This window comes from Coturnix japonica, chromosome 8 (genome assembly GCF_001577835.2).
Source record: "Coturnix japonica isolate 7356 chromosome 8, Coturnix japonica 2.1, whole genome shotgun sequence".
NCBI lineage: Eukaryota > Metazoa > Chordata > Aves > Galliformes > Phasianidae > Coturnix > Coturnix japonica.
In genome coordinates this window covers 6507151-6648423 of record NC_029523.1, presented here as the reverse complement: position 1 = coordinate 6648423, position 141273 = coordinate 6507151, and the positions used below count along the sequence as shown (strand labels likewise).

The 141273-nt window shown below is 42.5% G+C and overlaps 7 protein-coding genes across 11 annotated transcripts in view; 4 read left to right on the top strand and 3 right to left on the bottom strand.

Annotated features, from left to right (window-relative positions):
• Positions 1 to 15996, bottom strand: part of METTL11B (methyltransferase like 11B) — a 24161-nt gene extending 8165 nt beyond the window's left edge. For 2 of the 3 annotated variants that reach the window (XR_001556808.2, XM_015869814.2), the window contains exons 1-3: positions 14898 to 15285; positions 8294 to 8469; positions 2257 to 2506 (exon numbers count right to left, since the gene is read on the bottom strand). Coding sequence is in view for 2 of the 3 variants with exons in the window: in XM_015869814.2 (XP_015725300.1) it covers positions 2257 to 2506; positions 8294 to 8469; positions 14898 to 15153 (682 nt within the window). In the remaining variant the exon portion in view is untranslated. Of the gene's footprint in view, positions 1 to 2256; positions 2507 to 8293; positions 8470 to 14897 lie in introns of all 3 variants that reach the window. The other variant, XM_015869815.2, reaches the window with a different exon arrangement.
• A 10620-nt stretch (positions 15997 to 26616) lies between these two features.
• KIFAP3 (kinesin associated protein 3) lies at positions 26617 to 81418 on the top strand. 2 transcript variants are annotated; one of them, XM_015869674.2, is made up of 20 exons: positions 26617 to 26748; positions 29868 to 29999; positions 30424 to 30578; positions 31182 to 31237; positions 31813 to 31954; positions 32484 to 32583; positions 33491 to 33615; positions 34050 to 34148; positions 34846 to 35024; positions 36614 to 36776; positions 47938 to 48038; positions 52001 to 52109; positions 52982 to 53094; positions 53953 to 54118; positions 54329 to 54454; positions 54829 to 54927; positions 55603 to 55688; positions 63976 to 64165; positions 67636 to 67735; positions 80994 to 81418. In XM_015869674.2, the coding sequence occupies exons 1-20, from the start codon at positions 26624 to 26626 to the stop codon at positions 81100 to 81102; spliced, it is 2475 nt and encodes an 824-aa protein (XP_015725160.1). In that variant the 5' UTR covers positions 26617 to 26623; the 3' UTR covers positions 81103 to 81418. The 2 variants fall into 2 exon arrangements, with proteins under 2 accessions (XP_015725160.1, XP_015725161.1); XM_015869675.2 differs by lacking the exon at positions 80994 to 81418 and adding an exon at positions 69610 to 69664.
• A 420-nt stretch (positions 81419 to 81838) lies between these two features.
• On the top strand, positions 81839 to 91911 carry SCYL3 (SCY1 like pseudokinase 3). Its single transcript, XM_015869677.1, has 14 exons — positions 81839 to 81946; positions 82515 to 82787; positions 83214 to 83399; positions 83818 to 83931; positions 84356 to 84412; positions 84825 to 84927; positions 85435 to 85546; positions 85777 to 85854; positions 86435 to 86574; positions 87239 to 87426; positions 87936 to 88107; positions 89695 to 89838; positions 89911 to 90662; positions 91208 to 91911. Exons 2-14 carry the CDS (start codon positions 82623 to 82625, stop codon positions 91268 to 91270), a joined length of 2274 nt encoding a protein of 757 aa, XP_015725163.1. The 5' UTR covers positions 81839 to 81946; positions 82515 to 82622; the 3' UTR covers positions 91271 to 91911.
• Positions 91912 to 91968: 57 nt separating this feature from the next.
• Positions 91969 to 106037, bottom strand: C8H1orf112 (chromosome 8 C1orf112 homolog). Its single transcript, XM_015869672.2, has 24 exons — positions 105918 to 106037; positions 105447 to 105486; positions 104658 to 104746; positions 104074 to 104178; positions 103403 to 103543; positions 102325 to 102487; positions 101884 to 101968; positions 101298 to 101436; positions 100822 to 100902; positions 100133 to 100197; positions 99847 to 99995; positions 99279 to 99387; positions 98584 to 98770; positions 98046 to 98128; positions 97893 to 97944; positions 97462 to 97551; positions 96775 to 96960; positions 95995 to 96117; positions 94790 to 94885; positions 94367 to 94480; positions 93880 to 93984; positions 93473 to 93553; positions 92825 to 92938; positions 91969 to 92582 (listed from the first exon to the last, which is right to left on the bottom strand). The coding sequence occupies exons 1-24, from the start codon at positions 106014 to 106016 to the stop codon at positions 92397 to 92399; spliced, it is 2682 nt and encodes an 893-aa protein (XP_015725158.1). The 5' UTR covers positions 106017 to 106037; the 3' UTR covers positions 91969 to 92396.
• Positions 106038 to 106137: 100 nt separating this feature from the next.
• METTL18 (methyltransferase like 18) lies at positions 106138 to 109796 on the top strand. Its single transcript, XM_032446419.1, has one exon. The coding sequence runs from the start codon at positions 106171 to 106173 to the stop codon at positions 107140 to 107142; it is 972 nt and encodes a 323-aa protein (XP_032302310.1). The 5' UTR covers positions 106138 to 106170; the 3' UTR covers positions 107143 to 109796.
• Positions 109797 to 110062: 266 nt separating this feature from the next.
• Positions 110063 to 112667, bottom strand: LOC107317233 (14 kDa phosphohistidine phosphatase-like). 2 transcript variants are annotated; one of them, XR_001556779.2, is made up of 4 exons: positions 112482 to 112667; positions 112148 to 112272; positions 111139 to 111461; positions 110069 to 110259 (listed from the first exon to the last, which is right to left on the bottom strand). XR_001556779.2 is itself a non-coding variant. In XM_015869679.2 (3 exons), exons 1-3 carry the CDS (start codon positions 112609 to 112611, stop codon positions 110167 to 110169), a joined length of 348 nt encoding a protein of 115 aa, XP_015725165.1. In that variant the 5' UTR covers positions 112612 to 112660; the 3' UTR covers positions 110063 to 110166. The 2 variants fall into 2 exon arrangements, 1 of the variants encoding a protein (XP_015725165.1); XM_015869679.2 differs by lacking the exon at positions 111139 to 111461 and having other exon boundaries at positions 110063 to 110259; positions 112482 to 112660.
• A 7888-nt stretch (positions 112668 to 120555) lies between these two features.
• SELE (selectin E) lies at positions 120556 to 132792 on the top strand. Its single transcript, XM_032446276.1, has 13 exons — positions 120556 to 125691; positions 125983 to 126057; positions 126491 to 126877; positions 127640 to 127747; positions 127864 to 128049; positions 128282 to 128467; positions 128573 to 128762; positions 129596 to 129756; positions 130159 to 130344; positions 130672 to 130779; positions 131219 to 131240; positions 131345 to 131399; positions 131755 to 132792. The coding sequence occupies exons 2-12, from the start codon at positions 126021 to 126023 to the stop codon at positions 131382 to 131384; spliced, it is 1611 nt and encodes a 536-aa protein (XP_032302167.1). The 5' UTR covers positions 120556 to 125691; positions 125983 to 126020; the 3' UTR covers positions 131385 to 131399; positions 131755 to 132792.
• The last annotated feature ends 8481 nt before the right edge of the window (positions 132793 to 141273 follow it).

The following is a 141273-nucleotide window of genomic DNA, read 5'->3' as shown; positions in this document are numbered from 1 at the left end:
CTCCAAAAATGAGATGATCTTCCTTGTGTTGCTAACTGCTCCATTCCACCAAAAAGCATTGAGCTTGTTGGCATTTTTATCCAAATTTAAGGTGGTAGTAGAAACTTGGTTAATACTTAAGACCACTATTTAAGTCATGCAATTGATGGCTGAAAGGTGGAAGGAGATCCAGATCTGCTAGCCTAAAGGCATGTGCTGCTTTTGTCATTGATAACACACAAGTAATAAGCACAGCTTCAGTCACATCTTCATTCATTCTGCCTCACGTTGCGATGGGTTTGTTCATGCAATGAGGCAGGAGCAATGGTTGGCTGTTCGAAAAGAACATAAGTACAAAGGAAAATGATACTGTTCTGAAGCAACTTGCTTGTATAGCTATAGAGGAACAGCCTATTCTAAAACCAATCTCATTACTTTTTAAGACTATGTATAAAGTGACAGCTCTTAAGATCTCCTGTATTAATCTTTCTGCCCTGGCCCAGCAAGAAAGGATTTTTCCAGGGTTTTGACATGGAGCTGTTCAAGACTCCTCTTCTGCTTTAGAATAATGAGTCCTGCCCACTGGAACTGCACAAAGGACATTTTGCAGCGGTAGAGGTTTTTAAAAAAAACAGCGTGGAAAAATATCTATTAAAAATGGTATTTCTGACTGATTAAGACAGGAGAATGAAAAGTTGACTTTCCAGATCACTTTCAATTCACTTCTCTTGTAGCTGTACGAATATTCTGTTCACTTACAGCCTTACAACGCTTTTCATGCATGGATCACTGCACACTTTACGGAAGTAATTAATTCTCATACCATTGCTTTAGGTAGAAGGGGGGAAAAATGGAGCAAGGAACAGAACCCACACTGTCTAATTGCTTGTCAGCTGCTCTTACTGTTACAGTGCACTCACTGGGGTGAATGGAGGAGAGGAAGCAGATATTTGTTATTTGTGGAGGAGTTGCTTTGGGACACAGCTAAGTGAACCTGTTTGATAAGCATTAGTGCATGTAACAGACACAGCCATCTGCAGATAGGTTTTGGTGATTTCACCATGTTTTTTTCAAAGCTTGTTTCCTAAATCATTCCCGGGTATCAATAAATGATCATCGGATTCAGAAATGCACCTGGGAACATCAGTATGAAGGAGGGACACCCACTGGCAGAGTGAAGAAAGGACTAAAGGGATATCCCTGAAGGGGCACTTAGCCTAATGTGTTCTATGTGTGACGGGTATATGACATGCCAGTGACTCCCACAAGATCTTTGCTGGGAACGTCCTACAGGATGCCAAGCTGCAATGCATAAGTGGTAAATCCTGGGTGGAAAGTGACTTTTGGCAGAGGACCAAAGGAAGCTATCCTTAAATGCGGGTACTGTCAATCTTGTAAGCAAAAAACTCTACCACACATTCTGCATCCAAATGCTGGGGCTGCCCTGTCTGCAAAGGGGCACAGATGTCTCAAAAGGGTTCTTTCTCCTTGTGAGACTGTGTGGATGTCTAGAACACCTGATGACTCATGAAAAACATGGGCAAAGGGGTGTCCAAAACTGGCCAATATTCAAGAGGCCAAGAATGAGGGTCATACAATTCTCTCATATGCTTTTTTTTTCAGGTAGCCAAGCTTGATCCTCACATATTGGTACTGCCACGGTGTTACAGTCTTTTCTCCCACCACATGCCAGATGCAGAGGTGTTGACAGATCACTGCACACAGATGGTCAACCAACTCTATCTGTCTGCATTATTGGTAACTATGAGGGAGGATGGATTCCTGCTCAATATATAAGGCCCACATATACGACCTACTGCCCAGTTGCACTATAGTATGCAAACTGCTCCTGGTACATGTACTCTTTTCCAGAACATGGCCTAAAAAAAAGTAAGCTGATCTGTAGCCACTGGGCACGTGGCTGGGAGAACTCTCATAAGTCCACTGCAGGGTTTTCTTTTCCCCCTAGTTTTACAGGGAAAGATGACAAGTTTGAGAAGATATGGGCTGTGGGGACTGACTGACTCCATAGTAAAGCTACAGTACTGCAGGAGTTTTTTGTTTTGTTTCCTACTTGCTTGTCCTGGCTGCTATGGGATCAGGCAGTGGAACTGAATGAAGGCAGCACTTTGTGCTTCCAGCACTTGTCAGTCTTGGCCTGGCATCATCAAAACTTTGAGAATCTCTTTTTACATCTGCACCATTCTTTTAGTAGTAATTTCAGCACAGGCTGCGTAGTTCTGTGGCACTGGGCTGGATGAACAGCGCTGAACTAACCTGAAACCCACTGAATCCAGATGACATCATATCTTTGTGGGGCTGGAGTGAATTCCTGGAGGCTTTTGCAATAATACATTTCTACTCTGTCCTCCTCGCCCTGCAGGTAGTTCGGGACCTCAGCCAGGAAATTTTCCATCATATCCACCAGTTCCACACTCTTGAAAATTGGTAACAGGACATGCTTGCTGATCCGACCTATCCCAGAGCCACAGTCCAGGGCGCGGTTGGTGCCAGCTTTCCCCACCCCCTGTGAAACACAAGAAAATCATTTGAAATCTTAAAAATACTACCTGAAAGATCACAGCAACTGTGTTACCAGCTATGGCCTTCTGTCCACCTAGCCTAGCATCTTGTCTCTTTGCTTGTTCAGAGCAGTTACAAGATTGGTGAGAACTTGGACGCTGTCAGTACACCTCTGGATAGCTATTAAGCAGCTATGCTGCATTCCCAGATAATATCTAGATGCATTTTTTCCTCCATAATTACTTTCCCCAGCTGGGAGTGGAATCCAGTGACCTGTAGAACATCACACCAAGTGTCCAAGCCAGTAAGAGGAGTGAAGATAAACCTCCTCTCGTGCTCCAGCTGGCACACTTTTTCCCACCCCTATGACTTGACATTGTCTGCATCAAGTTCTCCTCCTCAACACCCTGCACCCCAGATCTCCAATAGACACCATGCACTTGGAGCTGCAAAACACAGTCTAAAAAGATGATGGGATTTCTCCATTGCAGTCCTGTATTTATTGCTGCTTTTGCTTGATGCACAAATTCCCAGCTTTCTCAAAATCGCTGCTGGTCTTCATAATGTCCTTACAACTCCATTAGCCATGTACCCTTATCTCACAGCCAACTGCATGGCTAGGTCAGTCTTATTAAATTCTGAGCCCAGACCAAACAAAAGAATAAGCACATACTAAACACTACAGAGCACAGAACATCTAAGGTATCCATGGACATATCTGCAGAGACAGTGTCCTTGTGATCTGAGTGCAGATTTCAAAACAAGTTGTGTTTGAACAAAGATCTTGGAGATTTAGCTAACTTATGACAACACAAAAGTTTGGACTGGAGCATATTCAGAATTTCTTCTTTAAACATAGAAACAAGCAAAATGACTGAGTAGACTTTGCCCAACTTCTCTTTTTCTTTTTATTCCTAAATATCATCTCTGGATAGAGATCAGACAAGAAAAAATTGTGGCACAAAGGATATGCCTGTGAGAAAATAATGAGTTACTGTAAAGGGATCTTCATAATGAAAGCTGTATTTCACTCCTAAAGCTTCCATTCTAGCTATAAAAAGGCTCTTAAGAGCGTGCTGCTGTTGTGTAAAACAGAAATTATAAGTCTGTACAGGCGGTGGCTGTGGAATTGGGGCTCCCCTGGCCAAAGTTATCTGTTAAACAAATATATTAAAAGCGAATGTAAACAGCTTTTCCCTGTCCCTGGAAGTGAGAGCTGAAGCAAAACCTATGGGCCAAAGTCCCTGCCGCAACTCCACTGCTTTTAAATGAAATAAGGCCAGGAAGAGCCTAGCTCTTTCTGCTTACTGGGAGACCCCCCCAACCCCACCCCCCATGTAATGATTAAGCATAAATCACATAACTCACTGCTTTTTTGGCCTTGCTTCAGTGGGTAATTCAGGAAATTATTAAGGTCAAAGGACAGTACTGTCAATGACATGACTATGAATAGCTCAGCTGAACATCTACAGTTACACGGAGTAACAGTAGAAAGAGCACAAGGACCCGAAAGGCTCTCACCAGCCTCTGGAGCTGCTGGTCCCAATTTGTATACCCAGGAAGATTAATCTCCTGATATGTGCAAGAATCCACAAGCCTCCAACCTTATTGGACTCTGGAGACGACCTGTTTGTAGTTAGCCAGAAAATGTGAGCTATTCTTCATTCACAGGCTGCGCTAGGAGCATGTGGCTTTTACTGAGGACCAGACTAAGCTGTAACAGAGTCCATGAAAAGAGAAGAAACTTTGTCTCAGACCTTTACGAGGTCAATTTCCATACTGTTTGATGGTAGATACACATAGGCCGAAGCTGACGTGATTAAGTAAAACACTTCAAGAGAGCTGCTGGTGAGAAAGCAGGAATTGTTTAGCAAAAAAGCTAGAGAAATTAGCCTAAAAGCCACATGACTTCTCTGGCTTTGATACCAGTGTTTCAGAGAACCTATAGTCACAGTACCTTACCAAAAACTGTGAGTTCATCTCCCATGAGATGTGTCACAGCAAGGACCTGTGATGACACATCTCCATTTGTCATCAAGGAGGAAAGGAAACAACTATGGGAGCTGAGGCTCAATCCCACACTTACTGACAGGGAGCGAGAGTACCAGGCAGTCAGACAAGAAGCCCTGCAAAGCACCACAGCTCTGTCTGCAATGAAAATGTTGACATAATTCCATGTTCAGCTAATATATTTTCAGTTTGGGAGTGCTCAGAGCTTTGACAGGGTATTAACATTTTCTTTGGAAGGCAATCATTTTCCCAAAAGCCTAATTGAGTTGAAAACTAGACTTCTTATTTAAAGAAATAGTGTAAATGAAAATTTTAAGCCAGAGCAGCCTTCAAAATTTAAGATTGACTGCTTCTCTGCTTACATGCTTCCTGTTGCTCTGAATCACTGTCATTGAGGACATGTACACACCCATGTGCTCTGCTGTGGAACTGAATAGGGCACTCACGAAAGTTCATTAGGTATGAAGGATCTGTGGCATGTTTTTGATGCTGCTACTTCAGGTCTTGGAAAGGCAGGAAGGCAGTTTAGATATGAAGGGAAAGGAAAGAAATTACAGTTCAATATATAGTTTAAAAAAAACAGTAATTTTCTTTCTTTATACAAATATCAGGTTTTGAACAAAATCTCTTCCATCTCCCTGATCAAACAGAAGAAAAATCACTTTCCAGAAGTTCTTCATTCAGCAGGTTTCCATTTAGAAGGCTGAACCAAAGACAGGGCAGAAAGGAAGATAGGTTTTGGGGGGGTAGAAAGGAACAATACAATCCCCATCTGTACTATTTCACCCACCTATAGATCATGAATGTTCTTCAATTAATGGTTCTTTGTTGTTGTTGTTGTTTTTAAAAGATTACCTCTGGATTAGGCACTTGAAAACACAGTGTCTATATGGACATCAAAGCTTGAACTGGCCTGAATACATTGCAATGGTATAGCTCTGCTGATAACCCTTCAAGTATGACTGCACTGAAGACAACCTATAGCTTGTCTATATAGCACTGTTGGCTCATGTTCTAACTCAAATGTTGCTCTTGGTTCGAGTTCTGCCCACACACACGTAAAACCTCTTAACTTGAGCACAGTGGCACTTTTAACTCAGTTTGACTCACCTGGGCAGGAGACAGGCTAAAATATAAGTGAAGTCCTTAGTTTTCTACTGCCTTTCTGTAATTCCTTCCATGTACCCAGGCAAGATAAACTCTCCCATGGTAAGGAAATCTATAGCTCAGTTTACAGTGGTGCTAAAAAACATGCTAAGAAATGCCATACAAGAAGGTACGCAACATCAGTCATAGAAGGGAAATGTCACTGTGTGGCATTTCCACACCAGCCAAACTAACTGAAGGGTAATTTGAGTGGAACTGGGCAACTGTTTTTTAAGGCGCACAACTTTTGCCAGAGAAAAAAAAGGTTTAGGAAGGAAAAAAACCCTGTGATATCAATACCTCAAATCTAGAGAGCAGTTTTAGCCAAGAAACATGGGAAAGAATGTTGAAAATGTTAAGATATTTCTTTCTGACTGCGTTCAAGGAAAGAAAATAACTTGTCAACTTCCCATTTCTAAACAGCATTTTTTAGTTTGGAACTGACATTATCTTAAGAAAACAGGAAAAATCAGAGGGCGAAACAATCAACAACCTAAATTCAATATGTTCGGTTGATCTGAGACTAATTTTCTGATTTCGTTGAACTGTGTTTATAAGCATAGCTTACATTTGGGTCAGCAAATTGTTTTCTTCTACTTTGATCGCCTTATTGGTAAAAAAAATCTTCAGATATGTAAATTTGGGAAGATGTGTCTCATATTATGTGTACAACAAGGTCACTACTACAGAAAGCCTGGAAATATCTTTATCTGATCAAGTCGGATTCAAATTGCAGTAGCAAGGAAGGAAAATAAACCATAAGTAACATAACTAATTGACTGGATCTTGAGAGAGGACAGGCTCTAATAAACTAAATCAGAATTAGCAAAACACGCAGATTCCTTTCTCTCTTATTTTTTTTCTTGTTTGATCTTGGCCATTCAGAATATCCTTTCTATCCCTGGCTAATAGTAGAAGCAGAAGCTCTGCTCTGGAGTATTTTGTATCTGTCATCGCACCTGATGCATTGGGTATGATTTCTCTTTGGCATGTGAAACTCTGCTACAGACTGCACTTCTTTCCTTTTTGGGTCTTGGAGATGAGAAAGCTTAACCGTGTGATATAAACTCGCTGTTCAGGAAACTGAATCTGTGTGATGTCTAGGAAGTGTGAAATCTTCCCCTGAGGACAGGCTTGTCCACCACGTGAATTCCAAATATCCTTAAAATAAGACATGTAAGATGTAAGGGATAAGCCTGGGGCTGGCTCTGAGTTTACAAGTTACGTTTAGTTTTTACTGAAAGTACCACTTTACTATCCTTCATCTTCTGAATTTCCTTTCTGTTTTCTTATTTTGTAAACAACTGAATACAGTGAGGCTTTGAGATGTAGTGAAACTGCTTTACAAAAATCCCACAGACTCAGCGAGGCCTTAAAATGCTGTGAAGCCATTAATACAAAAGCCTGTTAATAGAAATAAAGTAGCTGTTCACTTAGGTAACTGTGTGTTAGAGTCTGTCACATACAGTGAATTTTGCCATCAGTTGCTCTTCGCTGCTAGCCAGGATTTCTATCTGTTGTTAAACCACACTTATTTTTCATCCAAATCCATTTAAACTGTGCCCATTTTTATTTTATTTTTTTTACACACAACATCTCATTAACTTATTGAGCTTTTTTCCACAATAGGTCATTAAGGCTAAAAAAAAAAAGTCATCTAGTTAAGCAAAATTTGTACATTTGAGTAGAAAATGAAAGCTGTATGGTAGCATTATGTAGAACTTGTAATTTTGTGAGTAGGAAAACTTATGAAATACAGTTCCCTGTAACTTTGTGGGTTCCTTAGCATCTAATATAGTTGTTGAGCTAATTTCGCAGGCTTCTCATTTCACAAGAAGAGAAAGAGGCAGTTGGAAAACCATTGGGCCAAACTTTAAAACAAATTAGATTCCTAACAACACATTTAGGCATCAATGGGTTTATAGAAACCCAAATGCCAAAAGTGAAACTGCTATTCTAATCACTGCTAAAATCCCACTTTGCATCTCTTCGCACCCCAAGTCAAAGCAAACCTTTGAAGATCCTTACAGACCTTTAGATCTGCCTTCAAAGGTAAACGATAATACTGCAGCGATCAGGAAATCATGTTTTTCCACACGGGTACTTATTCTGCATGCTGCTAACAATGAGAGGGGAAGGAGGATTGGATTTTCTTGCAGCATTCTCAGAGAAAGACATCTATAAATAGACAAAACAGAACCTTGGCATCTTGTCTCAGCCATTTTCCCAAACAGAATGCAGGAATTTACACAGAAGTATCTCCCTCTGAAAACTAGCAAGGATTTTATCATGGAAAGCCTCAGTCCCACAGTGCTAATTAACCTCCCACCCCAGCTAAGATTGTGCTATCCTTGCACAATTCTCTTTGCAGCTTGAGAGTGTAAGAAAAGGATGCAAAACAGGTAAACAACACCACACAGCCAAGCAAAACGTGCACTCATGATGATGCGTGAGCTGGTCGAACACATGTAAATAGTATGTTCCTGGGCCCTATCACAGTCAATTGCATCATGAGCTTCATGCATATGAAATATGACATGCAGTGCCATTTAAAATACACGTGACTGGGCACGCTGCATGTCATTTATGACACATCACCGCTATCTCTTGCCAAAGATGGGATTAAATGACTCACCCCAACAAACTTCCTGAGAAACTCCCTGGAGGATTCAATGTCTATATTGGAGAGCTCAATGTAGTCTCCCATCATGCCCTCTTCTGTGGCTGGTACCTCCTGGTAGAAGTGTTTGGCCCTGGCGTAGAACTGCATCTCCCCATTGATAACTTGGCTTGTTAAGGCGTAAAGTTTCACTGCAAGCAGATAAATCATTATTTTCCTGTTAATGACACATTTCTGGGTTATTGTTCTGGAGGTATGGTGATGAAAATCAGTGAACCTAAGCTGAGGTTCCAAATTAACAAACCTCTGCTTCCAAAGCTGAGGTGGAAGGAAAGGTGTTAGATTTAATCCTGCAAGGCTCTGAAGGGGCACAGCACCCCAGAGTATATTCTGTGCCTGCCACACTCAGAACTCATTTGTCATTACCCAGTACTCTTTCACATCAGTGCAAAATCATTCCAGGTTTGAAGATGAACATTAATACCAAAGAGAGCAGTGGGATTAGTTTACCCCCAGAAGAGCTGTGGGCAGTGATTATTGCTGTTCGCAGTCACCACTTCCGCTGTCACAAACCTAACAGCTCCTTACAGCCTGCAGATTGCCATATATGCTTCCTAGCCATCAACAGCTGCACTGAGAGAGCAACAAGAGGAGTCTGAATGAATGAGGCACTTGCTTTGGTTTATTTTTAGTGACACTGTAAAGTCTGCGGCACTGTAAGTAAGTTGAACCAAGGAGCAGATGGCAATCTCAGGCCTAAGTGGCTGTACAGTGGGGAGACAATTTAGAAACAGCCCTAAATATTCTTCTGTCACGGGTCAAGATAATCAGAGAGTGTCATATCTGAAAGCTCCTGTGTGCCAGGGGGTTGGGTCTTTCCTTTCATCGCTCTGCTGCTTTGCTGGTAATACATAGCAATCATAAGTCTGAGACCATTCGATTCAATCCGAACATGTTTTGTATGGTTAAAGATGATCTCTCCCCAGTCTCTGAAGAACTGAGATCTATGAACTGCATGTAAGTTTTTCCATATTTGAAATGCATTGGCATATCAAAAGTAGTTATGTGTTGTATCTCAAAGTTCAGATTCAGAGAGACAAGAAATGGTTTGTTTGGAAACAATCTCCCCTGCTGTCTCATGCACATACAAGCATACAGGTGCTTCCCCACACGTGCAGTTATTCCCAGCCAGGCCTTCCAGCAAAAACACAACTACAAGCCCACGTGTGAAAGCTGAGCAGTAAGGAGTCACAATGGGAATAAGTCTGCAAGCACCATTCTGCATTGAGAGACCAGCTCCACTGCAGATGTTCAGCATGCTTAAGGAACTGAAAATGAGCAAGCAGCAAACAGCTTTCTGGTTAATAAAGGGAGATGTCGCTGTGGGCTGTGCAGACAGAGAGCTGCACCCAGATGCTATTAAGCATCTACCTTCTGTGCACTGCACCTTTCAGCTTCCAGACTTGCCCAGAAGCACTGCTGGCAAAGGGTCTGACAAAGCCATGCCTTGCTCACATTGCCTGCAGAAAAGGAATGATGCCCTCCGTGCACAGGATGAGAGTTAGGCCAGAGACCTGAACACAAGCCTGGAATGTATTTATGGAAGGCAAGCAAGCTCAGCAGGGAATGATAAGTGTATGCCTGCCCATCCCCAGCAGGAGAATGACATTTTGGCGGCAAATGAGGGGGGACAAAGGAAGTAGGACGAGGAATAATTACCACCAAGGACCACTCAGAACAGAATAGTGCTATTGGGTTACACATCAGCAGCATGCCCAGCATATCCTTCATCCAACAAAAGCAGCATTACCAGCCCCTCTTGTCATCACCTGCTTAAGTCAACTGCCGAACGGATACTATTAAAGCTTTAATCCATTACACATTTATGTTATGCCTGAGAAATTTATACCACAAGAAGCACTGAGCCCAGCAAGGGTCAAAACCTGGGAGTTTTACACACTCCACTGATTATATTCACATACTCAGAAGAAACCATTTAGCTGAAGAAATTAATATGAAGGGGGCAGCAGCCAATCCACTGTGCAACTTGGCCAGGGAGGCTCCCAGAGCATGGGAAATAAAGACTCCATTGGCAGTGGAGATTCTTCCAGTAAACGATCTCCATCCTCCCCTGGGAGTGGCACCAGCTTATTTTCTCCAGGTCTTTTTTTTCTCCGTTTCAGATGCCAGCCTGTCTGGTGAAAAGAACTGAACCTCTGGATGCTTGCTTTACAAGCTCTGCTTTATGAGAGCCCAGTGATCATTACTAGGGCTTGTTTAATGGAACTACCAGGGGACAGAGATTTATCCTGTTCCACTTGATTGAAAGGAGAGGCACTTACAGGCTGTCTGCACACTAGGTCAGGGTGCTGCAGGCAGCTGGCAGCACAAACAACAAATATTCAGGGTCTTTCTACTCCATACATGAGCTGAACCCAAGACAACACATGGAGCCGATATGCTGCTGTTCAGGATATCAGATCTGTGGCGTGTGCTCTCAGATTTCTCACTCAGAACCTGGATCAGACTCACAGGATGCCTGCAGGGATTTGCATGCACACACCAGCTGACTTCGGCTCCTCCCTGGCCAGCTGGGGCCCCACAGCCCTGCCTGACATGCTGGCATTTGAAACCAGCTCCACTCTGAACACTAGAGCATTTTCTGTACCCATCAAAACGTGCAAAGATCTTTTTATGCAAGTGCCTCACCTGAGGGCATGCAAGGACACAGGACCTGTACCCAAAGCCCGTCACAGTGACAGTCTCACGCACACTGTACGTGATCTATAGACTTCCACTTCTTGCTTCCTCAAGTATTTCTCCTCCCTCTCCTGAATTTGCAACCGTGCCAACTCTCCCAACCCACAACCCAATTTTCCAGACACAACCAATCAAGCTCACCTCTGATCTGCCTCGCAGCTGTGCCTGGCATGCAGGCTCCAGCAGCGGGACCAGAGGGAGCAGGAGCTTTGCCAGCTTGCAGGAATCTACCGCAAAAAGCAAAGTGTGAGGAGATGCACGTCCTTGGTGGCAGTTAGTGTTGCAGCTCTGCTCCAGTGTGCCTGCCCCTCATCACAGGACCTGTCTAGCCAGAGGCATCTTCCCAATCCACAGTCCATGCGGGACTATGTCCTGCATCAGGAAATGAAATACTTGTGAGATCTGTTACTGATACACAGCCCAATTTCAACATACTTTGCAAAGTAGGGCATAGACAGGACAGGATGATGGAGGTGTAAGTCTCTCACAGGGAGCAGCTTCCACAGGCAAGACTTTCAGTGTTAAGATAGGTTAGAAATGTGTCTCAAGCAAAGCAAGCAGAACCTTCTATCGTGGTGCTCTTTGTCTCTCAGCTGAACTTGCTGGCAAGACCCCCAAGCAGCAAAGGCTAAAGTGAGCCCACTGGCAAAGCACGCTGAGCACAGACACTGCCTGCCTAAAGGTCACCCCCAGTCAGGAGGTGTTAGAAATCTTCAGTCGCAGCAAACAGTCTGAATGCCAAACAGAGCTGAATGCCTTCCCCTAGACTAGATACACAACATCCACCTCGGCCCTTCTACCCCCCAGAGTCCAAAATCTTATCTTTTTTTTTTAAAATGGACCAGCTCAAAATTGTGTTTTGCTGCATCTGGTCTAAATCTCTGGTGCAATGGGATCCCTTAATGCATTGGATCAGGCACAGCCCCAACCTGCAGCAGGCTATTTTACAGCTCTTGGTTGCACAGCTTGCTCAGCTAAATCTCCCTGGCAGAAACAAATGTTGCGAATAATTTTTTTGAACTTTTTATTTGTGAACATTATTTTGTGGCTCCGACTGCTTTCTGCAAGATACTGAACTAATTCCATTTTGGCTAAGCATCCCTTTTAAATGCAACATCTGCTTTGCGCATCAGTTGAAAAATTGTTATCTGGGTGCAGAGCAAGATCCACCTCTCTTCTATGGCCTAAGAACTGTTTTATAGAGGCTGAACATCAGCACACCCCCAAAGCAGGCTTTACTTACAGACATGTGCCTCACATATTGAAATATTTGGCTCTTGGACTAATCATCTGAGTCTTCCACTGCAGATCTCACTCTCCTGGCACCACGTCCCTCAGCCCTTGGAACCACATGCATAATTTCCAGTATCTGAGTAGTTCTGTTAAAGTCCACTTAGCTTAGAAGCTTTCATACGCATTTGAGTACACTGTTGAATTTGGGCCTAAATAAAATGCTTTTTATTTATAAACATCACCCCAGTCTGCTAATTTTACACGATTCTCTTAACAGGCTGTGATACCAGATATGCTCTGCTCATAGGTAAACTTGGCTAAGTTTTCCACCACTGAACCTAGGAAAGGAGGGTGAGGGGTCTTGCACTGAAGTCAATTTTGTACCTTGCTGATCCTGGACTGCAGCAAGTTTCAATGTGAGGCCCGATTTTGGTGTTAATCACACTTAGGGTTAAGCACCCTGTAAAGTGCTCCGCTAGGTCACAGCCTTAGTGTTGTTTTAGCAGTTTAACACTGTTAACTCTGTGTAAGAGGTCTCTGGATCTCATCTTGAAATACAGTTAATTTCTGCTCAGTTCCACTCTGAGCTGAACTTCAAAATGGCATTTTGCAGGTATGTTCAGACTTGCCATATTCAGCTCTACATCACAGAGAGCACAGGAACACAGGACAGTCCAGACCAGAAGGCACCTAGGGAGGTTGCTGGTTCAAACTTCTGCTTGCAGCAGGGACAAGATTGAGATTCCTCTGGACTTTATTCAGGTCAGTTCTGAGAGCCTGCAGCAATGCAGAACTGCACAGCCTCCCTGGGCAACCTTTTCCAGCACCCTGACAATCCACAAACAGAAAGCTTTTCCTTACAGTCGCTCTGAACTTCTGCAGTTTGAATTTATGTCCATCATCTCTTGTCATCTGACCACAGTTGAAGAGCTTGGCTCTTCAGATCATGGATAAAGATGTTAAGCAGGACAGCTGCCTGTGAACACCAGTGATCTCAAGACCAAGTACAACGCATTAACCCTGACTTTCTAAGCCCAATGACCAAACTGTCATTACCTGTCTGGTTATGCACCCATCCACACCACACTGAGAGGATTCTCAGATGTGCCTTCACAGCATACAAGCTACCTCTCAGTGTCTGTCCTCATGCACCCTTTTACTCCGTGGCAGTACGCATAAACTCCATGTTCACATGGAGGCCAGACTCACGGTACCTTTTCCTTGGGGTCTTACTGATTTGGATACACTGGCAACAAAATGGAAAACTTGAGAGAAGTTGTAATAATGACTCAGAGCATTAAACATTTGGCAAAGGGACACTTGAGTCTAACAGGTAAACATTTTAGAGAGCTTGTTGGCTGAGAATGGAAATTCAAATAAAATTCAGACCAGAAATAAAATATGGGTTTAAGAGAGTGAAGCAATTAGACCTGGAAACAGCTTAATTACATACTGATGAGTTCTCAGTCATTTGCAGCCTTTAAGCCAAGTTATTTTTGTCTTCATAAATATATACTGTGACTCACTCATAAATTACAGGCACGATCCAGAAACTTTTATGTGAAATTTTAAGCTAGATATTCGTAACAGTACCTTCTAGCCATAAAGTATTCTACCAGAACTTACACTAACAGTTACACTGTAGGAAATCCTGCTCGGTTCCTAATATGTTGTGTTTATTTTCAAAATAAATGAAAGAATAACATTGTCATAGACTTCTTGAGATTACATTGACCTATAATTAACTTCCCTTCCTTTCCATTTTCCCTTTCTTTCCATCGTTCCTAGCTACCTACCACTAGGGACAGGAGTATTTACCTTGCATGTTTCATTTTAGATAGCTGCAGATATCACCGTATGTGAAAAGCCACATCAGAATACTAAGAAAACATGGAAATACTTTCTCTCTCTGCAGACTCATGAATTCTAGCATCCTGAGCAGGGTACTCAGCGGGGTCTGTACAATCTCACAGCATCAGGTAAGATAACCCACCTACCCACGTGGATATTCCAGTCAGGAAGGAGCCCTGCACATGAAATATTTTGGCATCCTGTATCTTTCACACATATTTGGCTGTAAAGAAATATTTTGGAAGCACTTTGCTCCTAGATAACAAACACTGGTCTGGACAGCGTGCTGCAGAGGTCTGGATCACAGAGACTTTTGATTAAGAAAAAATAATAACAGTCATTACTTTTCAAGCCTTTATCCACAGCAGTGCATAATACAAAGCTGAGGACGAATATCAAGCAACAGAAAGTAAGGCCTGACAGCTCTGCTGCTTTCAGTTTGTTCCTTCCAAGTTCCAAGTAGGTCAATTCATGTTTTATTTAAAGGTGAAAGTATCCTCACCCCAAAATCAAACTTTCTTAAGCTCTTGAGGTCTTTCTCATTCCTCCCCCACCCCAATCTATGGAGTATTTAAGTAAAAAAGTAAAACAGGATACTGAATTAGAGGGAGCTGAGAGAGTAACAAATGGTTTAAGCTAGACTGTAATCTCTCAAGCAGGGCTTCTCAAAACTACTACTTATTGTCACAAGTGCTGCACCCAGCTATCTAATACGACACGTCCTTCCAGATCATGGTAACGCACACACAAACACTCCTGCCCACCAGTTACTCACCCAGGGGAAGCGTTTCCAGCAGATAAAGGTAACACTGAAAGAAGTCATTCTGGATTGCCTTATGTAAGTCAAACGACATGCTGTGGCGACAGAGTTCTTCATCTGTCTTGTGCCAGCGGGACTTAAAAGCCAGATGTGCTGCTTTGTATGCCATGATGTTTCTCGCAAGGGTAGGCAGTGTTGTGGTTGGTGCTGTCTGAAGGGCCTGTCCTTCTGAAGAGGCAGAGTCATTTAAACTGTGGCAGTGTGCTGTCATTCTATATTGGGGTGTGTGTGCAGCAGTGCAGGGGGCGGAGGCGGGCGAGAGGGCAGTGAGAAACGCTGGCTCTTGGCACTTCCCTCAGAGTAATCCCTGGAGTGTCGCCCTCTGAAGCAAGCAGGTGCTGGAAAGTGATAAAAACCACGACCAGGAAATTGCTTAGCCAGGGTAAAAGTATATCGACTTCAAAAAAGAGCGCCTTTAGTTCAATTACACTTTTCTTAATCTGTGCAGCCTTCACTTCAAAGAAATTCAGATATTATCCAGGGTCTCCCACCTCTCTTTAATCTCACAAGGCAATTTTGTTTCTCTGTCTCTCCCTCAGTATTCTTCAGTTCAAGGGAAACCAAGAGGAAGGCCAGAAGATCAAAATGAGGCATACGTCTCTGTACAAGTTTGGTGCCCTAATAAGCTGCAATGACTGCATGCAACAAGGAAACAGTAGGCTTGTAACAATCAGAAAGATCAATGCACGGGAATGGTGATACAGGAGGTGTGATAACAAAGGGACTGGGGCAAAGGGAATGTGCTCACCCACCTCTGAAGATTGAGGCTCACAGGAAAACCTCCACAATGGAGGGATCTCCAACCAGAGATCCTTCTCCAATGGCATTCAGCCCTTAAATGAAGTTTCAGAATGGTGCAGCCAGGCCTCACCCCTTGCAGTCACCCAGCTGCATTGACTTCACCTGTGCTCCCAGGGCTGACCAGGTCCTCTCCCCAAGTGAATCAGTGGTTCTACATTTATACAAGGTTCAACATCATTCTTTGCCATTGTAGACAGCAGGGCAAACCACTTTCTAGCACTACAGGCTGCGCAAGTTCATGCAGTCTGATTAAATGGTACAGAGCAACTCTCATCCACAGAGGCTGGCTTCAAGAACCTGCTGTCTGGGAGCAGAGGGATGGTACAGCCTGGGAAGGGTAAGAGATGTTTGTTTTAGCTATCAAAACACACAGAACAACAAAAAGAGATAAACTGGCCATTTATTAACTTAGACAAATGTATAAAGTAAAAAGAGGGATGGTTCAGGCTATTACAACAGCAAAACTGTAAGATGAAAGGGAGTAGAGGCAAAGGCTGAAATGCTTTTAGGATGGAGAATGGAACACAGCACAAGGGAGCTGTATCCTCTAAGTGCATTACATCCCAGAGGAGGATCAGCCCCTCAACATGGAGGGCTGCTCTGCTTCAAAAGCTGTTTGCCACTCGGTGGTTCAGGCACTTGGTGTGGTGTAGCTTCAAGCCTGCGGAGCTGCAAAGGTACCTGCCAAGGGGATGAGGATTTTGTGCTGATGGCACTGACCTCCAGGCATTGTGCTTGTGAGGGTCTCCTCTTTCAAGCTTTTTCTTCCAGTTTCTGCAGTGTAAGCACACTACAACACAGCAAGGCATGGTGAGAAAGCTGGATGTTTGCAACACAAAAATCTTCCTACCATATGTCCTAAGCAGTGCTGCAATTACCAACAAATGTCTGATCGAGCTTCTGAGCAAGGAGCTTCTGCCAAGAAAAATCTCTAGTATTTGGCTGCACCAGTGTATTTTTTAAAGAGACTCTGCCTTTATGAGATGATGCTAAGCAGCATTTAGCAAAGCATCTTAACTGGGTACTACTGCCTGTTTTATTTCTTTAGTTAACATTCCCAGTACACATTCTCACCTAGATGCATTGGCACATTGCTCTGCCATTTGATCCAGTCTATTTGATCATGCAAACATGTTGGCGAACAGATCAGTGAATAGATATAATGAAATCTAATTCAGAAAAATGCACTTTTCTTTCAAGTGGCATCAATTCCCCATTCCAGCCATCAGCTGACACAAGGGAATTTGTCATACGCTACAACACGAGGCTGGAACACTTATGTGATGGCAGTGGCAAAAGAGTCACAAAACACAGCAACCTTTGCAATAACGCAGCTCTCCTCCTTGTATCCTGTCAGGTGAGCGCTGGATCTGGTTGTCTAAAAGCCAAATGCAATCAAAGTACTGGAAGATGCATTTCTATGGTCTGATTCCTCCCTGCTCTTAAATTTCCTCTGTTGCGGTCTCTGCTGTGCCATTTCAGCTTGCTATATCAGCTCACCTTCTCTGTCTGGTCAGCACCGTGAACAAGCTCAGTGCAGAGATTAGAGTTACCAGAAACATTAAAAAGAAAAAACAACAAAACAAAAGGCAGAAACAAGCAGCTGAGGATGGAGTAGGGAGAGTGGGATCATGGCAGAGATCCACTCTGGTGCCAGTAGTGCAGTAGAGCACAAACCTCCCCTGAACTGTGTTCTATACCCATCCTTGGAAATTCTGTTTTCCCTGACTTCTATTAGTGAATTGTATGACTCTCTTCCCACCCATTTTATAATAAATGGCTCCTGACAAAATCCTGGTATTTCTCTTGGTTCTCTCACAAATCTGGCCCTTTCTTTTAGCTTGTCTATTTTCAGCCACATTCAGTTAATGCAACAGTATTGGATGTGTCAAGACAACACATGAAAGCTCTGGAAAGAGCTCACATGTTGTCACTGATGAAAGACAGCCCGACAAACGCCCAGCCCACCTGCTCCACATTTGACATCATGCTTCACATTTGGCATGGCTGCCATTTTGGCAATACCCATTGTGTAGCAAAGTGACCTCTCTGCTTAGAGGCTGCAGAGACTCCAAGCATGTAACCTAAGCCTTGGCGTGTCCTAGGGGAAATCAAGTGCTAGGACAGCACAGTTGAGCACACTGAGATTTCAGGCTTAGGGCTCCCCATAGATTTGACAGTCATGAGGTCCATATGCATCTGCTAAGAGGAGGTGAGGTACAAAAGCAGAGAAGGGCATTGCTTCTCCTGCCTTCTGTGCACAAACAGGGCTTAACTCTCCCTTTGGGTCCACACATTTGAATTCCTTTCTAAAGAATGCTCCAGCAACTGTGTCTCCACTGCAGATCTCTGGATTTATACTCGCCAAGAATCTAGCCAATACATACACAAGGGAAACTGGGCATATTTCAGGACAACTCCCTTTTTAACACCGTGCCACAGATCTTCTCCATCTAGGAGCTGCAAACATGTTATAATGTTAATATGTTAACATATTATTATATAGCCTACATCTCTGCTAGCAAGAAGAGTGGAGGTTTAATATAGGCACAGTGGCACCCATAGTGCTTCTAGTGTCACTGTTGGAATATGAGACATCCCTTTCCATTTTGGTTTCCTTTATGACCTTTATGACTTCTTTCTGAAGCTTTCTGAGGCAGAAAGTCCACCTTTCTGTCAATAGCAGAGACAACTAAGAGTCCAAAGCTTTGGGTAAACTGAAGCCCTACGCTAAAATAACATTAGAGGCTGCCGTAATGCATAACTGTCATTGTCTTGAACAGCTTCTGGTCTAAAATAAGAATGTGTTGGTATTTAAGAGAGTAAACAAATAATTCTCCATCTGTCATCTTCCTCCTCCCTGTAAGATCAAGCAGTCCAAGGACATCAAGTTCTTCACAGTTGAAAATGAAGAAACAGTTCTTACCTTCTCTTACCAGCAAATGGTCTCTGCCTGAGGGTAGCCGGTTTAAAACCAGTTATCAGATGCTTTATGATTCAATGCAGATCTGTTTGTTGGAGCATCAGGGAGAAGCTGGACTTCTATATTAGTAGGTAGCAGTCTCTGCAGATCTGAACTGTATTTGCTTCCTTCTGAAACACATCAGCTGCACAGAAGAACATGTGCACCAGCACTACTTATCACACAGGTCACAAAGGGTCAATTTGGCCTTTAAATTACTGTGTTCTGCTTAGAGAACACCTGGTGTGCAATGCGATTTCCACACAGACGAGCCATCGGGATTGTTGTAGGATGTCTTTTTGTCTTAAAAAGGCCTTTATATTAATTCTTCTCCCTCATGTGCACAGCTGGCATATGATGTCAGGGATAAATGTGGTTAAAGCAAGTAATTTTTGTTTTATCTCTGACAACAAGTTTTTAAAAGTTCCTGAAAACCACAGGATCATGTTGACAGAGGAGGCACAGGCAGAGAGCACACGTGCAGTTCTGAGGGCAGTGAAGAACAGCTGCACGTTGGACTGCAGGTGGTAACCTTTACAAATGACTTGGCTGCAGCCTGAAAAGCTGTTCTGACTGCAGCTCCAGTGGCTGATTCAGAGCAATGGGGTATGTCAGCATGAGGGCACAAAGCTGACAAACAGGACTCTAACAATGGATGAGCTGACTGTCTGACTTTACAGGTGACTGTGGACTTCAGAGGACCAGTCAATCTCAGAAAATCATTCTATAGCAAAAGGACCCAAGGAAATGAAGAGCAAAACAGGTCCTTGGGCAAAGACCCAATTCCTAGGGTAGGACTTGTGTTCTCTCAAGAAAAATCCTCTGTTTGAATCACATTTCCAAAGCAAAGTTCACTGACTATAGGTCAGGATGACTCATGCCCTTCAGGGCATATTCTGCACAATTCCCGTGCCCTTTCATGGGTACACTGACAGCAGCAATCTGTTATCATTTATACAATTGGAATTTAGCAATCTGGACTTCCATCTAAAGCAACAAAACAGAGCATGTGAGCCCTATGGGTAAATACATTATAACGCATGTAAATGAAACTGGCCAGAGATTTATCCCTATGGAGGGAATACAGTTCTTCCCCTCAAATCCTTTCAGCTCTGGAGCCAACACTAAATTATGTTTTTAAGAGAGAAGTTGCTGTTAGGTGGGCATGAAGCCTGTCTCACCCTGTCTCAACATGGCAACAGCCACAGTGGGGCCCTGATCTGAAGATCAGATAGAACAGTATGCTAACATAAATAGTAATATCTGGGGGGGACTTCTGCATGCTTTGGTTGTGAGGATTTTATTTGGTTCTGGTTAGGGACTCTCAGTAATGCTGGGGCTAGAGGAAAGGAAGGGCAGAGTTCCTGATGAAACTTCAGCAGGGGCTGCTCTGTTGTTCTTGATAAGCATGACAGCTGTGCCCACAACATCTGGTTTTCATTGAACCCTAGTGAGAGTCCCTTGCTGAGTCTCTTCCACCCCATATGTGGTGGTTTAATTGATGGAGCCTGAGAAGGTTTTAGGTCCAGCATGGAATGCCGCCTTTCACTGTGATATGTGACTCCAGATACAGTAAGGGCTGGGCTGCTTACAGTCATATTATAAAAGCATTTCTTCTTGATGTTGTATTTTGTGTACATTGCCCTCTGTTGGCTTGAGTGCAAGATAAAGCTCTTTCTCTAGGTAAAAGCTAACAGAAACCTTCTTCTGCCTGAGTGGCACAGCTTGTGGAATTGGAAAATGCAGGATCAAGTTAGCTGCAGCCTTGTGTGTGCGTGCATAGCTCGCTTCCCCCAGAGCTCTTTCCTTTCAGAATGCAGGCACAGCTCTTCAAGCAGGGAGGAAAAAGGTCTGGAGACTGTGGACTGCACATAAGGAGAGAGTTCTAAGGAGCGACTGGAGGGCACAGTGGTTTGGTGAGCAGGGATAAAGAGGATGTTGCACACTCACGAAACAGTATGAAAAGCAATATGGAAAATCTGTGGGAGAACAGGGAAAGTGGGAGATAAACTACACAGTCTCTTGCAGCTCTGCCATGTAACTGCCAGAAGCACTTTGCTAAAAAGTCTCTCAGAGGCTTTATTTTAAGTCCCAAAGCAAAAGAGAGATAGTAAACCACACCATCAAAGCTGCTCCTGCACACAGCACTGCCAGAAAAAAAACCCTCTCCCACTTCCTCTCAGTTGGATCCTTCCTACCTAAGGCATAAGATGACCCATCTGCTCAGACCAAAGAGCAGCCTGCCTGGTTATCTCATCTCTAACAACAAATGGCAGCAGTGCCTAGGAAAAGCAGCCTAAACCCATTAGCTGAGAAATATGGTGTCTGACCCTTAGCATCTACATGCTGCTTCCTCACAGCCAGACCAAGCACTTCCCTAAACTCTTAGAAGCCCAGTCACAGAGGATCCTGTTGTGGGAATACCAGAGCACACAACACATTACAGTGATGCGACGCGACATAAGGATGGTGATGCCACAGGGAGACACAGCCCACCTCAGCATGAAAATACAGGAACTCCAATCTGAGGAAGTAAAGGGTATAATGGATAACAATGTATAACAACTGTAGAGTCATGTGACGTCTGTGTCTCACTGCTTCCACCAGAACTGACACCCATACCGACTCCCACTGGCCATCCATTGTGAAAGATACATCCTGGACATGAAACTGCCTGTGCTGCAGCCATTCTGGAGCTGCTCTAGGACAGCTTGGCCAGTCCATTCATTTGTGCTGTCTAGCTGTTATGCAAAGAGTGACTGACCTCTTACTGTTGCCAAACAGCTGAACTGTGCTTCACTCTCCCTCGGTGCAGTCCCTATCATGGGTCACTCCCATCTACCTGGCAGCCAGAACGCACAAACCTCAAGAAACTCAATTAACCTTCAGCCTCTACACACATCTTTCAGTGGTGACTGCACTTGGCCAGTATGCCAAGAAGTTGTTAGCGGGAGGAAGAAGAGACCTGATGAATGCAGGGATAGGAAAGACAGGATACAATTCATTTCCTGAGAAAGCCAAAGGAAGACAAGCTGAAAGGGAAAAGAAAGAGTTGACAGCAGGGAACAAATCTGACCATCTCTTCTACCTTTAGTCCCTAAGGTACGTCTGGCAAAAGCCAGGGAGACCCAGGGAACTGGAGATTAGAGAGCAGCAGCAGCTGTAAGCAGCATTTTTACTACATCAGCAGTATACTGAATCAGCAGTATACTACATTATGAGTATACTGAACCCAGCATTTCAGTGTATCTGCAGTTCTGCTGCTTGAATGGCCTTCGTTCTTAAACTATCTCTGAGCAGGGTGTGATTTCACAATAGCAGGAACCGTGCAGTTATATCTTGTGCACACCTAGGAACATTAAACTCAGTTTCTGGATGACTAAGTGATAAATACGAAGGGGTAACAAAAAAAACCTAGATTGAGTCCTATTCCTTGACAGCATAAATACTATGAACTGTGGGGACTATAAACACACCTTGTGAAACACAGCTCCTGCACAGAGGTGTGCTTCAAAAATTTCAGCATTGAAAATAGAAACCAAAAAGGGGAAGACCAGAAATTCTCACCTTTGTACGAACACTTTCTATCTGAGCTGACAGACTAAAACTGCTCAAACAACAAACGAGCGCGTGTTGTCCTTTGGAACTGAAAAACAATCACAAGATGAAAAGCTTGAGATGGTTAATGGTTTCCTCCAGAGGCTGGGGATTAGAAGTCTGGGCAAGTAGCTGAGGAGGGAAAAAAACAGAAAGGGTAAAATAAAAGAAGAAACTCTTAAGTGATCTGACAAGGGAAACTTAAATCTTACTTTTAAAGGGTTACGTTGTACTAAAGCTTGAAAAATTAAATCCACAGCTGTCTCCAGAGGACTATATCTCACCAAGAACACTTCAAGTAAGTTTATCATGTATCCAACACCTAGACATTGGTCCTCAGGGACCACTAGGATAATATTTCCTCTGGATTAGCAAGGAGGCAAGCAAGTGACATCTGTACGAGACTAACTTTAAGTGCAAGGGGTTTTCTTATTGTAAAATGATAAATGAAGAACGAGCTCACTGGGAAGGGAAGCTCTTGCAGTTTGTAAATCTAACACGCCCCTAGTTTTGCTTTAAAAATGCACTGCTATTTCCTAAATTGATTTTATTTAGTGACATCAGTAATGCGATGTTTCTAAGTCTATCCTCCTCCCAGTGAGGATCAATGTGCTCTTTATGAGTAATATTTTTAATCCTGTAATCCCCTTTATGGGAATGCTTCTAATTTAAAAGACTATGAGCACTGGCATCGAGACAATATTATATACGAAACTAATTCAAGAACCAAACTATAGGAAATGCAGGATGGATCTGGCAAAATTACAGTGCTTTCCTTCTTCTGGGATTCTTCAGTATTAGCCAATAAAGGCTGGGACATGTTGGAATGCTATTAATTAACTCAACTCACAGTGACTTGCCATGACAACTGATACACCCTTGGGTTCCAGGGAAATCTTACAAATCATCTGAGATAGAATGCTCAGCCTGAGCTAGGTGAGCTAAGGACAACTTAATATGTTCACTTCGAAATCTGAAATGCGACAGCAAACTGAGTGTGGTACATCAAAGCACAAAACGAAACCCAGGAAGCTGTACGGATACCAAAGTTAGTGTTTCATTGGACAAAGCTCTATTTAGTAATGCATTTTGCACTTGGTGTCTGTCTAAAATCCCTTGCTGGGAAGAACGGACTGTGGGTCACTGCAGCAAAATGACTACAGTCCATGCATGGGCTACAGCAAGCCAGCATTATCCCCTCCTGCCCTCAAAGCACATTGGTGAGGATTGTTTTCTATGCATTGGAAGATCTGAGTTACACACCCATGCACTACTCTTTGCCCGTACAGATGCACATGTAGGAGGCGTAATAAAGAAAAGGCACATATAGCAGAATTAAATGGTGAAAGCTAAAAAAGCTAGACAAGCAAATTGCCTAAACAGCTCACAGATGGTAAGTAAATTACTTGAAAGCTGAAAGATTATTTTTTCAACACACCGCTCAACTGCACTGTAAACCTTCCATTATTATAACCCAGAAGCTCAAGAGAAATAGTCATTACCAGAGCTTAACTCCTTGGCTCTTATATTTTCTTAACTGTGGCTGTCCAGACCAGGGCCTGATCCTCCCTTCCTCCAGTGCTTTCAAGATTCTGGGAAACTACAGCTGGGATGATGAACAAATATTCTTGACCTCCTGTTCCCTTCTTCCTCTCCTGCCTTCCCCCATACAACTTGTTTTGAACATGATCGCCATCCTTTCCTGCTCGTAAGCTCTCTTCCAGGCTCCCCATGCGCTCTCCCAGCCAGCAATCTCTTTGCCTACTTTATACTGAACTGGTAAGGGCAGCACCGGGACACAGACCCCAGAGCTCAGGCTGCCAGCAAATCATAACTACCTTAGTCAGAGGCATTTTAGGAAGCTCTTGGGAAAAAACACCTTGGTCACTGTCTGCCAACATCACTCCAACTCAGAACAGATTACTTCATCCCCATAAAAACATGAAGTCATCCTACTTACCTCTTTAATACTGTAATACAACAGAATGCACAGCAAAAACAGCAGAATAGCCAAGTCCAAGGCTGAAGCAAAAGAGAACAAGCCCAAAACCAGCAGCTATAAACACAGAAACCAAGAAAAGAATCCACTGACCTTTAGAAGGCCTCAGATACGCAGGGATCTCCAGCAAAAAGCCCTCACCTCCACTGCCAGCCCTTAAATGAGGTCTGGGAAGGGGTGCATCCTGGCTCCAGCCCTTCTGGTCACTCAGGTACATTGCATACACCTGAGCTCCCCTGCATTGGCCCTACCACATGCTGGAGCCAGGATCTACCCCTTCCCAGACCTCATCTAAGGGCTGGCAGTGGAGGTAGGAGCACCTCTTGCTGGTGATCTTTACATACCTGAGGCTTTCCAAAGGTAAGCAGCTCTTTTCCTTTATTTCTGTATTCCTGGCTACTGTATTTGAGCTTGTTTTGATTTGCTGTCCTGCTATCATCATCCTCTTAATAGCATTACAAATGTAGAGCATTTGGTTTAGGGAAGAGTATGGACTGAAAGATGTTGCTTCAAGCACTATTTGCTATGAAGTTGTGGAACAATTTAAGCTGAAGCATATGCATCTTCTCTTAATGTAAAGGTCAGTGATAATGGGGAAGTTTGTGATCGTCAACCCTATAGAAAGTTATTCTACTGGTTAAGTAGAAAATGTTACTCTTCCTTTTTGACAAAACCTGAAAATAGCATTTTAAGAAGCAAAGAAATTGACCATCATATTCAAAATCCATTTCCTTAAGGAGGGGGAGATGAGGAAGGGGGGAAATTCCTGATTTATGATCCCATGCAGGCTTGGTCAAGAGTAAAGGAGACTCCTTCTTGCAAACACTTAAGCTGGCACTTTAACTTTATTACTGTGGCAAAATTAAGCATGTGCTTGAGTGGTTGCAGAGTCAGAACCATAAAATGCCATGGCCTTTATAGCCATGAGCCTGCTTTCTGCCCGCTGCATCTAATAAATGTTAAGTGGTACAATTCTGTCCCCATTGGGGTCAATGGTAAAATACTCATTGATGTTAATGGAAGCAGGATTTTATGGAAGAAATCTGCATCACTGTCACCCACGAGATGATATTGAGAGAAACAATCTGCTGTTGTATGCTGCTTTATATTTAAGCTGTTTTCCTTAGTGCAATTAAAGTGACAAAAACTGAAAGCATGTAACTTTGGATAAGGATGGAGTTTCACGTCGTGCATTAGAAAACAAGCAGAAATCAGATACAAAAGTTCTAAACATAGAGAACATACTGGAAACACACAATCTGTTGTTCAGTTGTGTGCACCTCGCAGCAAAATTCTCTCTTAAAGTGTTGACCTTTTAGGGGGAAAAAAGGTAATTAGCACAGTTGTGGTGAATCTTATAAATTCCAATGCCTTTTAGATTAGCCTTGCTTAGGATATGAGTTAAGTGGTAGCAACTCGCATTAACTATCTTGTAGACTTTCAGTGCCTGCTTTCCACATCACCAACTCCCAATGTTTATTACCTCCATGCCTCAACTGCTTCCAATGGGAGAGCACATCAGACCAACATCATCTCAGTCCCTCGCTGGTAGCACAGCATCATTACTTACCCTGAAAGTCATCCTTTCAGATTTCTGTCATTCATTTCAGCTAATAAAAGGCATTATTGAGATTTACACAGTTCATTTTTAGGGGATGTGAGAAGATGACCCCAAATTCACTGTTTGTTTTTTTTCCCCTTAAATTTACACTTTCTTCTATCTAAGAGGCAGATGCAGTCGTTGAAGGAGAGATCACAAACCTCAGGGTGGGCTTTTTAATTTCCAATGAGGGAAAAACCTCACGTATTTTAATAAATTTTCTATAGGAAAACAATTTTGCTACTTTTTTTTGTACGATAATGCTGGAATTCAATGAAATTTTCAAGCAACCCCAAGGCATTTAAACTATACATCTATGATATACCAAAGGCCACACAGAGCTCATCACATGGAAACAACCTCAAACTTAGGCTGAGCCTCAACCTGGTTTACCACTATGATTATTTGGCTTAAACTGAGAGAACAAATAGGAAGAAATATAAGTTACTGTGAAGTTACTATAGCAAATGGCGGGTGTTGCTCCCACATGAAGAGCTGCTTGGTGACACGGTGCTTCTGTGTATTCAGGTTAACGACACCCAGCCATATTTTGAGGGTAAAAAATAACCTGAATTACGCTTTTTGCATAAGGGTGGGTGTTCTCAGAAAGCGTTTCTACTTTAATAAAGCAAATAAGGGATGAACGGGCGGCCTCCCGCCTCGGGCTGTGAGGCGTAGCTGGGCTGCAGCACTGCGCATGCGGGCAGTGGCGGCGGCTGCGCATGCGCACTGAGGGGCCTTGGGGCGGGGCTGGCGTTCACCCTGGTAACAGCACCGCTGCGGGGCCGCGCCCTGCCCCTGCCGTCCCTGCCGCCATGCAGGGCGAGGACGCCCGGTACCTCAAGAGGTAATCGGGAGAAACGGCTGGAGGGCTCGGGGAGCGGGTGGAGGCAGCGATCTGCTGTGAGGAGGTTGCGCTGTGGGGGTGGGGGGGGGCTGTGGTGAGGCTGCAGCTGTGGAGATGGTGAGGGAGGTCGCTTTGTAGGTGGGTAGGAAGGGGGTCGAGTGGTGGTGGTGCTGCTGGGGGATCCCCCCACACGCGGCCAGCCCGGTTGTGCTGGGGGTGAATGGGGTGGTGGCATGCTGGTGGTAAATGGGGGAGGGTTGGAGGAGTGACCCCGGGTTTGGTGGCATTTTGGGGTGTCTGTGTGGGATGGAGCGCTGAGGTAGTGGGTGGTGAGGGATGAATGTGAACAGAATGGCTGAGAAAGGTAGCAGGTGGATCAGTGATCCTAAGGGATTAATGGCTCTTTTATCTGTGTGGTGGTCAGGCCAGTCAGACTACAGTATAAGGTCCAGTTAAGGAGCTGCAGGATCAACGCTGCTGTAGAGCAGAAGCTCTGGCTGACAGTCCCTCAGATGTCACAACACCAAGGCCTCCCTTAGGCTTGATTTCTTCCACTGTGTGGGTGATGTTATCCATCTCATCTGGAATTTGATGGAATGCCTTGTCCTATTTTCCCTTTCTGCTCTGTGGCATTCAGCAGCATTTGCAGATCTTGCTGTTGGGCTGTCTGGGTTTGGGTTTTTTTCCCCTGGTATGTCACATACTGAGGCTCTTAATTGGGAATGGTGGGAACAGGTACAAATTGAAGGGCTGCTTCTAAGGAAGCAGCTGTGACTTCATGGCAGAGCCCATTTCTAGCTTTGCGCATTCTGTTTGTGCCACCTTATGTGACCTTGCAGGAATCTTCTTTTGTAGTTATCTCTGTAATAAGCACTGTTTTATTGTTTTAGGGAACACGAACCAAGAAACAGCTGCTGTGCTGCTTAACATGACAAGGCTTGTGTGCAAGTCCAGTGCTCCTCTCATCTCTGTTTCCCTTTGTCATCCTGTTTGTATAGTCCCCTTCCCACCGTGTCAGACATGCTGGGATTTGTGACTGTATTTTCAGCTTCATCCACGTGTGTGGTTTGTGCCACTTTTAATTAGCATAGTTTAATTTTGCTTTTTCCCCCCGAAGGAATCAGTCCATAAAGGGCGTTTGGCTATGTGAGCTCAGCTGCCACTGCCTGTGTAGGAAAGGCCTTCCTCCTTTCAGAGCTTGAATAGAGTGGGATTCTGGTTGACAGAGCAGGCAGTGAAGGGGAGGACAGGCCGATGTGTACAGACACTCTGCTTCTAACAGAACATCTGTGTGCTCAGATGGTTTATGAATTTATTAGGTGCTCGCATGCTCATAATGGATAGAAAAATCAATAAAGCATATGTTTATTCATTAGGCTTGGAAGAGGGGGCCTTTACATACATATTCTTTTGTGGTGCTGGCTTTCTGAATACAGTGGTCTCCAAACAGTGTGTGAGTTTAGTGTCTGTGTGATGCATTTCAGTGTAGGTTTTTCAGCATTTCAGAGGAAGAGCTTGAATGTGAATTGATTTGTGAATCACATGGCCAGGAAGTAGCTCAGTGAGGGTGGTTATCAGGATGAGAGGACAAAATCCCTGCAGCTGTATGTTCTTTAGCTCACCCATCTGTCCCTCTTAAGGAAGGGTAAAAAAAACCAACACAACAACAGGAAATGTTAAAATTGTTTAAGCAGTCTTAGGCTGAGATTGTGCTGGTAAATAAGCTCATCAGTAGCTTACTGCTGCCAAAAAGGGATCTCCTGCCTTCATTTTTATCCCTGCTTGTAGATAGAAATTATTCCCTTTTTACACAGCACTTTAATTCAGTAACTCGTGGAAAATCTGCTGCCGTCCAAAACGTTACAAGTTTGCTGTTGACTTGCTGGAAGTGGCAAAACATGGGAAGATCGAACTCTTTTTGCAGTGAGAAGCTGCTAGTTCGGATTAGTTGTTGTACCCACTGCTCCTTCAGGCCTGCTTGTCCACCACCCAACCCTTTCTTTATGTCTGTATAAATGACCTAGCAACACTTAGTAGGGGTTTGACTGTCAGGAGGAGCATTTGTGGTTAGGATCTTCTATGTGTAAATATGGGGGAAATACATCTAGAAGTAAAGGTAGGGTGTTGGTTTCTATTGTAATAGATTCCCACAAGCTTTTTGCTTCAGAAGACTAAACCTCCTGAGGCTTCTATATGAGAACAGCCTGACATGGAGCATCTGCTCCAAAATACTGTTAAAGGAAAACACAAATATCTTCAAAAGTGTTAAGTAATGAATGGAGTTTTGCTCCAGCCTCCTCAAGGAGGATGTTGTTTTATAACAGTGACCTCTATTTGTTTGCCCTGTAGTTTTATGTCTTTGTAAAGCTCGTGGCTGAACTGTGTTTTCCTTCTCACAGTGGTCCTTTGCAGGGTTATTTGGGTGGCTGTATCTCAAGAAGCAGGTACTTCTTGCAGTTCCATCTCTGCAGGAGGAAAAGCAGACACCATCTGAATGAAAGAAGTCATGCCTTCCCAGCTTCTTCTGTTGAATGGTTACACTGAAGGCTACATCCACATTTACTAATGCTTTTAGCTCTGTGAGAGGCATAACGAATATTCCTTTATCTAATTGATCCTGTGCCACCACTAGCTGTCACCTCACTTACAGTGCTTGTGAAGTCATCTGTAAATCTCATAATAAAAATAAGTTATATTAAAAACATTTAGATAAGGTTTAGATAAGCCTACTACATTAGTCTTAGAGCAAAAAGTCTCATGTGTAAGTGGCAGTACTTGTACCACTAGATCAATTAGAAGATTGTGCAGTATTAATTAAGGAATCATTTGGGAAATTCACCTTCACGAAGTGTATCTTTGTTGTAATTCCGTAAGAGAGCTGTGTGTCTCAAAGATTAGTTTTCTTTCAACCAAGAATGGCCAATGACTTGTGTGTTTCTGTACATAATAGAGGCAATACTTAAGAATAAGCTGTCTGAAATGAAGAAATGTGGTGTGGAAGGAGGACAGTGCTTGGGGTGAGGAGATAGAACTGGAAACAGGTTGTTCTTAATGATCTATGTACTTGCATATGGTTTTTGAGCCTTTCAATTGATCAGTTATTTGTTTTTTCTCTTCAGAAAGGTAAAAGGAGGCAACATAGATGTGCATCCATCGGAGAAAGCCCTCATTGTTCACTATGAAGTGGAAGCAACAATTCTGGGGGAGACAGGAGACCCTATGCTGGGGGAGCGCAAAGAGTGTCAGAAAATGTAAGGTCTAGGTTTGTTTTGATCTCTGTCATGAATTATTTTCGAAAACTTGAGCTGCTGTGACTGCCTGTGTGTGAGAGCATGTAAGAAAAGTAAGAGATGAAAAGAATCCTTGAACTGTTTTTGAGGGTACTGGACGCGTTCATCTGTTTCAGATGAAATGGCATAACTCGCATTTGCAGTTTGTTGGAATTCATTTTTGCTTCATCCTATTGTTCCACAGAATCCACAGAGATTTCTTACTGATCGTTGCTTGTGGGAGTTTTGTTGTAGGTCTGTCAGAATTGTGAGATACTCCTGACACTGCATTTGCAGGCACTGTTAAAGAAACTTCCTTGTGTAGCTCTTAGCTGTGTGTAAAGTCAAAGGACTCAAGATACAAGGATCTAAAATATGAGAAGAGACTTTTCTAACTCTGTTGCAGCATTCGGCTAAAGAGTCTCAATGCGAACACAGACATTGCTTCCCTGGCTCGAAAGGTGGTTGAAGAATGCAAGCTCATTCACCCCTCCAAACTTGCAGATGTGGAACAGCTGTTATACTATCTACAGAATCGCAGAGATGCATCAGCAGGAAAAGGTAAATAGTACAAGAGCAAGGTAGCTTCAGGCTGGGGTCCTTCAGTGTTAGAAAAACTGCTATGTGAGGTTTTCTTTAGCTGAGGTCCTGACTTGCTTGGTGTACAAGCTCCTGAGTTGAAAATTGGGGAGGTGTGTTGTTAAACCACACTGGGGGAAAAAAAATGACAATCATGAAGTGATGTCTGGAGGGGGATATGGGTGGGTGGAAGCTAAAACTGTCATTTTAACTATCAAAATATGTGTCTTGGCCTGTTGTAGCCATGCTACAGTGTGCAAGCAGATTCAAAGCTATTAAGGTGTCTTACTGTGGAAGTGACTTTTTTGCTTCTGACTTGCACTAAAGCTTATAACTTGCTATCTTCCCAGTTACTTGACTGTAACTGGTTGTTTAGACTGAGGAGTAAGGCTGAGGGTTCTTCTTGCTGCCCCTGCTCTGGTTAGCTTCAGAAACATGGCACACAGTAGCTGTGTTAGTCCAACAGGTCAGTTGGACGCAAGAGGACTTTGAGCTTCTTTGTACCAGAATGTATACTGTGGGAATAAATGTGTTTTTGTCTATGAATATCTGTAAGATAACCACAACTGTGTCTTTTAATTATAGAAAAGAAAGAGAAATCCAGTAAGCCAAAAGATCCACCGCCATTCGAAGGCATGGAGGTAAATATTGGTGTTAGATGAGCAAGGCGAAAAAATAAACAAATTACTACTAAAAATTTATATATATATATATATATATATATATAAATTTATACTACTATAAATTTATATAAATGGGGATGAGAAATGCTTAATTCTGTGTGGTAGTGAGTTGTTTTTGCCCTTTGTTTGCTTGTTTGTTTTGTGTGTTTCTCTTTGAACAAAGAACTTGGTTTAGATATATTGCACAATAGGAAAAAACAAAATCATCTCCATAAAGGGGAAAATATGTGACTTTCATACTTCCTGCTCATCTGTAGCACACAGCAGGACAGCAAGAGGGGTCTGCAACATAGGACAGGATGCAGGGAGTTGTGTCTGAGCATCCTTTTGTTTTTTGTAATTGAATCTTCTCAGATTTCCTGGTGCTTGTTGGCTCTGGTTCTGGTGTGGGGTTTTTTTTTTTGAGTGTTTTATCCTTTCCAATTAACTCAAAGCTCTGCTTTCTTTCGTCTTGTGGTTGAGAAACGCTGTGATCAGTTGTGTTAAACTCACATCTCCTCATCTGTGAAACCATTGCTTATGTCTGCTTTCAGATTGATGAAGTTGCCAATATCAATGACATGGATGAGTACATTGAATTACTGTATGAGGACATTCCTGACAAGGTGCGCGGCTCTGCCCTCATCTTGCAGCTGGCTCGGAATCCTGATAACCTGGAAGAACTGCTCATGAATGGTAACAAGGGTTTGAAACTTCTCTTAATGTTATGCTGCCTTTGTGGCGCTTTCCTGATGATGAAGCACTTGGTCTTTCATTTGAGATTTTCTGTAATCTGCATTATGCTATAGTTAAATGTTATGCTTGCCCTCAATAATATGCTAGGCTGTGCTTCTCAGTTCATTATAAATTGGCTGTCAAGTTAGATCTTACTATAGTTGTCCACCTACAGGCAGCCTAAGTTGTGTCCCAGAAATCCTCCAGGTTCAATTTCGGCTGTTTTTTTTTTTTTCATCTTATTAAGTTGGCATTGGTATAGCAGATAAAAAAGAGTTGTATTCTAAAGGTCAAGGCAGCAGATGGTTTGAAAGCAAAAATTTTGAGCAGTGTTGCATGTTAAAGTGAGATAGCTCTGAAAAGTTTCTGTTTAAACAAACAAGTTTTTTTGTTTGAAAAAAATGAAATGAAGTGCATTCAGACTTTGTCTTTCAAGACAAAAGGAGGGATGTAAGATGCTGGTGCCCATCTAACTCTTGTTTTGCTTTAGAAACTGCCCTGGGTGCATTGGCTAGAGTGCTGCGAGAGGACTGGAAACAAAGTGTGGAACTTGCTACCAATATAATATACATTTTCTTCTGCTTCTCAAGGTAAGTCCAAGGTCTCTGTGCATAGCAACATAAGGAACTTTTTCTTTTCTCTGCTTAGCTGCTTTTCATTTGTTCTTTGCACTAAACTACAAAACGTTACTGAAACAAGGGCGTAATATTGCTGAGTTAACAGCACACTTGTTAAATGACAAAGTTGAGGCACTGAAGGAATCCCCTTGGTGAGGTACTGTGCAGTACAGCTGGGAAGAAGCAAGTAAGGCTTTTGACCTGCGTGTAAGATGATGTGCTACAATCTTCTGTTTCCTTCAGCATGTCTCACAGGGAAAAAATGGTATTAAAAATCAAAGTGAGTGCTTGTTCTTATTGGGATATGCCAGCATTTCAGCATATTATGGGTATGGTTTGCATTGCAACTTGATTTTAGGCCTCTGTTCTCATGATTCTCTGTAGCTCTTTAGCATGAGGAGTAGAGTTAACGAGAAAATGTTCTCATGTATGCATGGAAATTAGAATGCTTTATTATTCTGGCTTGGAACAACACATGGAGATGTCTTGGGTTTTCATCCCATAAGAAGAAAAAATTTCTCTTTGGGACCGTAATGTCAGATCAAAAATATGGGACCTGTATTTTGATTTTACATCTTAAGTTCATGTCTTGAAGCATCTACTACTATAGTAACTGTTTCCTCTTAACTGTTTTGCTGTGTCAGCTTGACTGTGCAAAATGTTTTCCTGTGCTTTTGAAAACTTGAAATAATTATTCATGTTTTGGATCATTGTTCTGAAGTAATTTTCCCAAAAGAAACACTCTATAATATTGCAGAAAGTAAGTAGCTATTTTTTTTAATGATAATCAGGTGGTGTAGCATTGGAATCTTGCTGTCCTAGGTGTCAGAACACTTTTAAGGTTGTTTTGCATTTACTTTTTTCCTTTCTTTCAATGTAGTTTTTCTCAATTTCATGGCATAATCACACACTACAAAATTGGAGCTCTGTGTATGAATATCATAGACCATGAGCTGAAGAGACATGAGCTTTGGCAGGAAGAACTCGCTAAAAAGAAGAAAGCTGATATCCTTTGGATGGGCTGAGGCAGCTTGATGGTTCTTGCCTTGTTGTAGCTGTCGTTAAGTTACACATGATAAGCATACAGCAGTTACTGTGAAAGCAGTAAAAAATATTGGATTTGCAACATATAATTGTAGATATGGAAAAAACTGAAAGCGAGAAGTTTGGGCTATTGGAGAGATCATTCTAAAGTTATTAAACACCACAAGTGTATTATCGTGTTGCTCAAGTGTGTCCTGGGAATGTGTTTGCTGTGTACTGAGTATAGAATATATCCAGGAAAAGAGGAGAGGAAGGGAGAGGGGGGGAGAGAAAGGTACTGCAGATGACAGTGAGTTGCTGGTGAGATAATGTCTTTCCACTGATGGAATAATCTCTCTGAGTGGTCATTTAGACCATGTAACTTCTGTCTGAGCTCCTTAACTTCTGCAGTTTACTTGATGAAGATCCTGAAAATCAAACCTTGAAGAAGGACTATGAGAAAACTTACAAGAAATATCAAGGGCTGGTCGTCAAGCAGGAGCAGCTACTCAGAGGTATAGAAACCAAACAGCAAATTATTGCTTAATGTGGGTAGAGGGTTTTCTGGAATGACTGTTATAACCATGACAGCTTAAACATACTGAATGTGTAGATGAATGTGGAAGAGCCTGACAAAAGAATAGAGAGAAAACTAGTACTTAATCAGCATATGTGAAAGGATGTTAAAAATTCTACAGAGTGATCTGTCAGTCTTGAAGAAAACAGAAAGTGTTCGACTTTTATGCTGCTTTTACTGGTGGTAACTTTTTCCCCCCACATTTTAGTGAACTTATTTGTCTGTTTATTTCTAAGTTGGCCTGTGTCTGAATCATGTTGAATAGCTCTCACCCTCTCTCAGTTTCTGTATTCAAATATACTTAACGTCAGACTGAGATGGTCTTGAGTAGCAAAGCCATCCTGGGAAGGCTTTTTAGTTACTTCCACTGTAATTAAAAGGAAAAACAAAACTAAAGAGCTTCTAGTGGTCATAAATTTTATGATTTTAATTTTTATAAAGTTACTCCTAAAAAATGATAGTTTTGCTTTCTAAATAAGAGTAAAAAGCATCTATGGTCAGTTTTGTTTGAAATCCATTAGGAAGGGAGTGGAATGCTTCTAAAAGTCTTGTCTTAAATACTTAATGTGTATGTAGAGACTCATGTAATTCTACTGTCTCTGACCTGTTGGTATGATTTGTATTGAATCTGTTAGTTGCACTTTACCTGCTCCTGAATCTTGCGGAGGATACTCGCACTGAGCTGAAGATGAGGAACAAGAACATTGTCCACATGTTAGTGAAAGCCCTGGACCGTGATAATTTTGAGCTGCTTATCCTGGTTGTGTCTTTCTTGAAGAAACTTAGCATTTTCATGGAGAACAAAAATGATATGGTAAGGCCCACAACACTCCACTGCAATGTCGGAAAACTCTGTATGGCTGGAAGGAAGGGAAGTCTCTGTTGCCACCCTAACTAGCCCTGATTATCCTGTTTCATTATTAGTAAAAGAGAGGAAACAAAATATTAAGCTGCATCGTGCTACAAAAAAAATTCTGCTGTACTCTCTTTCCAAACAGAGTGAAACTAAATACTTGAATTCCACATTTTAAAGTTATCATTCCAGAGTTTCTCATACATGTGCTCTTGGGAGATGTATATGATCCTTCCCCTGAATTAGACTTGTATGATCAGATATTGATCCCAAGGGTTGTTTTGGAAGGAGAGTTACCTTTTTACAGTTTGCTAGACTGCTTTGACCTTCAAGGGCACCTCAGAACTGTTCCTTTATGCTGCCAATACCTCACAAGAATTTGCAGGAGCACTGTTTGACTTCTGAAGTCTGAAACTTCTGAAGTTGTAGGATTTTTTCTTCCTGAAGAAAGCTTCCATAAGCTGTAGGCAAGAATCTGATATACTGAATTCCCAGTGGATTTCAGTAGATGCCTGCCTTTGTTTCTGTGCTTTTATACAGTTGTTGAAATAAAAATGATAAATTTTCCTTATCCAAGAGGTAATCTGAGATTAGTGTCAGACATGTGAGATGAAAAGATCTGTGTGATAGAAAATTAATTGCATCTTTGTTGCTGGAACTCTATTATGCTCTTGCCTAAGCACTAAATGCTGTCGACAGCATGCATCTCCTATATTTATATAGAACTATCCTATTTCTTAACAAAAATGAGATAGAGAAATGTAGACTATTTATCAGGTGATCAATCTTTTATTTTATAGCTGTCTGGTGCCCTGAGGGACTTTATTAGGAAAATAAGGATTACAGCCCTGCTTATTGCTGGTGTGCTTTGAACATTCCATTTGATTTAGCAGAAAGAGAAATGAGACAAAATAGTAGGGTTTATTTAATTGCAGAGTGTTTGAAATATAGCATGCTAATCTTTTTAAAAGTCTTTTTATGTATGAGTGTTTTTCTGATAAAAGATGCGTGCTTGTTTTCCCTTGAGTATTATTAAGGAAGAGTACCTATGAAGGAGACGTTCTAATACTCTCATTAGCCTGTAATAGACAAATACTGAAGGCAAAACAAGCTAAGGCAATTGTGCAGTGTCTGATTCTAATTAAAGCTAAATAATCCCCTTATTTATAGCACATTCCTTCATTTGGTATTCAAGTACAGTATTAAATTCAAAGTAGTGAAGTAGGAGGTCATTGTATCTGATGGTTTCTGATCGAAAGGATCCAGCTTTTTGATTGTTGCACTATGCCATGTGAGGAGAGCTGCAGTTTCTTTTCTTAGAATTAATCCTCTGTGTATTTATAACTGGATTGCTAATTATATCCCTGCGAAAGTTTAATTTTATGTTCCTCCTTCTGACCAAGAGAGATTCTAGGAGAGAATGAATGCTGTCAAAAGATTATCTCAAATAAAAGCAGATAGATGAGAATATATAGCATTCGGAGGGCTTTTATACTGAAGATAACACTGTGTTTGGATGGATTATGGGTTTTTATTTTTCTTATATACAGGTAGAAATGGATATTGTTGAAAAACTTGTGAAAATGGTACCTTGTGAACATGAAGACCTACTGAACATCACCCTCCGCCTCTTGCTGAATCTCTCCTTTGACACAAGCCTGAGAAATAAAATGGTGCAAGTTGGTCTGCTGCCCAAACTCACTGCCCTCCTAGGTATGTTTTGTTCCAGTGTGGACATTTCAGCACGCAGCAGCAAAGCTGTCAACATCATGATATAGCGTGACCAAAAGTTGCTGGATCAGTTTTCTCTTTGCCAAGGAATTTCTTCACTGCTCCCAACTTTTATTGTTTAGATAATCTCTTGAGATGTAGGTTTAAATGAAAGTCTAAAATAATGCAGCTCATAATAGTTTTATTGCTAGGTTCTCTTAAACTGTTGAATGAGTCTTTTAAAAATAACTGAGCTATCGAAGAGAAAATCATTTGTGCTGGCACATGGGCAATGCTTGTAATCTTAGGGGTGCACCTAGGAGAAATAGCCTGCAATTTCAGGGACCTTAACTTGCTGAAGATACCAGCTATGTTTTTTATGAAGCTGACTGTATGTGCTGCTCCAGGTTACCATAGTGGTCCATGTAGAGGTCAGGAATTTCACAGCTTTCTCACCATCAGCTGTGGATAGCAGTGACTTTATTTTTAGACTTCTTGCCTGACGGTCTCTAATGTGTTAAGATCATGTGAGAACCTGACAACAAAAAAGTTTTACTTCTTTTACTATAGAAGAAAGCTACAGATACTGTGAGGAGTCTGGGAGAAGCAGGGGGTTGTCTAACTTGATTCTTGTTTTACAGTGGAGTTCTTGAGAAGGAGGCTTCATTACTTCCTGTGTATTCATTTGGCTGATGCTATCTAGAAACTGCTCTAGTAGATACACAATGTTTGGCTGTAAGGATTGATGGGTGTTCATTTCTAAGTGGGAGCTGAGGATCTTGTGAATTCTTACGTGCATAAAACACTGACTCAAAGCATTGAGTTTACTGTGATTTGTTGGATTTGGGCTATCCTTAATCCAGTGTGGCTGGTGTATCCGAATGTGATAGATGGAGTGGAATGCTGTAGCGAGCTTTCTCCTCTACCTTTGTGAAGTTGTTTAAGATTATGGCCTTATTCTTTTTAGTGCACATCATGAAAACTTAGAAAATTAATGCTTTGAGATCGGTGTTAGTGATTACTACGATGGCTATCTGACATATCCGGAAGCTCCTCAGTTTTTTTTAATGCTTTCTGTCCCACAACCATGTTTGCATTTAATATCCTTCTCTAGCCTGAGCTAGGAAAATAAGAAAAATGGAGTTCGGAATCCATTTTTTCCTTTTTTTTAATGTTCTTGAGATCGTGCTTTTTAACAGTAATGGTACCCAAGAAGTGGAAACTGGTTAGGAGGTGTATTTGATGGGGTCTTGTTAGGTAGTCAAGTTCAGCTTGGGCTATGGCTTCTAGGTACAAGTCATCTCAACAGTGGCACAGCGCAAACCACTGAAATCCCTGCTTACAGAAATTCCCTGTTTAATATTGGAGTCAGACTATGGCAAGTTCTGCTAGTGCTTCCACAAGCTTCATTGTCCGTGCTTGGCTCCTTGAGCAGTTCTTCTTCCCTTGTGATGGAAGCTTGTAGTCCTTTTTTGTGCTTGGAAGCACGTATTGTTAAACCTGGTTCCCTCCTGTAGAATTGTTTGATGCTTATTTTGTGGTGTGCCGATTAGAAAACAAAGTAATAATTTTCCTGCCTAATTTTTTTTAAGTCAGCTATGTGATTCATAAGACTGTTCTTGATAGAGTGATTCATGTAATTCTCCATTACACTGCTTTGTGTATCCTAGCTCAAGGAAGCCTGCAACCTTAATAATGTAATAATCATAGGCTAGATACCCCCTTTTATACAGGTTGCTTGGGCATTAAACACATTATTCAAGTCAGTACCCCTCAGCTTACATTTGCAGGTCACCTTAAAGTGCTGACAAATCTCAGCAGCTGTTGACAAGTTACCATACAGCTCCTAATGCCAAGAGGTCAGGTTTGTTGACTCAGCCTACTGAAACTTCACATTTGTGCATGCTGTGCTTTTCAGTCTTTCGCACTGTGTTTGAGATGAGTATAAATTAAGTGTAGTAGGTACTTAAGGGGGGAGTTGAGATTGCAAGGAAGGAAAGAATGAGATCTGTCAGGCAGCAGTTTGAGCACTGAGATGGCTTTCTTTGACCATGTAGGGCCCTGGATGACATGCAGGTTTCTCAAGGGACTCTGGGTGGCTTGGGAACAGGAGGGCTCTAAATGTAGCTTGAAGCTAAAAGCAGAGAAGACAGGATGACTTCAACCAAGCTAGCAAAGGAATGGACCAAGTGTGGCATGGATATACTGGAAAAGGGCCATCTTCTTGCCTTTTGCTTGAGCGTGTTGAGGCTGCTGTTGAAAAAAAGGACACGAGAAATTCTGCTTAGTCTTGGTTTCCATTTTAATTAGCCTTTTCTTTTTAATAGTGCCAATGCCTGCTTCCCCATGTAGCTTTGCCAGTCAACACCACTTGCTAGTTTTCGTGGCTTCTCTTCACAAGTCTCATGTATTGTATGTGACAAGACTTCTCTTGTTCCCTTCAGGCACCCAAGTTAATCAACTACAGCTGATCTTTGTTATATTGTGACTCTCAAAGAGCTGGGTACAGTTGAGGGAAGCTTGGCTTCAGACTTGCCAATCAGGAGCTGGAGCAGATCAGTGGAGGCCTATGGGACTATAGTCCAGCGTGTTCAAGTTTTTCCATGCACAAACTACTTGAAATGTGGGAAGAGAATTTGTTGCCTTCTGTTCTTGAATGAAACCTCGTAATTGCTAGTCACCAGTGAGAGCTGTTTTGTACTGATGGCCTTGCTTAAATACTTAGAAATTATACTTACAGAGTGATCTTCTTTTTAGGCATTTTCCATGTGTGTGCTTTATCTGCCAGAAATAAAGTTTCAGTGGATTTAAGTGCGAATCTGTGAATCCACCAAGTGGTTTAAAATGCTTGCCTGAGACATGTAAAACCCAGATTCAGTGCCCTCTAATCATCGCCTTGGAATGAGAGGCCAAAGTTGTACATCATAAGATATTGTGCGGAAGTTTGCTTTGCTCTCGTTTTGCTTTGCATGGCGTAATGCAGAGGGAGTGTAATAATGACTTGTTCCAAATATAGCAGAGTTTGATGGTTAGTGAATTTGCTTGTGGGGGTCATTCTCATTGAAAGGGTAAAACATAAAGCAAAACTTTAAAGGAAGGATATGAATTTGTTTTCTTAATCCCTGTGAGCATTCTACTGTTGGACAAGAGGGAAATGTTACCCTTCTTTTTTCCCAGTCCTTGCCCTGTGTGATTGGTGTCTAAAGTAAATGCTCTGGCAGCAGACAGGAAAAATGAAACATTGTCTGCAAGGAAGAGTGAAATAACTATTTGTTTGGAACAAATCCACTTTGTTTTTCAGTTAACTGGCCAAACCAAATGCAAAATTTGCTCCAGATCTTAAATACATGCACAGCTTGTGATTCACATTATTCTAATAAGGGTGCTCTTTTGTGCTGTGTCTGAGCGGTTTCTTGCTCTTTGTGAAGTGAAACAAATAGTTCTTCATTCTCTCCGAGACCAGCAGGCAGCTTGCTCAGCAGAACCAGCTGAGTGCTGCTGTGCGTGTGATGGCAGGCTGCAAATGCCTCTTTTTGGACTCCCGTTCAGAAAAGGCTCCTGGCAATAGAGGATGTGGCAAGCAGTGCTGGGGTTTGTGTGCTCCCATGAGTCAGTAATGTCTCTCAAAATGATAGAAACGCTAGGGAATGGTGTGGGAGCTTTTGCAGTGGGAAAATACATTGCTACCCATAGGTAAATTGGTAGGGAAGATCTGTTCCTTGAAAGAGTAGCTCTGGCTGCATGCAGGGAGCGAATGGTTTGTGATTTGTGCATTCATCCTTTTGAGCTGCTGGACAGTTCTTAGGGGTATTGAATGTGTATTGTCTTGAAATTAGGTTTTTGTTGGTTTTTTATTCGCTTCCCAGTGCAAGCCATGTTTAAAGAACTCAATATGTTTGGAAGCCAGGCTAAAGTATCTCATCATTGTTGCTCAGAGTTATGAGCTGCTTCTTAAAACCAAGCTCTCATTGAACATGGAGATTTGTGAGCTGAAAAACAGTGTTGCAGAATACAGCCAGTTAAAATTTCAGCCTAAATGGGACACAGAGTGCAGAAGGGTTATTATGTATGTGTCTGGAGAAGTGTTACGCAGTGCCAGGGTGTTCCACCTCAAAAATGATGAACATTGCAGGTTATTTTTTTTCAGTACCAATTACTGTGACTGAAAGAATTGTTTTTTTGGGTTTCAAGTTCCATTTAGCCAAGTAACATTTGTTATACTTTGCAGTGAAGTGCCATGTGATCAGTCCCAAGCAGCAAGCAGTACAAATTTCTTGGGTGCTGTACATACTGAGCCTATATACTTCATTAACTTGAGCATCCTGATCTATGTTCTAAATTTCTTGGTGTTCCAAGACTTACTGCCTGCATACTGAGAGGTAACGGGCGCCTAATTTGTGGTGGGAGTGGGGGAGTTGTGCAGTAGCTTACAAACTCTGAAGTAGGTCAGACTTTTTCTGTATTCAAGCTCTTTATTTAAGTTGGAGATAGGGATGGTGAGCTACTTTGTCAGTCTGTGATTTATTCTTCACTGAAGAGTCTGCCTTCACTGGATCCACTGACAGAATCCTCGAGTTTTGTGTTATAATACCTGCTTTTCTACTTTGCTTGCTGGAAGCTGCTGAAATTTGTTTGATATTTTTCCACTCCTTACAAGTTAAATTTAATGAGCGATCACAGAACTGCCAAGCAGTTGTATTTTCAATGTCTTAACAAGCAGGTCTTGATAATGGTATGCAGCCAAGGTGTGTTGTATGTTGACTGCTGTTTAAAAACCCAAGAAGTAGTTTGCTCTCTAATTAATGGAGTGCTGTGGGGTTGTTTTTTCTGTTGTTTTTTTTCATGTTCTATTCCTTTTATGAAAGTTTCTTTTAAGAAGGCTTAAAGTAGATGTGTTCTCTTTATGAGTTTGCTTGGCCTTTTTGTAATGAACTTATTATGGAGCTTCACACATCTGTTGGAAAATGGAGCTTCTTATAGGCTACCGCAGTGTTTTTTCTGATTTTAATAGGCCTCGTTTATCCTATAAAGAAACATAGGTTTGGGTTTTTTTTTTACCTGATCAAGTGAGCAAACAATGGGGGTCAGATGTGGCAAAGACCCTAACAGAAAGCACATGTCCAACCATCAGGGTGAGGTAAAGTCATATCAGGATTGCTTGAAGTTATTAATGGCAGTAAAATTTATGCTTCCTCCTGTTTTCCCAATTAAATTGAGAAACCTTTTTTTCCTAAGGTGGCTCTGCAGCAGCTGGTTCCAATACTTGTTGTGTGAATATTGCCTGGGGTGTCTCCATTCCTTTATAGTAGAGGCTGGCTTTAGCACATTAAGTAACAGTTCAACTACAGGGACTGGTCTGTTGGAAAGCAGTAATTATTAAGGGATTTCTTTTAATGGTAGCTTTTTTTTATCATTTGTGGTGAGTGTGGCCAAAAGTTTAAAATAAATAACAATTCAACTCTCCTTAGCATTCAAATTTTAAATTCATATTAGATATTCAAATAAAACTAGCATGTCTTGCTTTAGGAGAGGGTTGGGTACACAGTGTGCCTGAGAACTCAGCACTTAGTTATGTACTTTAACAATGGATTTAGATGGATGACTTTAGTATTAGTAAAGAAAAACTGGCTTCTCATGCTGAGGAATATAAAACTGAAAATAGGGAGGCTCCAGTATCATTAATGTTGTCTTTGAAGCAGAAATAAATTCCTAAGTAACTCTTTATTTCTTTTTAACGTAAAACTTTCTTATATCCTTGCTTCACAGTACTGGAAAATTGCAAGTTATCAGTAGGAATGACTGAAGTTCATAAAATGTTTGTATTTGCTTGTGAGCCTTTAAGCTTTTCAGCTTCTCTGAATCCTCTAATTTAGTGCTGTTGGTTTAGAAACTAAGTATATTTTCATTATGTAGCCATTACGGGTGAAACATTGCTAATCTGAATACGAAGACTGACTTAGATGAGTGAAAGCTCTTTACTATACTATGTTGCTTGCATATAGCTGTGTATTCTGTTTGTTTTACTGAAGCAGGTAACTTTGTCATGTAGGGGAAACCAGCTTCATGAACGCTGACTGAAAAGAGAAATGCTTATGGTGGCAGCAGTGGCAGGTCCTCAGTGGAGAGGTGGGAACATGAGGCTCAGCTGAGCTTTTTGGAAATCCACAAATATAAATTATTACAGGGATCCCCTGAGTCTGTATTTCTGCTCTGGAGCTCACAAGTCAGGACTGCTTAATTAAGTGAATTCTTTTAGCTGTTTCTTTGCATATTGCAAGAGCAGTTTCATTCTTATCTGTACAAATTAATTAAGACAAATTAGTCTTCTACACAAGCTATTTGCATCTGAAAGCTTTACAGGACACTGCTTGGATGCCTAAAGCATTTCACAGCTCAATTAACCAGCTCTACTTTCTTGGACAATCTCTGTATGGGTAAGGCAGTTTTACTCTTAGAATCATAGAATCATCCAGATTGGTAAAGACCCTTAAGGTCATCAAGCCTTAACTATTTAACTTGCACCATTAAGCCCACCTACCACTTGACTATGTCTCTATCTGCCACTGCTGCACATTTCTTAAGTATCTCCAAGGACTGGGCATACCTCCACTTCTCTGGACAGCACGTTGTAATGTTTAAGCAGCCCTTTCATGAAAAAGTTCTTCCTGATTTTCAGTCTAAGGGCACAACTTGTGGCCCTTGCCTTGTGTCCAATAGCTTATCCCCTGAGCAAAGAGATGGACACCCTCTTTGTTGCAATCTCTTAGCAGGTAGTTGTAGAGAGTTATGTGGTTGTCCCTCAGCCTTCTTTCCTCCAAACTAAACAACTCAAGTTCCCTCAGCTGCTCCTCATAAGTTTTGCTTTCTAGTCCTTTCACCAGCTTTGCTGCTCTTCTCTGCACACACTCAAGCAACTCAGTATCCTTCTTGTAGTGAGGGTCAGAAACCGAACACAGTACTTGAAGTGCAGTCTCACTGGTGTTATGTGCAAGTGGACAGTCACTTCCTTGCCCTACTGGTTATGCTGTTTCTGATAGAAGCCAGGATGATGTTGGCCTTCTTGGACACATCAGTGGCTCATATTTGAGAACAGGACCCCTGGTTCTTTTCTACTGTGCAACTTTCCAACCACCGCTGCTCGAGGCTGTACTGCTGTGTGATTGATTGGGGACATCCTAAGTAATGTAAGTGTTCCTTTCTTTTCCTGTAGAAAGAGCAAGCCTCAGAAAAGGATGTAATATCCAAATTTAGCAGTATTTTGCTTTCTCGGTGGCTACACTTTGTCTTCTTTTAGAAGTAGCAGTACTGCAGTGAAGAGTTCACTGTATATATTTCAATCCGACTGTCTTGAGTAGAGTTCCAGACAAAGAAATTGAGTTTGGTGCTCCAGATGCGCAGCTTTGTTTTTGTCTATAGCTGCAACATTAAATAACTCTACCTAAATTAGTCATTTATTACTCCTTTGGCTGTGAAATTACCGTTCTACTTCTGTCTTTGTTTCCTAGGGAGGAATAAGTATATCCGTGTTTCTGATGTGTGCATGTGCTTAGCTCTTTGAGGCAGGAAGACAGAGAGAAATGTGGATTTTAAGTTAGGCTTGTGGTAGGAAGCCGGTTTTAAACCAGATAAAGGTGGTACAAGAAGGGTTATTAGCTGGTAATTAATAACATTATTTACATAGCCTAGTCTTTCTGAGTACGAGCAGATTTCCAAAGTCTTTAAGGTTCTCTTGATAAAATAAACTGATATATCCAGTATGATTTATATTTACATATGTAGATCAAACCAGTATGTGTCTAAACCACATGTGGAGCGACTTATTCCAACTGTTTCAGTGCTGCTTGCAAGGAATAATGTTAGACAGAGGGAAGTTGTGATACCTTTCTATTATGTCTTTTTCCCTCCTTGCTATTTCTAATGCACATGAATAAGCTCCTCTTAAATGCAAATAGAGTCTTCTGATAGCAGTGTGAGCTGGTATGTAGGAACTGTGTTCACTTTGCTACATTCCCATCTGATTATATTTCTTATTTGTATAATATTGCAACAGATCTGACTTAAGAATATCAGAGTTTGAAACTGAAATGAAGATTCACTCTGCTATTTTAATAGATACTTACCTTCTTTTGAGTTCTGGTTTTGATTTAGTGTAGTTAATGTTTTGCATGTGAGTTGAACAGGGCGTATGTCACATCTAATGTTGGTACATTGATGAGTCCATTAGAAATGATGGCTACTTGAATTACTAATGCTCTTACATTTGAATAATTTAGCCCACAATTTCTATTCTCATTTTTACGTTAGCAATTGAAAGTTGAATGCTGCTGCTGAAACTCAAATGGTCGATTCAGTTTTACAGCTTCAGGGTTTCTCTTCTGTTGTTGTGGAGCTGATGGAGGATCTTTTATTTTAAGCTCACAGACTCAACTACAACACTGGACCAGATCTTGTTATCAAAAAGTCGCTTTTTCTTCAGCTTCAGCTACTGGTACCATTCAATCTTTAACCTTACTAAGAGCTAAACGTAGAATTCAGGCACTGGTCTGTGGATCTGGCACATGGCTTCTAATTAATGTTCAAAGGCTAAAAATCTGAAGCCATTTTGAACTGAGAACCCATCATGTATTTATTTCCCTCTCTAATTTGCAGAAAACTAGTTGTGAAAACAGCCCGAGGGAGCTGATATTTTTCCATCCCAGCTGCTCCAGCTGAACTACAGCTGCAAAAAGAAAAAAAATCTAAGTATTGTTTCTATAAACTGTTGAGTGTATTTTATAACACAATAATTCCCACAAAATCAGTAACTGCAGTTAATGACCGGTTTGTTAAGGCATTAACTGCACTCAGCTGGGAATGACCAATTTCTCTGGAATGACTGTATAAGAACTAAGGATAATTCAGTAACACTTTCAAATAATTATTTAGTTAATTAATGGTAAATTCTTTTGGAAATCCTATCAAAGTGCTTGGGACCCTTACGTTTAATATCCAATGAGTTCATTATGATTCATGTTTTATTGCCGTAAATACCAGAAGAATCCATAATGACTAGACCATTATTTTCCAGGGCTGCCCTCGCTGCTTTAGGCCATTTGGCTATTCTACCTTCAGTGCTAAAATGCCTGATGCTCAGAACTGCTTGCCTTTGTAGGCCACAGCTTTCTGGCACCCCACTAAAACTTTGGTGATTTTTATGAATGCGTTTGGCAGAGCCTTTTTTTCCTCCTTCTTGCTTTTTCTGGATAGGAGTATAATTGGTGCCCACTGCCCCTAGTTGTAGGGAAGTCTTTCTTACAATGTCTGCTTTGTCATATGTGGCCTTCTATAGCAATCACAAATAGCAGAAGAGGTATTGCCCCCATGCTTTGGAAGGCTACTCTTTGGTCAGGTACGGGGCAGGTTCTTAAGGTCTCTAAACACTGACTGACTTAAAGCTTTATTTATCATCATTTAGGTGTATATAAAACAAAACAGGAAAGAAACAAACAAACAAAAAGGTGATTTTTGTACTGGCATTGGCTCATTGGCGTATTTGTTTCGCACTGTTCCTTCTTAAGGTGATACTTAGTGTTCGTATCTTATCTTAGCACAGACCAATTTGTAAAAATAGGGTGGGGGGGAAAGTGCCATCAAATAGAGAGGTTAAACATTCTTGTTGCCTGCCTTGCCAGCTTATACCTACTACAGCTGTCTCAATGTCCCTCTGTTTTCCATGTTACTGTTCTGAGTAGCCCATTTTCTAACATCTTTCGTAGTTTGCCTTTTACTTCATGTAGTGTTTCCTGCATTACCCAGCAAAGTGTAATTGTAATCCAAGTCTTAAACTTGAAATGTGATGTTTGAGTTTTAAGTGGAGGCATGGAAAGAAGTGTTAAGAGCAGTGTAAACAGCTATTTTTCCTTTGCTTTTTCCTATGAAATTTGTGGGCATAATTTACTCTTTACATTTCTGTGTTGGCTTATGAGAAGCCTTTAGCTGTACATGTAGTAAAGTGTGGAGTTTCTTTTTCCATGCAGTTGTTGGATTTATGATGTCACTGCAAATGAACAGGTAGGCAAGATGACAAGTCAGCAGAGAAGTACCACACAATAAACACTTTGTTCTGATCGCTTCAAACAGTATTTGTACGCTTCATCAGCTTTTAATGCAGCTTTCAAAGTTGGTCCTTATGTTTTCTCTAGATGTTAATGCCTAGAAGGTTGAGATACAAGTCAGGTCTGGGTGATTTGTGTACTTTAAAGCAGGTAATATGTGCATTCTCAAAATAAAGGCATCACGTCCTTGCTGCTTAAAGGAAATTGCAGTTTCCAGTGATGTATGGAGAAGAAAAATGATTAACTGGATTGGTTGCTGTTTGAGATCTCAATGCTTTGTCAGAACATTATAGAGGTGTTCTAACTAAGCTTAAGCTAAAGTGGGGGGTAAGGTAGTTCTGATCAGCTGCATCAGAACTGAAATAATTTTGAGTTGAAGACTTGCTTGCAAACTGGCCTAACTAGTATAAATATTCAGTTGAGTGTGTTATCCCATAGGAAGCCAGTGTTCTGCTAAACTGGGGCTAGAGGAGAGCTTAAGAGTCAGTCCAGCTTTCAGCAGTCAGGATCAAACACATCAGCCTTGATCTTAATGAGCATTCTTAGGTTTGTCTACAGTATTTTGATAGAATCTTTGTTAAATTGTTAAATAGTCCACAACCTACTTGTGTTAGTTGCTCTGGTTTGTCTTCCAAACTTTTGTTTGGGAAGTGCTAATGTGCCAGTCTGCAGTTTTGTCTTGAATGTATGGAATGCAGACATACCCACAGTTAAAGACAGTCCGTGTGTTGATTTACTTGAAAGGCACTGGATTCCTTCTGCAACACTTTTTAAAGCAGTAGTTCTTGTTTATCTGGTGATGCACTCCTTGATATTTTGCTTTGGAACAACACTGTTTCAACTGGAATATCGACAGCTACATCAAAGTTATATTTAGTATTTAATTTCCTGGCTGGAATCTGATGGAGGCTTTCTCTAGATGGCTCGTCCTTATCAAGTGATCCTTTCAGAAAGTATGTTCCTTAGAAAGTGGATCTAAGGAAACACACATTTAGATGGAAAGGATCTAAATGTTAGTGATACCTAAAACACAATCCTTATTTGTTTGGATTTTTTTTTTTTTCTTTCAGCAAATGAAAACTACAAGCAAGTAGCTATGTGTATTCTATATCACATAAGCATGGATGATCGTTTCAAGTCGATGTTTGCGTATACGGACTGTATCCCTCAGGTATGTACATGTATATACGATGAGGTGGCAAGAGGTGTCTGTCCACGTGCTTATCTTTTCCTCACTGATAGCAGAGCACACACTGACACCCACAGGTGAGAATGGGAACAGGCAGGGTGCTGCTGAGTCAGTAGTGAGCATCCTACTCGTTGGGCAGTCTGACTATTCATGCTGTATTTCGATGGTCATTGGAAAAAGGATAGGTGACATTATTTGTCAGTACTGCTGACCATAGAGCTACACTGATTAATTAGTAAATAATACATATGACCTGATGAATTTCTAAGAAAGATTGGAAATGCTTGAGAGAAATGAGAAGCTGTACACAGTAGATCCATAGGGAACCTCGTGGAAAGTATTTCCTTTATGTTTTTTAGAAGGCATTCTCTTCTGACCCCGCTGGGTATCAAAACTTCAGTGTCTTCAGTGTTACAGGATATGAACTGGAAAGCTGCCAAGCAATGTTATGTTGCTGCATGACAGTTCCCTTCCAACTGCAAACGTGTGTAAGGAGCCATAGAGGGTTCTTCACTTATCTGTTGGAGTTTTTTTCATAACATTTTAGCAATATTTCCTCACCCACACACAGGCATCATTTCATGTTTTTGTGGGGTTTTTTTGTGTGTTTCTTTTGGTCTTGGGTTGTGGTATGTTGCGTGGTGGTTGTTTTTAAACACTGAATCCTCTCTTACCAGCCTCTTTCCTAGTCCTGGTGAGGCTTGGAGCTGAGAAAGCTTGTGTTACATAAAAGTAGAAAGCACTCTGGTAGCCTTTGCAGAATTGTACCGCGATATCTTTTTTCCTGTCAAGCGTGTTTTTAACATCAAGTACATCTACAATAGGAAGTTGCTGTGGCAAATTTTCAGGATGTTTCTGGATGATTCACAACAAGAATTGTGATATTTTTTCCAAATAAAGGAGGATATTGGAGAAAAGGGAACTGGTGGGAGAAGTGTATGTTAGTGTATGTTACCAAATCCTCCTGCGAACATCATCCTCATTTTTTTTTCTTCCACAGAAGTAACTTGGCTGTGACATCTGCATGATACAAGGGACCTTCTTGTATTTTTGTTCTGATCACCTGTCGAATGGATTCACGTGCTGTGTTTCAATGTTTGTTTCATGCTTGCTGTAAATCTTGGCTTGCATCTTAGATCCCCCACTCTGAATGGAAAGAGCTGTGGGAACTTCAGCAATATCATATGCTGAGCTTTAGTGAACCTCATTGTCCTGACTGGCATTGGCTGCTCAAAGTAGTGCTTGCAGGGTGTTATTTGGGGCCTAGTGGAACAGGGAACGAGCTCACAGACTGCATTAGACTTTGGATAAAGCTACAAAATTGGAAAGATTTCTCAATACCAAATGTGTAGCTGTTGTGGAAAGCAATTGGGAAATCCATCCCGTTGTCATTCTGTACGTGTGAGGTGCTTGACAGGGCCTTGCGTGCGCTGTCCCAGGTAAACATCCATGCAGACTGTAGGAGTTAGTGGGTGCTATTCTAGTAACAGTTAAAAGTGAGTATTAACAGTTCATTCTTGTTTAGACCTCAGCAATGCGTGTTTTGTTTAAATAGGTGCAAATGCCATCCAGATGCTTATAAAAGCATTTATTGGTAATAACCTGGCCAATCAAAGGGCATGGTTAGGCAGTGATGTCATGGCGATATTTAATATTGTACCGCAGAGCGGTGCGCGAGGTTCTCTGCAGCTACCCACATGTTTTCCACCACGGTTGTCCTGTTTGGCCCCTCTTTGATCTATAAGCTTCTTTTCAGCTTAATGCTGGTAAACGTCCTCTCTTGACAGCACCCTTTGCTCCTGTCCGCCATTATCTGCTGAAGTTCAGAAACCAGAGCATCACTTCAAACAGCAGAGTTAGGGAGTAGCCGGTCAGAAAAGATTCCTGAGGCATGCAGTTCTGGCATAATCATTCAAAGATGTTTGAGCTGGGCTCGGGGAGGGGGTTGGACAGAGGTGTATGTGAGCAGAGAGCTGTGGGGGTTGGCCTCTGGTCACTGGTAAATAAGTGAAGGCAGGTGCCAGAGAGTCTAGACACAGTGATTTCAGTCCTGGTCTGTGGTATCTGATACTCAATATGGGACTTGTCTGATTGAACACTACTGCCTCTTCATTGCACATGCTGCAGTCTTTTTACTGCCTTCCTGTTAAATCAGTAAAAGATGACAATGGACATAGTAAAAGCAGAACAAATTTAATTTTAATATTTCCTATTTGGCAGCAATTACTCTTCCTTTTGAAGTGGCACAAGAAGCAATCAAATTAAATGAAGACATAATGGGAAACATGGAGCTCGTACTAAACTATTATTTTAAAATTTGAACGACTTTAATTGAAACTGGATATATTTTTCCTCTTTATGGAGAAGTAGCTCAGTAATTAACAGCGTAATTCCTTCTTGTTAAACATCTGATTTCCACAGATTTTGCATTGTGTATGTAATGAGAATGTTTCCCTTCAAATTACTTGAAGGGTTTTTTAAAAAAAAAAGATCTCTTTTTAAAGGTTTTGTAACAGAATAGTCGCGGGGGGTGGTTTTGGAATACTCATGTTCCACTTGTTAAGTGGCAACTTTCTTCTCTGCTTAATTCGCTCTTGTGTGACTGTCAGGCTTACAAACTTAATAAAGTAGAGGTTTTATAAGTTCTTAAAAGAACCTAGGGAAATCTGAGTCAGCTTCTTTTAAGAGACGGAGGAAGAAATCAGCGATGGCTTTTAAATCAGTACATGAAAGTCCCAGGAAAAAGAGATTAGTAATTGTTGAGACATAAATATGTATGGCTTGACTTGTGGTCCGTTTGGGATGACAACACACTGTCTGCTAAGAGAGAAACCTATGATGTGCCGCATTAAAATATCTCCAAGTGAAATTCCTACAATCCCGTTGTTCCCAGTTTTATGTATTTTTTTTTCCCTCTAAATGAGTTGTTTACTCACATTCTTTAGTGTTTAATGTATGACAAACTGTGTTGCCACCAGGGGGCAAGCGCACAAATATGTAATGTTTACTTGTAGCTTTTTTCTTCCTGTGCCTATTTGAGATAAGTTGAGCTCAATATATGGTATTTTCTGACCCACTTATCTTTAGGTTCAGTTGTTCCTACTTGCAGTAATCTCTGTGTTGTCATCACGCTGCTGTGCATTGCCAACTTGCCATGTCTTATAACAGAACAGGCTTTAGTAGCAAGTAGGGTGATGTCCTGCAGCCCTGTGGTGGGGAAGCAGTGCAACTTGTGCTGCAACTGGAAACAAAGAAGGGAAACAGATGTATCTGAGTTGTATTTGAGTCATGATCATGTATTCAGCATGCCATTAAAAACAAAACAATGCCATTCTTATGGAGCAGAATGAGAGGAGGTAGCCTGAGATGTAATGGACAGTACAGGCACCAGATGTGTATATAGCGGTACTGTAGAGGTTATTTGCCTGAGGAATCTAGGAATTTCAGTCTGAACAGTGTTATGGGTATTTAACTCAGGTTGGTGCCTCCTGAAATCTGAAAGCAAAGTAGCAGTAGATTATTCTGCAGTTAATTGATCTGTTTGCAGAATCAACATTTGATTAAATATCCAGGTGGTATTTTTATTTTCGGTGGAATTAACTTGGATTTTGTATTTTGTCTACCTGAATATTAAAAGAAATAAACAACATTTATTCTCTCACAAGTTTAAATGTCAGAAAACCAGGGAGTTTGGTGGTAGCAGTAGAATAACCTGGCTTAGTTACAGGGTAATGAGTGACTGCCATTTTTGGTGCTCTGTAAGAACTGTCATCCCCAGATCACAGAAGCAGACATCCTCTGCCTTTGGCTTCTGTAACTTTACTGTGCATATGGAAATATGGAATTCTTAAATACAACAGTTGACATAACAAAGTTCATTGACATGACAAAGTTCTTTGCTTTGGAAAAATTAATCACTGAAACGTGTTTGTGTTTCTTGGCAGCTGATGAAAATGCTCTTTGAGTGCCCTGATGAGAGAGTTGACCTGGAGCTTATTTCTTTCTGTATTAACCTTGCTGCTAACAAAAGAAATGTGCAACTTATCTGTGAAGGTGAATGTACTGAGATTTTACTGTTTTTTGTTGGGGGGGGTAACAAGATTCTCATAATATATATGGAAATAAGTATTCAAGTTATGTTTACTTATGTGCATGTTTAAAATACATACACCTGCTTAGAATGAGATTGTAAATGTGTGATGGTATCCTTTGCAATGCTGGTCTCAATGGCACTGTCACTGAGTAGCCACTCGTGCCCACATCTCATACAGTTCTATAAAATACACTGGTGACGTTACTTTTGGAAACTATGGTTGTATGAGGAGATGGAGGTTTTGTTCAGCCTGATTCCCAAAAGTCCACCTTCAGCTAACCAGAGTTTCACCAACCAGTACAGAATCAATAGCATGGTGCTGTTTAATTGCAATTTTCCATTATTTTAGTAGAGTATACTGGCATTCCAGGATATTGTTCAGTGCTATGGATGTCTGCATTTGTTCAGTAGCTCTCTAAATTGCTCTTTAAGTTCCCTTATTTGCATTCTAACAGCTTTGAGTGGCATGCTGCTATTTAGTAGGTCTGATTTTCAATTGTGCTCAGAATTTTCACTGTGGACTGCTGTGATATGTTTCTAGACTTTAAAAGGAGAAAATGCCATTAATTTAAGCCAATTAATTAAGCCAGAAAGTCAAATGTCTCACATACATATGTATGTATGTTTGTACATATTGTTTGTTGGCTTAAAGAACCTATAGAACTTGTGCAGAGCAGTTCTACCTTTTCAGCTTGGGAGAAGAAATAGTTCCTGTCCAGATTCTTCACTTTTTCCTTTTGAACTTTGAAGTGGTTTTTTGCTCTTCTTTTCTTTTGGGCCAGTATATTTCTCACTTAAATTTGAAGGGCTTCCTAAGTCTTTTACTTTTCAGGAAATGGTTTGAAGATGCTCATGAAGAGAGCGTTGAAATTTAAGGACCCATTGTTAATGAAGATGATCAGGAATATTTCACAACATGATGGGCCTACTAAAAACCTGTTTATTGTAAGTACTGTCTGTAGCCTAATGTGATCTCTGATTCTTCCTGATGGAAAAGCCTGGCTGCTGTACTTTTCCTTTACAGGTGTCATGGGTTGGTGGGTATTTATATATATTTAAATTCTGTTTTAGTAGGGTCCCTTGTGATAGAGAAAACAAACAGATCTTAAGCTGTATCCAATAAAACTATGTTCCCAAATGAACAACAAACAGAACAAAAACAATTGTTAGTGTGCATAACAATTAAGTTATTCTCTACGTCTTCTATTTTGTCCACTAGCAATAAAAGCAGTTTTTTCCTTCACTTGGTTAATTGGTTTGGGTTGATAATTCTGGATGCTGGGGAAAAAAAAATGAGGGGTGGGGGAATGACATAACATCCCAAGTGTGTAAATTGAATGTGTAATTAAAATAAGGATTTAACATCTATTTGTCTTAGTACAGAATTAGTAAGTAAAATTCTTGACTCTCTTATATTTGAAAACCTTGTAGGCATTTCCTGAAGTCTTTAAGGTGATGTCACTGCTGTCACTAACAAAGTGTGGTATTCACTTTCCTCATTCTCTTATGCTCTTAAAGCTTTCTGAAACTGTTAGTGTGCACAGTAGTAACTTCTTATGGAACACTGGAATAAATGATTCATATCCCTTAGAAGTGGAAGACTGAGAGGAAGAATCCTGAAATGCTTGAGTCATTTTTGAACTGCAAGTGAAACTGTGAAACTGCCTTATTATCAACCTCAGTTTGAAGGGAAGTCTCTTCAGTATTTGAGAACTACTTTTGATTTGACTGAGTTTTGAGTCCTTCAGAACCGCAGATTGTTTGCCTCTAATGCTTGTTATCCTTCCGATGTGTTTTTGTTAGGATTATGTTGGTGATCTGGCAGCTCAAATATCAAATGATGAAGAGGAAGAATTTGTGATTGAATGCCTGGGAACACTTGCAAACTTGACCCTACCAGATCTGGATTGGGAGCTTGTGCTGAAAGAGTACAAACTTGTTCCATACCTCAAGGATAAGCTGAAACCAGGTCTGTACAAAGGCTGTTTAGTCTTTCAAAGTGATGTCTCTCAGAGTACTTGAAGAGTGTTCTTTCAGAGTAGAGTCTGTGTACCTCTAACTAGTGGTGGTTTAGGGAAACATAACACTGAAAAGCAGAATTATATCTACAAACATAAATACAACTGAAAAAAGATGAAGAATTTCTAAGAGGCAATGCTTTGTGTCTTCTGACTTCCAGGTTCTGCAGAAGATGACCTTGTTTTAGAAGTGGTGATAATGATTGGAACTGTTTCTATGGACGACTCTTGTGCTGCTTTGCTGGCCAAATCTGGAATCATTCCTGCCCTCATTGAGCTTTTGAATGGTATTTTGCCTTGTATTTCATAGACATTTAGTTACTATAGCTGTTTTGTAACCAAATGCTCTGTTTCTGTTCTCTTTCAAGATAAGGCTATGGTTTTTGTATAGGAAAGGAGGAGCAATTACTCTAACACTGATAAATAGTGGACTAGTGGTTTGATATATTTGAGGTTTTTATACCTTCACAGTTAGTGCTGCAATCTGATCTTTCTACTTGACTGCAACAGGGAAAGAAATGCTCTTCTATTTTACTGTCAGGAGTTGGATTTTCATGCGTACCGCTGAACTGTCTTACTGATACTGTAAGAGCTGGGCTTTCTCTAAGCATCAAGAGCATCTAAATGTGAGAACTTATATATTTTCTTTTCTCCCTCGCAGCTCAGCAGGAGGATGATGAGTTTGTCTGCCAGATCATCTATGTTTTTTATCAGATGGTCTTCCACCAAGCCACCAGAGATGTCATTATCAAGGAAACTCGTATCTTTTTAAATGATCAAACATACAGAATTACTGCTGTTAATTTGCCATTGCTGATATTTGGCCCATAAATCTCTTGGCTTTAGAGGTCTTTGTAAATGGTTTATTTCAGCTGAAGGAAAAATAGAGAGTGGAGTGCAGGATGAATAGTACAGATTCAGATTTCATTTGCTTTGAAATGGGTGGGGGTGGGTGACATTGGGCTAGATGAGCCTTTGTTTCCTGTCCAATCTGAATTATTCTATGACTTGTTAATGATAGTCTGTGGAATAACTTAATTGAAACATGGTGCAGCCCAAGAAGCTTGCGTATTATGTTTATGTGCTGCATAGTCTGAAGTTAAGTAAGTAGAATTATGTTAGTGTGTTTTCTTACATCAAACTAGATACTGTAAGTAATGCCTGCTTTGCATTTTTCATCCACTTGCTTGATTAAAACTTTGTTTGGCATATCAACTTTTGATACAGAACTTGTAACTCCTCTTCAGTCACTTCTTATTTTTTCAGTCACTTCTGATGTTGATTTTGAGCTTATTCAGGTGATCCAAAGTCTGTGGAAAGAGGCATCTCTGTGGGCATTAGATGAATGTGAAGTACTGAAACTGAGTAGGTTGAATGAGGATGATAGTACTGTGCAAAGAAACCCCAGCTTTTATCCTTAACAGTTTTTTTCCAGAGGCTCCAGCATATCTTATAGACCTGATGCATGATAAAAACGCTGAGATACGCAAAGTTTGTGACAACACTCTGGACATTATAGCGGTAAGTTTGATTTTTCTCATTGGTCCTTCAAGAGCAGCTCTTTAGGTGACGTGACTTTGAAATAATAACAGGACAGCTATATAAACAGAACACGTTTTCCATGTGCAGTCACATAAGTAGAAGCTGATTTTACAGAGGGTAATAACAATCATTATTCAAGATGATGTACCAAACTTCCAAAATGCACACACATGCTTTGAAAATTCATAACAGTAAACTATATGCTGTGAACACTTTCAAGGAATGCTTTTTTAATCTAAATAAAAATAGAATTAATCACAGTGCATAAGCATGTCAAACTTTCAGAATGTCTTAGTTCTCCAAACAAATGGCTCCTGTTACCCAGCAGCTTCTATTCAGCTTTTTCTACAATGCCTGATGCCAGTATGTTTTTTCAGAAAGAAAACATGGGAGGCAGTTCTAAAGGTGACTGTTTTCTGCTGGGGGAACAGGCAGTATGATATCACTATCATACTTCTTAATGCTGTCTCAGCTCTTCAACAGGTTTCATTTCAGCTTCATGGCTTAGTTTGTCTAATTATCCATTGACTGGTAGAAACTTTTGGGACAGCTGTTTTATTTTCAGCTGTTAACTTAAGAGGGGAATAAAAGAATATTGAACTTAACATTAAAGCTCTATTGCTTTATTGGCTCTTAGAACATACATAGTAATTATGGTCTACTTCTGAGTATCTCTGACTCTAGAAGCTTTCACGTTTCCTGTGGCATTCTTCACAATGCTTTTACCTTAGTGATGTACTTTTGATGTAGAAGTTGCATTTCATAATTAAAAGTCTTGGCCTGTTTAATCCAATTAGCTTCTATTGACAAGAAGAAACTCTGGCATTTAGTAGTCTTTTAGAACGGTATAGAATATACGCCTTTTGTATGTAGAGCAGCTGCTGTGAAATTAAATCTTGCAAAGAGAACTTGACTCTGAGTCAAGAGTAATATCAAATTATTGGACTACGTTAATGCTTTTGTTATCAGCTGCTTAGTTTCTTCCTCCATGGAATTGTTATGCATATTGCAGCTTGTTCTCTGTAAGGTTTAATAATCTTCTGAAGAAAGAAGTAAAATGACATAATGCTCCCTGTATTGGAGTTCTTTTTGTCTCTCTGCTTTACGTCATAGAGGTATAGGATGGCAATTGTTCCTCACTAATCAGTAGCTGTTAACATTTGTTAAAAGCGGGATCTCAACTAAGATGCATTAGTAGTTGTTTCTGAGGGGTATTACCAGGATCAGCCACTTCCAGAGACCTCTCCCAGGGAAATGGTAGAAAGAGTTTATCCATTGGATGAAGCTGAACATTTATCAATGTTTCCAACACCTTTTGTTGCTTTCTTCTTTCCCTTCCTTACAGCCAGTGCAGTTTCCAGGTGTCTTAGGGGCTGTTATGTTTGTTAAGGGAAGCTGTGCAATGTGGGACTAATTTTTCAGTAAGTAGATACTGCTGTGTTAGTAGTTTTATTCAGCAGCCTTTGTTTTATGGAATCCAGAAGAATAAGTACATAAAGACACAGCTTCACATCCAGCATGAACTTGAGAGTAAAATCTACTTGGCTTCCTTTCTTTCCTTGGCTATGTTAGGGGCTGGTAGCACTCCATTTTCCACTACCAAAAAACCACAGGCTGTAAAGGTAACTCATCCTAGATGGCAAATGGTGAATCAGTAAGGTCTCAAAACCCTCAGGTCTTGAAAGACATCCTGCAATGTAGATTCTATTGTATGATAAAGTAGGCTCTGAACACTGAAGTATTCAGCTGCATGGTGTTCTTACACTGCCAGTACCTTCTGAAGTGTCTGAACAGACATAGTCTCTAGGATTGTTGAAATTTCTTATCAGTGCTAAGTCCACAACAAGAGAAACTTAAGTTTGCAGTCTTGTTCCATACATGCTGACAGGGTTAGTTCTTCTGATATTGGAATTCAGAAAGTAAAAGATGGAGAAGAGAGATTTGATAATAATTTCTTCTCGAGGAGATAAATGCTGCTTTCACTCATCCATAAGCTCTATGTAGTGTGATTGAAATAACACTGTAGAAAATCAGATGCCTTATAAGCCTTAGGGGAGATGTGCTTTCTATAGTAAAGTAATTGTCACAGAAATTATGGAAATGTTACACTAGTGATGATTTGTTTAGTACAGTTTGGCTGGACTCTGCCATTGATGAAGTGAAACAGATGTGTTGCTTTAGCATAATATGTTCTGGGAAGCCTTGGCTTTTTGCTGGTGCAAGCAAGATACTGCTTTTGTTTAAAAATCTGTGTTGATAATTTAGAAAAGCTTTGGTTTAGTGTCACGTGCTGAGCCTTAACACCGAGCAGTTAACTGAGTGGAGCTGTACACCTACAGCTGGACAGGTTGTACGGCTCAGCTGAAAGCCTGGAATCAACAGCGGGCTTCTCAAGCAAATGAGGTTTGCCATTCCTCTGGTCCTGGACATCTGTTCTTGATGCTTGTGAAATAAATGTCAGTTTACTCAAGAAGGTTTTACTCTGTTCACATCCGACAGTATTATCAAGAGCTGATGAAATTATTAATGGCTCAGCTTTCTTGTCTTCTGTTCTTTGCTTTCCCTTATTGCTATTAAATGCTTTTCTTAGTTTATTTAAAGGATATTTAACCGTAGTCAGGTCTTTAGACTTCAGTCTAATGAGCTTTCCCACTCACCAGTTTTCAGACAGATTTCCTGTTTGGTTTTTTTTTTTTACAGCTTTGAATCCAGGCCCACTGTACCATCTTATTTCCTTTATGATGTAGAGTGAATTATTTTCCTTTGTGCAGAAGTAAAAAAAACAAAGATATAGCTACAGCACTGTGATCTAATGTCCATATGCTTAAGGTATTTTTAAGGTGTGGTATTTTGGTTGGTTTTTTTTTCCAGCTCTCATTGTTTTTCCCAAAATACTTGTAATGAAAGCCAAGCGATATTTCTCAGGTGGAAAGCTGTGTTAATGAATAGTTTGCATCTTTGTCTATTAACCAGACACTGTGACCCAAGTTCTCCATGTTGCAGATGCTGGAAGTTCACATAAGAGGCAGGAATGTGCTGTGAATCCTCAGGGATTTGGGGCCAGCTGTTCAAGATGTTGACCAGTGCTCTGAAAATCAAGGAAGACCAGACCACAGGGATTTGGCATGGGCTTTATTTGAGTAGGCACTGTATTCTGAACACAGATAACCTTTGACTCCAGCCCGGTGTCCTCCTTCTGTGTGCGCTGTACTCACTCCAGGAAAAGAGTTTCTACCTTCATTTGTCAAGGCTCCTTATTTCCATGCTGTTGTGTACCTCTGTTATCTTCTAACAGTCGTGAATGCAGAGAGGTGGGCAGTAGAAGCAAGTAGGATGTGGGACTGCTGGCCGTACTGTTGACTTGTATTTTCATTGTTCAATTTCTACATTATGAAATTAGAAATCAGTCCACTTGGGTGCCAGTAGCTTTTTGTTGCAAAGAGCATCCAGCAGGAAGACTCCACATGGACTAGACAAATAACCACCCTACAGGGAGTGTAAAACAGGGCATGTGGGTTCTGATTCTTTTGTATTCACCTAAGTGTGCCCATGCAGATTTCCTTCGAGCATTGGTACTTGTTCTTTGGGATTCAGAAGCTAGAAAGGTGAGCTGAACCAGTGGTCTCTTTTCCTTCCATTACAGTTGGCCAATTAGATACCTATAATTTTTTCAAGGAAAAAAGACAAAGTGTTTTTAATGTAGACGCCTAAGCTTAGGGGACGTGAATGTTTCTTCTTTTTGCTACTTGGCCATTAATTTCATTTCGTAGGTTTTTACTTGTCTATCAGCATATATTTAGTGATGAGGCTACTTGCAGAGAGGTTGTGCAAGCAGAAGTTATAGAAGAATTCCTTTTGACCTGTCAGTGAATTGCCCTCTGGTACCACTTAGCCCAAGGTAGGCGTCATAGATGCCCGCAGAAGGTGATCCATACCATCTGTTTCTATCCTTGCTTTATAGAGGTGTGTAGTTTTAAATTACGTGCCTAAATCTTGGTTAGCTAGACAAGATAAATCTTTCCTTAACTAAAAAAGTGGTTAATTTGACCTTTCTTGTAAACTGTATGTTTTAGGAATGTTTAAATAACGAAGAATGTAACATATCACTTTACCGACTACGGCCTTAAATGTAACGAGCATTCAGCTTACTGTATAGCAGTTTTAGTTTAGTATGAGGAATCGCATCAAATGAACCCTATTACAGACCCAATTAAAGGGCAACCACATTAAAGTGAAAAGGAAAATCTGTTTTTCATCAGCTGTGAGAGAACACAAAGCAGATCTGTGTAGCTCTATGTTATCCTATAGTGTGTTAATCAGATACAAGGTGTGACGGAAGCCAGTGACAAAAGGGACCCCTGATAGGGAACAGACACGCTCTGATAATAGGCCAGTTAACGCTTCATAATATTTCAATGGTTCAGTAGTAAACAAAGTTGGAAGCAGAACTTCAAAAAGGATGGCACATTCCTTGCGGAGTCAAACCATACATCTCCCGTGTCACGTTGGGATTTATGGAAACCGAATGTTAAAAACGGTGATGTCAGGGAGCTCCAAAGAGAATAAAATCAACCTTCAGGATTCCTCCTTTTATGTTGCTGCCCATGCTGTATTCGGGGTGAGGGGTGGAGAATGGGCACATTCCATCTGCTGCTTTTCTGCTGGACTGGTGTTCAAAAGCACTGGAGGGGACAAAGCTGTGTTTGTCTCCATAGTGTTTAGTTTTCTGGTTTAATTTTTGCAGGCATTCCTTAGTTTCAAGAAGGCACTTTTAATAGCTGAAAATATAATTACTGGAAGCCTTACTGTGTTTTAGGGAATTGTTTTGCCCTAAATTTCTTTAATTTGGTTTCTTTAATTTGGTTTCTTTGTGCCTTTTGGCCATAGTTCTGCATTTACAGCTTTTCTTCCATTCTGATGTTGTTCCATTAATCATTTACCCAGTGGTGTTTCTGCACATTTCTGTGGAAAATTTACAGACGTACCCTTGATCACGCAGTACTTAAATGAACTTTTTTGTGTCGAGGTTATGTAAATCATTGGAGATTGCTGCAAATCATCCTTTTCTAGGATTGCTGCCAGAATGAAACCCTTGATGCAGCTCCTCAGTGATCCTATTGATGGCGTGGCCATCTCTTTGTTCTTGGTCATTCATGGCGAAGTGCAGGTTACAGACCCAGAAACCAGACTGTCTGTTGGAACTGGTAGCGTGGGATTTGCAAGTGATGTGTGACTGTGTTCAGTCTCAGAACCAATAATCTGCCAGTCAGTTGCTCATCCTGTTTTCCAAAACTTTATGAATGATTGAGGGGAAATACCAGCAGGTTTGAAGCCTCCTAGTGTAAGGAGAGGAATGTAGAACGCATAGGAGTGTTCAGTCTTGTTGCTTTCTAAAAAAAAAGTGGTGTTAACTGTTTTGTTTCCAGAAGGATACGAAGTTAATGTCTATTTGTGGGGGAACGTCCAACCAGTTTGAACGGTAGCATGGAATGGGGCAGTGGGGTTGGCTAAATGGGATTCCTTTGTGTTGTAATTTCTGGGAGGTTAACCCGTTTTCAAAGCTCTGTGATGGTAAATGTGAAGTAGAGATGCAGCTACTGCCCTTTCTGCTTTCGGGAACTTTTAGAAGTAAACAAGGTAATGTGAAAGGAATTCAGCTTTCCCGTGGATTAATCTAATTTACTGTTTGTTTGGTTTCTTTCTTTCTTCCACCCCTTTGCAATTGTGATTTCTGAGAATAGTTTTGCTAAGACTACAGTGTGATCTCTGGCAGTTACAAGGTGTTTCTCTAAAGCTTGTAAGTAATTCACAACTGCTGGGAGCTGATATAATAGTCCACGTTTTAGCTCTGGCAGATGCAGCAAAGTAGATGTTCCCAAGATGGCTTGTCAGGTGGCACTGAAAGTCCTGCTTTCATTCTTTCTTTCCCTGGATCATTTTATAGGCATTGATGCTGAGCCTTCCTTTCCCAGGGATTGCTCTGGGATTTCCATTTAATTGAGAGCTGAAGTGTGTGTGGGGAAATATCAAGAAGCAGAAACAGCATGAGGTGTTCTTTTTCCACACGGTGTGAGGTGTGAGGTTGGTTGCTTTGTTTTCCTCCCTAAGGACACCGCATTACTGTACGGTTGACAGGAGCTTGGAATTTTGCTGCAGGCTAACAGGGACTGGGAGCCTCCATTGATCCCACAGGTGATGCTTGTTCTGTGCGTGGGCGCTGTGCATGAGAGCAGGTGTTGAACAGAACTGCCTGAGTGCCTGGATGGTGCAGAAGGGAACTACTAAGATCACATAACCGCTGCTGATCAGACACGGATTCTAAGAAATAGGGAATGATACCACAGACTGATCATGGCCCCAGATTTGCAGCGTGCATGGATGTCCCATCAAAAAGGAATTCACCTCCTGCTCTAAGCCAGGAGAAACAAACTTCTTGTTCCTCCAAGTAAAACGGTTTTAAGACCCACTGCCATAGCATAATGGTTTGTGGTTGTACAATGCAACGTGATTCCTTGTGGAATCTTGGAGGCTTGAGATAGGCTGGTTAGCAGAGTTGGGGTATCCTCTGCCAGAAGGACTGAACCAGCTTGGTTTTTTTTTGTGTGTGTGTTATCAGCAGTCAGAAGGGTGGAAAAGGCAAAGGCTAGATAGACAGTGTGGTACCCACGTCAGGTTAACAGCAGTGAAGACAAGGTATCCTGACAAGTAAGTTTAAAAGCTCAAATTCAGTCCATAGGGCTTTTAGAAGTTTAACCCCCAAGCTACTAAACCAACTTATTCTGTCTTCACTGCTATTTTTTGACCTCGGGTTGTAGACAGATCTGCTTTTGCATGTCTAGCTGGAGCAGTTTAAGAAGTTACTACTTCTGCAGCCAAGATGTTGTTAATTGTATGAACAATCTTCCCTTCTGGGCTAAGTAAAATGGATTTTAAAAACCTTAAAGTGCTCCAGGTAGATCTCAGAGGGCAGCCTGTCTAGAGCATATGTTAACTATCTTGAGGTAAGAAATGGTTTTCAATTTCTGCCTGTTTTGGAGTTCAGTTAGAAGACAGTGAGGTGGAAGTGCTGAGACCTGCCTTACAGGGTGTTTCTTCCCACAAATAGAAATGCTTTGTTGGTTATGAATGTTGTTCTCGGTCACAATTCTTTGATTAAAAGAAGGTAATAGCCACTGTGCATTATTTGTGCATCTTCTTAAACTGATAATACCTGCAACTTTAATATGTTCACATGTGTCTATAGGTAAACAACAGCCCAGGCAGTCTGTTTTGCTTAGAGGAGCCTTCTAAACAGCTGATTGCACTGACTGCTGTGACTTTTCCTTCTGATATTCCTTTACACTGAATATCACATCATCAGAGAGTGCAGTTATTCCAGCCCAAAATTTCGTGACTACCTTTTGTTTCCATAGTAGTCTATACCTATATCCTGCTTCCCTCAGCATTCTGGAGAAGTTCTTCTCTGACTTTGTCTTTGCTTCCTGTATTCATGAATGTTGTGTGCCAATTTTGTGGGTGTTCAATATTAAAAGTAGCAATTTGTTTTGAAGTTTGTCAGGAAGCTGAGAACTAAATCCTGTTTTTCAGGTGCTCATGAAACAAAGGCTTAACTGGTTTTATCACTACCCTTTTTGTTCTTTTTGAGTAATTAGAACAGGTTGCTCAGAGGGGTTGTGGATGCCCCCTCCCTGGCAGCATTCAAGGTGAGGCTCAATGGATGGGGCTGTGAGCAGCGTGGGCTGGTGGGAAGCGTCCCTGCCTAGCAGGAGGGTTGGAACTACATGATCATAAAGGTCTCCCTTCCAACCCAAAGCATTCTATGATTCTGTAATGAATGCTTGTCTAATGAGATCAAACAGTATTTGGCCAGTGTTAGTGTTTTATTCCTGCAGACCCTCTGAAAATTGGCTGTAATAGGCTCTTCCTGATGGTCCAGGTGGGGAGACCATGATGATTGAACTCCCTTGCTCAAAGCAGGAGAGTTTTCTGGGCAGTGCAGAGTTACAGACCGTGAAGGGAAGATTGTACTGCTGCTGCACGTACAAAACCAGAGCGAGGCCTGGTGTTTGGAAAATATTGCCTTTATTGCTCAAAGCGTTCTACACACTTAAAAGATTTAAGTCAGTGAGTGCTGAAACTTGAATCTTTTGCTGATGTTAAATTCCTCTGCTATTTCCTGTTAAACCAAACAGGTCTTTGTCTATTCTTCATCGCAGCCTCTTGTGTGGTCATTTTTGGTTTGGTTTTTTTTTTTTTTTACTAACAGGAATATGATGAGGAATGGGCGAAAAAAATCCAGAGTGAGAAATTTCGATGGCACAACTCTCAGTGGCTGGAGATGGTGGAGAGTCGGCAGATGGATGACAGTGAGCAGTATCTGTATGGGGACGATCCTATTGAGCCCTACATCCATGAAGGAGATATTCTGGAAAGACCTGATCTCTACTACAACGCAGGTAAGAGCACACGTTGGTATTCAGCGCAGGGATAGCTGCCTCTCTTTGTATTTGAAACCAGGATCTGGCCTGTTGCTGTAGGAAGAATGCTCAGAGCAGTGGTAAAACTGTCTCTGTGTGTCAGTGGGAGCAGTGCTGATGCATATTTGCTGGGGATTTGTGTCCTCCCTCCAGGGGTTGCTTTTGCCAACCCTTTCAGGTACAGTATCAGCCTGCAGGGAGATCTCATGAAATAAGTTACCCACTGGATTAATGTCTTCATAGCCTTCAACAACTAGGGGTTGGCTTACGCATTCAAGCTTGTGGTTTTATTTCCTTTTCAAACTCCTGCATAGCTGTGTATGTGCGTGTGGCTTTTGAATTTTCCATACAAGTGTCCAGTCCTTTGCTATGAAGCATGAGTCACAAAACTCTGACTCTGGATGGATTTGCAGGAGTATTAATAAGACAAACAAAACCACTGAAATCAGTCAGCTTTATTTGCAGTTACTGTGAGAAAATTAATATGCAGTATCTCCATAGCATTTAAAAAGTAATTCTCAAAATAGATCAGAATTCAAGGATTCTTATTCATCTGTGTGGCTATGTATGTCAGCCGTAGCAACTTGCCTCTCCAGTGGTAAGGCTTTTCTTTTTTTGTTCTCCTTTTTGAATCCTGCAGCTTTATTTCACAGTACTTGGACCTCCAAGATGAGCGGTGTAAGCTATGTGTAGTATGGTACCAGGCTCTCTAATTACACCAAGTCGTCTTCAGGCTTCCTGAGTTGGAGGCGTGACAGTGTGCCTGTTGTGGTGCCCGCTTTACAGGCAGCATTTCATTTCACAGGGCCACTTATTTCCAAACAGTGTGAGCTGGAAACGGAGTGTCACTGTAAGCAGTGAGTTCCCTGGTTTTTAACCATTTATGTTATGTGCTTAATGTTATCTGAACAAAGATTTTTGTGTTGGAATTGCGACTTGACCAGTAAGGAGGGGCGGATTTCCAGTGATATGTTCTGCAGATGTTTGTAAAACGCTTTTGTTTTGGCAAGTATAAAACTAAGGGAATATATTCAAAATGCAGATTCCCTTCTCAGGTTCCTTCCAGCAAGTGCCAATAAGGACGTGCTTCTAAACTCTGCCAGATTTATACCTTCGAGATGGGGCCAGAAGGGACATAACTCTTCTCTAAAAAGTCTACAGATGGTTGTAGCAGTTGGAGTAGGCAGTTGGGTTTGTGAAAGATGGAGCATTAGTTGATCAGAAATGAGGAAAAATAATAGCTCTTCTTGCAGCCACAAGTGACATGTTTGTATTTTGGTGACCTGTGCTGATAGCTCACACAGTACATATCTGTCCTCAGCTGGAACAATATCAGCTTGCTGTTGACAAGGTGGGTTCCTATTGGAATAATATGTCGAATATCTCTTGAAAAGTGATCTAATCCTACCTCAAAACTTGGTAGAATCTTTGGAATCACCTTTGAGTTCAGTGTCTCCTTTGCTTCGAAGGTACTTAACCCTAATTTGTGTTGAAACGTACATAACAACAGATGGTCCTTTAACTGTAATCGCATTATATGCTGCTGATGGTATCCATGTGCTTCCTTTTTCATTTAAATTCATGGGAGCCATAAGTCTGAGCGCTATGGCTTGTATCTTAGTGAAGACGTTTTAAGCAGTGGTAACTCTGGCCTCACAGTGAAAATATAACGCTTGTTTTATTGATAGAAAAAAGTGAGGTATTTGAAAGCAGATAAACTTCCTATTAAGTTTTAAGCTCACCCATTTAAGACACAGTCACTTAGTGTGATTGTTTTCCCTATGAAACGCTCCAAGTGTAGAAATGCTAATGTGAAAAATACACAGATAGGAAATCTTGGCCTGTATTCATAGCTTTCCTCCCTTTTCTATGGCCCTTCGTCGTTCTTATGCTATCACAGAATTTGTGTCTATCCGAATATGCTGAAAGACAGTAATACAGATCTGTGCCACAATATTTGCTTGTCAAGTGATACCCTTTCACATACTGTACGCACATGTATACAATTAGAATACAGCCATTTACAGCTATCTTATGCTGCTAGAACATAGTCTGACTGTGGCTAGCATTTTCCATTTACAATCTGTAGCATTGTATTGGGTCACTTTCCCATGAGGTAGTATCTCCTCAATGAATCTCCATAGCACCTCATCAAACGTCTGTTGGAAATCTAGATGTGTCAATTCTATTCCTTTCATCATTTGTCACTATATTATCTTCAAAAAACCATCAGGTGAATTCATAAAGCATGGGGAGATTTGTTTGAATGCCTGAGTCGTCATCTTTAAGCCCCTGTGTCTGTAAGTAACTTTCCACTGCTTCCTGCACAGGCAGTTTTAGTGGATTTGAAACCGCAGAGGTTAAGCTGAGTGGCCTGTGATTCCCTGTGTCTTATCTCTCTTACTTTAAAGTGGAATGGCATTTCTAACTTCCTAGTCATTAGGAATCTCTCTCCTCTGGTAAACTATTGAATTGTCCATCAGAATGTACCTGTTTCTGCCTGGTTCTGACTGGGCTGCTTCCTGCTCTGTCAAGCTCGGATCATTTTCATACAATAATGGAAACAAACCGAGACAGGCTCTGTTTTAATTAAATTGTTTGACCTAGTGAGAGCCTGATATTACCAGGTAATAACTGTGCCCTTAATATTAACAAGGAGTGAGTTTTGGGGTTGGGAACAGGAAGGAGTTAAGCTGGGCTCTCATTCAGCTGGGGTCAGTTCACTGACTTCACTTCAAAGACGCTCTGGATTTACGCTGCTGTAAATGGGGGAAGATGTCAACCCCTGAGACTGTAAAGCCTTTAAGGAGTACTACTGGCCTTACATCTTTGTATGCTGATGCCTTCAATATAAAGGAAGCAAAAGAAAACAGTAGTACTTGTTTTTGTGGTTGCATCACATGAGACCACTCTTTTAGGAGATAAGTAGCAAAATGACACTGAAACTGGGGATGTCGGAAGAGAGTTGATTTTGAAGCTGCTTTCCTGTTGGTGTTTCTCATTTGCTTTCTTAGCCAATTTTAAAAGATACTGTGGTGAGAGGCAGAGTCTTGATGAATTAAAACCTTTGTTGCTCTTCTGCTTTTGTGCTGTTACCATAGACATGTGTTTGACCCTTCTCATTGCTTTTTCCTCTGTGCTCACTTTCATTGATGGGGCAGACAGTGTGGGTCTTGATATAGTCTCTCCAGACCATAAGATGAAGAGGTAAGAGAATTCTCCTTAGGTGCAGTTGTCCTCTAGGGCAGTAGGCTAGTTGTGGAGTCCTGGTGCATTTTCTGTTGTAGCCAAAGTCTCTCTTTCTCAGTATTATTGTTGCTTGACGCTCCTCCCAGAAATATTCCATGTTGTTAACCAATTTCTGAGACAAACCAGCGCAGAGTATGTTGCCTACTTGCTTTGAAGTTGTGCTCCTTCTTACAGTCTCTGTATCTTCCTTATTCCTATAGATGGCCTAATGGTACCCGATGGAGCGGTGAGTCCAGACTTCTTCAGTGACTATCATCTTCAAAATGGAGACCTCGTTGGGCAGCATCCCTTCTCTAGCAGGTAAGTTGTTGTTTGTAAGGAATGTGCATAATCTTAGAACATCCTGAGCTGGAAGGGGGAACCCGAACCCTGAGGGTTGTAAAATGGCTGATCAGGTTTCTTTATAGGGCTTTGTGTTCAGTTCTTGCTCTCATAATGGAAATCGTCGACGCTGAAAATGCCATTTTGGGTTGATTTCTGGGAGGTGTTCTTTTTTTGTTATCCCACTGGTCAATGACCTCTCCCTCCCTGCTGTTTGCATTTCTAAGCAGACTTCTCCACAGGCTCAAAGCAGAAAAGACCTATTTCCAAGAAGAGGGTCCTTTTCTTTGGAGATTGTAAAAGATTTAGGAAACTCCTTTTATAGAGCATCATTGACCTGTACTGTCTATTAGGAAATACTTCAAACACAGGATTCAGTTTAACTCGATGCTATTTGGACGTGCTCAGAACTGTGGTTGGAGTTGCTACCTTCCAAAGTGTTAACACTGTTTTTAATGCTTACGACTCAAGTCACTGTTTGCAAAATATGAGCAACTTACATTATGCATAGCTGAAGCAAAAGCTTTTTCTCTTGCCTTGGCTTCTTGTAGTTTTCAAGGGGCAGTGGGAAGGTTGCACCCATCTCTTCATTCTACCTGTAGTGCACCAGAAAGCTGAATGTTAAGTGAGGCTGCAATGATGGCAGCGTTTCTGGGAACAAATTAAAATAACTGAAATCTTAAATCAAGAGGAAAACAAAATAAAAAGATGGGTTACCTTGAGGAGGGAAAATAGTGTTTATATTCAGAAAGGATCAAGTTCAGATCAGTGTGCAACCCTTTGTGTGCAGCTTACATTTGAGAATGGGATACTGGCTTAAAATCCAGGAGAAGTACCTGGTGTATCCTTCATTAAAATAAACAGTTTTCCAACTTCTCTGTAATGTCTCTAGGGGTTTTGGAGACCTGCCTCAAAAGCAGAGGACAGACAAAAACCTAGTTGGGCTAACCATGATCTTAGTAATTGCCTGCTGTTGATAGCCCCTGTAAACATTCAGATTTCGTATTACAGTTCTGTTTTCTAGGAAAGCTTTTTTTTTTTTTGTGTGTGTGTGTGTGTGTGTGTGTGATTGCTCCGTGGGTTTATCTGCAGTCCAGACACAGGCTAATTGGAAACAGCGTGCACTGCTGCAAGCATTCTGTCCCTTTTGTAACAGAGCAGGACTGAATTGTTTGATAGAATAGATACTGGCAGTCGGACGGCGAATCCTAGTTTTCAGATGTGTGTCATTACTGTTTTGAACTTCTTGGCGCCAGAAGCCAGGATTTCCTGATGCTTAGAGCTAATGTAAAATGCATTATTGCTCTGAGGCATGAGCCGTGGAATTGCCAGTCCCATGAGCTCCAAGAGTCAGACCCTCCCTTTTCCCAAATCTGAATTGGTGTTGGAAGGTAAAACCATACGTGCTAGAGACCCTAATTAAAAATAATAGCAGCAAGTCAAGGCTCTTTTTATGTGTTATATAGTGTACATTTCATCCATACCAAAACATAATTCTAGGGTATTTTTATGCTTACAGTTTAAAGCTAACAAGAACCTTATGTCAGGGATTTGTTTTCAACCAGTTCCAGCTTTTAATAAATCTAGATTTTCGTTATAAAAATGGTTCGTGTTTCTATTATTAATATTTGGGTATGTTTTCAGGACCTCTTTTAGAGAAAGCAGAGTTATGATTGTCAATTAATGTTTTCTGTGAGTCTGAGGGGGGATGGCTTTGAAACGAGTAAATGCATGTTCTTCAGTCTTCTCATTTGTTATACTTTATTATGCGTTTAGTTGTTGTTTGCATCTTATGGTCTTGATTTATATAGATATATATAAATAAATATATATATGGCTTTATTGCTTTGTAGTAGAAAGAGCTGTTTACTAAGCTGTGGGGTGAGCTGGTAAGGAGTCTTTTCTATCGTCTAAGTTTGCCCTGAGGAATTGGAGGTAGGTAGCGACCACGAGGAGACTTTTCTACTCAACTTTGAGTAACTTCTTTTTTTCTGCAGTCCTGAGTAAGAATACATCAGCTCTATAATTTCTCTGATGGGATTTCTTAGCCTCACATCATGCTAAGAGCAGATCAGGACTTCCCCTTGTCTTCAGGAGAGCCTGCATAAATGTACTTACAAGTCAGCCATAAAACTTGACCTCTCTAGTGCCTGAATATCATTGAGAAACTGTGCTGGTATTGAACTAGTGTTGGTGTCCCCAGTACATTTATAATGGAGGCATTACTGGGACTGAAGCCTGTCTGATGACCAACCTGATTTTCTGGAGCCAGAAAGGGATCTGTAAGGAAAATTTTCGAGGACCACAACCAAATTCAAGTTGAAAGGTTTTCACCATAAGCAATATTCAGTAATACCTGAATGAGGAAAGTCAGCCCGCACCAGCTGCCATGTATCAGGTTCTTACACCAGTTATGCTGCATGGAGCAGATGGTGAAAACCACGTGCTTCCTTGGTTGTAGGATGTTGGCTCTAGCAGAAGTCCAGGGACGGCCTTTGAAGTTCCACCAAGTTGTATTTAAGAGAGTTCAGGGGAATTGGAATGGCAGATGTATATGGATGTGGAATCAATGAAATTACTGACTTCTGTGTAACCCAGTGTGGACATCACTGCAGTCTCCTGTGGAGTCCCTGCCCTAAGAGACACAGTCCCTCCATACCCAGACCTGCTGTACGTGGTCTTAGGTAGGCAAGAATAAAGCAGGAGATTAAAAAAGTGCTTTATATGCACCTGGGCTAGCACAGAGTGGGTTTTTTTTTCCCCATTATTTTTTAACAAGGAAGCATGAAGTAATAGTATTAGCAGTAAGACCATCCACAGATTGGTCGAACCAGGTGGAATATCCCAAGGGCTGAATTTTTCAAAGACATTACTTTCCCTTTATAGGGCTGCTTGGGCTTCCCTTTGAAAGCTACACTACTGACTACTGTCAGAGTTGAGAAACGCTGCCTTGGACGGTGAGTTCCTGCAGTACAGAACAACTTTGAAAGGAACTGTAGGAGTATCTAACCCCGAACTTGTTTTGTAAATTCACATGGTGCTCTGTCCACATCCTAAAGCAGATGAGGATAGTTGTTGTTTCTGCTGTTTGTCAGCAGGAAGCTACAAGTTGCACGTGCAATCAGATGCCTCACTTCAGGGATCCAAGTGTATTACCAGCAACTAAACATTTCTATCTTCTGAGTTTCACAGCTGTGGATTAAAGTTTTTCTTTCTGAACCATATTCTTAATGGAGTAGTACTGTTCTGTAAGATGTCTATAAATAGGATTATTTGGGAGTACAGCGTACTCAGGAGCCATCAAATACTTAAACAGCATCTTCCATTTTCCTCCGAGCTTTGGAGCAGAGTGCAAACAGATGATCAGGTTTGTTTTCTATTCAGCAGAACAAATGTGGCCGAGGAGGCTGCTCTGACAGCTTGTGTCCAGGTTTTTCCTCTGGCCAGGAGAAAGGCTTCTGTGATTAGATTATCAGCTTTGAATTGCCGTACTGTCTTTCAGAAGCAAATGTGCTTTAGGCATAGGTTTGAAGTTTTCATCTGTTACTGAAATCTGTATTCAGGGCTCCTGGTCCTGATAACTCTTAATATAGAGTGAAAGCTTTACGATTGTAGCAAACAAAAAATCCCTCACCTTTGGCTGAAGCGCTGACAGCTCGGTGTCTGAGCTGCAAGGGAGAGAGGCCGGCTGGAAGAGCTCCAGGAGTCTCTGGTCATTTGTCAGATTTTAATTACTTTCTAGAAATTATTTCTTAAAACACAGGTGTGATAGCAGTGGCTGGTTGTCTTCTAATGGAGGTTTCCATGGTATTTTTCTTTCCCACTGGGGAAAGAACTTCTTAACCTTTCCCAGCTCTAACTAGATAATGATACAAACTTTAAGTGCAAAAGCCAATTTGTTATAAAGTCTTCATCAGAGTTCCCAAGTTCTGCCTTTCTGTAGCTGTAGAAAGGTTCTCTCTAGCTAAGCTGCCCTATTGTAATGTCTGCACGTACCAGCAGCCCTCCTGAATGGCAAGAGTTGTCATATCCATAGGCTTTTTTTCTTGAGTACCCTGATGAATATCAGATGTCAATGTTATTAGGGGAAGGACCTGGGTGGGGCTGTTCCCCCCCATTGCTGTCAACTTCTGCAATGCTCTGCAACCTCTCAGTCACAACTGAATAGCTCACATTCCAGTCAGATACAGCAGCTGCATCATATTGTGGCAAATAGGCACTCGATAAGCATTTATCAACTTTTTAATTTGTTGTACGTGTAATTTATCTCCTCTGTCAGCGTTTGTAGCTGTCTTCCATGTAGATCTTCTTCAATTAGATTCACAGAAAGCAATTCCATATTGTTATTCTCAAGCACTAAAGTTAGGTTTTCATCTCTTGCTTAGTTTCGAAGCCCTACAAGATACCTTTCTGATAGAAAGAACCTTCTTAAGGATGCGTCTGGAGGTGGGGACTGTGCTATGGAGCATTTCTCATCTATTATATCCTCCTTTTGAAAAGCCACTTTTCAGCATCAGGTATTTTGTTTAGAAGTCGGAGCTCTCCCTCCCCAGCCTTCCAGCAGCACAGCCACTCTGTTGGCTTTTGGTTGTCTTTAAGGGGGGGAAAAAAAGCCAAAAGGCCTGAATGATCACATCTGCATCTTCCTTTCCTTGTTATTTGAATACTTGTCTACCTTAGAGGTGGGACTCAGAGATGACTGTACAGAAGCATAAAACCGTTTAGTTACTGGAGTTAGAAGCCAGTAGAGTAGAAGTTGTTATTACAATATGATTCCACTTTCATATATTTGCTGCACTGATGTAATTTAGTTCTGTGTTTCTTTTTGCTTTCCATACTCATACTGTATCTAAAAACCAAATCAATAACAAAAGCCCCATGTTTTCTTTGCAATGCAGGGAAAATGTTGTCCTCAGCTTCTACCATTTGGATGCCATTTAATTTGCATTTCCCAAGAGAACTGAATTAGTTTTTACTGGTAAATAGGGCCTATAACTTTGTAGGCAAGTTTTATTAGTTTATCACACATCGGTATTAGCAAATTGTAAATCCCACTGAAATCAAATTGCAAAGGCCTTAAAGAGAGGCCTGGAACCAATGAAGTTCCTTGAGATAAGGAAGGTTTTCTGTTGTTGTTTATTTTTATCCCACAAAAACGTTGTCAGTTCACAGTTGTGTGTTTTTATTGTGCTGTTGTCCCATCTGTATGGTGAGTCTTTAACAAGGTAAACTTGTTTTTCACTCAGTTTTAGATGTTCTGTATGGCTTGATGTGATGTAGCATGCAGAGCTGGGCAGTGCAGCTTTTATGATCCACGTGCAAGAGGTGGGTCAGCTCAGCTGTTTCTTTGTATTCATCAAAACAGCATCTGCTCAGGTGTTACAAATGCATGGAGTGAAGATATTTGCATCTAAGAGACAGTGGTAAGGAAGCAGGATCTGCTGCCCTGCAGGGGTTTTGATTAGTGTAGCACAAGGGAACGGCTCCAGCACCACCTTGATTTGGGAATATCCAAATAAGGACAATGTTCTTCTGAAACAGTATTTGTTACACAGCACCTTCTTAATGTGCTTGGTTGCTTGTTTTCATTATTCCTGTGTTCTCAGTCTGTACCAGGAGAAACTTCCCAGCATGCAGCTGATGTCCTCAGTGCAGCACACTACCCACAAAGAGCCCAAGGTGTGCATGGGCCTGAAGGAAAGGAGAGGCTGCTCATCCCAAATCAGGTGCCGGAGCTTCCAGCAGAGCAGAGCTCTCCTCACTGCTCCATGTCGGGACCACACCACTGCTCCGAGCTGTGTGGTCTGTAATCATGGAGGATCGTGTTGCACTCCTTTCATTTACTGTAAGGGCTGTTTAATTGCTCTGAACAATTGCCCTAGTATGCTAATAGGTGAAATAGCTTGCTTAGGAATATTTTAAAGGTAGGTGTGACATCTTTTTTTTTTTCCCTTCAGCACAGAGCAGATGCCGTTTGGGAAGGGTTAGCATTGAGGTTTTAATGCACTCCAGCTCCTTTGGAATATCAGATGCTGGGGCCTCTTTCACTCACAGTCGTCTTTAACATTTTTAGAGTTGCTTTGTATTTTATTATATTCCACCTGCAGTTAGCCTCGTTTAACCAACGTGCTTTAGGTGGCTATTAAGAATGTTAAAAGAATGCCAAGCTGCAGCAGTTAGCTCACCTCCTTTGGAATGTCTTACCAAGAAATCCCCCAAACCTGAGTCTGTCTCTTCTGAAATGTAACCTTAATTAATTCCCACGTTCTGTCTGCCACTCCAGTCCCTCCAGATGTGCTGCTAGGAATAGACTGGCTCCCTGCTTACAAGCCATCTGGGCTCTGTAAACTGATTTGCACTTATATTAAACAATAAGTGAACAGAATGCGGAAGAGTTATTAAAGTGAATGTACATTGCTTATAAATCTCAAAGTAAAATATTAAAGCGTAGTAAATGGGAATGGAATGTGCAAATGAAGACCTGCCTGGTTTTAATGAGTTTAGCTGTGACCTTCTCGATTTCAACCAAAAGAGAAGAATTTTCTTTCTCTCTTTAAAATAATAATAATAAAAAAAAGTAAGAACGAAAAGAAAAAGAAACTATAAAACTGCTTACAGAAGTATCTGAGACAAAAACAAGGAAATATAATGTTCTAAACTTGACTGGTCCAAACCACTCAAGCTGCTGTGACAGCTCATAAAACTGAGAGTAGTTTTTAACTGGACTCTGTTTTACATTGCCAGAGTGAATTTTCCTTGCAGGAAGTAGCCAGGAGGTTTATTTAGTTTCCAGACTGCTGCTTTGATCTTTCCATTCTGTCACTTCTCAGGTTACATAGCCCTTTTTCACTGCAGTAAATCTGCAACAGTTAATGAGAATAAAATTTCCTCCTTCTCACTGATCGCATGCTGTTAAATGCCAAACCGCAGCCAGCAGCATATTTGCAGAATTCAGCTGCACTGTACAAAAACAGCACAATCAGTTTAATCTCGTTGTTTTTGTAATTCGTTTTATTGAGCTTTCCTTTTTCAAGTGACCTATTTTATCAAGGCGAGCGGTTGCGAGGCCAGGCCTGGAAGAAAGATTTAAAACTGTAATAAAGTGAAGGGTGTTTTGTGTGCCGTGCCTGAGTGTGCTCACAGGGCTCGCAATGAAACCTGCAACGAGTCGGTTTTACGTCCCATGTATCGGTGGGATGTTTCTAATGGTGGTGGTTTTGCAGTTCAGACAAGGCCCTGCTATGCAAATCAGTGTAACTTATCCATTTCTTTTGCCAAACTGCTGAAATTCTGTTGGTTGTAAATCTCTTTATCAGCCTCTGTGTGGAGACAGACCCGTCCTTCCCACTCTTCCCTCTGGAGGACTGAAAGACTTCTTGAAACCGTGAGGTTAAAACAGAACTTTTGGAGCCCTTATTCACCTTCTGGCTTTTGAGCCCTTTAAGCTTCGTCGCTGTTTTTCCCAAGGCACCCTACCCAGCTTTTAGCCTGGATGTGTTTTATCTGCTTTCTGCTCAGAGTTGAAAATCCGTGCATAATAATGCTACTCCAAGATAGAGATCTCTAAGAAAATGTGCAACATGTGTGTCTATCTGGCTCGTTCCCTCACACAGCCAATGCTAGAGGGGAGGAAAATAGCCATAAGAGACATTGAGATTGACTTCCTTTCTGATTTACACTGAGATGATGGCTGATTGGGGATGGATTTTGACAAGGCTTCACTGGAGCCTTGGACTGGTTCAAATCTGCATAACCATCCATGGTGGCAAAAACATTTCATGTTTATTCATGGGTAATAGTGCTCCCCTTGCATCGTGTGCTCTAATGAACGCTGCAGATCTCATAGTAATGTGAACTTGCAGAAGAGACTTTGAAAGCTTTTATTGGCTGCAGCTGTAAATCAAAGTAGAGCAGATATTTTGCCCCCTCTCCTTCACTCCGCCACCTGGATTACTGTCCTGCTGAGCTGCCTGGCTCTTGGTGCTAAGCCCTGCAGGCAGCACGTATCAGCCAGCAACCTGTTGGCTGGATCAGGGTATTTGTGCCCAAGAGAGAATCCTGCTTCCCATTTGTACCCAAGGGCAGAGCTAAGTGGCAGTGCTTGGGCTCGAGGAGCTTGTGTAGATAATGCAAGGAGTAATTGTTTGGCTAGGAGTGCTCCAGGGCACCGAGAACTTGTGTTTCCACTCCGACTGCTTATCTGGGAGTACGTTTGCAGCGAGCCTCCTCTGTTACACAGCACAGAAACACTTTTCATCTGGACAGTGGAAGGCTGTTCAGCAGCATGTGGAAGCTGTGGACTGATCTGGAGCTGATGAGGTCAGTGTGAAGTCACCTCTGTGAAGCTGCCACTTCAGGATCTCATTCTGGTCAGGCTGTTGGCTGAAACTTCAGTACCCAACTGACGTCACTGGAGCTCAGTGAGAGAGGCCTGAAACCGTCCCAAGCCAGACGTATTACTAGGCTAAGGTTAAGGCAATGTCTTCTTCAGTTTATGGAGCTGACACACGTACTTTGGCCTGCCCAAGGAGAGAGGGGGAGGAAAAGACAGCAAGGACATCTTCCTTGACTTTTATCGCCTGCTTCTCAGGGCTTTTTTATTTGTTTTAGTTTTTAATTAATTTTTTTTTTAAGAAATGGCTGTATCTAATCAGTGGGTTTGGCCAGATGCTGAGCCAGCAGCACAGGAGATGTTTCGGTCAGGCTTACAGTGGGAAGGCAGAACTCTTGCTTTCCATTCCAGCTCTGACTGCACACATGAGCTTTCAGCAAATCCTGTACAGAAAGCTCACACACAGGTGTCAGATTTGCATTTCCATTGCTAATTGCATGGCAGAGGCAGCAGCGTTGTGCTGAGATGCAACTGGGCCCCAAGTCCAGAAATAAAACAGGATCACAGCAAAGGGGAGCCATGTTCACATCCATTACAGCTGTATCATCATGCACTAAGGAGCTAAACTAGTGCTGCACAGGTTCAGTGTTGGCTTTCCTTATCTTTTGAGCAGATACAGTGTTATTAAATGAAGATCAGTATTAAAATGCTAACATGGAAGCAGATCCAGTGTGCACAGGCAGAGTCCCTGCCACAGAGCTCCCACTTGAGCTCGAGGGATAGAAAGCATGGAGGGAAAAAAAGCTTCATAGATAGGGGAGAAAGAAAGCGGGGCCATGAGAGGCAGAATTTAAGAGACTTGTGGTTTATAGTTTAACGTCATTACCAGTAGTGGGAGCATCTACAGTTACAGAACATCGGGTTTTTCTGTGTGTTTTTAAGGCTTTTCAGTCGTGTGCTGTTCCTCTATAACTGATGGTTTATGTTCTTATTCTGAAGGACAGAAAATTTATGGCCAGTGAAGCGAAACCAAAGTAGTAGCTGGCACAGAGGAGTGAATCATCATCTCAGAGAATCATCTTCTCAATCTCCGCGCTCTGAGCAAAGGGAACCTCTACTGTTTCATGGTGTGTTTTTTAGTCAGTAACAAATATCAACAGAGAGGAGAGGAAAACCCACAGACTTTGCAGTTCTCGTTGAGTTTTACAGTCTCTAAGCAGCATCTCAGTTGGGCAGGTTATAATGCTGTGCTTGTCTGAAGTCTGGACTGGTGCTCCATTCCAATGGCTCTGCTACCTCCCGAGGGGGAACATACAGCCTTCAGTGTTGCTTTGAATGCAGCTTACTCTGTTATACAGAGGAATCTGATACAGCACTAGAGATGATGGGTTTATGGCATGGAGGTTTATATGGGAATGTAGGACGGTAACAGGACCATATGTTATCAGCAGTGCTGTCAAACACTGGTAGGCTCTCAAAAATGAGACGTTAGGACTGGGGATGCTCTGCACTGAACTGAATGCATGTCTGGGGGGCACATGGGGGCTGTTCTAATAGTTACAACTGGTCCTTAGAGACAGTAAGGTCTGAGTGTCCAACCTGCTGCTTTGCCTGGGTCATGCTGAGTGAAGAGCAGTTGTTTTGGGCAATGTATCTGTACGTAACTCCAAAAGTAAGACTCCAAAAGGTCACTCTAAAACTTGGTATCCTTGTTGAGCAGCTGAGAGTCCCTTGTGCTTGAGCCTGGTGTGAGCCTTGTTGATGCAGGCTCAGGAGGGGGTTTGAACAGGGTTAGGGTGAAAAGAGAAACAGCTGAAACTGTGGAGCAGGTGGAAGTGCTTTACGTGCTCTAGGTAACATTTCTCTCTGATTTCATCTTCAGTGGACACTGATTTCAGGGTGTTTTAATTGTAGGCTTCCAAGTACAGAACTGAAGGAAATGTGGGCTCTAAAATACAAGCTCCCGGAGTGATAACTGCCCCTCAATGCTGCCTTCCTGGGCCACGCTCACCTGCTCAGGCAGCCACCCCCTTTCATTTGGGCACAATCCCTGCTGTACTGCTCCGTGACTCTTTCCCAAGCAGCGTTTCTTGCTGGGTTTGCTCCAAGATACGTGAATTCTATGTGTGGGTTTCCAGTTGGACGTCAAGGTGCTGCTTTTGACTCAGGACTCGCCTTTCTGAGGCCCTGCTTTATGCCGGAGGAATTAGTACCCATTTTAGAGCAGCTTGTCAACACCAGCACCGTTAACAGTGTGAATGCTAGTGCAGACAGGCTCGGGTGTCTATTGCATCAGGAAAGCTTCCAGAAAGCAGCTCTGCTCTGTGGTCAGGTGCTGCCAGCCTCAAGAGCCTCCCTGCCTGCACTGGGCCCTGGTGAGCTGCAGATGACTATGGGAATGCCCAGCTGGCTGGTGTTTCCTGCCCTTGGTTGGTCTCTGTTTTCAGTGACACCCAGGATACGAGCTGGGCGGGTTAATTTGGACATTAGGAATTGGAGGTGAGTATCAATGAGCAGAGCTGTTAAGAAATCTCTCCTCACTCGTGCACATCAGGAACGTTTTCCTCTCGGGCATGTGTTCTTCAGTTCCCCAGCAGTACGAGCAAATTGGAAAGTTCAGCTGTCATTTGGGGAAGGTCATAGATCACACTAGCAGCCCGAGTAATCCAAGAGGTTTTAAGTATCATAGCATTTAGTTTAAAGTGAAATTTGCTCTGACAGGGGCTGGCAGACCAATAGGAAAAAGAAATATTTGTGCTTGGAGAAGTGCATGTGTAGAGACCGCGAGTATAACTGATGGCTGGAAGTGATTTCAGTCTAAAAAAAACAAATCATTAAGAGAGTGCATAGGGGTAAAATACACAGTTCATATTTTAAAGGGTCTCAAAATGAACCAGCAACTGAGGTTAGCAGTACATGGTAATTAGCTGCGCTGTTCACTCTTTAACTCCATCAGCTCCAGGCCTGGTGGCAAGCTTTGCGTAAGCAGACAGTTACACTGGGTTAGCAGGCACGGATCCCTCAGTGCACACATGTGATGCTGTGAGGAAAAGCTCCTGTAAGTAACTCGCAGAGCAGTGATTTGATCAGAGTGTCTTAACGTGATTTTCTATCTTTTAGTGTTTCTTTAGCTGCCCAAAGCAGTTATCAGCTGATCCATCTCTAACAGTTTTCTTCAGGACGCCAACACACGTCAAAACCGATTGGATATAACTGATACTTGTCAAATTTTAAACTCTGGGGGTCTTTACTTAATTACTTACACATTTATAAAGGACACACACACACACACATATATATATATGTGTCCTTTATAAATCTATAAATATATATACACATATATATATAGCTGTTGCAGCTCAGCCTGCAGGGATGGAGGCCCCCTGCCACCCCGTGGCTGGGCGGTGTCACTGCATCGCACCCGGATTAATAGCAAATAATGGCGTGATGGAAGGACCGTCCATCCTCTGATTGAGGGACTGAGGCTGCAGGCAGCGTTCGGTGTGCATGGAGACAGGAGTTAGATAGTAATAAAGTCATGAGGTTTCTTGTAATCCCTATTCCAGGAGTCTTCTACAGCTTCGGGTCTTGTTGTGTGCCCGGCACAAAGCAGGGAGCTGGGGAAGGCACCTCCGGTGTTTGCAGCTTGTTTCAGAATGGGCTGAGAATAGAAGAATGGGCTTTGGAGGAAGGGATGGGAGGACAGAGGAGGGTGCAGACCCACAGCCACGTGTGCACAGTGCTTAGTGCTGCCAGCACTGCTGCTCTGCTTCCCTCCTCTGCAGAAGAGACTGCTCAGACGTGGGGTCAGACCGATGGCTCCGTATCCAAGTGCTGAGACAGAGGCTTTGCCAATTCAAATACAGACAGGCAGGCGTGGAAATAGCAGTGTGCTTTCAGGGCACTAAGTTCCTCCAGAAGCGTTCAGGTGAGACAGAATGGTTTGCTCTGCATTTGGGCTTCTTGGTTGCTCCATCCCTTAGAGGACAAGTCTCAGCCTTCCACCCTCACATGATCAGAGCATCCCATATGGGAATGGGTCTATGCCCTCCCAAAGGCACCATGAGGAAAATACATTGGCAAGGACAGTGCTTGGACGGGATCCCCCAGTGCTGCAGCTGAGCCCTTCCAGCCCAACCAGTTGAGCAGTGCCAGCTATTTGGTGAGTCAGGGCCTGGGGGCCATTGTACATCGCCTGGATGGGTCATTCTTTCCCAGGCCTTGGCTGCCGCATAACCCATGTTCCATATGTATAACTGGCAGTAATGAGGTTCAGCTTTAACCCACTCCAAAAGCACTTTGGTTCTTTGTGTTTTGACAGGAGTTCAACTCCCTTCAATGCATCTTTAGTCAGGCAGTAAATCAGAATCCTTTGCCATTTGTCCTACCGATGTGGAAGTTTAGAAGTGACACAGCCACTTTTCCCTACACAGTTCTCGTGCTGTGGCTTTTTTAGGTGTGGAAGATACTGTTCTGTGTGACAGATGGTTCATTGTGTCCCATTAGAAAACAGCCACTTGATGTTTGATGCCATTTCTGCCATTGGCTGTGGGTCTCGTATCCCACCAGCAGCACTGTCCTTTGAACTGTATTGTATTGCTACACCATATATTGTCACTTTCTCGTCTGTGCCCCAGGGCCTCAGAATTGTGCCATTTCAGGGATTATTTGGATGTGCTGCTTTTCTGAGGAAAGAGCTGTTGATTTCCCTGCAGCTTTTCTGCTTTACCATGCAGGAGGATGGAACGGCGCTGGCTGGGAGGGGGAAGACATTGAGCTGCCTCCAGGCTGGAAGAGCTGCAGCACCTTCCCCCCTGTACAACAGCCTTGGAGTTCCTTACAGCTCCTTACAGCTCCTTACAGCTCCTTACAGCTCCTTACAGCTCCTCTCCCTTCTTTTTACAGCATTGGAGTCGATGGCTTCGGTCAGTCCCCAGGAGCTCCTGGCCGCCCAGTGACTGCCTATGGTTACCGCCCCGATGAGCCGTACTACTACAGCTATGGAGCACGATGAATGCGGGGCTGCTCCTGCCTGCAGGGACCAGAGTGTGCATGGCAGGTGTAGATGTGTCCCTTGGTAGTGCATGGGTCTGTCCTTACGTGTCCTTCGGTGTGTGTAGCTCCAGATAAACCCAACCTTTCTGGGTCCGCTGCTGTAGTGCTGGTGTTAGTCTTTGGTTGCTCTTTAATACCATGTTTTGTACAGGATTCGCTCTGTGATTTAAAAGCAAGTGTTGAAAAGCTGCTGGACTGGAAAGCGTCACGTTCTGTATATGAAGCTACTAATTTAATTTCTATTAAATACAAAAACCCGTGTGGTCAGTGTTGAATGCATTAATAACCTGCTTATTCACTGGGGTTTAAGCTGGATCTAAGCACAGAGCAGGGACTGATGCCCTATAGATGCAACATACAGGCACTGCTCTGCAGTTCAAACAGTTCCCTAGTGATACAGCTGCCACCACTGCCATTGGGGGCGTCCTCCTAAGGTCCCCTTTGAAATCAAGGAGGTTTGGGGGCAACACGGGGTGAGGAAAGGCAGAAGTGAACAGATATGGTTGGCCCAAAGGGCAGGAGCTGGTTGGGAGCCTTTGAGCAGCGGTGTGTGAGCGGAGCCGCAGTAACAGCGCGGGATGGGAGCGGTGTGTGGAGAGCACGATCCCCCGCCCGCACCGCAAATGGCCGCCCTGCCCGCGCCCAAGATGGCGGCCGCCCGCCCGGCGGGTCCTCCGTGCCGGCAGGGGGCGCTGGCGGCCGCTCCCGCCTCGTCAGCTCACGGCGCTGCCGGAAGCGCAGAGTGCGGCCGGACCGAGCGGCTGCGGGGCGGGAGGCGGCTCCGAGCGGCCGGGATGGAGCAGGTGCGGGACGGGACGGGACGGGGGACGGGGCGGCACCGCGCGGACGGAGCCGCCGCCATCGGGTGCCGGGTGCGGGCACGGCGCTGCCGGCCGGGTATTGGGGCGCTGCCGGCCGGGTATTGGGGCGCTGCCGGCCGGTGGCGCCGGGCAGAGGCCCCGCTCGTAGCGCGCGGGTTGTGAGGAAGGCCGTAACCACGGCAGGTTAAGCCCTGTTACATCAGTTAGGAGCCGTAGCGCTTCCTGGTTCCTATCGCGAACGTGTCCCTGCGGCTCCTTCCCCCGGCGGGAGCTCTGCCTGCTGCCAGGAGCTGTGCCGCCCCGGAGCTGTGCCAGGCAGCGGGATGCGGAGCTGAGGTGGGAGCACGGGGCTGTGGGTGCAGCGTCCTGCATAGAGAACACTGCAAGAGCCCCATCCTGCTGCGTGTGAGTGCTGCTGCTGCCCAGCAGGCCAACAGTTGGTATAGCTTACATTTAATACAGGTCATAACGTGCTGAGTATAGACTTGTTGGTTGATGAGATGAGCAGCTGATGGGATGAGGTTCTTCATGGCTGTCTGGTGCTTTGCAGAAGATGCTCTAAAAGTGAACAGGACGGCGCCTGCCTCCACCTGCACAACTCTTCCTTGTGACCCATTTGCCGCCAAGAGGGAACGTCTCCAGCCCAGCTCAGCGAGGGATGGGCTCAGAGAACAGCGCTTTGAAGAGCTACACGCTGGAGGAGCCGCCCTTCACGCTGCCGACTGGACACACCATTCACCCGGCTGTGCTGCAGGATGGCAAATGCACTTCTGTCTTCGTGTACAAGCAGGAGAATGAGAACATGGTTAATAAAGCCGCCAAGGTACCGCAGTGTGTGTGCTGGGATAGAGCTGTCAGAGCTCTGCCTCCTTAGAGAGGTGGGAAGCTGTTAACGAGGGTCAAAGCCTTCGGGGTGAGGGAAGAAGCAGTCGGGGCTGTCCCTGTCCATGTAGCAGGGAAGAAGGGGGTCGGCAGCTGCAAAGCTCAGTGCTCAGATAACAGCACCTGCCGGCATTCTCAATGTGCCGATCTCCTCCTGCATATCTCAGCACCAGAGTCTTTCTTAGGCAGACTCACAGCACTGTATTTATTCTTTTGTGTAAGCATCCAGGTGTGCCATAACGTGCTTTGCAATGAGCCATGTGCTAAGAGCTCGGTGAGCAGCAGGCTTGGCTGGCTCGATTCAAGTAGAAAGCCTGGCTGAGCTCTGCAGTGGCTGAGATGTAACAGATGTTTCTGTCTCTGGAAGCACCTGAAAACCCTGCGCCACCCATGTCTTCTGCGCTTCCTCTCTTGCACTGTGGAAGCTAATGGGATCCACCTGGTCACTGAACGGGTGAAGCCTTTGGAGACGGTCCTGGAAACACTTTCTTCTGCAGAGATCTGCGCAGGGATCTACGACGTGCTGCTGGCGCTCACCTTCCTCCATGACAGGGTAGGTACCAGCAGCACCACGCTTTGCTGGGAGCAAGAACTGTGGCAGCAGTGTTGTAACTGGGTTTGTATGGATGACTCTAATTCCTCGCAAACACACTCACCTGCTGGAGCAGAAATGCTAAGCCACGTGTTTATTTACAGCTGTTGCCACATGTCAGAGGTTGGTGTCACTGCTCCCCTGTTCTGGCATTGTTTGTCTATGCATGAACATAAATTCCAGCTCAGACTGGAGCTTCTGAGCTTGTCTGTAGTTAGTAGTTGTCTTTGCATTTACAGTTGCGCTGTAGGGGCTGTCACAGTTGGTGCTGCTCACCTGCAGCATCCCAGAGGCCATGTAGCATTATGCGCTTCTTGGCAGCTTTTCTTCGGTTCCCTCTTAGCTCCGATGAAGATTTTGCACCTTTCTTATGTTTTAGGGCAACCTGACGCATAACAACGTCTGCTTATCGTCTGTGTTCGTAAGCGAGGACGGGCACTGGAAGCTGGGAGGAATGGAAACAGTCTGTAACTTTAATGAAGCTACCCCAGAGGTAAGAGCCCAGCAGAGCACACCCCTCCAGTGCCTGGGAAGGGGCTCCTGGCCTGTCAGCACTGGGAAGGCTCATGTCCAGCTCCCAGCTGAACCATTGCTCCAGGAGCACTACAGCTATACTTGTCATCTACGTCAACTGAAACCAATTCCCAGTAGCCCCAAATGAGCTACTTCTCTAAGGGAGGCAGCTGGCTGGAGGGTCATGGAATCCTATCCCTGCCCAGATGGATCGTGGACGATGGGACCTAAGACATAAAGGGATGGGTTGGCTGTGGTGCCTTGAAGTTGCCTGTGCTTCACACCTGTAGCAGCTGAAGGAGCAGGGGCACATGTTAGTCCTGGCCTGTGGGGAGAGCTCGCTCCTGCTGCTTGGCCCAGGTGGGCCCCGCAGGCAGCTCACATCTCCCCTCTTCCCTTTCCAGTTCCTCTGTCATGTCAAATCAGTGCGAGACCAGTCGTGCATCCCATGTGAGGAGATGGTGAGTGACCTGCCTTCGTCAGGAGCTTGTTGCTGGTGACACATGACAGTGCTGTATTCAGAAAATAGCTTTCACTCACACGCTTCGTTTCCTTATGCCTGAATGGGAGGAAGTGGCTGCTGGATAATACCCGAGGTTTATTTTCCTATCCCTGGTTATGCTGAAGGTTGTTGACTCGCAATTGCAGCATGTGTTCAGGGGGGAATTGTTACACCGTGATGCTGTCGCTCCTTTGGGTTTTAAGTTCCTCGGTGGAGGTGTTTGTGTGCAAGACGCTCTGTGTATTGGGTACCGGGCGGAGCTTTGGAGCTATAGAAAGAACTGGAGAGTGTGTGTGGGGAGGGGTGGAGGTCTCTGGCAACTTCTGTGAACTCCTGCTTTGCTGATCTTGGTTTTTGTCTTTTGTTTTCAGTCTGCAGATTTCAAAGCTCTGCCCGTCAGCTGTGGGCATGCGAGGGACGCGTACGCCTTTGGGGCCATGGTGGAGAATCTCCTGACAGCCCTAAATGATCACGGTGAGCCCATGTTTATTTGCAACATGTGGACCTGTGCAGCTTATCCCTTGTGTGTGTCAAACGATGCAGCTCTTGTTGCAGTTGACACGTGCTGCAGGTTTAGTGGCCGTCACTGTTCTTGGGGTTTGCAAGGTTAAATTCCAAACCTCAGCATCTCCTTTGTTCCCATTTACCTGCATTTGAACATGGTCAGACAACAGAAGTGCTCCCAAATCTGTTTTGTAGCAGAGATTTGCACAGCTCTGCTCCCACCAGAAACTTCTCTGGGTGTTTAAGGCCACAGTGCTGCGTTCCACAGCTGAGCAGGGGCTCTAACACTCCTTGGTGTGACCAGCAGCACAGGGAGAAAGATAGAGATGCTATTATCTCTTCCTTTAGGAGCAAATATGAGTCATGTTGCAATCAAACAGATTCTAAAAGTAAGTTTTCAGGAGGGGTGGTGGACTCCTGAGCAAAGCTTCCGCAGCAGTGAGAAAGAAATCTAATTGCAGGTGCTCTGGCTTTCAGTTTCAGCAGATATTCTCTCCAGCTTTCAGCAGACCCTGCACTGTACGCTGCTGAATCCAGATCCAAAGTGTCGTCCCCCGCTGTCCAGCTTACTGTCTCATGAATTCTTCAGGTAAGGAAAGAAGCATCTCACCTCCTGGTATTGCTTGTTCCTGTGTTGTGAGTTCACTTAGTGAAGGCATGTTACATCGCTGATGGGACGTGATCCCTGCTTGTTACAGGGCTCTTTCTTGAAGAGCCCTTCAATTAAGAAAGCACAATCAGCCTTCCAGCTGAGGAGCTGCGTTAGCACCATCTAATCTTGGTGATCTCAATCTACGTTGTTGTTTGTTTTTTGCTTAGGAACGATTTTCTGGAAGTTGTGAACTTTCTGAAGACTCTGACGCTAAAATCTGAGGAGGAGAAAACTGAATTTTTCAAGTAGGTGAAGGAACCGTAACCTGGAGGCTTCCTGTTTCCTATTTCAGAATGCATCTGTCACACGGGTGTCAGGCAGCGCTGGGGAAGTGGTTCTTTGGGTGCCAGATTTTGATTGCTTTGGCAGGATATTGTTTGCTCTGCCAGCAAAGCTTTCTTTCATGAGATGATAATGAGAGTTTTGGATAAGACTTATTGAATGAATTAATCTTGTGGTCCCAGCCTTGTGTGGGCAAAGCTGTTGTCTGTAATGGATGTCCAGGCTGCAGTAATGCAGCATCTGCAGGAAATCCTATTGTCATATCCTCCAGATACTTTTTTTCCTCTGAGAAGCTTCCATTCAATCATGGCCTTACTTGGCCTAAGAAGGGGAGAAGCTGAATTCTTCTTTCACGCTCTGCTGGCTGCCTCTAAAATGCATTAGATGGATGCGGTTTCAATATGGGATTCCCTTTTCTACAAGTGAAACTTTCCTTATGTAGTAGCTAAGGTGGCAGACCCCAAAAGGAGAGGAAGGCAATGTAAAGGGTTGCAAATGCAGGAGAGGCCACGATGATACTAATTGCTCTCTCCTGGAACACAGGTTCCTGCTGGACAGGGTGGCTGGCTTGTCAGAGGAGCTGATAGCATCGCGCTTGGTGCCTCTCCTGCTCAATCAGCTTGTGTTTGCTGAACCTGTAGCTGTCAAGAGCTTTCTTCCTCATCTGCTGGGGCCAAAGAAAGGTGACCTTTAAATACTCACTTCAGAATTATTACTGACAGCTTTGGAATTAATCCAGTGGTCGTTCCATTGAATCAGGAAGTCGGGTTGTTTGTGTAACCAGAACAAATTCTCTAACATACGGAACTGGAGGGGAAAGTTATGTGAGCTCCCCTATTTGAAGTGCTTTTCCACCGCTTTGCTCATGCAGGGTGAGAATTACAAATTGCCTCGTATTTTTCCCATGTTTAAGTGTCACCCCACCTGCCCAGTGAGACACTGAGAGCCTGGGGTGTACAGCCCTGCCCTCATTCTCATCTGTCATCTCTAAGGGGGCTGTTCAGCATGGCGTCCTGGATCTCCAGCAGCCTCTGGCCCTGTGCTAAAAGCCTGCTTCTCCTCTCTTACAGTTTTACCTAAATAACTACTAGTATTTCAGCAAGCAGTACGTCCTGTGACTGCTGCTAAGCTTTCAGTGCCATTGCCATCAGGCAAAAGATGCTGGCAGTGCTGTCTCTCCTCGCCTTGTTTTTGATATCCTAAGCCAGCTGTGTTGGCAGCTGACAAACACACAGAGCTGGTGTTGGGGTGACACTGTAGATCTCAGCTGTGACAGTCTCTATCTGAATGGCTTTTGGAAGAGTTGTGTGTGGTTTTCAAAGCAGCCTTTTCCCATCTCTTCCCTAGAGCAAACTGGAGAAAGCCAAACCAGCTGCCTCCTGTCGCCAGCCTTGTTCCAGACTCACGTGATTCCTGTGCTGCTGAAGCTCTTTGAGGTTCACGAGGAGCACGTGCGGATGGTGCTGCTGTCTCACATTCATGCCTATGCAGAACTGTTCTCTCGGGAAGAGTTGAAAAACATCATATTGCCACAGGTTAAGGATGGGAAAGTAATGCACGGTGTATATCTGAGTACACGGGATTTCTGCTGCTGTGTTGGCTCTTAGCTCAAAACTCAGTTCTCACAGCACTGGCAGCAGTTTCCTTTTACATAACCCTAAGTGTGACACCCCACCCTGATGTGGAGTGATGTTGCTGTTAAACCTTGTGCCTTCTGTCACATCCGCTGCTTGTGCTGATTGGTTCCTGTCAGCTCGGCCTGCAGCCTCACAACAAGAGATGGCATTTCTGTTTTACAGAACACTACAGCTGTCAGCAGACTGGGATCAGTCTGAGCTCTCCAGATGCTATGATCACACTCCTTAGCTTCCACACAAAGTGGAAGGCTGATATTCTGCTATAGAATAATGTCCAAAATCCACTAAGAGCTTCAGGAGGCTTAGAATTGAAAAGTACTGCAAATAAAACATGTATAGAAGGGAGGAAAACAAGTGGGAAAACAGAATTCTCAGTTCTTGATAACGTTGTCCCATTCTTGTTGTAGGTATTGCTGGGCCTTCGAGACACCAGTGACTCCATTGTGGCAATAACACTACACAGCTTAGCAGTTCTCGTCTCCCTGCTCGGACCTGAAGTGGTCGTAGGTGGTGAAAGAACAAAGATTTTCAAAAGCTCTGCTCCAAGTTTCATGAAAACTGCTGATCTCTCCCCAGAAGGTGAGTGAGTGCTGTGGATTGAGTGACATGGATTGAGTGCTGTGGATTGAGTGACATGGATTGAGTGCTGTGGTTTGAGTGCTCTTGGGATTCCTGCTGCTTCTGTCCATGCAACACAGGTTGAATAATCTTTTTCTGCCCCAAACATCAAGGAAAGATGTGCAAAAGGAGTTACATTATAGTGTGGTTGCCTTTAGTGGAAGAGCTGTACTGTCCTCCTGGGGGACTTATGTACTTAGATCCAAGTAGCTGTTTAATATTTCCTCTGTCCTTCATGTTTTTAAAAGCAGTAAATTTCATCCTCTTCCCCCCAATTTCTGTTTGTAGATTGGAAAAGAAATACAGACTTCCCCATTTTCTCAGCTCTCTGGAGGCTTTTCACCTAATCCAAACGAATGAAGTAGTCCCTACACCTGCTAATAACTTGGAACCAAGTGTACCAAGGGCAAACTTTTCTGCATGTAGAACTAAGAATAACCTGTAGCTGGAGGGAAGAATCAGCATTTTGCTCTATTTTAGATTTAATAGGTACCAAGAGAAATGCATGATAGACATCAATTTGTTTTCATTGTAACTGTTCTTGTCCTGCCTGGGTGTACTGATAACTACCACTCATTAAAATCTGTGGATGGCTCATTGCAGCGTTTGTTTTTATGTGATTGTAGTAGACTGTAGTAAATAAAAACCTTCATCTTGCGTGCTAAGAACAGATGTATTTTTCAGAATATATTTGAAATCATTTAAATGTTGATGGGGGTTGGGACAGGAGCTGAGAACCAACCCTTTGTCCTTAACAGCGAGTGGAAATGTACAGTAAGGAGTAGTTGATGCTGAATAGATGATGCTTAATGAGATGTTTGTCTAAGGATGTACCCTCCATGGAGGGCTCTCCAGGGAGAGTCCTTGTTATAGTTGCAGTCCTTAACAGTGCTGTGAGCTGTGCAGGCAGTGCCTTGCCTGGCATCACACACAGTCAGGTGGAGGCAGCGGTGGCCCAAGCCCTTCTATTCCATGTTGAAGGGGTGGCAGCAGGGGCTTACACAGCTGAATCCAGTGCTAGTGTATCAGTGACACTATGCTCCCACCAATGAACTGGAACCAGCCTTTAACTGCCTACCACCACACCTCTCATTTTTGGGTGCACCATACAAGTGAGGCTGTCATAACGCAGCCTTTGAGATAGAGCCTCTTGTTCCTGCTTGACTCATGCCCAAGCACACAGGGCAGTTTGTGCAGTGGCATGATGCTTTGAATTGAGACTGTCACTGCTGCGCTTTTATACGAGGCAGAGCAGCAGATTGGTGCTGCCATGCATCTGGCTGCATCCAGTTGAAGCATCTATTTCAGATCATGCTGTTTACTTTGTGTATCTTGAAAGAACAGAGCAGCAAGAACTGACCCATTTACAGTTACTTTGCACTGGCAAGAGCTGCAGGAAGAGTAGTATTGATACGTACAAATCAAGAGGTGCAGTTTCTGCACTGCAGTGCCAGTCTTTGCTATTGCTCATCTCTGCAGTAAATAAATCTCCAATGCCATGGGCAGCTTCAGCCAACACACTTACTGGCCTCTCTTCCATCCCTGCAGACTCCCCCACTCGTGCTGTAAGCAACCAGAGACACCAGACCTCTCAGCCTTGGAAGAACAACTCCAGTGTGCTCCCTATCTCTGGAAATGCAGTTGTCAAGAAGCATTCTGTGCAACGAGACAATCCGCTGGCTCTAAGGACAGGTAAAGCATTGATACCTCTCTTCCTGGTCTTGCCTTTCTGAACTGGATATATAACACCCTTATCCTCCACAGGTGAGCAAGCCACCCAGCTGCCCCTGAATGGAGTTCCTAGGAGCATTAATGTGCTTGGGAGCAGCAGGAGCTCTTTAACTACCTCTGAAAAGCCAGCAGAGGAGTGGCCAGACTGGAGCGAGCCAGAGGAGACAGACACTGAGAAAACTGTGAACATCCAAATTCAGCCCCAGAAGCCACAGGGCAGCATGGGACCTTATTTTGTTGAACACGATGTAGATGAGAAGCCTTGGGATGACTTGGAGCCCAGCAGCCCTAATGCTGAGCTGACCTCAGGAAACTGCCTCACTGTGACACGAGCTGATGCAGCTCAAGTGCAGAGAACTCTACCAGGTACCCAGCAACAGAGCAAGGAATTGGAAAGCCTCAAAGTGATTCCCTCAACAAAGTCCTCCCCTGAGAACAGCTGGAACAACGACAAACGGGACCAAGGACAACTAGGAAAAACCGTGCTGCCCAAACAGACCTTAGAGGAAAGATTGAAGTCTTCATTGGAGTCTGGCCTAGGAGAAGAATTCACCATTAAAGTGAAGAGGAAACCAGCTCAAGACCCTGAGCTGGACTTGTTTGCTGACATGATACCAGACATTAAACCTTCTTCAGCGCTCCTGATTATACCTGAAGCAAGGACAGAAGCAGTTGTTCCCAGTCACTCAGTTGTTCCCAGTCACTCTGGTGCAGTGTCCAGCAGAGAAGGTGCCTCCCAGAACATGATGTTTTCATCCAAATTTGCAGCAGTTGATGTTATTGAGGTAAGTGTCTATAGACAGCGGGGTTTAAATAAATGCACATTTGAGAGGATTCTAAGGCACACACATTGTACAATACAGTGTTGTGGCACTGCTGTGATATCTACCTAATTTTATGGGATCCACTTACAGTAGTGCAGACAATGCTCTGGGAGTAGCTGAGAGTGAGATCAAAGTCAGAGTGCTACAATACAGAAGGACAACAGTTGCTTCCTAGGAGGCAAGGGAAAGAAGTCTATCTTATAGCATCCTGTTCTTCATAAAAAGGGGTTTTGATAGAAACAAAGCTTGATTTAAATTTATGAGGAAAGCAAAAGTGTATTTAAAGTGTTTCCTTTTACGGTTAGAAGTCCTCAAAGATGAAAAGCTGCAAATTCCAGTGCTTTGGTTTTGGTTTTGTAAGGGGCTTTCTGTATATAAAGCCTCAAAGGGGTAAGGAGGAGGGTGCCATCACAAGTTGGCCTGGGTACTGTTGTGCTCCTATAGCTGCATTAAGAACAGAAGCACAGCGTGTGTGCCTTAACGTTGTTCATTTTACATGATTCTAGGCTGAAGCTGCAGGCTGGGGTGAAGAAGAAGAGTTGAACTGGGAAGATGATGCTAACTGGTAACGGGACTGAAAGAGACAACGGCGATTTATGCTGTGTTGGAATCTGTAAGAGAAGTTGCTGCTCCTACAATATAACGGATAAGTACCTCAGCACTGCTTTTGTGAAGGCAGGCACTTGCTGCAGCAGCCAGCAACACCCCAGGGGGCCCCATCCCTTCCAATGGATGCTCCTTTCCAGTCTGTGCCAAAACATGCAGCGGGTGAGGCCTGCACTCCAGCAATAGGCCAGTTGTGGAGTGTGCCACTGCTACTGGAGAGAGAACAGCAGGATGGGGGCGTTGGTGCTGACACGCTGATGGAGGCTGAGCGGTGGTGCAAGCAAAACTCATCTCTGCTCTGAAAAACTGCTGACAATAAATAAGAATTACTCTGAGTTACCTGGTTATTGGGCTTGTTATTTTTGTTGCTTTTTGTTTTTTTAACCTGGAAAGAAAGCCCTTAGAAATGGATCCTTGTAACGTTTTAGCTGTACGATGATTTTCAAATGGATCTGTACAACATATTTATTTCTGTTTATAAAACTCTTTCCACGGATTGCATAACACGTGCTAGGAAATGCACGGTGACTGTTCAACACAAGCCATTTAAGCACCATGTTCATTCTGCTCTTAACTGTGATGAATAAAGATTATTTTTAAAAGATGAGCCTAGTCTGGAGTGGAACCAGCAGCGTTCAGAGAACAGCATAGAGCCTTTAAATTGTTATTTTTAAGTGTATTTTATAATGAATGCAAAACACCCACTGCTTACCCCTGTGTGACAGGAACAACTGTATCTATTACCTTCACAACGGATTCAAATGTATCAAAATCCAAAATACAGTTTCATGAACCATTTATCATCGTACAGGAGCTGTAAATGAGTGAGCTGCACAGTGGCAGTGTACAAAAGTACAATTCAGATGCACAGTTGTGTCCCCATTAAAACATATTCCTCATCCAGACAGTTGTTATGAAAGATAGGCCTCAGTTCATTGGGGGATATTAACCAAGACTTAGCAGTGCAGCAGAGCATCACCTCACGTCACAGTTTTTTCCTTCTCCAGCAGCCATGGTACAAACAAGGCATCAGTTCTCTCACAACAGAGAGCTGAAATGTTCCAGCATCTCTCAGAGTCCATCGCCATCTTACCGTACGCTGTCCCTGAGGATGGCTATAGCTGTATGTAAAGCCTCCAGTTTCACTGCTACCCATGCAGGGGGTGACCCTTTCTGCAGCAGCAGCTTCACAGCCTCCACTGCCCCCTCCATTGTGCCTACTGCCGCCTTGTACTGCTCTTCAGACGGGGGGTGGCACGCTCGTTTGGGCAGAGGCTGCAGATTTAAGTAAGCAATAGACATTCTTAATCCCTTATAGATGTGAGCAGTACCCACCCAAATGCAAGAAACCCTCAGGATGGAAAGCTGTAGGAGACTTCCTTGTCTCATGAGAGCTCTGACTGCACACAGCCTTTTGTTCCTGAAACATGGAGGGCAGCAAAGGCTGACTTGAAGATCTTCAGATACTTCCCAGAAATCTACAATAGAGTCGAGCCAGTTTAAAGCAGCTCACATACCTCTCCCGTTGACTCCAGTTCTCCAGCCATTCTCATGAGGTGTGCACCACATGTAATCCTTTCTTGTTTCAGCCGTTCTATACGCGCTTCTGTTGTCTCTTCGCCTTGCCTTACCTAGGGAGAAAGTCACAGGAGAGGGAACAAACCAGAAGTCATTACCAGCCTTCAGCGGTTCTAATAAGTACCAGAACAATTAGGGAAGTAATCTGAATGTGTGAGTTTACAGAAGCTGATCCAAGAGAAAAGAAAGAAGGGAGCAATGCAGTATGATGAAATCACCGTCTTTTCATAGACACCCTATTTGCCTGCAACAGTCACTGCAGCTCTGCCATTTATTCTTTTTTTTCTGAGGGAAACGCAAAGCATTTGAAATCAAAATTGAGAAGTACTGGAAGAAAACCATAGAAATAATATTTGTTAATCCTAATGATTTAAGCAAATAGAAAAGTTCAAGCAGATCCCAGCTTAACAGGACAACTTATTAATTTAAACTTATTAATTTAAACTCAGCTATTTCATCTTCCTGTAGATGATGGCATGGACACAGTCATAGCCCAAACCTACAAGTGTGGCAGTGAAGCCAGGTTCATAAATCATGGATACGTGCATCATCAACTAAGAAAACAGTAAACAGGTTCAACAACGTACCTTAGCCATAAAATCAACAACTTTATTCTTTATTTCTTCAGAATTAAGGCACTGAGGAACAACATCTTCATGGACTGTTTCCTGTCAGAAATGTTGGGTAATAGTTCTTTAGTACATTTTGTATTAACAAAGAAATAGATTAAAATGTTTCTGTGACAATCTCAGAAGAACTCTCTGGTGACAAAGTATTTTAAACAACCTTGTTGTAACCAATCTAAACAGCCAACTTTTGTTTTCAATCACTTCTAGCTCCTGAAATCACAGGTAATGGCATCAGGAGTTTGACTTATGTGCAATAGCATTTGTAATTAAGATCCAGTGTTTTCAGTGAAGAGCAGCAAACGTTTAAGATGGAATAATCCCTGTATGACCAAAGCTGTGTACAACCACAGCTGTGCTGTGCTCACCTCTGCAAAGTGTCTGAATGCCTCCAGTGCGCGCTGATGAACCAACCAGGTTTGGTCAGCCAGCAGAGAAGCAAACAAATATGTCAGCTGGGGTACAACTTGCCTCTGGAAAAGGACCAAATATCTGTCAGCTACTAGGAGTTAGTTATACCTTACCAGCGTGATTTACCTATTAAAGGACTGGTCTAAGCTCAAGGCGCAGGTTAGTGAGATGTGAGAGTAATATTGCTCTGTCTGGCAACAGATTTCCATAAAGGAGGAGAAATGCTTTCTTTTGGGGTCTCAGATATCAGTCCTTTCTTAATTATCTATGAGAAGCAACAAGCAAATAAATAAAGCATCTTACATGCACTCAGAGTGCCAATGAAAAGTAAATCTCCAAGATGATTAAGTCATGGCACAGCTGTATGTATTTAACTCAATCTTTTATATTTAAATAATTGAAAATCTTGGTCTAAAGACCAAGTAAAACCACTATAATTATTACCTGTACTTCTTGTGGTATAAACACCTTCCCTACAGAAGAGAGAAAATCCAGCATTGCCAGACGAACGTGATCAGGGGGATCCAACCGGAGAAGGGAAGACAGCAGGGAAAATACCTGCAGAAAACAAAGCCCAGCACACAGAATGAATTGGGACTGTAAACAAAAGGAGGTGTGTTATTGCTTGAGGAAAACCAGCGGGGATAAAGTTGTTATCACACGAAGCGATGCTACTCCTAAAAGCTGTATTAACCAAAGTGACGCACACTTGGTTTACAAAACAGGAAAGCAATCAAGGAAGAATAAATAAGTTAGGAATCTCCATGCATGAAGACCAAGCCATGCGATAACTCTGAGGTGTCATTAAATCACAAAGAACAAGCTTAATGAAGCAAATTGCTTATAATTTTTTGTTGTTTCCCTTACCTGGCTAATTAGTTGAGCATCTAACGCTTGGATGAAAAGCTCCAGAAGATGAAGCAATAAACACAGTGTTTGCTGGAGACGTGGCTCATCTGATACCTTCAACAAATCACAAGATATTAGCAAATGCATTATCAGTGTATTTTAGTTCATGGAATAACAACCTCAACAATTTGCAGTAACATTCTTAAATTCTTAGCCTAACTACACACTTAATACATCACAAGCAGCAGAAGAGAAGATTAAATAGAAATACAAATACCATTTCTTGCTAAGTAGTTGTATTTTTCAAGACCTTTTCCTCAGATTTTTACTAATGGTCTTTCTTAATGGTCTTTCATTTTCTTCCTCCGCTCACCAACGTAAGCAAATAACAGAGAGTGGCTCCTCACACCCTCCCTTCTGATACTGTGTACCTTGATAAGATCTTCCCAAAACTTTTCATCTCTAGGCTGAACGGCTCCAGCTCCCTGTCACCCCATTCCCTTGAACACCTTTGTGGCATTTCACCGGATCCTCTCCAGGAGTTCCATCTCTCTCTTGGACTGGGGAGTGCAGCTTCAGGAGTGGCCTCACCAACGCTGAGAGGAGGAGAAGCATCACCTCCCTCAGCCTGCTAGCAACAGTCCTCCCAAGAGGCATTCCAGGCTATTATCAGCTTTCTTTTTCTCAAGGGCACACTGCTGACACTTCTCAACTCCTCTCTTTCAGTTTTTTAACTTGTTTTTTTAACCTGGAGTAGTAACTGTGACAAATCTGTTTTTTGTTTAACTCCAGCTGCAGACACGAATGGTTAAATATGCAGTCACAAGGGGGAGATCACTTCACCCCCATTCTCAAATACGAGAGGTGAGTTATTAGCTCTGTAGGCTTCCCTGTGCTAAGCAATATCACACCATGGGTTTTGTTCACTTTCTAATAGACATTAGCATAAGCCAAACATGTAATTGAGATGAATCAGAACGAGGTATTTCAGACTTCTTGTTAAGTGAGTCTGACACTGAGTGACAGATGCAGCAGGGAGGAGCCATACATTTGGGAAAACTCAAACTCCATTTCCTAGAGCACAAGCCTGTCTATCAGACAAACCACCTGGCAACAGTTACATTGTGCTTTATAGAAATGGTCCAACCCAAGTAAAACAACTTAGTAACAGAGATGCTGAAACAGCAGCAGCCTCCCACAGTGAGAATAGTAAATCCTCTCACCTGCTTAGCCTGAAGGAAAGTCCAGAACTGACCGAGCACTCCCAAAATAGATGCCTGAAGTTCTGCCTCCAAAGCATCACCAGAAAAATTGCAGGCAACCAGCAAGACAGAAAGGGCAGAGTTCTAGTAGGAAAAAGAGGTTGTGTAGGTAAAACAAAAACCCCAGGTTCACATTAAGTATCTAAAACGATACAAGATGGCAAGAAGCCTAATGTGCTGTGCCACAGCTGTAAAATACAGCCAACCCACCAGCCCCACAGCCAATAAAGCTTCCAAAGTGAGGAGAACCATCCATAGCTTCTGTGGGAGCTCAGATGGTGCTATTGCTGATAGCTGCACGGCCAGGAGAAAGCCGGCAGCTGGTACTTTGTGTGGAAACTGGGTTCTCTCTCTCTTCATTTTGCCAGGGCGACCAGTAAGCATCTTTCAGATTTGATTCCACACCAAATCATCCAGACTTCAGAAGTAGTTTTATAACACAGTATAAACTGAAAATTGTAAAGAGGTGCACATCTGTTCACCCAGAGAGCAAACAGCAACTAGAGCAACAAATAAACCACGAGATCTCTGCTATCACCCTCAGAGTAAAGCCCCTTAAGGCACTGCATACAGTAAAAAATGCTACAATTAGTGTTCTTGGTTATGTATTTGCTAATTAGGTATAGAAATAAAGCTGTGCAGCAGATAGAAGAATAAAACTGAAGCAACAGCTACAGCTTTCTCATAGTCGGGTAACGCAGAGTTCATACCCTTTCACAAAGAGAATCAAATCTCGTTTACCACAGGTTGGAGCTCTCCCCACGCACGCCTGCTGTTCAGCCACCGCCTGCACTGTGACAGCGCTGCCATGCAGAGCCCCTGCACCACTCGCTTCCCAAGATCAGGGTTCATGGCTCTGAGGGACACGTGCTGCCACACAGCCAAGTTCTCCACTTCTTCCGGGAGAAATTTGTGAGCAAATTCCGCCTATAAATAAAAACACAAAATTCGTTAGTTCATAAAATAATATGAATTAACTAGACCAGAAGAGAATTTAATAAGTCAAAAAGCTGTGAAGCCAACAAGCAAAACACTTCCTACTTGCTTTAGAAATACTCTTCATCATAATCTCTATTAAATGAATAGAAGTGATGACTACAAATCAGACTGTATGACCATGTACAATTTTGGTGACAGAAGTACGGTTTCCATTAATCAGGGAGATGTGCTCTTTCCATTCTTAGCCAAAAAAGGACTTCACTGACACACTATTGTGCGCCACTATTAGAGGAGTGTACCACAACAGAGAAGTGTAAAGGCCTGCCTTGCTTTGAAGAGCACATCTGGGCAAATTAGGATCCACTAACAAATATACACCAGTGAGCACTCAACATCCTGACATTTCTGAAGGACAGGGGGAAGATATTTTGAACATAGGCCTCTGATTCAAAGCTCTTCATTAAAGACAAGTGCTGGTGCTATACTTGCCTGATGATCTGGAGCCATCAAGAACAGCATACGTTTCAGCAGAACACCCAAGACTGAGACTTGGTAACACTCATTGGGCCACGACTTTATCTGGATTAGGATAATAGGAAATGAATTTAATTAAATTAAGAAAAAAAATCACCACTCAGCAAATGAGTTCTATACTGAATGTTCCAAGAACTGCTACATGAGATCACAATAGTAACACTACATAAAACAATGCAGGACATGTCAGAAACACGAGCTAAATAGCTTTGTATTTTCACAGTACTGCTTTTGCTTAATTGTTAGCCCAGTATGAGGAAATAAAGTCATCTCCATTCTGGATCTGGATAAGAACCATTCAACTCTCATCTTTGGTGATTTAGTAATTTGCAGTAGAACCAGGGTTAGAAACGGTGCTGAATTGCCAACATCACTGTGAGTCTTACCAAGTGAGCAATCACCATGCAGTGGTGAGCACACAGTTCAGCTGTTCCATACCTGAAATGTGAGAAAGGGAGATAAGTTAAACAATGTCTCTCATGCAACAGAACTAACTGGATCTGTGGAATCCTGCTTGATTTGTAATGAGAACCTCTCACCGAGCAAGGAAGCACCATGAATCCATTGCTAGTAGAGACGTGATCATACTAGAGCCCAGCACAGCATCCAGCAGAGAGTGTTCCTGAGGAAAAAACACTCTAGATCTAAATTCAAGCAGAAACAAATTGCAGCCCCACTACTACTATTACTCCATTAACTAGCACAGTAGGCTTTACAGCTTATCCAATTGGAAATATTCTAACAGCTGATTGCCGTGCTTTCTATTCAACTACAAGATTAACCCAGCAGCTACGCCTTGAGTTTTGCATACTTGGAACATGTGCATATATTCATTACAAGGAGCTGAAGATGCCCCGGTTTTCCAAAGTAATTCATGATGCACATCTCTTCTTTGCAAGGCAGCTGCTATGTGTGTGTATATATATGTTCACATTTAAACAACTGCAGTGCCATTTTTTTGCCAATTTCATTTCTCAATCATTTCTTCAGCTTCATAATTAGACAGAACTCATTATCTTAAAAATATTATCTCCACATCACAACGGCTGAAAAGATGATAAGCAACATCAGTCTTACCAGATGAGGAAATTGTGATGGGAGTGTGGAAGCAATGAAGGAGCACAGATGGACACAGACATAGTGGTACAGGGTGATGCGGACTTCTGGCTGTCCTGTACTGATCACTTCTGGCAAACAAACAGGGAGAGAAAGCTCTGCAGAACATTGCTGGAAGCTCTGGAAAAGAGCTGAGAGAAAAGACAGGCTGGGGGTGGGGGAGTGAGGAGGAAAAGGGGAAGGAAGAAAAATGGCAACAGTTGTGTTACAGACAGCCAAGACCCAAATCCTGCAAACACCACCTCAGTGCTTTATTTATATGCTAGATTTGTATTTCTGACTGCCTTCCTCTTTCACAAACACTATTTACAAAGACTATTAGAGCATTCAGGCATAAAAATGCAAGATTTTAACTTAGCAAAGTGTCAACATTATATACCTCTCTCTTTCTTTATTCTGAACGTAGTCTAAGTATCATCCCCTTCTTGAAATAACAAAGATATTCATAGAATCATGGAATGGGTTGAAAAGGACAACGATCATCATATTTCTGATTTGTATCCTTCCGCCCCGAAGCAGAACATCAGGTCTTGTTTTTCCCAGCATAAGGACATCAAATTTTACAAAACTGTGAGGGAAATTTTAACAACTGAACCCCATTGCCTGCACAGACTGATCCCTCTAGGGAAGAATTACAATGGAAACATTTTTGGTACCGTTTTCCCGTGTTCCAGAGAGTCTGCACATCTTCAGGCTGACAAGACAGCTTGTCCATGATGGTAATCAGAAGGAGACACTGGGGCAGCTGCTGCTCAGCAGGGAGACCTGGAGAATTGGTTTGGAAATGTGCTATTAGTCACCCTGATAATTAGATATGGTGCTCAAATGAGCTTTTAAGCAACTGGCAGAAGATGAAGAGCCAGCAATGCAAAGAAGTTCTCAGTAAAAGAATCCAAAGTCTCATATAGACACACTCAGAATAAAAACAATGTTACACTGTGTTTGAAGTGAAAATAAATGCAATATACTTTATCCATTAAGAGCTAAAATACAGTAATATTGCTGCAAAGAGTTACAATCTATGTGCCTTGTGCTTCCTATCTCCTTGATGGCACTGGATGCTTCAAACACCGAATGCCCAAAGTTTTCTTCTGTGTGTGTGGTGATAACCACAAGATCACAGCACATGTGTAGGGAGAGAAGCAAGCCAGTGTGGTCCAGAAAGTAACCCTTCACACATGGTTGCATATCGCTGTACTGGTGGTAGCTGTGTTTTAAACACACCTGAGGTGTCCCTTATCACTTGCTCCATGAAAGGGCTAAAGGGAAGAAGCTGAGTGATGAGAGGATCTAGAGCCACAAGAAAAACCCGTGATATTTCATCCTGATGTACCTCTGAGATTGCTGGAGCATAAAGACTGGGAGGAAATTTGCTGAGGAAAGAAGAAAAAAAAAAACCAAACATTCTCAGTGGCATTTCAGTGGATTAGGGAAGGAAATTCTTATAAGCATCACAATAATAAAAGTTTTTGCTCTGGGGAGAACTGGAGTTGTTCTGAATTTCACTTACCTGTATATCTGAAGGAACAGTTGATGCAACTGCGAGCATAAATCAGACAGAAAAGGAAGAAATTCCTGCAAAAGTCATTAATTTTGAAAGGCACTTTAATTACAGAAGACACAATTAAATATGTTTTCCTTCTGTTCTGCTACATTAGTTTGTGAAGTACTATGCATGCAAAAACAGATCAAGTTCTAACAGTCCACAGCACAAAACAAGTACAAAACCATCCCAGGAATAGCTTATTGTTTAATTACCATGCATGTTTATATAATTTACTGAAAATAATGACATTCTAGACTTATTTTTACAAAAATAGTAAGAACAGTTATAACAGCCATGTGTTAAATGCTCCGATGTACACTGTAAGGCTGTCTCATCCAGTTAGTGTGCTAAAATCAAACCCCTGCTTTTACCCCATGGGACAAAGGGGATGCAGAGCACACAACCACTGCATCTCCTAGAGCAAAAGCATCTCACATGCTTTGTAAAAATGGGTCGTCCTACAGCATCCTTTCTACTAATGAGGAAACTTAAACATAGCAACCGAGAGGGGAGGAAGTTAGTGTCAGAGCTGGTATCAGTACAGAGGCATTTCTTACTATTAATACTGCATTCAATCCATTAGACTGTGCTGCATGTTAAAGTATGCTGGCTTCAATCTGACACCACCATGGAATTCAAATAATAAATCCTACCTTGGTGTAGTACACCAGGGAATTGGCAAAGAATCTGCACAGTTTGACAGTCTTCTGGAACAGCCTGAGGTCAGTGCCATCCTGTTTGAAAGAACAGTTCTAAAACTTCAACTACAGACTAAAAGGATCCAGAGGAGGTTTAAATTGCTAGCAGTGCTCAAAACCCATTTCACACTTGACTCTCTACAGACTCAGCAGCAATGGGAGACAAACTTTAGAAATCTTCATTAACTGAAATGCTGCCTTTTGGTTGACCATGGGGTATCACCAGTTTAGGTGATAAACAAAACTCCCATAGAAAATGGTGAGAACTTGTTCCCAGTGCCTCTGCATCTCAATACAAATGAAGTCAAGAGCACTGATTTTCACACGGCTTCAAAAGAACAAGGTATTCTGCCCACCACACTGAAACAAATAAGCACAGTGAATTTATATTCCAGAAGCTTAGTGGCAGCTTTGGAAGCCTTTTAATTTACCTGAATGTCAGCCATCTTCATTTCCTCAGCTAGTTGTAAACTGGAGTGAAAAGAAAGCAGAGTATCTTTGCACAGACCACTGAGGATGTCACTGTGTTTCAGATGGCACTGCAGCAGAGAATGGTGCTTCAGGCTTTGTCTAAAAGAGGATTATAATCAGATGTTTAATTGTCACAAGTGATTACACACTAAAATAGTACAAACCCAAACAGCTAATTCTTCTGTTTGAGTCAGTGTATACCACATAGCCATGACAGAAGCACAGAGAGCAGGTAATGTGAAAGCACAAGATGGCACAGTTTAAGTCAGAAACATCGACAAAACTGCACGTCAGACCTCTTAAGACTATTTATTCAGACAAAGCTATTTCAGATGCTCAAGTCAAGCTTCTTTCATGTCTTCATGCATGACTCCTGTTCTCACTGACAGTGCATTTAATTCTACTTACTAGCTACATTTTCCAAGAAATTGAGTTATCTAATTCCCATTTCATTTGAAACTCTGACTGTAAGACTAGTGAAACACTGGTTATATGGAGTTATGGTCTACTTGTACTGCAATAAAATTCAGGAGTTTATAGACATACTTGATTATGAACTTCCACGTATTGGCATGAAGAGCATGGTCCATATTGGAAATGACAGAGCAGATCTCCAGCACAGTATGAATTACTAAGAAGGAAATAAGAATAGCAACAGCTGTGTTAAAGCAGAGTCGTAATTTCACAGACAGGGTTCTCTGCTAGGAAAACAAAAGCAATCACAAACAGTAGAGAACAGCACCACACTGGCTCAGGATCAGGAGAACAGCTCAGTGCTTAGGGATGCCCCTTTCAATCAAACACATTCAACATTCCCCATCTCACACACAGGGTTTCAAGCAGCAAAATGCTGCCTTCTGAAGGGCTGGTCAGGACTGAGCAGGACATGCTCAGAACCATGCTCAAAGATTCAAGAACACTTCCTATAGAAATAAAGAAACAAAAAAGACTGAGCAGAACTAACAAAGACTCTAGATCCACTTGTACCTGACACCATATCTGTGATGTCACCTTCAGTAGATGCGGACCCCACAGAAATCTGATCAAACAGCTCCATCAGCTGTTTCTGCAAAGAGTAAGTTTCCTTGAACATGGCTTGCAGGAGGTCAGAAATCAAGTGCAGATGCCCACAGTACATTGATTCACTATCCTGTAAGAAACAGGGAAGAAGACGTTAAAAAACAAGTTCAGGAATCAAAGACTGATCCTTCAAAAAGAACAAAACATCAGTGTACCTACTTTTACTCAATACTCAGCTAGATCTGCAGCTCCTGATACCAACACCTGCTTGCTAAATATAAAATGCTATTCACCTTCGCAGCCTGATCAACAGCTAGTGAAGTCACCTGGCTGTAGTGAGTTCAGTTGTCTTTGTATCAGCATTAGATTCATGAAGCTAAGATTGTTTTTCTGAATAAACAGTACAGCCGTAGACCAAAGGAACTAGAATTCCAAATATTTCCCCAAACTTCAGAATTAGAATTGGTAAATGAAAGGTTCAAATCTGGCTGTAAATTTTCCAGTAAGAAACAAAAAATGAACAGTGAAAATGAAGGCTCACCAAAAGCTGATGTGTCCTTACAATAACCTTGTTTCATTTTCACTGTTTAAGTGAGAATTACTGTTGCATCTAAAAGTGCACATGTGAAGCTGATACATGTTCCTCCTTGTAACTAATAAGAGGGTACTCCTTTCAACTTTCAACCCACTTTGGAACACACAAATAAGGCAAGCAGCAACATGTTCATCATCATTTGCAGCTCTGAAAAATCCTGCAGCTAACAGAAGTGCACAGATGTCACAGCCTACATTCATAAGCAGAGTGTTCAACTGACACTGATGCAATTGCAGAAGCAGCACAGCCTATCCCTGCCACTACCAGGTACAAATTGCTGGACAGACAGATGTAAAATAACTTTTTTATTTGTACATTCTGTAAATGATTTAATAGCAATAGAAATCAATCCTACAGCAATATTATTTTGAAACAGGATCTTCTCATAAAGGCATCATTTCTCAGAAAGCAATCAGTAAGACAATATTTCTCCTTCTAATGCAGACCTACCTTGCAGTGTGTGAACGTGTACTTTATTACATGAAGAACAGAGGATGGAAGGGTGCGGATGCTCTCCAAGGGCACACACTCCTGCAGTGTGCAGATGTACCGTACACAACTGGTCAGAGTTTCCAAGAGCTGCACTATGGTCTTAAATTAAGAAGAAACAACCATAATTAATGCTTCTCAACTCCTGCAAGAATGTCAGAAGCATCCTTTCTTAGCAGAATTGCTCTTAGGTTTATGACATTCAAAGTTCGCTGCTATTTGCATCCGTAAGTAGTTTATTAAAGACCAATAAAGGTCTATAGAATATCAAGAAATGCAACGCTTTATCTGATACCAAATGCTCTTTGAAGGCTTCCTACTTCCTTTTGCTACTGTTCTCTACTTAGTAAACATCTTAAAATTCTTAACTGGCTGTAATAATAATTACCACATTTGGTCTATAAATACAGAGAATCACACTCCGTTTGCACTAGAAACTATGCAGAATTAGCTATTTTCTTTACATTCTGATTACCATCACAGGCTAAAGCTAATCAGATAATTCATAACATTTTAACTGAACTTCAATTGCAGTGATGTTTGGATTACATTCTTACCAGCTAGTTAGAAAGTAGCATAAACACTCAAAATCAGTTAATTTCTTCAGTAAAATCTAAGCACTAAGGACTTGCCTGTAAAAGATTCCTTACAGTACCGCATAACTCTGTATTCTGGCCAGTTAATCCTTTGGCTTCGCTGGAGAGTTCATACATCAGTTTATCATATAACTGTAGAGTCTATCAGGAGAAAAGAAAAAGAAAAATCACATAACTTAAATATTATTTATTTATTATACAAAATAAATTGTAACACCCTTCTATATCTGTGTGCTTCCTTGGACCAGGGTCATATGCTACCAAGATGTTGGTTTTTTCAGCTTATTTATGGTAAGAGCTGGCCTCAAGTGAAATTCCCCACTGTGGATGTTTTATAAAAAACCCAAACTTCCCAAAAAGAAAGAAAGAAAAAAGCTATTCTATTGCTAAATATAGAAAACAGGACACCATTCAATCCTCTCCCCACTGTAAAGAATGGTAAAAATCACAGAAGCAATCCAGCAATACTGTTAAGCTTTTAAATGCTAAGTATGTATTTCAAGCTTGCATGCAAAGTATCGATTCCCTGGTGAGCCTTCAAAAGAAGAGACAATGTATTCTAAGCAGGTTTTCAGTATTGCACTGATGGGAAACGTTGCGTTCAATTGAAGGTGGCATACCTTAGGTAATACTTTAGAGAAAAAGGTTTGTTCCAAATCTCCAAGGCTGATATGAGGCAAAAACATTTCAGTCAGGATCCTCAAAACACCTGCAAAGCAGAACATTTCAAAGATATTATTGAAAAAAACATGTGTTTATCAAAGTATATAGGTACTGAACAGAGGGAAAAAAAGAACTGTGTGGAACAGAAACAGATCAAGTATCTGATTCTGAGAGAAGAAACCTATCCTGTCACTTATTACATATGTCACATTAGCTAAAAAAACAGTAACAATAACAGCTCCAACATGCATAAAACCATAAGTAACAGCATCACATTGGCCTATACTTGGGTGAAGGCCAAGTACAGTTGTTTACCCACAGTCTGGCACCTAGACACAACTGGAAATTATCATATTCTTAATCTCAGATAGTTACAATAGTTTGATGTGCTGGCTAACACAGCTGAGCAGTGAATGTTAACCTAAACAGCTGCATCTCAGCACTTCTTGATCACTCTCAACTATCACAAGGAGTAGCTGATAGGGTTTGGCCACCTTTAAGATAACAACCAACACACCCCTCTTTCAGGAGCCTAAAAATCACAAATAGAGGCAAAGAAAAAGCAGCCTTACATGCATGGCTTATGAGGCTTTAGGAATGAGGCTTTAGGCTTAGTGCATGATTCACTAACACACAAGGTGCAGGATTGCTCAGGGCCTTGACAGTCACAGGTATGAGCAGAATTCATAACATACGTGCAACACAGTAAGCCTTAGCATAAAGGCAACAAACTGGCTGCTACTTACGGATGTGCTCAGTGCAGTCTTCAGACTCTTGATACATAGAGTAAGAGCGTTAAGGAGACTCAGGATCTGCAGTCAGGCTGGATTAAGCAGCTGTGGCTTCTGACCTGTGTGGGCTGCACCCTCCCCACAAACTGAAGGGATGCTCCATAACCAACACAGCTGCTCAGCACACACAGATCAGAGCGCTTCTGTGTCATGTAGGAGTGTGCTCTGTCGTGATTTTTATTTTATGGGGGGTGGGGGGTCAGGAACAGAGGCAATTAAGGTGCTACAGGAGACACAGGCTATTTCTTGCCTTTTATTTTGGTGAAGTTCAGCACCTACTTTCAGCGTAACCCTGCACCCACCCACAGACCTATTCGCTTCAGCAGCGCAGGGCGGCCCAGCCCCGCCATCTCGTGGTACCTCATATGGGCCCCCCCGGTTCCTCCCACAGCCCCCAGTGTGAGTCCCGCCCCTGAGGAAGGATATGAGGAGCCGTGGCAGCACGGCGGGCAGCTCCCTGCGGCACAGCTCCCAGTCCCAGCCGCCCAGCTCCCTGAGGAGCAGCTCGGGGTCTGTCTGGGACATGGCACCGCTCCGCTCCCCTCAGCGGCGGCGGCGGGAAAACTCAACCCGGGGCCGCCCTCCTTGTTCACAGCGCGTGCGTATACGGAAGCGGAAGCCCAACCATGTGTGTATGCGCTGTTAGGTGAGCCAACATTGCCGGCTGCTGTTCTTAAGCATGGATTTTCGATTTAATTTTTTCCCTGATGAAGATGAAAGCAAAGAGCCCAGTGCTGACAACGAGACACAGCCCTGTTCCCCAACGCAGCAAGACGAGAGACAGCCAGAGAGAAAAGGCTGCATCAAAGCTGCCAAGGAGCACCGTGTGCCTGAGGATATCAGCGAGGTACTGCGAAATAAGGTCCTGGAAACAGCATCGGGGCTGCACTATGTCAATATGGCTGTGGTGGAGATGACGTGTCGAGATGGCAGCCACGAGGAAGATATCGTGTCCAAAAGCGTCTCTTCGCACTCTGATCTCATCCCAGGAGTCTACGAGGGAGGGATGAAGATCTGGGAGTGCACCTATGACCTCATGGATTTCCTTGCCGAGGCTGAGATCCGGTTTAACAACAAGACGGTGCTGGATCTTGGGTGCGGGGCTGGGCTGCTGGGAATAGTCGCCTTAAAGGGAGATGCTGCGGAGGTTCACTTTCAGGACTACAACAGCACGGTGATTGAGGAGATAACCATGCCTAATGTGGTGGCTAACTGTATAAACGATGGCAATAAGGACAGCAAAGAGGATGGAAAGAACATCAAGCCTCCTTCAAAGAGGCGTAAGGAATCTGAGCCCCTGCCTGATGAGCTCAGCAAGTGCAGGTTCTTCTCTGGAGGTTGGGCTGAAGTCAGCCAGCTCCTGTCGAGCAGCAGCAAGCCCTGTATAAAATACGATCTAATCCTCACATCAGAGACCATCTATAACCCGGACTATTACGGCGCTTTGCATGATACGCTGGCTCAGCTGTTGGCTAAAGATGGCCGGGTGTATTTGGCCAGCAAAGTGCATTACTTTGGGGTGGGTGGGGGAACCTACCTCTTTGAAAAGTTCCTTGAGGAGAGGAAGGTGTTTAGGAGCAGCACAGTGAAAGAAGTTGAGGAAGGGCTAAAGCGCTTTGTCTTAGAAATAGCCTTTCAAGATTCCACTTAAAATTGAGTTCCACTTAAAACTGAATTCCAGTGGTGCTCCAGAAATATCTTAATAAAGACAAAATGTTTTAACCCTCAAATATATTTTATAAATAAATTGTACTGGGTTATTCAAAATGGATGAGTTAATGCTGTTCTTTTCTAACTATTCTAACACTTGACTGGAAGTGAAGGACTCTCTTCTGAGTCTTGTTTTGCATAGAAAAGTGTAGTACCACATAAAGTATCATCTCTTCAGCCCATTTTGTTATTGGTGTTTTAAAATAAAGCAAGTCACTGTTCCCAGTCTCTCTCACTCTCACACACACATTCCTTGGCGCTGCCAGCACAGCCTGAGGGCGATCATTTAGCTCCCTAATATAGTGCAATTAGTTCTTAAGGGCCAGGCTTCCAGCCCAGCTACGATTTAACAGCACCAACGATTTGAGAATAGGCTGCATAGCTGTGTGCTCTGCTATTTGGCCACCAGAGGGGGATGCGATCGTATTTATCGCTTGTACTCTGCTAACCATCCGTGGCATCTTCTTTCCTAAGACTTTACGACCGTCAGAGGTACTAACTGCCCACATACTATAGCCCACTTAACAAACTTGCCTTGTGACTGTAATTTCAGGCTGCTGGGGGCACTGCTGAATTCCATCATAACTCTTCTGGCTTCTAAACAGCTGGGCAGGGCAGCAAACTTCCAGATAAGTCTGTTACTCTTCTGTGTCCTAAGCTGAAGATGCTCACAGTGGGGCAAGACCGTATGTTTGTATGTTGCTGATGAAAAACTATATAAAATAATGCAAACAAAACTAAAGAACTACAAAATCTGGAGCCAAGTGTTTGGGATCACCAACAATTGACAAAGCAAATAACACTGGGTTATTTCTTCCCAACTAAACTGGACAGAAATCTATTCAATGACTCCACTACATCAGTCTTACTCCTTGTCTGCATGCTTTACTGCAGCAGTAATACCTTGGGTGGCCTTGCAAAAATAAAACCTTATAGACAGTCAACCATCACTGTAAGCTGGGTATGAGGAGACTGTATAAACTCAAGGCAGAAAAGACAATCTGAGAAGGTGGAAAAGGAACGGTTACAACAGTGATCTAAATCACACAGTATTACGTAAAGTAAGTTCCTGTCATTTCTGCGTATGAAAGCCAACTACAAGGTTCCTATTTTGAGTGTGCTATTAAGATAGCCATAGAGGATTTCCCATACTTTATTGAAGAGTCTTAACTAGAATTGTTTACGATACAAAAATAAGTAGACTACTTCAATGGATGCTTAGGACACTACTGAAGTGCCCTCTAATAGCAGAGAGGGAAAAATGCTGTCAGCTGTGCTATGGCTGTGACTGCACTGAAACCTGCCAAAGATGGACCAACACTGACTATGAACAAGGGAACAAAAAGAAGATTTATCTCTGGCACAGGTCAGTGAAGTACTGCTAACAGTTCTTTGCCAAAAATGGGAACTTGCTATTTACTACTTGCTATTTTATATACCTCAGCCTGAAGATAAATCATTGCTGGCACATATTTGACTGACCACCTGCTGGGTCTATTGCTGTTTCAGAGAGTGGTACCTAAAGGAACAAATAAAACCTTGGCTTCCTATAAAGATGAATATAATTATGAACAAGAATCTCGTGTACTTATGGTGAATAAAGAAGGCACTTAAAGTCTTCAATTATAATGCTTCCTCTTGAAAATGTTCCTTGATCAAACTCACCCTGTCTCAGGTTTAATAATATTCCTTCATTCAGCATCCTTACTTTATTCATGGATTGCTCAAGCAGCTCAGTTCTCATGCAAATACCGAATCAGATCTTTTAGGACTTTCAAGTGAAGACTGCTAGAGCCACAATCACACAGTGATCACACACCTACAAAAGAAGAAACCTAACATGTTGTAATTAAGTTCCCATTTTAGAATTATAAGAGAATCAATATAGGATATTTTTCACAGGTGTAATCAGCATTGAGATTTCTGTAACTTCAGATGGGTTCTATTCTGCTTCTAGAAGTCAGCAGACACACCTCGAGAGGAAGCAGAATTCAACACCTAATTTTGTGAGTTCATTGTTCTGTTGCTGTCTCAGCATTAGTAAAAATGTTGTTCCTAGATTAGGAAAACCAATAAGACTTTCTCTATTTGCAACAATCATCATTGCCCTTGTGACCAGTTTCCTGCTTTAATTTATGATCTGGAATAAAAAAGATATTCCACTTACTTGACTTAAACATGTTATTTAATAGGTAGGGCAAACAGCATTTTTCCAAGTTAAATTACATTAGAAAATAATAGAATTTAGAGGACCCTCAAAGCCCCCTTTTATAACAAACCATTTTATCAAGCCCTAATTCTTTATTGTAAAACAAAGAGGTCAACTGGCAACTCAATTTGCAGCTCATTTCAAGTCTCTCCTTTTCTCCCCTTGCCCCATCCCCTTACTTTTTGAGAGTCACTGCAATAAGAAATCCTGTATAAATTACGTCTTTCTCGTAAGTACTGCAGGGAGAAACATTAAAGTCTGTCATAGAGTGGTTTAGGAAATTAAATTAAAAGCCCTGTTTATTATAACATGCACCGCCCTTAACTGATGACTTCCTCCTGAAGACCATCTGATGGTTTTGGGAAATGACAAGGCCAAAAAAAAAAGAAGGAAAATCAGTTTTGTATACTGGCACCAACTAAATAGCATCCGTTACAGTTATTGCACTGAATGTTAGGGGAAAAAAAGCCCAGAGGAAAATAGAAGTAGGAAGTGCTCAAGCTGCAGATTAGTGCCTTGCATGCTATTCTTGGTTACTAAGTACCAGGCATAAAATCACTTTCTGAAGTCATTGCACAAAGAAACAATCAGCAAAGTAAGAGATACCTGAGGATTACTTAACTGTACTATACATTAAAGCAGAGTCCAGTACTCCGGGTTCATGATAACATACATACACTCAATTGTATTTATTGAAGCACAAATCACTGAAAGCTTCCAGATTTGAACTGCTTGTCACATTCATAAGTAGCCAGTTTATTTCTTGTCATCTGACCATGTGATTTCATAATCTGTGTACACTTTTTTCAGGATCTCCACAGTCACCGAATGATCTGCTTTTCCATAGCCCTGCAAGAAAAGAGCAAGAGACACACATCAATGTATGAGCATCTGACATAGCTCAGCTGAAGGAAAACAGAACAGGTGTGAACATCTGAGTACTATTCTAGTCACCAAAGAACTCACTCTTCATTCGCTATCTCTCTGGTATAATTGCATACACAAATAATCTTCAGCCACTACAGCTCCAAACTAAAGCACCATCAGATGACTTATCTCATTTTTAACTCTGTTTAAATCATTTATCACAGTTTCAGTCTTTCCCTGAAATCTAAGAGCTGTGATAAAAGGTTCACTTCCACTGTTTGACTGCCTGAAGTCGCTAATCTTGATTTCTTACTTCAGAACTGTAAGTTTATCCCCATCAAAGACTTCAGTCTACTAATAAAAACCCATTATTTCCACCTTTTCCAGTAGCATTCAATGAAACAGAGTTAACTCAGGAAACTGAAAAAAAAGCTCAAGATCACTTGAGCAATTAATACCAATCACATTAATTCATCACTTGCTCTATCTCAGAAGGAACAGCTGAAGTAAACTAGTGTTTAAGCTGCGCAAATGGAATTGAAGCATTAGGAAATGCATCAAACTCTTCAAAATACCAGATAATGGAGCTATGTTAAAAAATACTGCTGGTTTATATTTTTCATTTTAAATCGCGATTCTACAGATCATTCTTGCTTCGGCAATTGCTTTGAAGAGCCCCATTCAGCTTTGCAAATAACAGCACAGCATCTACTTCAAAAGAAATCTGTTTCTCTGGTTTTCATTAAGAAAAAGAAACAACCACAAAACCAACAAGAAGACAATCTTCTTTTAGAGTCTGACAGCAAATCTCCAAGTGAAGAAAAAGCATCAAAATGATTTATATGCCAACTTCTGACTTACAGCTGAAGTCTTTCAAATCTCCAGGTCTCTACTCAACAGAAGCCCTCCTGGCAGTAAAACTCTGCTTTCACCTTGTGCTCGTCTGTAAGTTGAGCTGACTGCTGCTTCTAACACTAAATTGGCAGCTAAATTGGTTAACACAGGTGCCAAAGCCTCATTGAAGAATGCAATTATAATGGGCATCCACAATCAGGAGACTTGAGTAGAGCAAGCACTATCCAATGTCTTCTCTTCCTAGCACAAATCCTAAGGTTGTGGGTTTTTTCACATGATTCCAGGCAGCAAGAGTCACAGAAGCAGCTGGGATGGAAGAGCCAGAGATACTAGAATCAGAGAACCATGGAATTAATTCTTTTTAATGCAAAGTGATAACTATTTTATTCTCATCTACATTAAAGGGAAGAACCTTTGCTGACAGCATTACTACAGAAGCAGCTGTACTTCCATCACAGAGCAACACAAAAATCAGACTACAGTACATCTCCTAAATTCAGGACGTTACCACTTCAGTTTCTTTATAAGAAGACTCAGCAACTCGCACAGAACAGAAACATTCAGGTTTCCACACTCAGATTCACTTCTGTTCTCAGAACAGATCTGTGCACAGCTGTATCTTCACCCACTGAAAAGCTGACCCCACGTGCACCGGGTGTGCCCTTCTCACACACACCACTCACAACCCAGCTGGTCAACCGCCAGCCAGCATTTCCATAGTCAAAGATCACACTCCAGGTGGATTGTGACCCTGTGGCTATAAAGAGGCTATTCCTGCTCCAGCACTAAGAGCCAGGAAATGCTAATTTCCACTTTTAGCCTTCTTCATAGTTACCGTTACATGTTATCTGATCCTTTTGCTTTGGTCTTCTGCCTTTTAAAACACTGTTTTCCCTCACAAGGATTCCCTGGAAAGCTTGCCTGGATCATTTGCACTCTGTTACCACACAAGTATTTATTATAAAACAAAACCCCCAGCACAGCAGAGATGGAAAGGAATACAAGAGGCACTTACTGTAGACATCCCAAACACCCTAATTTTCTTCTCTTTGCTATTATGATCAATTTTCCCTCCTCCAAGGCACTTGCACTCGTATCCCAGCTTCTCCATCTCAGGATTTACTTTCTCAAAGATGTGATCTGCACAAGGAGAACACAGCCGTCAGAACTCTAGAGCTGACAGCTATTTACAACCAAGGCGAAAGGGGTTTTCTCTCGTGAGACGGGCCCGAGCTGTGATTAAGGCTGTGGGCTAAAAGCGGTTTGTGAGGCTTGGAAATGGCGGTGCGAGAGGAGCCGGGACGCACGGCTCTCCCCGCCTCAGGGCCCCGCTCCCGCCCGGCACGCACTGTGGAACTCGGCCGCCTTGGTGCCCCGCACGATGTCACGCTGTTCCCCACCGCCAGGCCGCTGTAGCCGCACCAGGATGTACTTAAATGTGCCATCAGGGTCGATCTCCACGTCCCGCACCGCGGCCATGGCAGGCCCACAACACGGGACTTAACGCAAGGGCCCGCGGGCGGAGCGGCCGCGCATAGCACCGCCCAGCGGCTCCTCTCAGCGCGTCATTATTAACGTGAGTTTCTGAAGCTGGTGTGGTTTATGATACGAAAGAGGCATATCTATAAACCTGAGGCATAGCACAAGCAAACAAAACCGTTAGCGAAGTAGAGGGAACCATAGAGTGGCTCAGGTTGGGAGGGATCTCTTATCTTTTTTTTGGGTACAGGCTAGCATAATTACTGTGCGGAAAGAAATGAATGACCAAAGTGCTGATAAACTAACCAAATTCCTGCTAATTAAACCTCACAGAGTGAGAATGTGAGGAAGGTCTATAACTAGGAGCTCTTTGCTGTCCTGCATGGACCAAGTGGGGCAGGGAATGTGATAAGCTCTCTCAGTGGGGTGCCCTTTAGCATTAAAGAATCATTAAGGTTGAAAAAGACCTCTCAGATCATCTGGTTCAACTGTCAACCTAATCACCACCGTGCTCAATAACCACCATGCTTAATAACCACGTTACTGTAGGAACAGACAAGAACTATCAGTAGACCAGGTAGGTTTAGACTGGAGGGAAACCTGTAAGTCATGAGGAGATGTCCTACAGGAGGTGTAGAAGAGCAGGGAATACGGAGTAAGAAACCAGGATCATAAATGAAGTTCTGGGACCAGTTTTTATAATTAAGTATCCTAATTGTGAGACCAAGTGCTGGGTGTCTGTAGATGATGAAGGACTGTGTTGCTTGACTTGTGAGTCCTGAAGGGCTGCTCATAGACTGGCTATGCCAGTCAGCCAGACCTACAGGGGGAACCATTGGACGATGCTGATTTCTTGATTCACTGATGGAAGTAGTTCTGTGAGACAAGGACAAAACCATTACCTGTGGGGGCTTCTGCTCAGAAGGCTGAAATAATTGCCTTGACAAGAGCCTTAAATATATGGACAGATGCTAAATATGCATTTGGGGTGGTACACACTCATGGTACCATCTGGAAAGAGCAAGGATTGCTCACACACATGGAAAACAAATTCAGCATGATGTAAATCTACCCAATTGCATGGCTATTGTACACTGTAAAGGACATCAGAAAGGTAACACTGTACAGGAAACTGGAAATAAGATGGTGGATCAGGTGGCAAAACAGGCAGCTGAAGGAAAAGAAATTGGTGAACTGACTTTAATTCCAGACAGTAAACTTAAAATCTCTGAACCTGAGTCAGAACCTGTAAAGTATTCTAGAGAGGACAGGAATCTAATTAATGATTTAGAAGGGAAGAGAGCAAGCTGACAGATGGGTGCATACCCAGGTAGACATGTTGTTGTACCCATTAGTGATTCTAAGGGGACACAATAAAACATACTGGGGAAACAGACACTCATAAATATTTACACAAAGTAATTGTATGATTCTGGTACCAGAAACAGGGTACTAAAGTGGGGCCTATTGGGAAAGGGAACCTTCCAGGGCAACAGTGGCAAATTGATTTTTGGAAATGAAAAGGAAATGAGGGTTTCATTATATACTAGCACTAACTGATATTTTTTCAGGGTGGCCAGAAGCATTCCCCTGCAGGACCAGTAAAGCCAAAGAAATAACCGAGGTGTTGCTGCAGGAAGTAACTCCAATGGTTAGGGTTCCTGCAACAGTATCCTTTGATCAGGGAACTTTTTCAGTCCTCTTTTTGAAGGGGAAGATCCCAATTGCATAGGTGCTGTAGCTTCATAGTGCAAACTGGGACCAGGATACCGCAGGCCATGTGGAGATGGTAGGGACAGAAAGTCTTTACCTGATCATTACCTCCCATTGCATGGGAGGACATCTGGCTCCACAAGATGGGATTTTTAAAGCACCTCAGGGGTTGGTAACCCTTTGGTAAGCTGCTGTGTTATGGTAGTTTAGCCTTTTGAGTTTGTGCCATTCAATCTAAAGGGCATATTTTTATTTAGATAGTTTCTGTGTATGTAGCTTGTTTGTTAGTTGTTTTGACTACTGATCTGATGTGATATTTGATGATCTCATGTTTCTCTTGTTGAAGTTAGTGCTTAGAAGACTTTGTAAGAATTGCTTGTTTGAAAAAAGAACTCATTATTTTTAACTGGAATGGGGTATTTCCTTCCCTTGGTCATAGAAGTGTGTTGTGCAATCTTGGATCTGGAAAAACATGTTGCCTTGCATTGGGTTGTGATACACAGAAAGAGCTAGCAACAAACAATAGTAATGCAAGGGTATAGGTGGCAGTAGAAATCCTTATGGCACACCTTGAACAGGCTAAGCTTTAAAGTGATTTGTACTTAATAACAAGAGCAGGTGTCTGGCCTTGACCTGAGTTGAGTTTGAGTAGAAACATGCAAAGCTGTAGTTTATTCCTTATTATTCCTCTTAATGCTTTTGTCTTTTTAAGCACACACCTTAGCCAAGAGTAGTTTCCTATGCCATCTTGGGGTATAGGAGTTTCCTGCTGGATTGAAGGTCAAAGACAAAAACCCCGTTGTTGGTAATTCCTACTGCGTCACTCTGTGGGCCTCAGGAGTGCAAAGAGGATGGCATAGGGCAGCAGGGGTCTCAAACCAGAGACAGGCCGACTCCTGCAGAAAGGGACTTTCCTTTCGTAATGGGCTTACTCATATCTCATTGTGGCAGTTTTCAGCAGTACTCTCTGAAAAATCAAACTTTTCTTCTTTGTTTGGCCAGGTGACATATTGTATCCTTACTACTTGTCCTATAACCATTGTTCTGAGGAAAAGTATAATAAATATCTCAAACTACATAGCAGAGAATGGATGGAGTGATGATTAAAATAAGGTACTGGATATTTTTTGTTATTAGTTATATCCAGACCATAAGAGTAAATGTTCCAACATGTTTTTTCCTCTTCTGTGTTACATGTTGGGCTTGCTTTCCATGATGATTTGAAGGCTTTGGATTGGACTCAAATGGCTATAAAGTGTCACAGTGTATGCATTTCCTATCGGCTACAAGCCTTGTAAAATTCCCCTATTCATATGTTGGCTTGGTTTGTGCCAGTATTGCAGTGTAATTTTCAGTGTACTGGGCTTAATGTTGTTTGAGTGTAACAGCTTATGTGGTTCACTGTTATCAGACTGAAACTGGTACATCCAAATCAAGTTACTGATTGAGCTAGTGCATAGGAACCCAGTATCCCTTTCCTTTGTTTATCTTGCACCTTCCCTTTTCCTTCGCTATAATGATACATGAGATGGCTATTTAAGATCCTGCTATCTGGATTCCTAAATCTTTTATTTATAAAAGCAGAAGGGTTGAATCTCTTACTAACCCTGCCCTTAAATATCACTGAAAAAAGTGGTACGTGTACAAAACAGGACAAGTTTAAGCCTCAGAATTACTAAGTGTTTTTTCAGTCTTCGACTAACTTACTAAGCTGTAAAGTTAAGTACCCAATAGCTGATGATTACAGAGAAAATGCACTGGCTTCCTTTCTTGAGTAACCTATTAACTAAAAGGCTTACTGCAAAAGCCTTGGTAGAAAGTTGAACTGGGTAACTTGTGCATGAAGATTTATGGTATTATGTCTGTAATTTAAAGATAACCTGGCCTTCAGTAGAGTTTTTGAGAGGCTGCTGTTAACTTGTAGACAACTGTCCCTTTCATTGTCTATGTGGATTGCCACAAAGGATGGGGAAGTTGTGGCTGTACTTCAGTTGTAATGGAACACGCTGAGGTAGCGGAGACATGGAGTTGGTTTATCCTGCCAAAAAGAAGATTTTTTCTATGGTGTGGGTCTCAAACCTGTTATTTCTAGCTTGTTTTTAGTGCTCAGACCATCCTAGTTAACTTGCATAACATCATAAAAGAAGGACGCTGACTTGTGTTTTAATATCAGATGTAACATTTCATTCCAACAGGAAAAAAGAAAAAAAGAAAAACACCCCCCAAAAACCAACAAAACAAAAAAACCCACAACCATACAAACCCCACACCAAATCTCCTTTTACAAGAGTACTGGAAAATAATGTTAGTGTTAAATGACTGTGTAAAGTGTACATTGTGTTGCAGCACAGCTAAGGAGCTCAGCATGGGATTCTCTCATGCCATGAGACCTATCCAGGTTATTAGAATCAGGAAAAGGGAAACAATCTATTTGAAGTTCAGTATTATAAATTTTTCCTTTTATTGAGTTCTGTGACAGTAGTGCACACGATGTAAGTATGTGTTTCATCTGTTTTTGTATTACAGGAAAGCATTAAGGACAGATTTTTGAAGTAGGTGATTTCCATCACTCTCATACAAGAGAAAATAAAATGAGGGTTAACCTTCAGCTGTTCTCACAAATTCTTTATCTCATGCAAATGAAATACTGTTGTACCCTATGTACGTTGTGCACATCTAGGGCCACAGCTCTGCTTTGCTGTGTGGCCCACTCATTTTAATAGGCTTTGAATGAAGATTTTTCTTCAACAACTGTTGGTTACCAGCTCCTCAGATTAGCACTGAAAGCCAGATCAAATACAGGGTAATAACATTATCTGTCTGCATATAATCTTCTGGATCTGTGTATGTGTTGGTAACACATACCAATAACCTCGTTGCTCTGCTGGCTGAAATTCATCCCTAATGTTCTATTTTCCTTTGCTCACAGATGGTTTGTATCCATTTGGGCTTTGTACCAACTTTATCCATTTGTGTACAGAAGACTTACGATCAGCTCCTTGCTTACCTGGCACTTTTAAAGGGTCCATCACATTTTGTGAGCTTTTCTAGCTGCTGCTGCTTCCCTGGTCTTAAATACCATCATCTGCTAGGCATGTGGGAAAACACTGCGTCAGGGAGACACTGTAGTGTCCATGGCCTTGTAGTCATGGCCTTGAGCGTGCAATTTCCCAGATCAAAGATAAAAAAAGAGAATGAGGAAGATGAATGAGAATGTAATTGTATGAAGACTGACTTGCAGAATTCTGGGTATGGATTGATTGGGAAAAAGCCAATGTGTTTGCTCTTGTTTTTATTAATGAAGAGAGTATGGATCTCCTTTGGCTTAACCTTCAGATAACCCTATGTCTTTGAGTCTATAGAATACAGAGCAACTGCAGTCCCAACTTAATTACTTAAACCTAATGTTTTGACAATAGAGTAGCTTCACTTTTGTAGCTTATACAGTCTAACATAGATTGTGTCACTTAGAAGTACCACTAAGCTGAACTCATACCTGCTTCAGGTAAGAACATTTCTTTCAGGTCTGGTGCTATTTTATAGATAAGTAATAATCCTTTCACTTGATCCACTTCACTTCCCTCCCTTGATCCAATACCTATTATGAAAGTAATCTAAGCTGATTATAAAGAACCAGACTCTGCTACCAATCACAATCATATGTGATTATAAAAGATTAATAAATGCCTATTGATAACCACAAAAGGAAAAAAGATCATCAAACCAAATAATTTGCACCAAGAAGGCTAAATTTACATTGAGGATGATGGATTGGGGATCTGTCCTTGCTTTTATTTGAGGGAAAATGTCTTTGTGTGCATTGCTCTTTAAACTGGAGCATAAAAAGCAAAATAAAACATGACTCTAGTCAATACTCTTTTGCCCTTCCATGAAGTGGAACAGCTTCAGGATAGATGACACTCACGTTTCCTGATGAGTCAAGGAATCTAGAAGTGGTGGAAGAGCAAACACCTCTCTGGAAAGTTGAAGTATTGTTTTCTGGCACACTAAATAAACAATGTTCAAGTGACCTTAATACCAGCTAACAGGAACTTTAAAAAGCTTTGTGGCACTGTTATTTGTGCAGGAAACAATAAGAGCATGGAACTTAATGCTGTTGTTTTCAGTGTTAGCAGTGAACGTCTTTATTCTTGAAACAAAGGCTGTATGCTTCAAGTTATCCTCCACTAGTGAGCCTATTTTAAACACTCGTTTAACATAAAGTTAAACCAATCTAGCTAGTGGACCTCTGCTTCTTTCTTCAAATAACACACAGATGTTATAGTGACAGCAACCTTGTGCTGAAGTGGATAGAGTGCTCCTGAATGAGTACTTAGCTCAAGGTGTTATCTAGTGATCTGAGAAAAGTCATGACTACAAGGAATGGTCTGCCTTTGCCAGCTGATCCTGGGTCAGGTTCTCGTTGCTGTGCAGTTGTTCCTTGCAACTGCAAAGAATGCTGCTTCAAAGATTTCAGATACTAAGGGGTAAGATCTCATTCAGCAGTATGTCTGTAGCTTGAGTGAGAATTCTTTCTGCTGCTTGGTATTATAAATTACATTTGACTTTAATGATAGTGTCTAAATGTAGAGCTTTAAATATGGAGGCCAGCATCACCCAAAACATCTTTAGGGTATGGAATCCAAAACTTCTTCAAAACTTTGGCTATAATTTTCTGCAGATAACACTTGCTGAGTTCATTTACTGCTTGTTTCCCATTAAAAGAAAGAAGATCTGAACTATCTGCACAGGCCCTGTCTGAAGCTCATTTAGCAGATATTTCTTCCTAAAGCAGTAGAACTCAGATCTGTAGAAACCTGAGAAGTTACGGTATTGAAGTATTATCTAACAGTGATTTAGCTGTGGACTGAAACATATTAAATATCGTGTCCATAGGTGTATGGAAATCTACCTAAGACTGATATAAGCACTGAAAAGAACAGACCTGAAGTTTGGACATCTTAAATCAATGGTGGGATATGTTAAGCGAGGAAGTGAAGGCACAGCTCTCATCCATTTTTGATGTTTCTCCTTCATAATGCTGCGGACTGAGAATGGAAAGTTACATTGGTATTCCAGTGCTACTGATAGTTCATCTGGAATTTAATAAATTAAAACGGTATTTTCTGGGAACTGAGGAAGTCAGAAGGCTTGAAAAGACTCATTACTTTTCTGACCATTCCTGCAATCTCTCTGGGAGAAATGCAGAGAAAACATTTCACACAAAGACCACTTTTACAAGAACCAGCTGTCTACTTGATCTCTTAATCCTGGAACAACTTTTTTACTCTTCTCATTTGCCAAAAGTTTAGCTGTTCTCCTCACAACCCTTATCCCTTCCAGTATCATACGCTTAGGCATCTCCCCTGCTGAGAGCATAAGAGTATGGAATGGACCCAGGCAGTAAAATTAACATTGCCTGATTTGTACGAGTCATATTCATCCATCCTATGTATGGAGGGTGAGAAGGCTCCAAGCCATAGGATCCAGCAGATAACTGTGATCAGCTCCACCTGCAGTCACAAGCAGCAAAGATCTAGATGTTAAGACAGCCTCGCTTTTATCCTAACTGAAGGTGTGAGGTGCTCTGTCACTTACCAAGTTGTTTCCTCTGCTCCTGCACTCAGCTTTCTATTTCAACGGGCTGAATCACACCTTGCCAGTGCAAGTGATGATGGGCCTCTAGTTAGATTAACGAATGTGAATTTTGGCTGGCTTAGAGGAAATTGAGCATTATGAGTCACATCAGAGAGTTCCCGAAATAAGAAGAGGAGATAAGCTTTTTGTCTCCTGGGATTTTGCTCCAGACAGAATGGAGACTGTCTTAGGCATCCTGAGGAATTCCAACTTCTTTTGTAGCAGCAGTTGTATTACCTACTCTATTCACACTTAATGAGATGGAGGCTGAGGGATGAGTATGCCTTCAGAAATAATCTTTTCTTCCCATCAAGACCTCAGGGAAAACATGTACATTTTCCCCTTTGTCTCTGAATTTCTAAATAATTAGTGTTTCAAGCTCCTGTCTAAACAGGAAACACCTTCACTACTGGCACCAGAACTCCTTTTCCCCTCAAGGCTGGCTACAGCTTTCCTCTTCTATGGAACTAAGAGGAAGACTGAAGCTTTTTTAACAGGACTTAAACATTTTGTATAGTCTTACAGCTCATTGCCATGGGAGAAATGTCTACCACACAAACTATATTGACGTAAATACATTTGAAATATTTTCTTATTTGAATGACAAATATGTTTACTATGTAAGAAGTGTAACTGAGTTGCTCAGTTATTTGATTCTCTATTTTGTCTTGACATAAAGGCATAGTTAACATGCTTTAAGGGGAAGGCTAAGTTAGAAATTATTTAAATACAGGTGAAACCTTACAGGCAACAAACCATTCTTTTTAGACATGGCCAAAAAATCTGAGTTTATGCCTGTATTTACATGTATATACTAAGGTTTTCTGAGAACCTATCTTGGATCTGTCTTATTTTTGTGGTAATAGCAAATCCATTAAGATTTTTAATCGTTTAAAATAATTTTAACTGCCTATTTCCATAAGCTCCTGATAAAGACACTGACTAATTTTTTCCAAGCCAAGACTTAAATCTCCAAAGGAAGGAAATTCTTCGTGAAGAACTTCTGTTCTAGCAATGCTAACACTTCAGCATCCAGAAAAATGTCTTTTACAATTCTATCACTACCTATCAATCCAACCACTATTAGTTATACACCAAGTGGGCATATGGAAACATTCATTGAATTCCTCCTAAGTACTCTAACACACCTTATAAATTTCAGAAGATCAAGTAGATTTCTGTTGTCTATCATTCTTTTCTGGCTGGAGGAGTCATTAAAACAGTTATAGATGTTCACTTTGTGAATATAGGCTCTATTTTCTGAACACACATTACTGGAACTGCAATGCATCAAGAACTGGTAGTTAAGATGAGATAACTTGCAATATGCTTGCAGGTCAGGCAAACAAAATGGGGGTGTCTGTAAGAAATAAAACAAATTTCTCGTTTGAAAATAGTGCAGGGAGTCATGAGTATGAATGAGATGGTCCCTAATTCTTCAAAAATCAAAAAAGAATAAATAGAACTTTTTTCCAGCTCTAAAAGATGAATTGACTGTGTTGCTCAGGATTTTATTGCGTATTATCTGATTTGCTTCCATGTTATTGTTGGTTGGTTGTTCTTCAAGTAGTGGTGAAATGTGTTCGTTTTATGACAATTTCAACTACCCATGTTTCACTTGTTTGCTTATAAGAAAGTCTCATGGAACGGCAGTACGGGCTTTGATAGTGGCAATCTGCAGCGCGCTATTCTGTCTTTGTTACTCAGCCTTCAACTACAGACTGATAACTGGCAAAAACTTGACTTACTGTTGGCAGATCTTACTATTCTTCTGTAGATTTTTCACTTGTTTTCCTTAGTATTCTCCCTTACAGTTCAAGTATCGTTCTAGGTACTAATGTGAAGAACTTGGCTTCTAATTACCTTTCTCTTAAATCTTTCTAGGTGTAGAGAGACAATACTTGCTTTTCACCAGCCCTCTGACACATACTCTCAAAAGTAATTATCAAGAGATAATGTGGTTGGATCGTTAAATGCTAATTTGGTCATATGTAGCAAACAGAGCAATCTTTACTCCAGTCTGACCTGTCCTCTTTTCCCAATGCATAACACTCTTGCAGTGAGTATCTGCTAACTTTTCTGTATACAGAAAGAAATCACATTTGACATGTCCTCTGTCAATGGCAGTCCCTATTTGAATAGCGGACCTGAGTAGCTTTACTTATTCTTACTCTTAGTATGCCTATATAGCTTTTGTTTGTCTGTTATTTCATGCAATGTGTTATCAACTGAACTGTCCAAATAGAAAATTAGTTTCTATTACATAATCCTTAATAGGCATCTATCTTTGTAATGGAAAAGAGGTAGTCTGGAGTATTCCAGTTCATTTGGGAAAAGCTAGGTTTTAACTGGTGGAAATGAAGGCCTGGTGCCCATAAGAACAAAAAGCGTTGAACATTCTAAAAGCTTGACTTCATTTAGATGTCGTTTCCCATTTTATTTTATTTTTTTTTGACAGAGGAGTTGGATTAATTTAATGGAATATGCCTGCATTTATGTAGGGAGTGAACAACTGCACTCAGCTCAGAGCAGTGCAAGAAATGATGTTCTGTATTATGTTCCCAAATCAATTGCTCAAGGAAGAAAGAGTGCAAATGGGAAACAACAATGAAATGAGAGGCAGGCTGGATGGTATTTCTGGCTTGAGCACCTGCAATTCAAAAGACATACCTGCATCAGATGTACATTTTTTCTATAATATCCATAAGGTTCAACATGAGCTTTCGCTCGCAAGAATCCCAGTCTTCCTGAACAACACAGGAGTTGAAGTTTTTAAGTGCCTTTAACTTTAATGAGGCTTTAACCTCTGAGGTTTGTGCTTTTAAAAACACTTCTCATGATTTATTTGTGTGCGTGAAACTTTACCATTTGTATTTGTATTCCATTACATCAAAATGAGATAATATTATCCTTGGATTAAACAGCTCCCTGGGAAAAACCAACAACAAAAAAAGAGCCCCGTGTTGGTGATGCACAGGGGAATGCTGCCAACAAAAAGAGGCATTCTATTTTAGGTGGGAGTCTTTACAGACATATTGCACTGGGGCTTGTGTGGTGTTTTTTAGTGTTTTTTTATGTGGTTTTTTTATCTACTGCAGACAAGAGGTCTCAAACAGTCCTTGTAAAGGAAGACTATTGTAAACTGTGAAACACACTCTTCCTTCCCTTGGAGATTCCGCTGGTGAAAACAATTCTGATATAGTTTCCTCCACTCAACTTTAGAGCTTCTGCTGAGAGAAGAATGAGCTTTTACCAGTAGGAAGCTTGTAACACAATTTAAAGCAGTGAATCTCCAGGAATGCGTGAAGGATTTTTTCTCCTCCTGGATCTGAAGAGGATATAAACTGTTCTGAAATTGCTTATAATTCCTCTCTGCCTACAATTATAACAGCTGATCAATATATTGAGCCCTCTCAATACATCTTTTGTATTAGTTCAACGCTTAACAAACCCCATGACATTTTACCCTGCTCTGTGATGCACCATACAAATACCTTATAGGTTCCACTTTGTTAGAAGACATATGAGCAGCTGAGGCTGAGAAACCAGTCCTGTCTTGATGTCCTGTAAGACTGGCTGTAACAACTGAGGCTGGCCCAGGCTTGAGGTCACAGAATACGGCTGTAGAAAAGGCAAGAGTTAACCTCGACTTTCCAGAGTTTCTTGATGGTTTGTCTGTGAGTCTAACTTTGCTAAATCACACCTGCTAGAAAGTACACCCCTCCCTGCAAATATTCAGTGTAAGGTTTTAATTCTCATTCTTGACATTAACTGATTTTGACAAGCTTTCAAGGACTTCATGCAGCTTCTAGGAAAGTTGATTTTGATAGTAACAGCTTACTGTATACTACTTACTGTATTCTCTTTCCTTTGATGGCTTCCCTTAATAGACAGAGATTTATCAAGCTACGGATTCTCACAAATGTTTTACTTGTTTGAATAAAGTAAAAGGCAGTCCTTGAAACTGCTTTATGCCTTTACCCGGTCTACCTGTTCTGCTGTAATATTTATCAGCAGCAGCTCCAGGTGGAATAGAATGGTGATAGCTTAAGCTGTCAAGCTGTCAGCTGATATAGAAAGGAATATCTTAACATAGTAACTTAGCTTAGAAATAGGTTGATATATTTCCATTCTTAGGCACTTGTTATGCTGAATTCAAAGAGAATGTACTATGCCTTGTCCCAGTTTTGAGGAAAAAAATCTGCTGAAGTAAGTATATTCCTTATGCCTACTATGAGTATACCCTATGTGTGTCTACCCTAGGAGATACCCTATAGATAGCCTATGTTTATCCATCAGATAACGGATCCCATTTTCTGCATCATATGGTGTGGTGATGTGCTGTCAAGACTGATGTGCATTGGATCTGTCACATCCCTCACCATCCCTGAGGGGATGGGTTAGTAGAAAGGAGTAATGCTTTTGAAAGACCAAGTGAAAGTTCTCCTTCACTCAGACATGCTGAGAAACTGATTTTTTTTACTGATTTTACTGAAGCCATGCAGCTGTTCTACTGGACAAAAAAGTCCATGTTCAAACTCCATACTGCTGATCAATTGCTGCTAGGATGCCAGCATCGTGAAGTGCAATACAGTGTGTACCAGGATGATGCTGATCATACCTGTAATGGTGAGTCTTTGTGCTTGGAATACTAATTTAGCAGCTGAACCATGTGCTGGAGATTTCATGGTCACTGCCTAAGTGGCTGTGGAACAAGGGCTGAGGTGACTCTACTGGTCAGGCCACCTTCAATTGACCAGGGTTGGGACTGATGTGTAACGTGGACCTTGCAACATGTCTTAAGTTTCATGCCTTTGCATAGGGTGGAGAACCAAGCATGTTCACCTACATACAGCCCTCAGCAGTACATGCTGTGTATCCAGAAGAATACGTAGATATATAGATAGCCCATAACGCCTCATCTACCATCTATAGCACAGTGTCCATGACTACTCAGGTGGGTGCCTTCATACCATTGACACTGTAACTGCACCATGCAGTGGCGTAATTAATCAGTGTATACACAATCAATGTGTGTGTGTGTATTCAGTCTACAACTAGTATATTGTCTCATCCACCTGAAATATTGTATGTACCTGGTTAGGAACTGTAACTATTGAGATGAGGATATCAGAATGTATTGTCCAAGGTGAAAGCCAAGTCCACATTCTGCACAATATGCTGTGTCCCACAGGGAAGAAATTGACCAATGCTGCAATTTTAATCTTTTAATCAATTAACTACTTAACCAGCTTTTAGTTGTCAGTGCCTTTCCTACTGAGATGCCAAAAGAACCCGTAGCAGCTTGGTGTAAAGCATTCTCCTAGGAGAAAAGTTGGAATCTACTTAAACAACAAACTCTTTAACTTTCTCGCTCCTTTCTGATATCCTGGAACTGTGTGCTTCCGTCAGTAAAGCTGTAATCTACCACTTGGCAGCTTGGCAGCACAGCATGGGAGGGCTGATTGGCGAGGGGAAGCATCAAGCTTCATGTGTGAGGAAGTGATCCTGGGGTTTTCCAAGAAATTTCTTCTACATGGAATTTCCCGTACTACAAACAGGCTGGCTGAGAGAATAAAAGGCTGGAGTAAAGGCAGGGGAGACACAGTCCAGACTCTCTGAACTGAGCTTTATCTTCAAGCCTGTGTTCAGCAGCTCAGCAATAGAAAGCAGTCGCTGAGAGATATTACAGAGGACTTCTACAGCACCTGAGTAATACAACTGCAACCTGTGAGTATAAATAGGCTATTTTATTATGTTCTATGTCTCAGCGAGAGGAAAACTGAAGGGAATTCTGTGCTAATATATTTTTTGAGAGCTATTTAAATTTAAAAGCTATCCTGACATTAAGAACTGTTTTAAATGATCGATCTTGCAAGCATGAAAATCTTACTTAATTCTTTAGAATGATTCTGTAAAGGTATGCAGAAAAGATTACACAGGCAGCATTTTATGTTGGACAGTAAAAAAAAAAAAAGTGGTGTATTTTCTATACAAATATGTTCCTTTGATCTTTCATAGCCATCTGCTTAAAAGATAAAGAGAAAACTCCTAGAGAAATGAATTGCCTGTGGTTCCTATCTCTTCTTGCTTATGGTAAGTCTGCAGAAAACTATTTGAGTAATAAGGTTAGTGTGCTTAGTTTTGAGTTTGGAATCATACAGATATTTTTTGAATCTGACCTAATTAGCTGGAGGCTAAACTCACATAGAGAAAAAGATGTAGCTGCAATGGCACTTTACCTTGATAGCCTGACAAAAGTGTAATTGGCTGCTATGATGTGAGACAAAATCTGCAGATCTTTGTATGAATGGACATAGTTTGACTGGCTGTAGTTGCTATACTTGATGGTGATTTGCCTGTTTTGAAGCTTGTTGGTTAATTACTCGTAAAGTTATTGCTACTAAATTTTAATGCCATTTCAGATATTGACAAATGTGCAATGCTTATAAACTTTTATGTATCCTTTTCTAGAGAAAGATGGGGGGGAAATATCCAATACCAACTTTTTGCCATCTTTTCATTCTAGGGCTTACAATACTAGAGGTGGTGAATGGTTGGACATACCATTATTCAGACACTAACATGACCTACAAGGAGGCAGAGTTATGGTGCAAAGAGAGGTATACCAACATGGTTGCCATTCAAAATAAGGATGAAATCAACCATCTTAATGCCTTCTTACCCTTTAATCCGGGTTACTACTGGATTGGAATCAGAAAAATTAACGGTACGTGGACCTGGGTTGGAACAAACAAAGTGCTGACAGATGAAGCAGAAAACTGGGCTTCAGGTGAACCAAATGGCAAAGGGAACAATGAGGACTGCGTTGAAATCTACATCAAAAGAGGGAAGGATGACGGCAAATGGAATGATGAGAAGTGTGAGAAAAAAAAGGTTGCCTTGTGCTATACAGGTATAGTATCATAAAGTCCATTTCAGTGAACCCCTGTGGAGATGAGATAGTGGGATGGGTTGTTTAACCTAGTTTTACATGCTCGCTGCCTGACTCTGTTAACATCCTACGCTTATCCTTACTTACAGGGCTGAGATTCCTCTTGTTCTAAGTGCTGGATTGATCTCACTTACCTTTTAGCCCCCAGAGTATTATACATCTTTTCTAAGCCAGCCATCAGGTCTCTATAATCAGTGGAGAGAAAAAGGCTCTTTCAGAAGTTGGCTTTCATCTCACTCTGAAGTCTGAGCTAGATAAGAATTGCCCTTTTGGGGGTGTCTCTCTCTGCTGACTGTAGAGCAGTGAGTTAAATCTAACACTCTATGTTATATATTATACACTCTACATAGAGATTACTAAGGCTAGGTTTAAAATATATATATATATATCTAAGTAAAATATCCTCCAATTCAGAGCTGAGGTAAGGAAGAATGCCTCTACCTACCTCACATACAGTGTTCCTTTTGCATTTTAAATACTACTAATATCTACCTGAGAACAAGTGGTTATAGAGTTTCCCTTGGAATCCTTTCACTGTGAGTTAGCCTGTCAAAGGCATTGATTTCTGAAATGCTTCTGTAAAATGGCAGAGTTGACTAATATACCAAAATTTCCTGCATTCCTTTTGCTTCTTTAGTGACAGAAAGATAAATGAAGCACAGAGCAGATTTAATTGCTATTGCTGATTCTTTTATTTGATGGACTTCTTTTCGTTTTTTGCAGCTTCTTGCAACCCATCTCTCTGCAGTGGCCGTGGAGAATGCATAGAGACTATTAACAATCACACCTGCCGCTGTAACCCTGGTTTCTATGGGCCTGATTGTGAATTTGGTAAGGTTACTACATCCTTTTTTCCAACCACAGAGATGGTCACACTAGCTTAGTTCTGTTTGATTTGCCTGCTTAACCAATAGACTGACTGTGTACCTTCTTGTGTTTCTTTGAAGTTGTGACTTGTGATCCGCTAGAGAAACCTGATCATGGAAGCCTTGAGTGCAACCATCCATTGAAGGACTTCAGCTACAACTCATCATGCACAGTTCAGTGCGAAGAAGGCTATGAGCTGAATGGACTGGAGTCAGTGAACTGCATGTCTGATGGAAGCTGGTCTGACACACTTGCATCATGCAAAGGTAAGCTTGCCAAGCAATGCTAGATGAGATTTCTGCATTACACATAGCAGCACTGAAGTCTATGGAGCATTATTAATCGATACAAACTGAGATTCTGGCCTAAATCTAAAGCTGTTTCCATGCATTAGATATGTTACTAAGTTTCAGAGGAAAAAAAAAAAAGGTGTTTTTTTGTTTTTTTTTTTTTAAGTTTATCCCAAGCTAATGTCTATGCTGTTTTTTATGCTTTCAGCTGTGACCTGCCCTGCCTTAGAAATGCCTGCTCATGGCTCTCTGAACTGCTCCCATCCCTCTGGGGAGCTTACCTGGGGTACTACCTGTGAGTTCACCTGTGAGGAAGGATTTTCTCTGACAGGACCATCCACGCTGCAGTGTGGATCTTCTGGGGCTTGGGACAAGCAGCAGCCATCCTGTGCAGGTATGTTTTTCCATGCCCACCCGAGCCCTCGTGGCTATGAGCATTGATTGGCATTTTGAATTCTGAGCCTCTGTGCTGACTTCTGTTGTGATCTGTGTGTTGCAGCTGTGAGGTGTGAAGCTGTAACCTGGCCAGAAGAAGGTTCTGTGAGCTGTGCTTCTGCAGATCTCGCCTATGGCTCACGTTGTGATTTCCATTGCCGAGAAGGCTATGTTCTGGGGTCCATCACATTAAGTGCATGCACAGGGACAGTGGTCAAGAGCCATTCCCAAAATGCAAAGGTGAGATTTACTGGGTTAGAAATCATCTGTTTAGTTTAACACTAGCTCAAATAGTCTGAAAAAGCTGAATAATTCAAGTATTGTCAAACATTAACAATCATCCCTGGCAGGTTTATAATATTCCTCTTAAAGAGGTTTCTAGACAGAGATCATATATCCTGTTGTATTAAATGGAAAATAGCAATGCAAGTTGAGAAACTACACTTGAGAGCTGTACTCCCAGCAGAAGTGGTAACAGACTGTTGAAGTGGAGTGTTCTGGCAAGGAACTCTTCATCTTCAGATGGGAGTTTACACCCCAAAAATGGATCTCATAATCTGGAGCCAGTATTAGGAACAGTTTGTATGCTTTAAAGACATATTTAAGAGTTCTGGCTCCACCGTGCAGCGTTCTGTAATTCCTGTTTCCTGAGACATTGCTAGAGGTGAAGGGCAGTACTATGGTCGTGTAGGGGAGATCTCCAGGTCAGACACATTCTCTTGTCATCTGAAAGAGGAGAATTTATTCTGACCTACTCCAAGCTAATGTCTGTGCTGTTTTTATGCTTCAGCTGTGACCTGCCCTGCCTTAGAAATGCCTGCTCATGCTCTCTGAACTGCTCCAACCTCTGGGGACTTACCTGGGTACTACCTGTGAGTTACCTGTGAGAAGATTTTCTCTGACAGGACATCCACGCTGCAGTGTGGATCTTCTGGGGCTTGGGACAAGCAGCAGCCATCCTGTGCAGTTGTTTTTCCATGCCCAACCGAGCCCTTGTGGCTATGAGCATTGATTGGCATTTTGAATTCCTGAGGCCTCTGTGCTGACTTCTGTTGTGATCTGTGTGTTGCAGCTGTGAGGTGTGAAGCTGTAACCTGGCCAGAAGAAGGTTTGTGAGCTGTGCTTCTGCAGATTTCACCTATGGCTCACGTTGTGATTCCATTGCGAGAAGGCTACGTCTGGAGGGTCCATCCAGCATTAAGTGCATGGCACAGGGACAGTGGTCAGAGCCATTCCCAAAATGCAAAGGTGAGATTTGTTAGGTTGGAAAATGTTTTCTTGTCACCGTGCAATACTCTGAAATCCTTTCCCTGAGAGTCCAGGTTCAATTCAATCAATATACAGCACTGATTCAGTGTACAAGGTAATATTATGGCCTCAGCAGAGGTTAGCCTTGGCAGGGAAATCTTCTTGTCAGCTAAAAGAGGAGTATATTATTCTGATCTGCTCCAAGTTAATGTCTGTGCTATCTCTTATGCTTTCAGCTGTGACCTGCCCTGCTTTCAGAATGCCTGCTCATGGCTTTCTGAACTCCTCTCACCCCAAATCCAAAAGATTTTGAACATACAGTGTACATTTCCTAGTGCAAACATTAAGGTCAAAGACAGGAAAGGCCTTTATGACTTAACCATTTTCTTTTCTATATTTCAGTTGTACAGTGTGAACCACTGAAGTCTCCTGAGAAAGGCTCTATGGATTGCATACATACTGCTGGGAACTTCACATATAACACAGCCTGCCACTTCAGCTGCCTAGAAGGATGGAATCTCGTTGGATCTCGTATTCTTGACTGCAGCCATTCAGGAAACTGGAGTGCCAGTCTGCCCACATGTGAAGGTATTCTATTTGTGAATAGCCAGAAAAAGATGTCAGTAGGTTCCTGGCCAAAGTAGGAGGTATGAAGGGTGGAGGGGATAACAGCAAGCAATAACTTAGAAGTTGTGGAGCAGCTCACCAAGAGGCAATAAGAGCTCTTTCCCTGTCCGCAGTAGGAGCACGATTGGCTCACCTGATGTGCCTTTGCTGTAGATCTCAAGAGCTCAGCCCCTCTCTATCTGGGCAGAATTCAGATCCTTGAATCATTTCATTGTTTTCAGTCGGACTCTCAAAGAGAAGGAAACCACATGCCTCTTGATCTCACTGCAGCTGTTTTTCTCTCTTCAGCTTCTCAAGAAGTTGGCTATGTCACTGTGGGTGTAGCAGCCACCACTACCTCTCTGCTTGCTACAGCATCCTTCCTCTTCTGGCTTGCAAAACGGTTACGAAGAAAAGGTGAGCAATTGGACTGTTTCCATTAATTTTATTTACCTTCCTGAAATTTCTTTAGTAGGGAGGAAAAACCTCCAGACCCCAAACATTTTCCTTTTGAAAAAGTGAAAATATTCATGTAAACAAATTCCAGTGTTACTTTCAGGAAGTCTGTATGTGTGACATGTTTGGTTTCAGGATAAACATTTAAAAATCTGAAAGAGTTAAAACAAGAGGTGAAAAAGCCAATGGTTATTAATCAGTAATAACAGCCAGGGAAAGTGAATGGGAGTTTGAGCTGGGGCTGATGACAATACAGTAATAACTAGCAGTGAGATTTCTGTTGCTAGATGAATGGCTTTTTATTAAGTATTCAGATAAGAGTTTTCAATAGGAGAATAAGTTTGCAAGAGAGGGCTTTCATCTTGAAATGCTAACATTTCTTTTCTTTTTCTTCTTGCAGTAAGGAAATTCACTCCTGCCAGGTAAGTTGTGTCTCAAAAAGCAGCATGAAAAGTGTTGCAATCCCTTTGCTATAATCCACTAGGCATAGAACAGTTGTCACTAAAGTACTTTTCTGTTCTCATAGCAGCTGTCAGCATCTCACTACTGACTGCCAGAATGTCTAACTCCGGGTGTTTCAGGTAAGCACACGAGATAGCTGCATTCCCAAATTCTCTTCCTTCTAATCATGGAAGTAATCAGAGCCTACTAATTTCTACGCTTGCAAACAGCGATATCTATGCCTTGTGGTACCTAACATGCTTTTTGCCACTGCACCAAAGTTCCTAAGGAAACAGATAGATTTACTGATTTAGAAATGGTCTTTCGGCTTCTAAGGGTTTATTGTGCTATGTTGTCTGTCTAGCGGTATATAATATTAGGAATGCTTTGGTACATTTTTGCTTCCTGCTGCATACAAAATTCTTCTGACGTGACAGCAAGTACAAATCTGTGCCAATTTTTCCAATTTATAGAGGAATGCTCTTCTCTCTGCAGGAATTGAAGCCATCTTTGCTTATGTCTCAAAGATTTTCAGGAAATGAAACTGCATGCAGATCAGCAGCTGACCAGATGTTTTTACCTCTTGCTGACAAGATGATTCACCTTGTGTGCTGCTCGAATTTTGAACTCAAGCTGTCTGGTATTTCCATAGAAAACTAACAAGCAGAGAGCAAAACTCTGGCCTTCTGGCAAAACACTGTCTACATTCAGTCATGTAGTTATCATAACTGGGAGCTTGCCATGTCTTGTCCAGATGGTGAGCAAATAGTAAGCTGCTGCCTAAGGAGGAGGCTGGTTTCTCCTCTGGTCTACTAGGTGAGGTACCTAGGTGAGGTGAAGACATGCATTATTTCACATCACTTATTACACAGCTGGAGATGTCTCCTTTGGAGACATATGGGTTATGCTTGCAGAAACAAAATAATTGGGGTTAAAAACATTCTCTGAATTGCTTTGAAGCCATTGATCTGACTTGTTGTTGAAGTCATTTTATTTTAAGATGTTCCCATATGCCTGAAATGATACAGGCAACTATCCGGGTTTCTGCTGCATGTTCCAGAAAGCCTTTGGACTTTATTTTTGTTGATGGCACTGGGAATGGTAGTGCTTGAACTAGGTACTCTGGTTTCTGAATGCAGCAAGTAGATGGGAAGTTCTCATCCCCATGGGATTGTGCACCGTAATACAGATGTGTGAATGTAAATATTTAATTTGTTGTGTTATTTTTACTGAGGACGTTTCTGTGCTGTTAATGGCAGATGTATTTAAAACACCTGTTCCTGATCTGGGCCCAGGACATTTGAAATAAGTCAGAAATATGCAGGCGTGTAATCTTATGAATGTAATTTACGAATAAAATAGAAGCCTCAGATTTTTATATATGTTGCAGGTATGATTTATTGTGCTGTTAAAGGACCTCAAGTGAGAGTCTTAAATTATGTTTAAGTTATAAATTAATATCTCCACTAGACTTAGAACCTGATGTGTATTGTCCTATTTGTAGCAATATTTAATAAAATGTTTTCAACAGAATGCTCCCTTTCCATCCTTTAAATGTGCCCTTTGGATATGGCTTCAGCAGCAGAAAGTTGGGATGTGGGGGAAGATGGTTAAATTGTAAGGCTGGAAGCTTACACTTAGCTTTCCGTGTTTTCAATAGTAGTCAAGGAAAAAGCAGCCGGCAGATGGCACTGACTACCTGAGAGCCAGCACGGCCATAGCTGGACTCAAAGCCAGCATTTCTGGTCCTGAAAGGAAGAAGGCTCAGCATTGCATCCCATAAAGAAAGTGCTTGAACCAGCAGTGAGCTTCGAGATGTGCATGCTAAGGAGGGGGAGCTGAGCAGTAGGAAAAGCAAGTGGGTGACCTTGGTGCACAGTTAACCACAAAAGCCACTTAGCTCATACAGCCCTTTTGAAGCCTATTCTGCTGGTAAGTTAGCAAAGGGCTGGGAGAGCATGGACTAGCAGGTGAAAGCACAGCTCTGGGGACCAGCAGTGACTGATTTCCAAGGGCTTCCACTCCCACTCTGTCTTGGGCTATAACAAACACTGCCTTCGCTGTGGCTGCCCTTCCCCAGCCCTTGACACATCCAAGGAAGCTGCACTCTGGCTGCAGCAGCTGCCAGGAGCCAGCCTATGTTGAGGTGTGCTCCAGCCCTAGGCAAGGCTCAAGAGAAGTCATCAATCCAGCTAGCAAAGATAATCAGAAGTTGCTGCACCAAGATGAACAGGGTCCATTGCTGTTTATCCCAAACCGATTAAGAAGCTGAGAGCGGCTGCCAGCGCTTCCCCCCGCCTTGACAAGGTGGGGCCCAACCGTGTGAGCAGATGTAGAGCAGTAATCCTTCAGGTTCCCTGAGGGGATGTAGAGATTAGCCCGAAACGCCCTGCTCTGAATCCCTGCAGGAGCTGTTTTGAGAGCTAAACCACCACATGGGTCTCCCAGCCTGTCCTTGTTGTTGTCCTCTACATGCTTAGTGCTGTAGCATCCTCTGGAGACAGCTGCTCAGGCCAGTATGGCTCCTGCCATTCAGTCAGGGCAGCCCAGCTTCTCTCCTGGGAGCTGACTGGAGCTGGTGCTGCTAACAGCTTTTCTTCACTTCTCCTGGGATCTTTTAGGACTGGTTCTGTTTTCTCTTGCTTCAGGACACAAATGGGACATGGTTTCGTGGGCATGGTGGTGATGGCTTGGTTTTAGGACTAGATGATCTTAGTGGTCTTTTCCAACCTGAATGATCCTATGAAATTACCAACTGTGATGTTATGGCATGTCCAGGCCTATAAGATCTTCAGAGAGTGTAATGAACACATCTGTGTCGTGGTGACCATGAGTGCAGCTCTTCTGGTGTTTGATGGCTGTTTGGATCCTGCTCTGGCCAGAGAGGCTGTGGGAATATTTGCTGTAAGATGCTCACTAAATACCTCTGTTATATTGCTCATATCGCCATGAGACCACCAAAGCTCCATGTATTCTTTGCTGGAGGAAGTTTCCTTGTCTCCTGTTGTTCTATTTCCCTTAAATTCCTCAGTTCTCAGTTGGGCCCATGGCAGTATAATCCCTGCCAACATTGGGATTGTGCCTTGTATTTTCATAAGCAATTAGCCATCAAACAAGCAGTCATTTACTAGGACCTGGCTGAAGCTGCCTTCCACAGCTCCGGTTTACAAGGGCTGGACTGGACCCAGCATTTGGCCAGCAGTTCTTAGCTCACAAAGGTAGGTCACTGCTACAGGCTCTGGGGGCTGCCAGTCTTTGCAGCTCCTCGCGTGCTTTGCAGAGGACTGGCAGCAGAAACTCTGAAGCTCCTGCAGGAGTTGGAGTCATGATCAAATCACTGACCTGCCCAGCTCCTGCTCTGGGAGCTGTCAGAGATTATTAGGACCGGGATGCCAGACTGCCACATGCAATGTCTATGCTATGTGATGTGTTCAAGCCCTTTGTGTGTCTGTTTTCTGTCCCAAGTCTTGCTCCTGTTTGCATTCCCCCAGTTCTTGCAGGGAGACTGGCTGCTGCTTCCTGGCCTGAGCCTGCTGCTAATGTACAGCTGCTGCTGGGTACCCTATGAGGGGTCTTCAGCCCAGAGGAGTAGGGTGCTAAGGTGACTGCTGGAGCTGTTGGTTAGGGACAGGCAAGGACACAAGACTGTTGTTCCTTGAGAGCCATATCTCACAGCAAATGAGAAGTACAGTGTGGCCTTGCCTACAGGCTGGCAGGCCAACCTCCTGTTAGCATTAGGCAGAAAAAGCTTAGCAGAGGGTAGAACAGACACAGGCATTACAGTCCAGCCTCTAACATTTGCACAGTCATATTATGGGTCTCCTTGTCTCAGTCTATGGCCTCTCACATGCAGGTCTCTAGGCTGAAACAATGAAAATTGCAGGTTAAATTTGGCCAGTGAAGTCAAAATATATAGGTTGTTATTGCTGCTCACCTGGTGCTGTTAAATCTTGCCTAGGAGAGAGGCAGACCTGGCTCCAGTGATGAGAAAGAAATCCACTGCCCAGAAAGTGCTCGCACAGCTGATGATGGCCAATGCTTTCTCCAGCTCAGGAATACTGCCAAGAACAGGGCAAAAAAAAAAAGCCTCCTTAGCAAGGCAGCAGATGCCCCCAGGCAGCTGCCAGCAGGTTTTCTACCTGCCTTCCCACTTCAGGAAAGGACATTCCCTGAAAGGCCCAACAGTTGCTTTGACTTTCAACCTAGGCCAAGTGGGACTTTCATCAGCTTCTCGCCTCACCAGCTGCCACAAAGGCAGCGAAGGCAGGTGTGAAATTGCAGGTGACTTGCTTGCTTCTGGCACTCCAGTGCTGTCATTTTGGGCTTCTGACAGCCTTTGAGTGGGCAGGAGGAGGGAGCAAACTGAATCTATGCCTGCTGGAGCAGGCTTGTGTCATGGAGCACTTGGGTAGAAGGTAAAGGGTTAAAGGGAAGGCAGGAAACACTGCTTTCAGGGCTTATTCCATGGCGCCATTTCTGGGAAAGGAGGGGCTGCAATCAGGCAGGATGTTTTCTCTTTGGGATCTTGGGAAATCGAGCCCAGCCTGACGTACACCAAGGGGGAAAGAGAGCGCAGCCAACGCTGCACGAAACAGCGACGTCCCCCCCTTCATCTTATCTCATATCAGCGCAAACAACTCAGATAACATACAAATCAGACATGGTGACATGCTGGGTTCACTTGGGTAACAAAATGTGCCACGGGGAAATGATACTGTTTTAGCCAAAATGACAGCAAGCGTAGTTCTAGAAAGTCCTATCCTAAGATAGACACGGCCCTATTCCATCCTCAGTGTGCTCCTTTCCCATTCCCATTGCTGCAGCTGGTGCCAGGGTGGCTGCAGTGGGAGAACAGAGTAAACCCTCACCACCTTACATTAACTCTCTTTTGACCAAGACACAATTGTTGGAAGCAACCCGATGGAATACATTGATACCATATTCACCTCTTGGCAAAGACCAAATTATCAAACCTTTAGAATACCTGCAGGTTTGGCAGCGGGAGAGCCTGAGCAGAGCTGAGACCCTCACTGTGTTCCTTTGGAGGGACAGCAGCAGTTTGCATTCCATGGGTAATTGGCAAAGCCACAGTGCATTTTGCATGCACTGCTCAGACATCCTCCTCATGCAGAGTACACTCAGGTTGGTGGTTCATTCGCACCAGAGCCAAGCCAGCTGTTCACCTGAATGCATTTATCATGCTGCTCCTTTGTGCTAGGGCAGGTAGATATCACTGCTGGGGTCAGCACAGATCAATCTGCTTCATTTTCTTTTCCCTCTGTTAGCTTTTCTTCACAAATATTCAGCACCACTTCATTGCCCAGTTGGAGCAGAGGGTGTAAGTTTTGCTCAGAGTGGTGTAAAATCCCATCTGACGTGCCAGAATGTTAAAAACTCCACATCTTCCCTGACACTGACTTCAAAATCCAGATTTTAAAGCACACAGGAGGTAAGAAGTTTCTTGTGCAGCAACTGTAATCACTAAGAAACAAGCACCTCGCTCCTCCAGTCCACTTGGAGTGCAGAGAGCACTGCTTTACCCAGACTGCAGGCAGCGTTTGCTCAGTTTGGCTGCACTGAGGCCATGGGCGGCTCCTTTCAGTGCTGATGAGTGTTTCAGATGCTGCCAGAGGAAGCTCATAACGTGCAAATGTTCCTGTGTGCACACGAATGTCGGGCTGGCCCGTGCTTCTCTTTTGTCACCTTTACTTCCTGTTTCCGCGCAGATTTTAGTTCTTGCCTCATTAAATGGTGAACAACCCGTCACAGCATCCTTCCCTGTGTGCTGCCTTGAAGGTCAGCCTTTTGTCCATGGAAACTGGTGACTTTTAAATGACTTTATCCGTGTAGGAATGGTTGCCAATGGCAGATACTCTCTGCTTTCACGTCAGCATTGAAGCCTAGCTCCAGAAAGTGATCTGCCTCTGGGAAACTGTAGAATCATTAAGGTGGAAAAGACCACCTTGTCCAACCATCAACACATCTGAGCTTGCACCTGGGAAAAGAACTTGTCAGAGCATCATAAGAAATAAGATTTGAGAGGCTCTGAGAAGTCACCTACTCCAAAGCCCTGTCCCTGGCTGAGAGTGATGGCACTGCAGGTGAAAGCAGACACTGCATTGCAACCCCGTGCAAAAATCAGGGGCTTTTTGAGTGGGACCTGGGCAGCTGAAGGGATGCTCCAAGGAGTTCCAGCCTGGATCCATGGCTCCTGGGTGCTTTGAGCAGTTTGCTGTCTGAAACTCCAGCTCCTTCAGAAATCCCAAGCTAGGGCTATTAGCTGCATTGGCTCGGAGAGATGAGCACTAATTTTATTTCCCAGCATCACCGATGGCTAAATCTGAGCAACTTCTGCCTCTGCATTATGCCAGCAATCTGTATCAGTTGTCCTTCTGCTCATGTGTCTGGTGCAGGCAAATCTGTGCCTTTGAGGCCTTTGGATGCTGTGGGAACAGGTGCAGTATGGCACTTGGAGAACAACAGATCAGAAAACATATGGGACAGCCCCAGCTCTTCATTAACCTAATTGCTATAGCTTCCACCAAGGTCTGCATGTTTGCCTCGCGTGTTGCATCCGGTGCAGGCAAGCATGGTCTGTGACAGAGTGCAGATGCAGCAGCCCCTTCCTTCCTACAAGTGGCCCAGCTGTCCAGATCACCTCCATAAAACCTAGCCAGCAGCTCACGCCTAAGGTGCGCTGCCCTAGAGATGCTGTAGGCTTTTCTGAGGAGACTGGGTAGGAGTGAGAGATGGGGTTTGAAAGGAGTGTTTAGATCTGCCTGCCCACTCTGCATCACAGGATGCTGATTGCTGCTGCAGGGGCAACAAGTCAACCCAGCTGCAGGTGGCTGGCTGATAAGTGGGTTGAGCCAGCTCACCTGCATACTTGATAGCAGGGTGAAGCCAATAGGTATTTATAGGAAGAGACTGCAGGGAACCTTCTAAATGCTCTTCACTTGAAGAGCATTACTGGGTTGTAGGGGATTCCTCAGGACTACAGAGCAGTGAGAAGAAGCGTCAACAGACTTTCCTAACCTCTTTTGTTGCTCAGGGAATAGCAAGTCTTGCTTTAAAGAATCATTCTTCCACATTGGAACTGTCTGGGAGGGTTGGGGAGGAAGAAACCAACAGTCTTAATGTAAAAGATTTGTCTTTTCACAACAATGAATTGTAAAAGCTGCCTTCCTAAAAAGGCTACAGTAACCTCAGGGTTGCCTGAGGTTCAGATATGTCCTGTAGTGAAAATCCTTGCATTTTGCTCCAGACTGATATTTGAAATCAGTTGTCCAGATGCAGCCCAGCCAGCTAACCCACACTTAGCAAGGGAGCAGCTCTTCCTACCAACGTGCTTCACTCCAGCAGAGCCTGGATGATCTCTGCTACTCAGCACAGCAGAAGGGGCTGCCTGAGAGCTGCAGAGATGCTAGTGAGAGAGGAGGGAGAATGCAATATCTGATGTGGGCACATCTTGTCTGGCCAGCCAAGCCAAATGGTTATCACCTTTGGAATTGCCGTGCTGTTCAAAAAGCAAAACAGACATGTAGTAGTGTTGGCAATCTCTGTAGGAACCTCCTGTCTGCCAGATTCCATCTCCCTGCCCTCCCAGCAGGTGCCAGCTGGGTTTTTGCTTTCTTTCATCCTAGGATCATGTTTCATCAAAGCAAGCACAGTCAGGGGACCTGGAGCCTGAGGGCTTACTAAAATTAGGCCCGATCTTAGGTCCTGTTTGTAAATCGTCTCTGGGCCTGGTGGCATCTGACGTACAAAAGGGCTAAAATCAGAGTTTGCAAGTCCTAAGTGCAGCTATGTTTGTGTTATTGTTTGCTGAGTCCTTTGGGGCTGCTGCTGTGGGCCTGTTAGAATGAAAACGCGGCGTATGGGCAGATCAAAGAGCCCCCGTCAAAGAGATTTCGACACAGATGAGCAGCCCATGCTATCAGATGGGCTGACAAAGGAGGATCACGGGACAAGCACCAAGGCACCAATGTTGACACAATCCAACCATGCTCACATGGGGCTATGACTCAGTACAGGAGTCAGACAGGTTTGCTGTGGAGTCCTCTGGGTTCCCTGCAAAAGCAACCAATGAACAAGACATGATGTCCTGTTTGAGTTAATGGGGCTTAAACGAATCTTTGAAGTTGGATGGAGTGTTTTGAGTTTGAGTGGACCTGGATTTTGCCAAAGCTTCCCTTCCTATTGAAGCTACTTAAAAAACAGTAGTTAAAAGGAACAACTATGAAGGACAGCTCAAACCACATGACTGGAACAGGTGTTTGGAATTATGGTATGAAATATCTTCAAAAAGGGGGTGAATAAGCAAAGACAAGGAAGGAGGGAGTGTGAAAAGTGTGGCTTGTGCCTGTTTGTTTGTTTGTTTTACGTTAACCTGTGTATTTTTGAATGAAGAGAAAGCATTGACTTCAGGTCTCTGGCCTGGCTGTGATTGCTTAGCATATGCTGCCTTGGAAATCAGTTCCCATTGGCAATGCTGTCCTCACATCTTGATATGCCAGTTCTGCCTATCCACAGTGTAGAAGATAATCCTTTAGGTGCTGATTTGAAATAGCAAACCCTCCCAGCTCCAGTCTACAGGATGGGTGATAATTTTGGTGCGGGTCATGTCTTTTGTACCTATGTTGCAGCAACCAGTGTTTTGTCTGCTGTAGTGTACCCATGTACTGTAGCTTGTGCAAAGGAAGGATTGTATGGGGTGTGTTGTGCCCCAGGACGGGGATGGAGCTCCAGTCTTGTATCCTGGTGGGAGCAGGAAGGGTGTGCAGTGAAAATAAACAGAAGGAGGCAATTTTCCTCTCTTCATTCACCTGCCCTCCCAACACCTCCATCTGCACCCTTGGGAGGTGTGCAGGTGGTGGCTCTGGCTTGGGAGAAGGGGCTGGGTTTTGAAACAGGCTGACCCCAAACCCAACATCCTAAACTACACCTGAAGACCAGTTTGAAATCAAGATGCGCTTTCAGGAAGCTTTGCAAGGCATACACTTACTGCAAATCTGTCTATAAAGGTCTACAGGCTCTCGGTTGACGAACAAACAACAGCATTTTTTTCCTCCTAACAAGGTTTCCTTAGAAATGGATCCACTGCTGAATCCTGAGTCTGCCTGGCATATTCCGGGGGACATCTGGCATAAATTCTTCATTATTAGATTACATTAGTTGCAGCAATAATCATTCACATGGGATTATTACATCCAAGCTTGTCTCATTGCCTTTATCCTTTCACACATTGTCTTTCCTGGTTCCCCTTCAAAGGGCTGTCATGAGCCTGTGTCAGAGCAAGAAATTAACTCGTTAGTAATTTATGCATCATTTCCTCCAGCCACGTGTATTTAGGGCAAGATCAATAAAATATAATAAGGAAGCGGGTGGGTATTGTCACTGTGGGGCTGATATAATTTCTCTGGTATCACTGTAAATCCTTCCCTCCCATATGAAAACCTGCAGTCCTGTCCATCACTAGCTTATTTCACTGGGCTGTAGCAACAGGACATCAATTCAGCTCCTTTGTGCGCTGGCAGAGTTCATGTCCTGCTGCTTCTGCTCTGAGCTCTCAGAGCAAATGTTTAAGTTTTTGGAGGAGCAGTGTTTCATAGCCTTTTTGCTGTCTCCAACCATGTAATTAAAGCTGTGCCACCTAACAGTGCAGCCTAATTTCTGGAGCTGCTTCATGCCCTGGCATCTGCTGTGATAAGTTTGGTCTGAGAAAGGGAGAAGGGAGTGCAGGAGGGATCTGAGCACTGCTGCTTAGGGCACTGAAGTCTCACAGGTTGTGGGATATGGAGAATCAAATCTGAGGTGCATTGAACCAGCAAGGTTCTATTTGATGATCTGAGGGCCTGGCAGTGATGGAGAGGCTTCAGTTCCTGAAGGCGTCTAGTAGGATAAGTCTTGAGATCACTTTGCACTCCAGGACCTGCGTGTTTTGTTGCCTTAAACATGGAGCAATTCAGGCGAAGGAGATGTTCAGAAACCCCTCGTGGGTCTGACTCATCCCCA

Coding starts and splice junctions, on each gene's coding strand:
- SELE (XM_032446276.1), top strand. CDS start 126,021: ATGAATTGCCTGTGGTTCCTATCTCTTCTTGCTTATG. Junction 126,878..127,639: donor GGTTGCCTTGTGCTATACAG/GTATAGTATCAT, acceptor CGTTTTTTGCAG/CTTCTTGCAACCCATCTCTC. Junction 128,468..128,572: donor GCAGCAGCCATCCTGTGCAG/GTATGTTTTTCC, acceptor TGTGTGTTGCAG/CTGTGAGGTGTGAAGCTGTA.
- KIFAP3 (XM_015869674.2), top strand. CDS start 26,624: ATGCGCACTGAGGGGCCTTGGGGCGGGGCTGGCGTTCACCCTGGTAAC. Junction 54,928..55,602: donor TGTCATTATCAAGGAAACTC/GTATCTTTTTAA, acceptor GTTTTTTTCCAG/AGGCTCCAGCATATCTTATA. Junction 64,166..67,635: donor TGATCTCTACTACAACGCAG/GTAAGAGCACAC, acceptor TTATTCCTATAG/ATGGCCTAATGGTACCCGAT.
- LOC107317233 (XM_015869679.2), bottom strand. CDS start 112,611: ATGGCCGCGGTGCGGGACGTGGAGATCGACCCTGATGGCACATTTAAG. Junction 112,273..112,481: donor CAAGGCGGCCGAGTTCCACA/GTGCGTGCCGGG, acceptor CTCCTTGTGCAG/ATCACATCTTTGAGAAAGTA. Junction 110,260..112,147: donor GGGTGTTTGGGATGTCTACA/GTAAGTGCCTCT, acceptor CTTTTCTTGCAG/GGCTATGGAAAAGCAGATCA.
- C8H1orf112 (XM_015869672.2), bottom strand. CDS start 106,016: ATGTCCCAGACAGACCCCGAGCTGCTCCTCAGGGAGCTGGGCGGCTGG. Junction 105,487..105,917: donor CCGTGCTGCCACGGCTCCTC/ATATCCTTCCTC, acceptor TAACGCTCTTAC/TCTATGTATCAAGAGTCTGA. Junction 102,488..103,402: donor ACACGTTCACACACTGCAAG/GTAGGTCTGCAT, acceptor TGTTTCTTACAG/GATAGTGAATCAATGTACTG.
- SCYL3 (XM_015869677.1), top strand. CDS start 82,623: ATGGGCTCAGAGAACAGCGCTTTGAAGAGCTACACGCTGGAGGAGCCG. Junction 82,788..83,213: donor TGGTTAATAAAGCCGCCAAG/GTACCGCAGTGT, acceptor TGTCTCTGGAAG/CACCTGAAAACCCTGCGCCA. Junction 84,413..84,824: donor GCATCCCATGTGAGGAGATG/GTGAGTGACCTG, acceptor TTTTGTTTTCAG/TCTGCAGATTTCAAAGCTCT.
- METTL18 (XM_032446419.1), top strand. CDS start 106,171: ATGGATTTTCGATTTAATTTTTTCCCTGATGAAGATGAAAGCAAAGAG.